This window comes from Gouania willdenowi, chromosome 5 (genome assembly GCF_900634775.1).
Source record: "Gouania willdenowi chromosome 5, fGouWil2.1, whole genome shotgun sequence".
NCBI lineage: Eukaryota > Metazoa > Chordata > Actinopteri > Blenniiformes > Gobiesocidae > Gouania > Gouania willdenowi.
The window spans coordinates 18114077-18229976 of record NC_041048.1 but is presented as its reverse complement, the minus strand read 5'-3'; the positions used below and the strand labels follow the sequence as shown (position 1 = coordinate 18229976).

The 115900-nt window shown below is 38.3% G+C and overlaps 5 protein-coding genes across 7 annotated transcripts; 3 read left to right on the top strand and 2 right to left on the bottom strand.

Annotated features, from left to right (window-relative positions):
* The first annotated feature begins 10413 nt into the window (after positions 1-10413).
* Positions 10414-14224, top strand: LOC114463705 (uncharacterized). Its single transcript, XM_028447423.1, has 6 exons — positions 10414-10879; positions 12228-12347; positions 12423-12541; positions 12673-12823; positions 12895-13016; positions 13095-14224. The coding sequence occupies exons 1-6, from the start codon at positions 10555-10557 to the stop codon at positions 14133-14135; spliced, it is 1878 nt and encodes a 625-aa protein (XP_028303224.1). The 5' UTR covers positions 10414-10554; the 3' UTR covers positions 14136-14224.
* Positions 14225-17744: 3520 nt separating this feature from the next.
* Positions 17745-42717, top strand: tmcc1b (transmembrane and coiled-coil domain family 1b). 3 transcript variants are annotated; one of them, XM_028447115.1, is made up of 8 exons: positions 17745-17860; positions 23465-23647; positions 29651-29696; positions 30760-31025; positions 37139-37558; positions 39277-39761; positions 40626-40761; positions 40847-42717. In XM_028447115.1, the coding sequence occupies exons 4-8, from the start codon at positions 30801-30803 to the stop codon at positions 41159-41161; spliced, it is 1581 nt and encodes a 526-aa protein (XP_028302916.1). In that variant the 5' UTR covers positions 17745-17860; positions 23465-23647; positions 29651-29696; positions 30760-30800; the 3' UTR covers positions 41162-42717. The 3 variants fall into 3 exon arrangements, with proteins under 3 accessions (XP_028302916.1, XP_028302914.1, XP_028302915.1); XM_028447113.1 differs by having other exon boundaries at positions 30264-31025; XM_028447114.1 differs by lacking the exon at positions 17745-17860 and adding an exon at positions 20088-20249 and having other exon boundaries at positions 30264-31025.
* Positions 42718-44410: 1693 nt separating this feature from the next.
* Positions 44411-46477, bottom strand: LOC114463796 (protein B4). Its single transcript, XM_028447595.1, has 5 exons — positions 46170-46477; positions 45404-45660; positions 45220-45322; positions 45090-45139; positions 44411-44687 (listed from the first exon to the last, which is right to left on the bottom strand). Exons 1-5 carry the CDS (start codon positions 46261-46263, stop codon positions 44463-44465), a joined length of 729 nt encoding a protein of 242 aa, XP_028303396.1. The 5' UTR covers positions 46264-46477; the 3' UTR covers positions 44411-44462.
* A 2734-nt stretch (positions 46478-49211) lies between these two features.
* On the bottom strand, positions 49212-101520 carry LOC114463045 (voltage-dependent calcium channel subunit alpha-2/delta-3-like). The gene is made up of 39 exons (XM_028446281.1): positions 101318-101520; positions 99902-99983; positions 98547-98762; positions 97119-97235; positions 93057-93116; positions 84506-84668; positions 83918-84049; positions 82189-82249; positions 81948-82098; positions 81264-81338; positions 81072-81161; positions 78353-78466; positions 76869-76947; positions 72934-73067; positions 71176-71193; positions 69982-70053; positions 69283-69363; positions 69133-69207; positions 67249-67332; positions 66164-66235; positions 66012-66073; positions 65857-65924; positions 62882-62927; positions 62641-62738; positions 62427-62520; positions 60468-60563; positions 60222-60343; positions 56809-56886; positions 56678-56739; positions 56560-56604; positions 56409-56471; positions 55155-55225; positions 54964-55039; positions 54066-54106; positions 53900-53955; positions 53692-53809; positions 53462-53574; positions 51347-51429; positions 49212-49888 (listed from the first exon to the last, which is right to left on the bottom strand). Exons 1-39 carry the CDS (start codon positions 101419-101421, stop codon positions 49796-49798), a joined length of 3465 nt encoding a protein of 1154 aa, XP_028302082.1. The 5' UTR covers positions 101422-101520; the 3' UTR covers positions 49212-49795.
* Positions 94592-115669, top strand: LOC114463046 (parapinopsin-like). The gene is made up of 5 exons (XM_028446282.1): positions 94592-94701; positions 105616-105941; positions 106945-107273; positions 114728-114970; positions 115550-115669. Exons 2-5 carry the CDS (start codon positions 105623-105625, stop codon positions 115658-115660), a joined length of 1002 nt encoding a protein of 333 aa, XP_028302083.1. The 5' UTR covers positions 94592-94701; positions 105616-105622; the 3' UTR covers positions 115661-115669.
* The last annotated feature ends 231 nt before the right edge of the window (positions 115670-115900 follow it).

Here is a 115900-nt window from a genome sequence, read left to right as displayed (position 1 = left end):
CTCCGTCCTCTACGTTGCAGAAAGCAAAGAGTTAATTCACACACTCAGTGCATGTTGTTGTCTGTGACTCTGCGAGGGTTCTCCTCCAGAGCAGCATCTAATAGAGTATATGCATATTTAGAAATCAAGCATTGCAATAATCTAATAGCATTACCAATATTTTTAAATAACAGATTAATTCCCTGTTATTTTCCTGTAGATCAGTCACACTGTTTACATTTTATACCCCAGTCTTTTATTCAGTGTTTTGAATGTTTTAAATATGAAAATTAAGAAAGTTAAGATGAAGCAGCTGTCTCGTGCTTAACTGGGTTAGGCTCCACATCTTCATGTGACTTTGTGCTCCAGTAAGAATCTTAAAGGTAATCCTTTTACATTAGGGATTTACTGCAAAACAGCTGCTGCACTGAATGGGAGAATTAATACTTTATAAACTAAATGTTTGGGTGACATGTTAGTTAAGGTTGTTAAGAAAAGAACGACATCTGTAAAGAAAATGTATCATTTTAAAAGTATTTCCATGTATGTGCTGCACAGCAGGTTGGACTTCTTCCAGGGGACCAGCCGGTGCAGTAATGGGAATAAGACGTCAGCCTGGATGTTATATTGGTGTGAGCAGCCTGTCCATTCAGTTTGTCCACCTCTTGTAGGGATGCTGTAAAACATTGGATTTGCATACATTTGTGCTGCCGCTTGGGATGGACTCACGACACTGAAGAGAACCTCTGCTTAATAACCACCAGGTACCTCTGACTTATTATCTGATCAAGTAGAATTTTGTAACTATCGAACATACAGCTGTGTGAAAAATGTCTGTTTACTTTAGTTTTAATTTTTGAGTTTTAAAGACTGACTGAGCCTTTATTTATTATATTTCAAATTGTGTTTCTGAGTAAAGGAGAATCTTCTGAACTCACAGGAGGATGCATTTACTAATAAAGGAGAATCTGTTATTATTATTATCATTATTATTATTACAAAAGATGAAAATAAATCGTTTAGACAAAGCCATCTGTATCTCAAGTTTTGATCATTGCATTGAGTAAGTAAAGACACAAATTGTCCAATATTTGTCAATTTCTGGTAATCTCCTAATATAAATATTTTTCAATAGTTTTCATTAGAATTACAGTAACATTTTATCATTAAGTGTGTCATAAGGGTTCAATATTTCTATTTCTGCTAATCTTTGACGTATCCAAGACTGACATGAAAATCTCCCTTCAGTATTTTTGTTTTATGTAAAAAACAAAACAAAAAAAAAACAAAACATTTTTTTGTAAAAATAAAGAAAAAAAAAAGCTGCATATCCAATAAAAAGCACTTCACGCACATTTATGGAGGTCAACATGTTTGACAAACGGTAAAATAGTGATTACTGAAGGAACTGGCCTATTTGCATAACTCCAACTGGTTTCAAGAGGTGAAAAGCATACAATGGTTCTGATGGTAGCGTAGACTTACTGCTTTTAAGATGTCCTCCTTAATAAGCTGGAAGGACAATGTGACTCTGTAGTAAGATGGCTGATAGTGGCATCCAAATACTACACTGACTAACAATTTTAAAGTTCCATTTCTTATTTCAACATGTGTAACATCAAAATCTGTCTACAATAATGTTCCTGATCTTCTTAGGAATAACGTCATAACATCCATGGGACTGGATGACACCTAACTAAGCAGATTGAAATGCTATTTAACCATTGCCTTTCTATGGGAAAGGAAACACTGAGAGTACGCCTGACGCAAAATCAATATGATACCTGAACCCTGATTGGCTGAAATCTCCAAAATGGCGATGCCCACCTACTGTATTAAGGGCTATTACGTGTGTTTGAAAGTTAAAAGTAGTTATAAATGACTCCAAAGACATTTCTGAATAATCATGAATTAGCAACAAAGCTTTATTATTCAGCTCGAGACCTTTCATCTAAAGTGCATTCATGTGATGGTTCATGTCGCTTTAAGAGGATTATTACCTTGATACTTATTCACTATAATATCATACTATTTCTACAGCAGTGTTTTGAATTGGACGCTTTTGTTTTTAATAATTTAAAAGGGTTGTAAATTGAAAAGGTGACACTGCAAAAAAGAGTCAATCACACTTTATTCCAACATTCAATTTCATCTTTGACATATTCAAGACTTATTAAAAAACTTAAAAAAAAAATAATAATAATAAAAAAAAAGTAGAAAAAAGTAACAAAAAAACACCAGTCACATTACATATGAATTATACTCACTTTTTGTATCTATTTATGTGTATCAAGTTATCAAAAGTCATGTCAGGGACTAAAAATTATCTGATCCAGGCATATTTGTTTGATAGTGACACAAAAACAAACAAAATACTATTAGACATGTTTTCACTTTTTGACCCAAAAGGGCTCACTGAAGATTTGAGGGTTATACGGTTTCTTAAAGCAGATAATAGTCCAACCAGTTGGTATTCAGCAGTTTTCACTTGTGTTCGCAACCAAACGCTGATAAACGTAGCTCAAATATATTTTCTGATGTGATCAGTTAGTTTACATCATATATTACATTTGTTACAGAATTGAAATAGGTGTAACTGCTCAAGTTTGAGCGTATAAAGGCCACCAATTATACAGATGTCTTTTAACATTTATTTCTCTTCAGTCGTCAGAAAAAACATACAAACATTTCAAACCCAAAGCACTTTTAACAAATAATGGCAACAATAATGAACGAGTGAAACTTAAAAGTCACAATTACCGTGTGTGCGCCTCTCAAACCATACAGAATAGTTTGGGTTTTTGGACATCAGTTCCCTCTGCAGCCGTATTGCTTCTGACCATAATCCCACAGGTGAGACTCTTAATTACTCTGGTGACGTGACTTGCCTCATTCCCAGAAATAAAAACAGTTCACATTTTTAAAATCATATGAACTTAAGTGCTTATGAAAATTATCACAGAAACCAAAAATCTAAAAACTCAAAAATGATGGTCTCAATAGGTATCGGCACAATCAGCATACCGAACATCAGCAAAGGGATATTTACATTGGCAAGCAAGGAATCCCTTGGCTGCTGTGACGTCTTCTAGCCAGACACATTTTTGTTTTTAATTGACTAGTCCAATTCAATACTAGGTAAGGAGAAGAACGGAAGGTGACTATGGAATGGTCTGATGTCAATGTCCTTTAGAAAATTGCATGTGCAATCATCTTAAAATCTCCATGATGCACATAATTACAAGTGACTCTTTCAGAAATGCTTGAAACTATAAATACAAACCTTTACAAACTAATTATTTTGTATTTTACTTCAACTGTTTAATTTTAACTAATTTGACTAAAACTAATTTTCTCTTTCCTCCCAGCTCTTTGGAAATTTAAACTGGCAATATGGGGAGTTCATTTTTTCTCTTCATCACTCTGACTGTCCCTTTCTTTGCACTTGGAAGCTTTGTTCAAACTTCACCTTCAGTGGACAACACTTTTTCAGCCCCTTTTCCTCAGAACACAGGACGAGACAGAAGTGATATGCATGATGCATTCCCTGAAGAACTGTATGTAGAGGCGAGTGGCAGCACAGCATCAGAGACAAAGCACTCTGATTCTGGAGTCACGTTACCATCAAGACCGGCACTCACTCCTCAGCACTCAGAAGCTCAAGGCCAAGGAGCTGACAAAGCTAATGTTTCAATTACTGGCTACGCTCAGCCTGGCATACATGTAATCTTAGAGGAAGCACACTTGGAAAGGAGCTACACCAGTGCCAAGGAACCGCGCAAAAGACAAATAGGAAATGATGACTCTGAAACTGGTAAGTAAACAAAATCTTAATCAGACAACCGCTGTATTGTTATATTTTAATGTATTTTTTAAACTTGATGTTAATGTTAGCGGTCTGTAATCGTATAATGTAGAATTGTACATTGTTGGGTAAAGGAGTCATTAATAAATGGCAATAAAGACTTTCGATCATATCAAAAAGAAATGAACAGCCATAAGGAATTGTGGTCTCTGATGTTGACTGAACAGAATTATTTTCCCACCTGAAGAACTCAGTAAATAGAGAAACTTTGAAACGTGTAATGATTTGAGCAGTCTGTGGTTTGCATGTTCAATTGGATTTATACATATCTACCCTATAGCAAATAAAAAACAACACAAAATGATGTCGCGTTAAATGAGGACTTTTCCTTTTTCTCTCTCTTTCAGGTGATGAAAAATCCAAGTTTGCCGGTCAAGGAAAGACATCTACCTCCTCAGCAAATCAACACCAATCAGGACCCAGACGTCCCTGTGTGCTTGGAGTTGGACCCTGTGTTGTTCTTAAAAACGTAACTGGGACCAGTCTGCTCTGGGATGACATGCAACGCACACTGACATTTGCCTGGGAGCTCCATGTCTTTGGCTCTGCCACTCTTTTTACAGTAATGGTAGTCCTGGCAGTAACAGGATTAGTTACTGCATGCAGTCTTTCGCTTCCACATTCTCTGGGTAATGTCCTGATTATTGCAAATTTTTTTCTTATTGTGGTCGGCTCTTTGCGTACTGTTCTTCTTCTACTTGATCCTTACGGTACTCGTCAGATCTTACCTCACTCCATCCTGGCAGTCCTGCATAATGTTCCTCTGTCACTACTTCTATGGACACAAGCCATCCTTGCGATAGTCACACTCAGAGGATTAAAATGGTTGATTTTCCCAATAAAGCTGCAGTGTGCGTGGATGATTGGAGGGTTAGCTCTATTCCATTGCACTGCATTACTAATTGCAGACCTGTATTCTTTCGCTTTCCCCCCGACTTTCCCTCTGCTACTACAAAGCCTCTCAGTCTGTTGTGGTTTTTCACTCTGCTTAGGAATCCTCACAAAATCCCTCACTCATCTACACCCTTCTGTCACATCACTGATTCAATCTTGGATCCCTTCACATAGGAGTGAAAGACGTGCGAGGCGACTAACGGCAGTTTGCGCCTTTCTCGGTACGCTGTGCTGTAGCCTTCATTTGTATAGCCTCTTTTGGCTTTATGGACTGTTGGGGAACTGGAGGCGCTTTAGCTGGGGTTGGTGGCTCAGTCAGTTTTGGGCCAGAATCCTGGAGTCAGCTTGGGGTTTCTCTCAGCTTGCATTGTGTTCTTGGATCTTTTGGGCTCCGTGTGAAAGTCATTCACAGGCCGACCATTGGCTTGGTAGAGGTGGGGTGTCAAAAGGGACTAAGAAACAAAGCTTGTGGTGCAGAGTCTTGGAAAAGAAGTGGAGAGGCCCACTAAGGAAAGCAGACAAGAACTGGGAGGACCTGATGCCAAATAACTGGGCAAAGTACAACCTTTCTAAGGCATCAATCAACAGCACTGTATTGCACCCATACGATGCTCAACAATGTACAGTTTTACAGCAATACAAGCCTGATTCTGTTAACATTAGCATTCATGACCCTCAGGCTTTATCATTGTGGCAAAAAGTCAGTGATCCTGAATGCATTCTTTCAGTCATTGAGTTTGACATGCCCCCACCATCTCCGATTAACCTCCGGCGCAGCATTGACAATGCCCTTTACCACGGACAGCTTATAAATGGTCTGTTCACACCTACACTTCTCTCATTTGCACAGAACACTGACATTACTGAGCCACATCACGCTCAATCAAATTTGCCTCCTAATTATGCCGGCTACAGGTGGATGCTGGACACAGAGTCTACCATGCCATCTCCTGACCATTTTCTGGTAAATGAGCCCATTCTCTTCCCCAGTGCTACGGCTGATTGCAATGGCAGCACGGTGTCTACAGCGAATGTACGTCATGGAGATGTTCTTCAAGCAGCAATGCAACATGACTGATCTGAGGAAGACATTACAGACATGTGAGCGGTCTGGCTTGTATAAGCAAAAGCCAATAGTCGTGTTATAGTGCTAGTCATCTAACTTTTGTGTTTTGTTTGATATCTGAATCTCATGTTGATGTAAAATGATTCAGTAAAACATATACCATGTAAAGAGAAATGCATTAATGGAAAGAGCAATCAGGTCATATCGCCACAAAGATTAAGAAGTTTTGAGCATGGTCTGACTTACAGACTAATTACCAACTTGAAATATCAGTTCCCTTGCAGTGTGTCATGTGTTTGGCCAGTAGGGATCTCTTATGGACAGCTTGAATGTGTGACAATTTTACATAAAAAAAATACAAAAAAAAAAGAAGAAAGAAAAGGAATGTTGTTCAAGCCGTGCATTATTCGTTCTTTCCATATGCAATGATTTTGTTTAATATGTGTACCCTTCGTTCTTTGGTTTTTTTTGTTGCAAAACCAAATTAAAAATTAAAAAAATGGGTTGGTTTTTGTGTTTCATTAATTTAAAACCAGAAACAGGAAAACGGAAACACCAAGTACTGAAAAACATGTATTTCTGATCAGTTTTAAAATCCAAATAATAATGGCAACATATTATATTGTTTTATTTGTTTGCCTTTTATTTTTTCATCTTATTGTTTTTTTTAAAGTGCAATTGATTCTATATCTATACCAGAAAAAAATCTGTAACCGCAGGTGACGACAGTTGCAACCACTGTTTATTTGTCAAAGGTCACAGAATATTAATTTAATTCAATTAAACTTTATTTATTTGAGGACATTTACAACAATAGTCATCTCGTAGCGCGAGATAATAGGCAACAAATTGTGCGATCCCATGGTTTCTAAAAAGGGTTGACAGGGGCTGAATGGTAAAAAAAATGTTTGAAGATTAAAATATCTGTTATATCTGTGTGTGCAAATATTCAAACCATTGTAATATACAGTTTTGAATAGCAGACATGATATTTACAGTTATAATATATTGCGTTTCTGGGTGTGAAAAGGTTACAGATGTGTTCGAGTGAGTCAATTTTCTTTTGATATGTTTTTGAAAATATTTTCTAATTAATATTGGCCTTTATCAATGCAAAAATGGCAAAAAACACCAAAATTCCATATATTCACAGGTAATAAAACTTTATAAAGCTCCCCCATGTGATTAAACTATAACACTGCATTTTCATTTTTTACATTCATTACTAAATAATATATGTATGGCGACCATATGTTCAGTTTTACCCAGACATGTTGTCTTTTGTTTATACGTGTTGTCTGGGCTGTCTGGGGAAATTTTTCAGATTAATGAAATTTGCGAGTTCCCCAGGGACTTTGAATGCATCTTGAGGGATGCATTCATTTAAAGCAATGGCTATCCGTATGGTTGCCATATCAATATACCAACATTCTATCCATACGCAGCGCCCCTCATTGGCCAGTTAGGGTCAGTCATTGGCTAGTTTAGGTCACATGACTAAGACTAAACCTAATCGTAAACCTAACTCTAAAGATTGTTGCGACATAGGATTATAACCTAACCCTAACCCTAAACCTAACTCTAACCCTAAGAAACTATGTACGTGTACTTCGGTAAACGTAAAAATAGCACCAGGGTTTTTCGGTACGACAACCGTATGAATAGAAACTTTCTTAATTTAAAAGACGTACCTCTGCAAAAATGTGTTATAGCTGAGAAATTCCACCAGTTTCTGAAAGCTAAGGAGTTAGAGTGAATGGCTCTTTTATTGCTACAAAGAGGTTTACGCAATTGACATAGCGCTCTTATTCTCTATTTCTAGTCCGCCGAGAAGCCACAGTGTTTGCAACTGTCGTCATCTGCGATCACAGATTTTTTCCGGTATAAATATAGAATTAACTGCGCTTTTTAAAAAAGACAAACAAACAAAACAATATCATATGTTGCCATTGTTATTTTGATTTAAAAAACAATAAGAAATACACCCTTTTTTAGGTATTTATTCTTTCCGTTTTCTTGTTTCTGGTTTTAAATGAATAAAACAAAAAAAACGATCCGTTTGATCTATTTTGTAATTTGGTTTTGAAATGAAATAACCAAAGAACAATGGCTACACAGATTTTGTTTAAACATGTTGTTTGATTTTCATTTAATTTCATTTACTCATTTTTCAAGCTTGCAACAAGAGTATGTATGTTTAAATGAAAATGGCGGGAGAAAACCAAATGAAATTCAGTACTTAACAAATGAGCATATGTCACTGAAAATAATTCAGAAATCATTTTTTTATTTTTAACACACAACAGCAACAACAGCAACAACAACAACAACAACAACAGCAACAGCAACAGCAACAGCAACAGCAACAGCAACAACAACAACAACAACAACAGCCTTTAAATGCTTTGGTTTTTTTTTTTTTTTTTTAAACTCATGAACACAAAATTGTCATTTCAGAAAGGACCAGACATCATTATTTTTAAGTTTTACATTTTAATTTTTATATAACACTTTCAGATAAATATTTGAAATAATCTAATCCATTACAAAATAATATTTTATAGTAATAAGATTACGAGGGCCACTGAGGCAGATTTGGTTTTAATGGTGCTCCAATAAATTTGTTAAGTGCCACAGTTTCTGCAGATTTTACAAAGAAAAATAATTATTTTGATTAATATATTACAAGATTTAATGTGCCACTACTAGATGTATTAGACAGTTGTCCTGTTTAAAATGCTTATCCACAGATCTAGTTGCATGAGCCAGGTTAAGTGCACAGTTTAAATCTGTACACATTTCATTAAAGGATAATAATATTGTGTTTTCCGGGAGTTCTTAATTTCTTTTTTCTGAAAGAAAAAAATGGTTTTCTTATATCATTATACTGTTGTATATAGCTGAAAGATTTGTCACACTAGGACATGTGGAGCTGGATTCTATGGCGATCGAAAAGAGCAGATGAATTGTTGCGACACTAGAGTTTCACTAAAACCCAACATACAGTTCATGGGGGTTTAATGCAGTTGTCATTAGCATTACGAGGGTCAAGGCCCCAACTCAAAGTTTTGTCATTTATAACCTGATCCCAGACATTTTTGTTTGCTGCAGATAGTCTTTTATTTTAAAACTTTATTAAATTCAGTAATAATTAAAACAAACAAAAGCATGTGAATACATCATTTACAACTGTTACAAAATGCATATCTGAGTATTTTAGAAATCAAAGGAAGTGATTAATCCTGCTTATTTAATTTTAGAGAAAAAATAAAAATAAAAAACTATGGTATAAATATTGAATGTTGATATGGTGGAACAGTTTTTGCACTACAGTATATAAATGGGGCCCAGTACTTTGTACATGTCACAGGGGCCCCATACTTCAAATGACTACTCCTCCGTTAGTTCTCCTCATATCGGTATGCAGTTTGTTACCACCCCCCATTTCTGGTAATTTCCAAATTTATGGGAACATAGTCATGTGATATATCATTTCAAAGGTAACTTAACGTAGATTACAATTATGCCTCGCACAATTTGATTAAGGGCCAGAGGGGCCCACCCCCTTTTTTTTCTTGGCAATTTTCATTGATGTCGTTTTCTCATTTATTTGTGAATCAAATATTGCGACAGTTGGTGGTAGCAAATCATTGACACATACCAATATATGAATGGAGCCCATTACTCTTTATGTGCCACGGAGGCGCCAGGAGGCCCCTGGTGGCCCCATTTTTCAAATGACTACTCCTCCATTAATTCTCTTTGAATCAGGCTGTAATTTGACATGGATATTACACACATAGCAGATTACATGCAACTGGTGATTGTTGATATTCCCTGGACCAGCATCAGAAGACACTGACAGAAAGTTTGGACATCAACTTTACTCATACACAGCATGAATATTTTGACTTTCGTTTTTATTTTTATTTTATTCCTAGTAAACATCAGGACAAGTTTAAAACATTGGACAGTTGTAAAACGAAAAAGAATAGAAACTTGCAAAAAATTAAAAAAAACCCCCTCTGTCTTAAAGTTTGTTTGGTGCTCCTAAAGACTTTAAAAGTTTACATGATTTTTCATAGGATGTATCAATTTCTCTAATTGTTTGACACAAAATATTTAAATATCAAATTATATTTTTTTCATCTTATTAATGAAATATAATTGCTTTAGGGATATTTTACTAATAAACGGTTATTTTTAATTTTTATTCTTTTTAACTAATACATGCAGTTGACACATGAATGAATGGAAAAGTGATGCCATTTCAACTATAAGCAGAACATGCTGCTGTAAATGTGTAATTATAAATCTGCAATGTTCATTTGAATTTAGATATATAATAATATACAGCATTTTTATGAATAAAGTTTCTGTTTTTACGAGTAAAATAAATCTAGGATTTATTTTACTCATAAAAACAGGATTATTTTACCCGTAAAAACAGAAACTTTACTCACGAAAACGGAAACTTTTCTCTTAAAAACAGAAAGTTTTATTATTCAAGTGAATGCGATAAGCTTCCGTACAGAGCTAATAAATATCTTAAAAACGTATTTCCATAACATTTAGGTTATTTACATGTCCCGGCTGTATTTTATTTGTTTTAAAGTGTATTTAAATCGATCTTTCAGATACACATCAATGAAAAGCTTCCACTTCCGCTTCCACTGCAGGTGCTGCGCGGTGATTGGCTGGCTAATTAAGCTGCTTTTACCCGGTGGTTGTTTGGCGATTCGACACGATAATGGTCTTTGTGATTCGCTCAACAATAACAAAAACTCTCCTTAAGCACACGTCTAACACAATGGCCAAAAGTGGTGTAATGCCTTGGAAGTATCACCTGTTGTATTGCGCTGTCACGGCTCTCACGTGTGTCAGCCTGTGTCACGGACAGGCTGAAGTGGTTACTGGTGGAACTGGTGACGGTGGGGACGTAGTAGAGGCCGTGCAGGGCGGCCTTCGCTTCACCAGAGTCCGCACTGAGACCAAGCTGGACTCCGAAGCTCCAACTCGACAAGGCTCACTTTCCTACAGATTTAACCAAGACGGTGACCGAAACTCAACCCACGGTGAGTGTTAGAAAAGCTCCTTTCACAATAAAGTTATGACGTAGCTCAGAGGTTCTCAACTTGTGGGTCGCGAACCTACTATTTGGTTTTTGTGTCGTCTTTATCTGAAGGGACAAAATCAGAGTTTGCAACTTATTTATGAGGAAACAAAAGACTGTTGTGTTCAGAGGTGTAAAAAGTACTGATGCTACTCAAGTAGAAGTACTGTTACTTGATTGAAATTGTACTCCAGTACAAGTTAGTCATACATAAAATACTCAAGTAGCTCAATTAAATAGTACTCAAAGTAAAAGTTACTAGTTACTTTCATCAACAGTGTTTATTTTTGGTAATAAATCTCAACGTTTCCTTGCATTCAGTAAACATCTCATGTATAAACTTAAAAAGGAAGAGACCAAATCTTGCACAATTGGAACTTCATTTATTTTCTACAAAGGCATCTGTATAAAATAAAAGGTTTGAAAAAATGTACAATTCTTTTTTAAATAAAATAACAGCAATTAATTCAATTCAGGCTTTAAAGGTGCAGTTCGCAACTCTCAGATGCTTCTCTCCCCCTCCCTGCCTGCTGCTCTTTTGCCCTGCCTCCAAACTTTCCAAAGTCCCTCCATCAGAGGTGCTAACAAGGTTTGGTCGACGTGCCGCGATATACCCCAAAATTTCAACAATCCCAACTCCAGCGTCGGCCTCATTGGAGGTGCCGGACACATGTCAAAAGCTTCCCCCGAGCGAAAAACTTCAAAACGCGCCGCACAGGGGGCGCGGGATGCGCAGCGGGACCTCTGACGCTCCCTGACACTTCCAACATATATTGTGAATGTATACATTCCACTTTTGATGCTTTGAATGTGTTTGGTGTCAATCGCGCCATAATGTGTCACAAAGGAAAAAACAAACCTATGTTCCAAATACAGCTACACAAATGTTTGCTATACATGGAAGAATGAATACAGTTGTGATTTAAAAAACCACACTAAATATTTATTTCATGCTGATTTGTCATTCACTGCACTCCATTAAAGAAAATTAAAGCCCAACATGAATTGAAGTATTCTTACTTCACAACATTAAATCCAATTGCCACAAAACCTTTTTCTTTAATTTAATGTTGTTTTTAAACTTCAAAATAAGACTTTGTGGAATGCATACAAAGTCAAATATTTTTGGACGTAAATTTTACCACATCAATAAAAGAGCACAGGTTTTTTGGTTTGGGGCCATAAAATGATGATCATATTTTTGTGGGTCATTTGTTATGGATAAATATTACATACTGTTGATTTCCGAAAGGACTGAGTCTGCTATTGTTTAATGAACTCTAAGTCTGTAAATGGTCATTTCTTTCCAGTGCTTCAAAGAATGTTTGATGAAAAATTGAAGCGCATGGCGCCATCAGTGCAATGTAGTGACGATGAGATGACACTCAAGGTCAAACGAGTCAGCCCGATGCATTTCCTCGTGGATAGCGGTACGTTCCTTACCAAGAGTGGGCAGTGTTTCGCTAAACAAATCCAAAAAAGTGAAAAAGTGTGATGTTTACTAGGTGAGAAACCTCTTACTCCACTTGCTGGGATGTCCTCTAAATGTGGCTTCTCAATGAAGAGGTCACGCAGAGATGTGCAGTTTGCAGCATCTTATCAAGGCTGCCATGTGACCCAACAGGTAATGTTAAGTTTCAAGTATTTTTCAAACATTTTGGGAGCAATCAGGATCCTCACAGTGAAGCCCCTTTCCATTGTTGTTCTGTTTATGTCTTTGTGCGATTGTCATCTCTGTATATCTTTCTCTCTTAGGGTGGCGAATATATCCTACCTCTGCGTTTATGGGGGGCCCCGATGGCAATGTCTTGCCCTGCTTTGCTGCCTTCTCCATCAGTTTTTTGCTTTCCATCTGGGATGGTGGTGAAGATTGTCGGTATAACAGCAAATGATCTCAATGTCAAGGGTATGTGACCTGCAGAGAATTAGTTTTGGATGTTCGACCTTTTTCTTTATTCAGTGTCAACCCTGTTGTAGTGTCTAGCACTTGGACGTCTCTTTCCGCTGCATGCATAAGTTGTGGATTTATAGTTGAAGTATTTTCTGGAGGACTGACACTCACTGCACCCTACAACAGAGGCTTTTGTGTAGAGATGAAGGTATGATGGTCCTTCTTCTGGTCCTACATGAAGCCATATCAGATGGGTCTTCTTTTTTACCTGTTTCCTGTCTTGCAGGATAATGAGTATTTACTCACTCTGCTATGGACGGATGTTGAGCTCTTGGTCACCTGCCCATCGATACCCAACATTAAGCCTACCATGGCAACTGTTACACTTCCAAGTACCACGAGTGGTGGACTCTTGAGCTCCCTGTATTCTCAGTTGCTAGGATTTTCTCTGCCTACATCAACACAATCTCCACCTTCCACCGTAAGCACAATGGCACCATTTCTTCGTCCACGGTACCTCTCGGCTGTGCCTGCAAGCATGAAGGCTAATGCTGAAGGTCTGCCTTCTGATGAGCTCTCGTCATTCTCCTTCATTTCCCAGTATGCTCCATACCTCATGCTTCCCAGATCTGATCACCCAACACAATCCTCTACTACAAAAAGTACAGCTACTGTTCCAACTCTGCCTGAGCTGCCAAAGTCTCCACGCTATGCATTTTCCGTTTTCCCACAACGCCCCTTACTACCCGGAAACTTCGGTCCAACAACAGCATCTCCATTCCCTGCTACTCCCACACAAGCTTCAGTAGCCACATCTGCACTGACTTCAGAGCCTAAAGAAAAGAATCAAGTTCCTGAACAGATAGAATTCCCTTATCCATTCCTGCCATTTCTAAGAGGACCACCACCTCCAAAAGATCAAGGTCTAGCCTCAGGAGATACCAAACCAGAAATCCAGATACCTGAACTGCCACAACTTTTGTATCCTCGGACCTACCACATCCCTGTGTTGTACCCTCAAACCAAACATCCCCCCGAGAAACAAAATAGTCAAACAACTGCTCTGACTACCACCCCAACAACCACTACAGACACGCCTAAGAAGCCTGCTGCACAGTTAGCGTTTTATCATCCACACACTTTCATGCAGGTGTATTATCTTCCACAGCAGGCTGCTCTTCCTGTTTTACCTGATCCTCCAACCACTTCTGCTACAAACACAGCTCCACCCGACCAACATGAACGTCAACCCATCAGCCGAGCCTTACCCCCTCTCTACCCTTTCCTTTCTCATGAGAAACTAAAAACAGCTACAAGAATATGGTAAAATTGTACTGATAATTCCTAACACAAAACTATACAATTTTCATGGGTGTGTTTTCTAAACTTAGAAGTTCAGCAACATAAAACTTACAATCCTGGCAAAGATTGTTTTTGTGATGAATAAAAGTCAATCCTTAAAATGTACATTTAGTTTTTGCCTATGTTTGAATAGGCGTTATACATTTTTTAAATTGTATGTTTCTGTAAATCTTATCTTGTATGACTTTTTGTTTATTTCATTCTATTCTAAATTAAATAAGTGAAGATATATAAATATTTTCACCAAAGTCAAAAGGAGGAGAAAGAAAACTTTCATTTTGAATCTGTACATGCAAAAATATATATATATTTTTTACTACGCCTTGACATACACTTCAACCATTTCGCTGTTGTACGAGTTTTATTTTCTTTATGCAAATACCAAAATTATACACATTTTCATCAGTATTGATATTGGCAAATCACAAGTAATTTTGAAAACTTCTCCACACTTGTATTGTTTCAGATAAAAAACATCAGTATTATGCCATTATTAATGTACTATTAATTGTACTGTCTCCAAAAAAGTGATGATGCACAATGCTTTATGTCTAGAATAAATGAAATTGTAGGTCGATAAGCTTCCCTCTTTAAATACTGATAAATGTATGATTAATGAGGGATAAATTATACTTGTGAATTTGATATTGGTTGCATTAATTTTAAGGAAGTATTTAAGGTTAACATACTTCCCCTATACTTTTTAACCAAGGATTTTGCTTGTGATATCAAATTAACTGCATTCACTGCATGTACTTGTGGTGTTTCTGTTAGACCAACATGATCAACACCACAATGCACATTCAAAGAATACGTTATTCATTCTATGGAAAGTGGAGATTTTGTTAATATGTATTTGAAGATAATTGACACGTTTTCTTTTTTTTGATCCACTGAGCACATCAGTTATACGACAGCAACAGTCGTATAACTGAAGGGAAAAAAACGCAGGACATATTTGGAGATAAAGATAGGCATACAGGCAATATTGGTTATCAGAAAAGATGGAGACGGGTGCAGCCTGACTGGTTTAAACTGACGGGGTAGTGTTTCTTGTATGTAGTGTTACATTAGCGGCATTAAGAGAGTTAGTTATACGGTACGTGTGACATTCAGTCCTTTAGGCAAAACGTAAAAGCAAATATATCATTCCCATGAGAAAATAAATTTGTCAACATATCAGGTTCACAAGTCTCTCAGTATCGTGACACTTTTGGTGCTGCCTGATGGAGCATTGATTGCAATGGCTGCTTCTCAGCAGTGTTGACGTTATAGTAGTGTCCTGATCAAATAACGTATCGGATATCGGTTTATCAGCAAAAAAAAAAAAGAGTATCGAATTATATCAGCCTGCATCAAATATCTCTTACTTAGGCTCTCCGATACAAGCAGTATATTCCAGACTCCTCTCCACTGCTTCTAATAAATTTGTGAGTTTTTCTCATACCTACTATTGCTGACTATTGTTCTCTTTTTGAGTAATATTACTTGCTCAAGTCTTGTCTAACATTCCACACCACAGAATAAGTAATAAAAGTGTGATCTGCGCTGATATTGCGTTGGATCAATATTGGTATCGGCCAGTATGCAAAGTCGCAATACTAGTATTGTATCTAACGTGAAAAAGTTATATCGGGATGTCCCACACCCCACAAAAAAACTAAAATATTTCTCCCAATAGCATATATGATGGTCATTGGAGTTTCTGAATTGGCTGCAGGTTTCGATGAATGTAATCATATATCGTACCCAGGCAAGCGTAGTGAAATTTATTGGTGGTTTTGGTGGTCAGACCCAGGGCACCATCCAATTTCTCTGAAATAGTGCTAGAGTAATTACATTTGGTTTTTCGTGCACATTAAACATTTAAGATGTGCAAAGATTGGTTGTTAGTTGGAAAATGCTTCTTAAAAAAATTAAATGACAAATGTAAGGGGGTCGAAATAGAGGCGCCAGAGACTGGGGACTCCCACTTAGCTGGAGGTGGTTGAACACAGACATGAACATTGAAGGACAGTCATGTGGAGACAGGGCCATCTATAAAAGGTTAGAGCTTTTTGGGGCCCATCCATAAACTCAGCAAAATGATGGTCCATTGTTCAATTAATCTGTAATTTATTTATTTATCTGAATAATAAACATTGTTATCCAGGAAGTTTATTATTTGTGCCCTATAGTTGTCTTAAAGATGTAAATCCTTGTTTTAGTCAGAAATAAAATGGGTTAAAAGTGACCAAAAATAGTGAAAAAGGTGGTAAAATGGGATTTTAAAAATCACAGAAATTGGTTAAAAGTTGCAAAAAACAGACAGACAAACAGGTAAAATTGGTTCAAAGTGTCAATATTGGAAGAATTAGTTTAAATTGGCAAATAATGGGCATGACAAATCGTGTATATATAGGTAAAATTAAGCATGACATATGGTGAAAAGAGGTTAACTTAAAAGTGACAATAATGGGTCAACATATGCGACATTAGGTGGGAAAAGTGGTGGAAATGTCTTGAAGCTGGAAAGAATTTGCCAAAAAGGAATTGAAATTTAATGGAGAAGTGGCATTATATAAATATGGCAAGTTTGGTTTAGTTGCAGAAAAATGGTAAAAATAAGCTCAAAATATTTAATGTTCTTAGTTTCTTGAAGGCATCTGGCAAACAGCTCACAGTATCACACGACCCCGAATGGGGTTCTGCCCCCAAAATTGAGAACCCTTGGCATATGTCAATGAGTATTAGTAAAAAAAAAAAAACAAGCCCTTGTTCTAAAATGTTTAAAGTTTTAAATTGCACAGTTTAGTCCTAAATATCTCTGTGTTGTATATGCCCACTTTGACATATGATTTTTCTTATTTTCCCTCAGTAGCTGTTTTGTACACAAACAAAAGGCCATGTTGTGGGTGTTCTTGTTTTCAACATCTCCAGATCAAGCACCACTGTAGACAGACCTCCTTTGTGTATAGCATTGGACAACCTGCAGCCACACCCGTGCACACAGACAGTTATCGCTCGCGCGTGTGTATATATGTGTGTGTGAGACTACATGTATGTACATTTACATATGTGTTTGTGTATATGTACTGTATGTATATACATAACCGGATGCATATGTGAGTGTATATGCATATATGTAAAACCCTGTACATAACCTTTACCCCTTTTATAACACTTATAATTGTAAATTTGGTTCTTAATATATATAGTGAAACTCTATTTTTTTGTTTTGCACAGCACAAATATATTTTGACTGCTGTGACAGGAAAAGGAACATCAATGACCTACAGCCCCCATAGCCTTATACATTTATGTATATATAGATAGTCTGTGTTCATGTATGTATATATGTATGTACTTGTATAACCGGATGCATGTGTATGAATATTGTTATGTAAAACCCTGTACATAACCTTTTCCCCTTCTATGTATTGTTTTTCACAACAAAAATATTTCGCTATTTTTTTTTAATATACATTATTTTTGTATGTACATCGTTATGTCACACTTGTTTTTTGCAATGCACAGTGCACACTTGTTTCTCATGCCAATAAAGTTGTTTTGAATGAGAGAGAGAGAGAGCGCGCAGATCTTTCCGCCGCTCAGCTGTTCTGACGTCGAGCACGCTATGTGACGTCACGGTGGGCGTGCCCTCCATCGGGAGAAATGAACGGTCATCAACACAATCCTCTCAGCGCTCACGTAAGTTTAAACTGACGAACTAAACACACTTTTTACCAATTACTGAATGAAATGTCGTTGTCGTGTGGAGGGACACGTACGGATGTCTGGGGGATAACGGCTGTGGATGCCGCCTGGTGGAGGTGTCCTTTCCGCTTGTAGCTAACCGCTGCTGGAGCCACACACACAGAGCAGAGACTGGCTTTACGCTCAGGCTGTGACTGATTTACCTCCCGGGGTGTTTGGGGTGGGCGAGGCTTAGAGGTGTTTACATGCGGAGCGATCACAGAGCATGCGGCTCTGCTAATGTAATGAGGCGATCACTGGATAGGGCGACGCGTTGGAGACATCACCTGGATCAGGTGCACATTGTCGGTCGAATATTTTGACTTAAATGCGTTATTGTGAAGCTGGTGTGGAATCCAAGTGCATAGATCAGAACAACTTTTCAGAGCCATCACACATAATCAGAATCAGAATTCCTTTATTAACATTAATATGTATCCTTGAAATAAATGTAATTGGTTTTTAATTTAGAGATTACAACCAACCAACTATGTTTGCAACCCAGGTGTTTTGAATCTATTGTAGTCGTTATGCCAAATAGATGCTATTAATATTACTGACTGATATTCAATTTTTAACAGATATTGTTTAATAAAAAAACAGATATCCAATATGTCTCTCGATAGTAGAAATATTGGCCAATATATGAAATAAGAACATTGATATACAGTATACTGTTCATTATCAAATATTTTTAAAACACCCAAAATGTGATTCACAACAAAGAAGAAAAACACTACTAAAGTAAAACAAGAAACTTAAATTAGTAACACTGTCAACATAAGGACTGTAACGCCATTGATAAATAAGAAAAGGCATTTTGTATTTCAGAAATAAAATGTAAAAAAGATATTCATAAATAAAGTTGCTTATATCTTAAACGGTAAACACAGATAAATAAATTTTTAAAAAAAAAAGGCAAAATGTAACTTTAAACAATGAATGAGTGTACTTCTCCCAGTGTTGTCATTTTTTAAGTATTACTGCCAATTTCAAAGTGGCATCTTATAATGCAGAAAGTACAACAGCAAAAAAGGTATCACATTAGTTACATATTATTTTTCAGTAGGTCTGTAGGCCTTACTGACCCGTCACAGGATAAAACATGTAAATAATGTGGCGGTAAATGTGTTGTTTTTTTGCTGCTTTGCCACCAATTGAACAGTGATACAGGTCAGAGTGTACATTCCAAGCACGCTGCTAAATATTGGTGTGACCTGTTCGAATGTGACGTTTTAATGGTGAAGAAAGGAAACCCAGAGTTAATCTATCCAAGCCTGGTTGAGAACATGCAAACTCTAAAAGTATCCTTGTGAGAAGGAGCAATGCACCAAGGAGAAGAATGCATATAACATTGCATGTTATTTAAAACAATCTCTAACAAGTTTTAGTATTATACTCTGTTAACCTCCATTACATTATATATTTTCACCATAGGGCAATGGATGGTGATCATTTTAAGAAGCAACACCCGTAAGACTACTATTAAATGCTTACTGTCCCAAATAGGTTTTATAGAATCTCAATGACATAGATGAGTGGTAATATGCATAATTACATTTTGGTGTGATGCACATCAGATGAAACCATGTTGGTATTACATACATCTGTAATGTGGTTGTATAAACACTAAGCAAGTTATTCAGAAACCCATAAGTATTGTATGGCACTGTTGCATAACTGGTTGAATACATCTGCATGCATGTATATCTATAAAAAAATAATCTGAGACGATGCATTAGTGTAATCGATTTTAGTAATGAGTTCATTACCCAGGTCTCTATTCAGAGTCTGAGCAATTCTCACATTTTTATCTTATCTTGTGTGTTTCACCTTCTTTTAAATACTTTTATTACCTCCTGCTTTATGAAGGCCAATTTATGTAACTTTCAAACGTAAAGTAAAAAATCTCAAATTATTTTCAAAATAAAATTTACCCAGAAATGTATTTACCTAAAAATATATATTACTTGGACCATTTACCGAACGTTCATACCACCAGCTGTTTTACATTATAATGACGTTATTTTGTTTTTTAAACATACGTGCAGATAATCAATGACCAAAAATGATATTTTGTGTATTTGTTTTGTATACACTATAGGGCGGGCCCTACAGTATTACCAGATATTCTTGCTTTTACACTCATGTCGGTGTGCGCCGTAGAACGAATGCAACGCCCTCCGGCACCGTTCGTTAGCATGAGCTCCTAGCTTCCAGAGGAGGAGACAAGCCACCAAAAATAGCCAACGAGGGTCGCGTGGGCGCTTCTTTAGCCACAATCAGCTCCACACGTTTACAAACGTCAAGCTACAAACATCATTTGGATGTAGGTGTAAGAGCGGTGAGTTTAAAGGCAGTGTCTGAAAGAGTTAGCAAACGAGCTGCTAATTCCCCTCTTATCTCCGGCTAAGCGTTGACTCACACTGTTTGCTGTTAAGTTAATAAAGGTACTCTGAAGTACTGCTTTTTACTAGTACACATGGTTTATTGTTAAAAACAGTTTGTCTGTCTTTTATTCTCGGCAGACGCGTGACTAGAGTTACCTAACACGTTATTATGACACTGTATGCACCTGTAACCAACAGGCTAATACTAGTAATAACCTTTCACTGACCACCTTTGGGTGCTGTTAGGACTCATGGGTGTGACCCAAGCTGTATTAGGGGCCTTAATGTCACGTTTTATCAATCTGGTTGTTTTGAGCTGATCCGGTGTCAGTGAAGGGGGTGCTAATCTTATGGTGGGACTGTATAATGCAGTGAGAGCCCTTCACATTCACCTGCTCTGTTTACGTCCTTCTTTACTCTTTCCTTTACACGTAGATGTTTTACATCCCGGTTTCTGACCTGCTGATTGTACCTGGAGGCTTCTTTGGCACCATTAATTATTGTTACACATTTAATTACACTGAAAGTCCCCAGGGGGCTGTGCAGAACAAAAATGAGAGCATGTGTAATAAAGCTCTGGATTTGAGCAGTTTCTATGGAGGGAGGATGAGTGGAGGTAAATGACTGGTTGGAGATATTTTTCACCTGTATGAGGCATATGGTCATTATGGTGTTATACATAATGCACCTTATTCCTACTACGATATCTTGTCACATGATATGTTGTCCCATCTTTAATCAAAACCTAATGAGTAAGAATGGAGGCTTCGTTTAACAGAGATGACACCCAGGGGCATAGCACCACATTTTGGGCCCTGGGTAAAAACCATCTTGTTGGGCCCCTACTGTAAATTATGTACTCAAACAGAGAACAATAGTCAGCAACAGTAGGTATTGGAAAAACTGACCCATTTATTATGAACCAATTGGTTACATACATTTTAACCTTCAACATAATATCTAAAGTAGGGATGTAACGATTAATCGTAAGGCAGTTAAAAATCGATTCATAGGTATCACGGTTCATATGATACTCTGAAAATTGAATCGCAGTACTTTTTTTAAACAGCAGAGGGTGCTTTCTATTTATCCTTTTCTTGTCCAGAAGCATAGGCGTTGGGCGGAATCACCTACTACTCTTAAACATGTTCATAAATGATTCCTTACCCCATTAGCACCGAAAGAATATCTGTAATATTACGTGAATATCTGTAAAAGTCACATTTTTCTATTAGCTCTGTGTGCTAGCGCATAGGATCTCTTCTTCACTGCAAGAATAGCTGCATGCCAACCGACCACTGGGTTATCAGCACCCCCTGCTGGTCCAAACAAATATGTGAGGTAAATACAGTGCAATGACTGTTTTTTTAAAATTCAATTGTTAAGGCACAAAATACATTTTCAGTTGCACTTTTAAAAAGAAAAAGAACTATTATGCAGTTTTGCATTGTTTACTGTAGAACCAGAATTTACATCAATAGGCTTCTTCTTCATTTGTATTATTCGTTTATTTATTTCATTCAGGATTTATTTTTAGTTAAATTGCATTGTTTTGAATAGTTTATCAAGGGATTCTTTTGACAATGAAAAATAAAAGGAAAATAGTACAGTATTTTCTAGTTTTTCTCCCCCAAAAATAAAGGAATGTTTTTCAGTCATTGGTCTACAGTCCCATTTTGTAAAATAAATCACGAGAGAATCGTATCATGAACCCAGTATCGTGACTCGAATCGTATATCGGGAGTTGAGTGAATCGTTACATCCCTAATCTACAATTAAATCAAATAAATAAATAAATGAATTTGGGGGGAAAAATCGGAAATTTGAATCTGATATCCGATATTTATTTTCAGGCTGATATCGGATCGAGACACCCCTAATTTGCACTGTTTTTAAAGGGCCCTAATGCAGCATGAATAATTGTTTTTAGTGCAGAACTGTGCTTAACAACCAGCTTATTTTCACACAGGGCCATTTTCATTCCAATATAAATAATCTAAAAGCCTTCGTCTCTTTACCCCCCCCAGTTCGATGCCCATGATTACAACACTGTACAGTCCAGTGCTGCAGTGCACAAAGTTAGCTGAATGGATTGTTTAAGGGATCGGATTTCATCATCACCATTTCACCAAAACGTCATCTGTTGGCAGCATTCATGTGATTTTAATTAGTTTTCGTCTGCTTTTAATTTGAAGAAATCCACTTCAATCCAATTAAACTGATTAGAAATGTATGTGTACAAGTTGCAGAACACTGCACTCTACGGGGAGGCACAGTTACTGCCGCCTTCTTCTGATTATTTTCAGTTATTTTCAACACTAACACTGCAATACTTACTTTAAATACTTTATTTACTTAGCAGAATGTGTAGGTTCATAACAGCTGTATATACAAAAGTGACAACTGGTGATGAAGTTGCTAACCAGCTTGCAGCATCAGTACATACAGTACTTCCCTCTTATGGTGTTTCTGCACCAGAGCCGTTTAGAAAGAAAAGAGAGTTGCGACAACGGAAGTTCGAAATGCTTGACCGTCAAGTGATTCATGTAGACTCAAATAGTTCCTCGGAAGATTTGAATCCTTTGATTCCGAGAGACATAACTGGGATTTTCGTAATTTGTCATCAATAACTGAATTGATTTACAATATTTATACAGTACAGCATCATATGTATGTGTACATAATGTTAATATATATATAATATAATAATCCACTAACATGCTTTAAATTACTCGTTAATGGGTTTAGATGCGCTGATAATAATAATAATAATAATAATATCCAATATGATTATTTAAACGTCTTACCGTTCAAAAGTGCATCACTAAGTGTCTACTCTGTTCTAGCTACATTGTGGTACAATAGTCAACTGCTCACTTCCGGAAACTATTGTGAAGCTCCATGAACCGCCATTTCTGTAAAAATTCTCTCTCTAAACGGCTCTGGTCTGCACCACACTGGATCATCCATGAGCAATTGTTAATGGTATTTTAACCAGTGGGATTATTTAGAGTAAACTGTGTGGGATCCTTTGTGAAGACTCTGTATTTGTGTTCCTTTTCTTTTTTAAAATGTCTTCTCTGTTTTTGATGTTGTTAAACATGTATGTAAATATTCAATGGAAAGTATACAAATTAAGCTTGCATTTTTTTTTCTATCTTTCTTACAGCATGTGATTTTTCTAAATGTGGGAAACAGCTGACTGACATTTGACCGTCACTCTGCAAAGACTTGGAATAGGAACAATTACCCAGCAGAAGCGGTACTGGAATTTCTCTTGGATTATTGAGGTCTTTTTTTCTGTGAAAACGAATTCACAGGTCAGATGTGCTGCTAATGGTCACATGTGGGGGTAAGTCTTCTAACTGCTACACTTTAATAGCCATGCGTTTTATGTTGATTTCCAGCAAAGATTTTAGTGTACGAGAGGAAGCATAGATAGGATTCTAAACTGCTCTCACTCTGCACTTTATTCAATCATGTCTGTTGATGTTCAGATGATGAAAAAGTTTTTTATCTCTGTGCACCCTCAAGTGAAATCTATGCAAGCCGTGTGCCAGGTGTCACTACCCTGTCATCCCACGAAACAGTTACAGAGTTATTGCAGTGTTCCAGTTCGACACAAGCCAGCATTGAGACATGTCCAACTAATTCTATGGTTATTTATGTTTATTCATCTACAAGTGAGATTGAATTAGAATCAAACAAAGTCTTTGCACGGGTCCTTTACCTTAAAGGAAATTAGTATTCGAACAAGTCCAACTACGGAATGATTCAATTCAGCCCTACAGTAAATATGGGTAATAGTACTGAGACAAAGTGAGCTACTCAATAGCTAACGTCTCTTCTGCACTTTACTACAGGATGGTCCAGTAGAGCCTCTGTATTTCTGTGATTGACTAAAACAGAGAAATCAATCTGACCTTCTCTCTCTCTCTCTCTCTCTCTCTCTCTCTCTCTCTCTCTCTCTCTCTCTCTCTCTCTCTCTCTCTTTCTTTTTATTTAAAATTAGGCCCCGACATGACACAGAAATGCCTTACATGCATGTTTTGGGAGAATTTAGTTTTTATGGTGTAATGTGAAAAAACCCCAGATTATCGTCTGATATCAATCGCAGGCCTCTAAAATGAATAAAATCTAAATGGTATCGTGGCAGGCTTTGTGACATTGGCAAATATTGAATCATGGTTGTGATAATTGACATTGTATCTTATCAGAATGAAACAAGTGATTAACATCCCTACAAAATGCCACACAGGCTCATTTATTAACCAACACCTGGACGATATGTGACGCTTTTGGTTTTTTTCCTATAAGGGACAGCACGTGTGAGTGAGTTCTGTTGTGTGGCTTTAGGGGAAGGTCTGGGTTAAGATATCTTTCTAACTGCTTTTCATGCTGTTCTGAGAAGTAACGCAAGCAGAGACTCCTAAAATGAGTATTTTGATACAAAATAAGCTATAAAAATAAATAGACAATATTGTAATTTTCTATATCGCTAAAATAGAAAACTCGATATATCTCGAATCTCGATATATCGCCCAGCTCTACTTCATGCCTAGAAAGTCTGACAAATGGGACAAATTCCAGCGATAATCCCATTCCAAATTTCTCGCTACCTGTTACGGTGAGAATGATGAGCTTCATCTGAAGTGTGTATTTAATGTGCTGTGATGAGCAAGTGGTTTAGATCATTGTGACTGCATTCAATTCCTAAAAGGCGCTGGTCATTGTACCTGGTGACCCGTCATGACCGAAGCCAGTCACACGACTGCGCAGGGTTTCGTGCAAAACATGAGGGTGTTTTGCCAGTTGGCAGTAATTAAAGGTTTCATAAATTATGTCTTGGGACCATGTTACACATTTCCATGGTATTTTTCCCGTTAAACAGGTGCTTAGGGTCTAGCATTGAGGCTAACGTCACTCTTGCGATGTAATCTCACGTGATTTCATCGTAACCATCCTGATTTTGTAAATCTTCTGAAACATATAAAATGTAAAATTATTAACAGTAATTGACTCTTAATAACTCTATTCAGCATTTTTAGTATGAGAGAAGTTTTATAGCCAGTAAAAACTTCTGAATTTGTGTTACGTGACGTGGAAATGGGTATAACCTGAACCTGTTTTGGGAAATTTTGAAATTGAAAATGTTCGGCTTTACATAAAAAGTCACATAGACTACCACCACCACATTTCACTGATATCGGGTATATTTTGGTTCTTAGATAGTCCCTCCCCCTTTCCATATTTTTCTCTTTATCATTTTATTGCTTTTTATTATCTCAATGCCAACTTTAAAATGGTATGTGTGCATTAAAAAAGTATCAATGTGGGATGATGATCTTGCTGAAGTAGGATTTTTAAAAAAATCATTGCTTGCACAAAGGAATGAAACACTGACTGCCTCCACAGCACAACTGAGATTTTCACATTGAGCTGAATTGTTTAACACCTCTCAGTCTGAAATGCCTCTTGTCATTCATAGCACTCTGGAGATTAGCCGACCTTGGTGCATTACGTACAGAGTATGATGAGCATTGGCTGACCCACTTCAGGGGGAACACTCTGTGCTGTGCCTGCTGGACGCAATTGTCATAGTGTGTTTATTCTAGATCTAGTCCCCTTGTCACTGTGAAGAATTTGTTATTTTATCTTTGTCTTATCAGGCTTTAGCTCTTGTGATTATGCTGTCAAAAAAACTAAACAACCAATGTAATGGTCAATCTTTTGGGACTTGGGGTGGGATTGTCAGTAATTTTTTGGGATTTTTATTAAGAAAATCTGGGATTATACAAAATAAATGAAACATTTGCTAAGACAAAAAAAACTACTGCATTCATGTTTCATCACCTGCTTTTGCAAGCCCTGTAACATTAGGCTTAGATTCCTCTTTTGTTACAGTTTGTTACATAAAAAAAAATTGTAGTTTACGGATAAATCCTTTTGCTAAACTTGTAAGATAATCATTTTTTAACAGAGAGAGCGTTAAATCAAAAGAGCTGCTGCTTTGCTTGCTTATTAAGAAAACCACACCCACGTAGTAGATAGTTGTAGTTCATTGCAGGTCCCTAAAGGCCACTAGGATGTGTAAGCATTAAGCCAACACCAACAAAAACTTTGAAAATCTATTTGAAGAAGGGAAATACAATATAGTATCAGGGGCGGATTCACTAAAGCTTTAGTGGTATTAAAACGTGTGCAAACGTCACTCTAGAGCTGGGCGATATATCGAATATACTCGATATATCGCAGCTTGTAGTCTGTGCGGTGTTGAAAATGACCATACCGTTAAACTCGCGGACTTTTTTTTTTTTTTTTTTTTTTTTTTAAATTTCTTAGTGGCATTATGCACAAAAGGTGCTGTAGTGGCAACACACAAAAACGAAGTTTTACCACTTCCTTGCAGGACATGAAGTTTTCTGACTCGTCTGTTCCAAACATAATCCAATAAAAAATGAAGAAAAAAGAGGCAAGCGTAGGATGAATCAATCTGACTCTTTAATCCACAAAAAATAGAAAAACTAAAATAAAAGTTCCAAAATCAAAGTGTCCTTATATTTAAAGCTCAGTCTCAAAGTCCCAAAAATAATAAATCCTTACGTAAAGACCACACTGACGTCCGACCGCGACAATGACGTTTTCGATGGCGATGACGTCATTGACGGTGATGACGACGATGACGTCACTGACGGTGGCACTGGCGCTGACAATGCTGACCACTTTGACTGTTTAGGTTGACGGTTTGAACAGTTTTTACGGTCAGAAACACTGTTGCTCCTCGTCCTGCTTCACTAAACTGCTGTCCTTTGACCGCATGGACTTCACCAGCCTGTGTTTTCCTTCACTTTTCGACACTAACCCACACTTTACGGTAGAAATCCAGGTTTACAGCAGCAAGTCAAAACCAATGGAGCACAGAAACTCTGATCATTTAAAAACGTCAACATAAATCAATATTTAAACAATATTACCTTTAAAACTATTTCAAAATTACCTATTCCAAACATATTAATATTTAAACATAAAAAATACTGACATAATAATGATATGGCTCTAACAGGTGCACTTAAATTTAGTGTTGTTTTGAAATGCCATCTTAATGACAACATGCACAAAAGGGCACTATTTGTTTTAAAATATTGTAGTGGCATTATGTACAAAAAGTGCACTTTAATTTTGTGTTTTGAAATGCCATGTGAGTTGCATCCTGCACTAATGTCTTGTTTTGAAATGTCTCTGTGACAATTTTGCACAGAACGTGCACTTTCTGTTGACAATTTTATGTTTGAGCCACTCACTGTTTAATAAATACAGTTATGTCAACTTTGACTTAGTTGTGATATCCCCTTTTTTGCATGAAAGTTTAAAATTGGCATATATTAATGCAGTATGATCAAGAATGTTTTAATGTAGACATATAGAATCATCATACTGGTGTGATTTTGTGCATCAAAGTGTTAATTCAAGGGTAATGCAAAATATCGAGATATATATCGTGTATCGTGACATGGCCTAAAAATATCGCGGTATTTATAAAAGGCCATATCGCCCAGCCCTACGTCACTCCACGCGCTAATAAGGAGTACAAAGCCCAGGGAATCAGGAGTGCATCGCTGCTGCACTCCCCAATGCGCCCTCAATCCATTTAGTGCATTTCCCCCCTAAAGAATATGCATTATCGGCGGACCTCCCAGGGAGAGCAAAAATATGGGAAGAGGAAATGCAAAAAAATTTATGCTGGGGGAGCAATGTGATTCATGAAATCACCCTCAGTGTTCAACACAACACGTACAAAATGCTCATTTAAATAAGGACGGTCGGCACTAGTTCTGCACGTGCACTAATCATTGCTGCAATCTTAGTGAATTCCATGCAGCAGGTGAGGAAACTGCGTCACTAAAGGCTTTAGGGAAGCAACTGGTTTATCTCCCTTTATTTCAGATCTTAGTGAATCCGCCCGTCAGTGCATTAGTTTGTATTAAACAGCCCTAAATATGTTATGGTGGCGTTTCCATTGTATGTAATGGGTTGTTTATTCAAATTAAACACTGACTCTGGAGAGGAGTGTGTTTGTTTAACTCTACTTATGCAAATAAAAGTGAACCTACAGTTAAAAGAACAGTCGATACTCCTCACCTGCCCTCAATTTCGTCATTCAATAACCAATTCTCCAAGTCAGTCATCAGACCCTCGCTTTCACAAAAATACTTTCACTGTAAAGCATTGTGTAATTTTACCCTTAGTCTGTAAAACAGTCAACACACGACAGAGTCAGTCTTATCTCATAAAGATCTGAGTGGATGTTTGTGGGTGTGATTATGCAATCAAACGATTAACATTTGTTGCCAGTTGATAAGTAAAGTATGAAGTTTCATGATTGTTTTTTGATTAGAAATGGGTGGGAAACAGACTCGTATTCATTATTCCATAAGATGCTTTTTATGAACGTAAACTGTTTTTCATCACCTATCATTCTCTTCTACAAAACACCAGGGGAGGTTAAAGCTGATATCTGGAGTTTCTGAGAAATCTATGTTTATGTATCATTCTTTTGAAATGCGAAAAAATACCCAACTAGTCTTTTACTATGGTCTACTGCCGTTCATATACGTCAATGTATATAAGCCCCGCCTTCATCCTATAGACCCCTATACAAATTGAAACAAGCGCCGTGATTACCCAGCCAATAGGCTTGGGCTTCCTGTAGTGGAGACTGTCATTGGAAGTGAATGCTGAACTGTGCATGGAAACAAGGCCGCGCATCACAACAGCAAACAGGTTAATATGATTTTGGCTCTTACCTGACCCATAGACCTATATCAATGCGATCTTGTTATGTTCTGCGATGCGCGTCCAGACAATTAGAGGCGTGGCTGCTGGTAGATTGGCAGAGGCAGTAGGAGGAAGTGAGGCTGTTTAGGGCGAGACATTTCTCAGAAACTCTGGATATCAGCTTACAGGGGATTTTAATTGAATACCAAAAAAAATTCCCTTGAAACCTCATAAGGTATGCACCCATTAGTCAGAGCAAAGCCAATCTGTGCAGGAGTTTTTTTCAGGCAACTATTTCCCAGATCAGTTTGTGCTTCTGATGAACTGTGCAATGACTAGATCTGAGCTCTGAGTTCATGCCATGACTTTACATTTTGTCCTACATTGCATAATTAAAACTGTTTGAGTATTTACCCAACAACACTTAAGGCCAGTGCCCCAATCTGAAACGTTTATTTAAACCTGTAAACAATACATACCTATAGATTAGTTATTTATTTTGATTGCATGTGTATTTTGTCCAACATATTTTTTTCTGGGGTAGATTATTCACATTTTTCTGCGTTTGTGTTTCATTTAGCTTATCCCAAATCCTTTGAGTCAGAAGAGGGCAGGCTCGGCTGATGGTAAGCTTTCTGTCTGACACTGTCTCTCTTTGTAAACAACTGGACATGGTTTTAAATGTATGTATGAGTAATGTATGTAAGTGTTTACTGTATTTTAATGCAAGACCCAAACAGGAAGCTGGTGACTTCCACAAAACACGACATTTATCATTGAAAATCATTGAATGTTGTATAATTTAGATTTATTTGACATTTTTCACACTTGTTTTTATGTTTTTAAGCACCACACAAGATTTTTCATTTGTTGTAGAGATGTTTTAAAGTTTAGGAGTACCTTCTGAAATGAATGCAAAAAAATTGGAAATGAGAAACAGTTTTACATTTCAGAAAGTATTCCTAAAGTTTTTTCATTTTTATTGATTAGCTGTTTTTTCAGGTTGGGTTGACACTACCAGACCTGCCACATACTGTGAAGCTAAATTAAACACCTGCTAATTATAAATCTATTTCGTACTGAAGGTCTGTCAGTACCAACCTACTTTCAGAATAATTTTTCATTCACCTGTTTTTTTTATTTTTGTCACACTGTGTTGCATGTCATAATGCCTTTTATTTTCCTGGCCACAGGCCACAGATGCATGTCCACTCAAAAGGTCCAACTGAGCGCCATCCCCTCTGCTTCCCGGCTTACAACCAGCCTCTCAGAGGGGGAGGTGTCGACGGGGTACTGATAGTTTTTTGGACCCCTCCCCAAGTATAACCCCACTGTGAAACTGGAGGTCTCTGATGGATCAGGGTAGTAGTGAGCAGAGCCCAGACGAGCCAGACATTGCAGGCCGAGCGGAGCCAGAGGTCGACAGGAGGGGCTCGGAGTCTGAGCATGGCCTATCAAAAATCACCCATAATGCCCTGGAGAACATGGGAGCGTTGGGCCATGGCCTGAAGCAGTTTTTCCAGCCACAGCGCCGACGCTCCTCCGTCTCCCCACATGACACCGCCCTTTCCTCTGCAGGCACCCCTTCCTCCGAACCCACTGATCTGGGGTCTGAGGTGGGGGAGCCTCCTGCCTCCTCAGCCCCTCAAGTGGATTCTGACAACCCTGCTGCTTCCGCCCCTCCCGCAGCTTTGAGCCGTGTTCTGCAGCAGATCCGAGGGGCTCCACCAATGATGAAGCGAGGCACCAGCCTGCAGAGTCGCCGCAGCAAGACTGGTACAGTTGGGGATCCTCCGCAGAAGGGTAGCCCACAAATCCACCGGCGCAGCACCCATGAGGCCTTGCTCCAGGCTGGGCGCCCACGCTCCTCCTCAACTACAGATACACCCAGTTGTCCAGCACTAGCTGACATGCTGCTGACCTCCGGTTACCACTCCACAGAGGAACAGGACAAGGTCAGTGCCTCAAAGCACAGTTCCCCTGTATTAGGGCTGCACGATTATGGCCAAAATAATAATCACGATTATTTTGATCAATATTGTAATCATGATTATAATCACAATTATTTACCATGTTTGGGAAAAATCTGTATTTATTTTGCACTACTAAAAAAAACAATATATGAACAGTTTACAGTGTAAAGTAAAGCTTTAAACAAAAAACTATACCAAAAAAAAAAATTAACCCAAGAATTTAAAGTGTACCAAGGGTTAACTGAATAAATACACTATTATAGAATCCACCAAATTACTCAGACCTGCTGCTGACTAATGGTTGAGAAAATGCCTGATTTTAAATTCAGCAGAGCCCACATTTTAAATGTAAATATTGCTGACGATCAGGTTAATTTTATTGTGGCAACCAAAACCGTGATCACGATTAAATTTTGATTAATTGTGCAGCCCCCCTACCCTGTATGCTATTAGCATCCCCTGCTCGACTCTATTTATCTGTTATTATCAGGTTCTGTTTAAGAGGCAGTTTTACACAAGATGAGGATACTGGTAACATCAGTTATGACCACATTTGTGACACAAGTGCAGTGAAGTCCTCCTCATGCAGGGCTCGAGACTGCTACCAAAATGGTCGCATATGCGAGTATATTTTCAGTGTGGGCAAGTGAAAATTTTATCTAGTCGCATTCGTGCGAGTTCATATAGGGTGACGTTATTTTATACGGAGCGGCTGAGCGCTCCATCACGTTCCACAGAGTGCACTTCTCTTTCTCTCTCTGCGCTGCGGGATTACCGTAAAACCATCAATAATTGGCTGGTTACTAGGTTGACCGAGGATTTCGGAGTGGAGGCTGGCTTGACCGCAGTGCTGCGGGTAATGCAAAGGTGAATGTGCTGAGTATAAACACCAATGTGCTCCTTTGGAGTGCGCGCGGTCAGTGAACGGAGCCAGACATAACGAGCCCTTCACTGAGTGCGAGCTCACATTGAGAGCAGCAGTAAAGGAAGGAAGAACGTGCCGAGTGCAGCGATAATGTACACGCTCATCAGAATCAGCATCAAGGGACCAGAACTGATGGACTATGATACCAGGCCAGATGTTCAGCTGCAGTTCTCCCAACCTGTGGCTCTGGGGCCTAATGTGGCCCTTTGACTCTTTTGCAATGGCTCCCTATAGCTTTAAAAAAAAAAAAACTATTGAAATAAGGAGGTATTTTTTTACAGAGGCTATTAATGAAAAATAAAATCAAGACACAACAATTTGTTAACCTAAAATAAATCACATTGTGCAATGACTCAGCACCTTCCTACTTCAACTCTTGCAACATCTACAAACCATCAACTTTCCTGCACCCGTGGCTAACCTTAAGTTTTAAATCCCTGGTAAAATAACTAAACCAACAAAAACACTATTTTGGAAGAAAATAGAGATTTTAATTGTGTGGGGACAGATTCATTTAACCACCAATGTGCAGGTTAAATATGAATGCTTTATGTGTGGCAAGAAATGAGCAATTAGCATGTGTTGATCACACGATCATGTGTTATCAAATTCATGCTACTTTTTGTAGCCTTTCAAACACATTGACTAAAAAAAATCTTCTTTATATAACATGTTCATGTAAACTGAGATGTGTAAGAATTTGAAGATGTAAGATACTGTTTTATTTCTTGATGTCAATTTATTTTATTTTAAACTGTTTTTAAGTTTTTATTTACATGATCAATATAAATCACATCAAATTAGATAAAACATTCTATATAATTTTAACTGTATAGAATTTAATACACTGTACTGTCCTCATTGAGAAGGTATTTTTCAGCTCCAGGAGGACTTTAATCCAGGTGAGATGAGGTTAAATGGTTCCTCTGAGTGTAAAGGTTGCAGACCCCTGACCAGGGGAAGAGGGTTAGGAGACCCCACTATAAGAGCTGGACCCTCTGAATTTAATTCCATGGGGTGAAGCAATGCAGATGCTAAGTTAGTTATGCTACTGTTAAGTTAATTCAAGTATAGCATTTCTGCAAAATAAATAAAAAAAAAAAAACAGAATACATGTAAACTGTTCAGCTTTGCTGTTATTTAAAAACATTTAGTTACGATTTCTCTTCAAATTATATAAAATAAATGACCTGTTATTTCAGCCACTGCTTGTTGCGGAAAAATGTAATATTGTCACTAAAACCTGAAAACATTTTGCAAATATATCTCAAGCCATTGTCAATCTTAACTTCATACAAAACTATGGTTCGCAAGTTAAGTCAACAATTCATCAGCATGCATAGCTATGCTGTACACCCCCCCCCCCCCCCCCCCCCCCAGTTCAAAAAAGGGTACAACCAAATTCTGTGCTGTGTTGGTGCGACCAACCTTTTCAGTTGGCCGCACCAGTGCCACCACTGGAAAAGTTAGTGTATAGCTCTGTCATGTTATAAATACATTGACCATAACAAAGAAACAGTGGATTAAGTCACAGGACTTGTGTGGTTGCTTCTTCTGTGCCAGAGCAATATGAAAACTAATGTTCCAGAGGAGACTCAAGGCAGAGTAACCAAACACGCTGCTGAAAAAGACCACAGGGTTCAATCAAACTAAGTTTAGACAACAACAAGACCGCTATTGGTAAGCTGCAGCGCCTGTGTCTTATTTTGGTATCTGCGTGGTCCTGAACTGAGGCTTGATAGAATGTGTCTTATCTGGTACTTGGTACTTCAGCCAAATGGATAAATGGGAATCTTTTAGGGGTGGGGCAATACAGTGTATACAAAGTTGACAAAACGATATACGACACTGGGATATTGATATAAGACAATATGCAGTTTGAAAAATAATTATGCTTTTATTTTGCTAACTCTGGGCATACCTAAAAGACCATTTTTCTTGTTTTATGTGCAAAAAGTACCACTCTGCAACACAAAAACAGAGACTGACAATTCATGGCAGTACACGTAAAACCAAAATATTGTCATCGACTTTCTTTAAAAAAAAAAAAATTCTATATATCAGTGAATGAACTTTGCTCGCGTCTGCATATCAGTCCATTTACATCTTTTTGTGGTCACTTTTTACTGGAAACAGACTGATATTCCGCTCCCCTGCACCATCGCCTCAGCAGAGATCACGTTGGTCGGACTCTGAGTTATTGTTTATTTTTATCATAAACTGGCGGATTTTTACTTTTTGTGTGTGTATGTGTGTGTACGTCAGCCACGTCAGCTGTCAGCCTCAGAGTTCTGTGCGTGATTGCTCCTGAAGAAACCACTGATTTGACAACTTTGTGCAGTTCATTATTAACTACGATTAAAAACTGGCTGCGATATCTTACATTTTAAACCTTATTGTGTTGTTTATTCGCTCTTCCTAGCGTGAATGCATTCGAGCCAGCACCACTCCTCGGTCCACAAACTTCCATTTATTACCGGAATTTTATTTTATTTAAACAATCAGCAATCTTATTTTATATATAAATATTAATGTATAAATAAAAAGAAATATTCAACAGATTTATGACTTCTGCTGTCACTCACTCCCATGCAATTTCCCTCCACGATTGGACACAGTCCTGCAGACCATGACGCCTCCGTCCTTAGTTATTAAAGCAGTGAGAGCTTTCACTTTCCCCACATTATCCAAAGCACATTTTTTAATGTTCAGTTCACTGTGATGTTCAGTGGCTGTTACAATAAATTCATTCGGCGGTAGGGCGGACTGTCAGCAACATTAATAATTTACATGTTGAAGCAGTAAAAGCAACATGCACTCAAGTTCCAATACTCGAAAACAATGATCCAAACCAATTTTTACAATCATAAAATTATTTTGAATCTTGAATTAGTCACTGTGTGCTCATGCAGCGTGCTGTGCATTTATTGTGATACGTTTGGGGGCGAAAAAAAACACTGACTCATCCTCTAACACTTGCTCAAAAGCATCCAGACAGAGTGAACTAAGTAAATGTGTTAAAAGAGCTTTAATGGCTTAGTGCCTGAAAGTATGGCAGAATAGAGAGACGAGCTGTCAGTAATGCAAGGTCACTGATTGCCTTTGAATGTTGGTCACTACGTGCTTTAAGCCTTTCTAAATTTAACATTTGCTGTCTCTAACTGTTCTTTAGCTCAGAGAAAGGCCAAAGGGGTAAACAGGCTCTGTGATTGATTACATTTTTATCTTTCTCTGGCTGGTTTTTAGAAACAATGTTATATGTATCGTAATTTAAGAAAATGTACACAGAGAGGTGGAATGACGAAGAGGAGCTGGTGTCTCAGCGGAGGTTGAATAAGCAGGTTAACCAGATAAAAAAAAAACACCCTTTTTTTTCTAGCATTTACTTTATAATTTGGACATTTAGATTTTTTAACTAGTAACTTGGAATCATTTGTCGGCCATAAAAAGGTTTCAACAATAAATGTCATACAAATCTTAAATGTGTTTGTATGTTTTTAAACATATTTTTAATACATTTTAAACATCTTTATCTGTGAATGTGTGCACAAATATTTTTTAAAACAATCTTTGTGTGTTTTTAACATCTTTTTAAAACACATTTTTACATCCTATGTTTTTAACACCTTTTAAAGACACATTTTTACATAGTTGAGAGGTGACTATTTTTCCTAAAAGGTTTGAAATGGGGCAGAGGTTATTGAAGTCATTGGGGTCTGTACCAGGTGTTTTCAGAATGGGGGTGATGACTGCAGATTTTATAGAGAGAGGGGACGATTTCAGTGGACAGGGAGGAGTGCATAATTGCTGATATGAAGGGAAGCAAAGAAGAGAGGCAAGACTTGACCAGGACAGTGGGGATGGGATTGAGCTGACATCAAGAGGGTTTGGATTTTTTAATGAGGATAGAGATTTCTGACAGGGGGGATTTTAAAGGAGGAAAAGGGTTGCATGGGCTGAAGAGGTTTGGAAGACGGGAGGGGGTAGGTCATGGGTGGTAAGTGCTGGTGGATTTTATTAACTTAATCAATGAAGAAACTGAGGAGGGAGTTACATGTATCAGATGAGTTGAAGTGGGAGAGAAAAGTGTCAGGGGGTTGAATGATGCTATTGCCAGATATTGCCAGTGTTTGAGCAGATGAGAGCAGAGTAATCTTGAGATTTAGCATGAGAGATGGAGTCCTTGTAATGATATAAATGAGATATACAGTATATAAGTCTTTGTAGCAACGGTATCAGTTTTAATACCTTCAAAAAAAATGCAATGCACTTATATAGGAGACAAGGATTAAATATTAAATATAATGTATTTAATGCTTAAACATGATTCTATGTCCAGGAGCACTTAAGTGTTGAATGGGTTGTCGTTAAGTAACAGGGTGGAGGCTCCGCTGAAGCGACTAGATTACATTAAAATCAATGTAAGTGACGCAACCTTAAGTTATCTCCGCTCAAGCGACGTGATTTGAGGGACTACGTCAAGCGCGACCTAGTCGCTTAAAGTTGAAAAATGTGAACTTTTCAAGGGACTTCAAGCGACAACTCCCTCATTCTTCAGTCTGTAGAGCCGAGGTAATAGCCCCTCCCTCCCGCTACAGTGAGACGGCTGCAGAATAGGGAGAGGCTTCCTCAGCTTACCGGGGCAAAATTAAAGCAGTTAACTTATTGAATAAGCCTACATTCTGAGTGAAATCATCCTTTTGTGACTCTTTAAGTTGAGATCATTTAAACCGTAAAAGCGGCGCTGTCTATGATAAGTGCTGTAAACATACGGCTGGAGAATAGGGAAAAGAAGTGATCAGTCCTCTCTCTCCCCCGTCACTCAGCTCCATAGACAGACAGACACACACACACACTAATCCATCGTGCTTTGGAAAATTTGGGATCAATGTAAATAAACTCGCTCTGTGCAGATGAGCAAAGAACACACACATAGTTGAGTTCGGTATGAACGCACCCTGAGCCTTACATCATATTCTTTAATTAGTCACAGTAATACCGTCTACAGCCATAAAATAGGGAGGAGGTTTGACGGTATCAAAATCTGGATAATGCCCAAGCCTACTGCCTACCTAACTAAATGCATCCTCACCTTAATCTTAACATTTTTTCTTCAACTTCTTTCCCATATTTTATACTCTTCTCCAAAACTTTTCCACTCCTTGTACAGGTCGATCGTTACGATGGATCAGGTCCTGCGGTCTCCCCAAACACTCTCCCCTATGGAGCAGATGGGTACGATGTGGTGGACAACACTCCAGACCCCCAGCGCACTAAACAGGCCATCGCTCAGCTACAACAGAAGATCCTCAAGCTCACAGAACAAATCAAGATTGAACAAACTGCTCGCGATGACAATGTGGCAGAATACCTGAAGCTCGCCAACAATGCAGATAAGCAGCAAAGTGCACGCATCAAACAAGTGTTTGAGAAAAAGAACCAAAAGTCAGCTCAGACCATCCAGCAGCTGCAGAGAAAGCTGGAGCACTACCACCGAAAGCTCCGAGAGGTGGAGCACAACGGTATCCCTCGGCAACCCAAAGATGTTTTCAGAGACATGCACCAAGGACTAAAGGGTGTAGGAGCAAAGGTATGTTTCCTATCTTTCAGTTACTTCAAATTACCACAAATGAATACCTTCAATTTCAATGTGCTACGTGACCATAAGTAGTGGTAAAAATAGGTAATGCAGACGTATAATCCCCAAAAAAAGAAGAAACCTCATAATGTTATTTTTTTTTCTATCACCCTTATGTCCTTATTAGGCTTTTGACATATTTAATGTGAGATGTCCCAAGTACTTTGTAGAAAACTTGACTAAATGTCTTAAATATAAACATGTTTCCATACAGTAAAGCAGCGATTCGCAGCCAGAGGTATGTGTACCTCTAAGGGTTTGTGAGCAGATTGTAGGGGGTATGTAGAAACACTTTTTAATCGATTTCTATTAAAGAGGATAACCTTCAAACTCATTTTATAAGCTCCTTTTTGAAAAAAGGTTAAAGTACATATGAAGAATTAGATTTTTCACCTTGCCAAACACACATTTTGTAACAACACTGAAAATAAAATTCCTATTTGCAATAGACCACAAACTCAAGGTCTGTGAGATAAATCAATGTCCAATTTAGTACGCTTAAATATGATTTGTGTATAAAAATGACAGAGAAAAGCGTAAGTTAAACACTTTGTATTGACATCCAGATATTTGTTAGCGAATATGTTGCACCTAAGTTGATTGGAAATATGATTTTTAAATGGAAAGTACATCATTATCATTTCCCTTGGAAATGCGCAAAGTCTAAATAGTGCAATAAAAACTGGTACTGGAAACACCTGAATTTGAAAAAAAAAAAAAAAACACTCAATTATCGCTGAAAAGTTTTGACAAGTTCATGAGGAGGAATTTCAGATGTTTTGATATTGAAATGTGTCGCAAAATTCTATGGAGACACAAAATAGGTTGATTGTTGGTTTCAGGTCGAGCACGGATATAAATACCTATTGTCCGTCGGACCTGTAGGTTTCACTTTTGCTTTGTCGAGTTCTGGTCAAAGTTTGAATAAAGATCATATCATAAACGGTCTGTGTATTAAAGCAAATCGGCACCACAAAAAGCCAAAAATAAATATTTGTCTCTCTTTTTCTTTCTCCTCATCCTCCTCCTTTTGGTCGACTAATCGCTACGTGTGCCATAGTCTTGGTCGACCAACCATTTCCTTGGTTGACTTACAGCCCTAGTACGTGTAGACAGAAGAGGAGACCGGGACATTTCTTAGCATTAGACTTAAGAATTATTACAGCCACATTAGATGTGAAACAACAAAGGAATACAGAGTGTTATAAAATGATTTGGAGCACCAGTCTTCCTGCAGCGAAGTTTTGCAGGATAAGATTTCATGGGAGTTACAAGGCTACTGCCCAAAACATCCTTCAACAGAAACACGTTTAAAGTGCAATTATACTTTGTCGACAATTAGAAACATAGCTTTTTTTTTGCGAAAATCTGTAATGGAAACACAGCTAGTGTTAGTAGTTTTATTTGCCTAAGAATGTTTTTTTTCTGATCTGGCTCACAAACAAGCTGTAGTTGACCCCTAGACACTGGAAAAAGTTAAGTGGAGCTTTCTTACGCTTAAGAACAATAAATAAGATACTGTATGTTATGATAAAGCCCTAAGGGCCTTCACCAGACCAACAGGTTTTAAAACACTGTCTGTGTCATATTTTTATGGTCTTAAGGCTTTGTTTTTGTAGCCATAACAGTTTGAAGCCTTCTACGTTCTGACATGGAACCTTCCATTACAGGTAACTGGTGGTCTCTCCAGCATTTCTCATGCCACCCATTCAGCTGCTGGAGCTGTGGTATCCAAGCCAAGAGAAATAGCTTCCCTCTTTCGCAACAAGTTTGGCAGCGCTGATAACATCGCAGCTTTGAAAGACTCTCTAGATGAAACCCAGGGAGATGAAGGCGTTGGACCTGCTGGTGCAAGGACGCTTGGGACGGGACAGTTGCAATCAAGCCCAAAATATGGCAGCGATGATGACTGTTCTAGCGCAACCTCTGGCTCTGCAGGAGCTAACAGCACCCCTGGGGCCCCAGGAGGCCCCCCGAGCTCCAAGGGCAATACACTCGAACAAGCCCAAGCCCCAGGCTTTGATGCTATACTCCATAATATCCAAGAGCTTCGAGAAAACCAGGGTCGGCTAGAGGAGTCTTTTGAGAGTTTAAAAGCTCACTACCAGAGGGACTATACTTTGATCATGGAGGCCTTGCAAGAAGAACGATACAGGTACTGCCCTATTACCCCCAGTCTACTAATACAGGCTCCATCCATACCTAGGCTATGATGAGCAGCATGTATAGAAGATTAATGAAAGATTGTTCACTTTGAAATACTTCCTGAGTATCGAGTGTTTAGTAAAAATCTAAACATACACAGTCAAACTGCTCAGGGTTTGGCAGTAGTATGGGTTAGAATACAGTATACTGGCTTCCAAGCATGGCATTTTCTTTTTGCATCAGTATATTTCCTCCTGCTGCTACTGTAATAGTGCTTCTGGTGATCTTAAATATAGGGTTCTCACGGATTCTAAAAAAGTGTTAAAAGGCATTAAATTCATAAATCTAAAAATAAGGCCTCAATTGTCATTCAAATTTCTTGAATCAATGTTTCAAAAGTCTTACATTTTAACACATAAGTATGATTTTATGTTTATTAGTCTCACCTTTCAAAATAAATGGTAACAATTTTTTTTAAATGTATAAACAACATGGGAAAATGTCAATTAACAAAAATTGGCATTCCAACAAAGATTTTTCTTGTATTTTTGTTTTACAGATTTCTGGCTAATTTTGTTGTCATCTTGTGATTTTGGACAGCCGTTTGCACGGCTGCAATGTAATTGATGGGATGCCCCCCCCCCCCCCCCCCAAATTATGTTTACTGTGAAGTTGGTCTTAAATTTAATTTCAAATGGCAATAAAAAGTCTTGAATTTAATTTGACTAAAGCTGTAGAAGTTGAACAGTGTAAATGAATCATGTCATTATTTGACCTAATAACTGTATGTTTTGCACCAATTTGAGAGAAAGTGAATTAAAAGAAGTACTGCATTCTGGGTAGAAAATCATCCCTTTGTCTTACAATTTTGCAGGTGTGAGCGTTTAGAAGAACAACTCAATGACTTGACAGAGCTGCACCAGAATGAAATACTTAACTTGAAACAAGAACTAGCTAGCATGGAGGAGAAGATTGCGTACCAGTCATATGAAAGAGCGAGAGACATACAGGTTGGCCTAACCTACTACAAACTTATTTCATCTCTGTTTCAAGTTGTTTTATTGATATTTTCTTCTTTTAATCTCCAACCTGTAGGAGGCACTGGAGGCTTGTCAGACACGGATCTCCAAGATGGAGCTGCAGCAACAGCAGCAGCAGGTGGTGCAGCTGGAGGGTTTGGAGAACGCTACGGCACGAACTCTTCTGGGCAAACTAATCAATGTGCTGCTCGCCGTCATGGCCGTACTCTTGGTGTTTGTGTCCACGGTGGCCAACTGTGTGGTTCCTCTCATGAAGACACGCAGTCGCACACTTTCTACACTGCTACTTGTAATGGTCCTGGCTTTTTTTTGGAGGCACTGGGATGCGATTTCAGAGTATCTGCATTGCTTTCTCCTGCACCCCAGATAACAGCCATGGAGAAGTGTTCATATGGGCCATTTTTGATTAACAGCATTGAGGGGTTAATTTCATCAGTCAAACGCTTCAGCATCATCAAAGCTCTGTCACTTTACTGCCTCCTGAGTTGTGTTTTTAAAAGAGTGAAGTCCAATGAGGTGAAGAAAAGCGGGACGTTTGCCATCAACCTTATTGCTTCGGTGCAAGTGTGGCATGAACTGTGGAGGTGATCAAAGCGTAGCTTAAAGGGTGAGCTGAGAGAACTGCACACTTTCTCTCCTGTGGGTCTTATTGTTTACATGCGGAAAATGGAATCCAAGGACAAATTAATTTTATAATTGTTTTGGTGATCATTGGAACAGTATTGTTTTGAAGTCACTGCTGTTTTTAACACAACTGAATAGTGGGTTTTTAACTTTTAGATTTCATTTGTCACTAGTGTTCAATTTTAGTCTGCCCACAATTGTTTTTTGTTCTCTCTCTCTCTGTTTTTCCTGGTTGTGTATTTTTAGTTATTCTGTCAAGTATTCCTTTAAACTGTTTTTTTTTTTTTTTTTTTTTTTATTCCCAGCTTCTGACCAACTCTCCCTCTCTATACTCACTACACCCTGAAGGACAGGGTGCTTGCACATTAGCTACTTTACTCTGTAATCAGACTTGTCACTGGGTCAAACTACTCCTTAGATGTGTGGAGTCGGTAACACTGGTCCTGCCATGAAGCGGATGGTATTGACAACTTTGCGTCACTCTAATGGATCCCCTCTTGTCACAATGGTTTTCCCTACTGCAGATGTATATATGATGAATTGAATTAACATACTTGAAGAGCAGTTAAAATGCTCAAAGACTCAGTGCTTCCGTACTGTTTTTATTAGTGACAATGAAATAGCGACACTTTTTAGTTGATTTTTTATTTTTAAAAATAAATAACTGTTTTAAAAATTAAAAAGTAAAGATTCGTATTCATTTGTCTGCAGGAACTGCATACACATACAGTGTACTCTTGTGTTTTGTTAGCTAGTCTATTGTGAGGTTCCTGTCAGTTTAGCCATGTGATGAAAATTATGGTCACTTCAAAAAGTTAGACACTGTTTTTAGAAGTGACCTACTGAAAGAAAGGATCCCCACATCTAATTCTTTCTGCAGAATTTGGCAGATGTGAGTTGTTTGGCTTACATGAGGAAACACAAGATGTTAAGAATTAGGTTAAATATTTGGAGATTGCATGTTTGACAGTGAGTAAATCAGGGGTCACCAACCTTTCTGAAACTGAGCTATTTCATAGGTACTGCATAGTCTGTTGGGCTACCAGTTAAAAAAAAACACTGAAATACATTTTCTCGGTTTAACTTTAATTAGAGGGTAAGATAATAAGGAAGGCTAGCAGTAACTTACAAAGGTAGGAAATAATTCCAGCAAGTTAATTGTCTTCTTTATGAATAATATGTTATGGTTTCATTAATTCAGACTACTGTTTTTCACATGAAAGCGATGAGCAGATGCCTTTAAAGATGACTGGCAGTTGTCAGTCAACATTTCAGGAGATCAAAGTAAATTTCCTGAAAAAAGTTGCCTAAAATGACACCTTGACATTATTCAAAAAGAACATGTTGGAATTATTACGAGGAAGTCAAGAAAACATTGAAGTGATTAGCAGATGCCTCTGAAGATGACTGGCAGTTGACAGTCAAAAACATGTCAGGCGATCAATGTAAATTTCCTGAAGAACAGTTGTCTGAATAAATGAAACCTTAACATATTAAAGGTAGGAATTGTTGAGGTTTCAACATGCAACACTATTTCATTTTCATAAAAATTTTTATAGAAAATCCACTTTGCATTTTTAAAATTGTATATATATCATATGTAACATACCACTGATTGTTTTAGTGAAAATACATTTAAAGATGGTTAATTTAATACTAAAACTTTATGAGCAGTATTTAACTTTTCTAAGTACTAAATACATCTATTATATGTATTTTTCTTTGTAGTTTTGAATCCTAGAATGTAAATCAGAACAGCACCTACAGGTGCCTTTTTGTATTGACCCTGAGTTGTGGAACCAAAGACAGAATATCTGTAAGGAATACAATTAGTTAATGTTTCCGTTGTCAAACTTTCAAGGTTTCATTGTCCCACAAATGAAAGAGCGTGCATTCAGGAGTTGTCTCATGAGTATCTCAACACAGATGAGTTATTTGTCCCATACTGGACCTAAAGTAAAGCCAGGGACAGATTACAAATGTGCTCACGCAGGTTCTCTCCACACACTTTAGTTTTTTTTCTCACAATCAGAATTATTATTACCAAGACAAATTCCTTGTACTGTCCTTAAAACCGTACATGGCCATTAAAAACATTTCTGATTTTAAAAAAAGGAACTATCGAACCAGAATAGGATTGATATTTCTAGATTCTAACAAGTAACCACCACATGCAATAATGAGGAAAACATTTGTCAGACACAAGAAGCAAACAAATCCTCTACAATCTGTACAACTGCTCCCATTTAATCTGAATGATTTTTACATAAATGATTCCAGGTAACATTTTGGTTATTTAAAAGATTAAATTCCACTGTTATATCCAAATGTGCCCATCATTACCATTTTAAATGCATCGGTTCTTTCAGACGTGAAGAGTCTGTACTGTAGGTCACTTTGTGTTTTTTAAGCATAATAAAATTATATTTTGGCTCAAGCCTGGTTTTTCATAATAAATAAAATTCAAGCAGGTCTTTAAATTGAAGAGACAAGTACAGGTTTAGACACATTTTCATTTTAACATTTAGAATATAGGTCTACACTTTCATTACATTTTGCCAATAAATACCACTTTCTCCCCCTATATTTTGCAAATTCTTGACACTGATCCAAATGTCATTTTTACCTATACATTTTGCCTTTTTTCACCATTTTCACCTTGACTGCTTTTGGCTTATTTTAATCACTTTACACTTTTTTTGCCATTTGTTACCATGTCTGCCTCCACTCAAAAAAAAGTAGCGGACTGTACCAGCCCACTGGGACGATGCCCAGTATGCCAGAGGACCACTCCACCCTGGGCTTAGGGAAGCTTCTGATCTGGCGATATACAAAATGTGAGGCAAGTGGAAAGTTTTCACACCAATTCCAGCATCTATCATGACAAAACCAGATCTAATGCTGATGTTAAAATGAGTGCCTTTATGGTGATGCTCACTGCTGCACTGTGTCAGGATGCTATTCATGCCAAGTAAAAAAAAAAAAAAAACAAACATTAAAATAATCAAATCTTTAATATAAAGCTTTTTACAAATTCAAACAAACAATCACTCCACTGTCATCTTCCCACGTTTCCTAGTTGCTTTAGCATTAGTGTCATCAGTGCTGGTAGTCTTGCTTGTTGTAGCTTTCCCAGTTTTGGTCAATGGGGGTTTGGTTTCAGAGGTTTTGTCACTACTTGCACTTTCAGTTTTCTTTGCCTTTGGTTTTTTTGCAGGAGGAACTTTTGATGTTGAACTCTTTTTAATAGTTGTTTTTGAAGGTTTATCATCCTAGAGAGAAACATTCATATACAGTGAGTTTTGTATACACAAGTGTAAAAAAAAAAAATCATCATAGGAGTCAGTCACTTTCACTTAAGAACAACTACCAATATTTTGTCCTGATCATTAGCAGACTTGCCATTTACAGTTTTTTTTTTTTTCCCCAAATTGAGTGATTCTGCTTTTCTTTGAACACAATTCACAACAATAAGTAGTTATTTTATAATATTGGGACTCACACGTTCACTCTAGAAGCTTAAAATGGAAAGGGATTCAGTTAACTGACATCTTGTGGAAAAGCCACATTTAATTACAGCATCAACTTAGTCCTAAATCATGCATTTAGGACAGAACAAAACTTTATGTACTTATTACAGTCAATCATTTTGCTTTACGTTTTAGCCCCCTCACCTCTGACGACTTAGTTTTCAGACTTGGAACATCTGTCACCTTAGTGGCACCTTCAGAAAGGACAAATTAAGTTTAGTGATATGCACACATCAGAATCCATCTGATGTGGGAGTGATTTTTATCCTCATACCTGCTTTGGAGGGTTTCTCTTTATCGGCTTTTTTTGTTTCCTTGGCTAAATTAGGGTCTGTATTCTCCGATTTCGGCTTGGCCTCCTTCAATTTTTGTGCCAGCTGAAAGCAAAAGAGCCAAGAATGACACCAACAAACATCAGTTGGCTCTTCATGGGTACAACTAGAGACTTGACACCTCACCCTAAATTTTCCTTGAGCACCGACGGTCATGGTGGAGTTTGCAGGTCTCACCAACGTGCCATTTTCTTGTCCCTTTATCAGAGCTCTGCGGACCAGATGCTTGAGCTTGACCATGTCCACAGAGGGGTAGTGCTGCTTGATGTAGCTTTGAATTGCCTGAGAGGAGACGCCTTTGCGTGAATCTAAGGCCTTTATCGCCTCTTTCACCATTATGATCGTGGACGGATGAGACGGAAGTTTGCGCATCACAACGGCACCTGAAAAAAGGACAAAGATAGACAGATCCCAATGTTAACTTTGTTTACTACAAATTTTCACAATAGTTTTACAACTAATTCAAAAAAAAAAAAAAAAAAAAAAAAAAAACACGTTAATGAACAAACTACATGACAATATAATTTTTTCATCAACTAAACCATAATTTCATCACATGGGACAAAATTCCAATCTGAAATTATGTGAATCTGTGGTCTCACGCATTTGTGGTTTGTGTGCATTTACAAACAATACCATATATTTATCAGGTTAATAAATGGCAATTGAATCTTTAAAAAAAAAAAAAATACATTAACTAATGCTTTATATTTCAGTTGACTTTCTGTAAAATATGTTATTTACTTGACTAACTGAAATACTCATGAGTAAATTTTGGTTTAAACTGCATTGTATTTTAGGCACAAAAAAAGACTAAACTCTAATCAAAATTTACCATCAAAATTAACACCGTTTTAAATGTGTACAGTCATTGGTGTTTAATAATACAGACCCTGTTTCTTTGCTTTTTTCCCCTCCTCTGGTGAGTCTTTGGGGGACAGCTCAGGACCACCAGCAGACACCACTGCAGCCTTTTTTGGAGGCATGACCTGCGATGTAAATAAAAATAAAACAAAGTGCTACCCTAAAATAAACTTGCTCCCTGCACCGGGTCCACGCCTTTATTCAGTCGTTTCCGGTCCATGAGGCCAGGTGAACCTCATCTGTCCAGGTGAGTTCAATCAAGGATCAGCACCGCGTGCAGAAAGACCTCAGCCAATCACTGGGAAGATCTCATTTTGATCCAATCAAATGAGGTTTTACTGCAGTTTAGAGCAGTTTTCTCGGAAACTGGGTATCATGACAGAAAGTGGCTTTAATTTCCTTAATTTTAAATTCTCCTATAATAAATGAAATTATATCGTTATTTTCATACATTAAATATATTTGTATATTTCATATTTATATATATATATATATATATTCAATTTCTTACATTTGTATATAATATATATTATATGTACTGATAATATTAGCCAGGCAGATACTCACAGTTATACTAAAAATGAAAAAAAACATCAATCAAAAAATACATTTTATCTTAGGAACATAAAAACACAATATGACACCAAAAACACACGAAATAAATAAATAAAATGAATATTACACAAAACAGACTACCAAGACAAAAATGACTAGAAAAAGAACAAAAATACACAAAATAACTCAAAGATTGTCAACCAAAAACATCTGAGTTTTGACATCTGACATTTTCATCCACAAGTGGGAACAAGAATTCTTAATTTTAAAAATAACATAATATGATATGTATTGTAATAAAAAAATGTGACAAATGGAAGCACTTAATTTTAAGTGTGCAAAATCACTACTCTGCTTTTTATGCTGACTTGTCGGTGACCCACTTTTGGGTCTCAGCCCACATGTTGAGAACCTCTGTTCTAGACCATCTAAATGCATTAGCAAACGTTCATATTAAGAATAGTAAAAGATACATTGATTATTCATGGTTAATTGCTTTTAATGTCAGCTGATTGCTATTGGTTACACAAATGTATAAACACCACAGTCTAAAGATGTGATTTCTCTATAATTCAAGAATAAAGAAGTAAGTCACGTGTCTGTCCTCTGGTCAGTCACAATCTAAGGAAGATGGAGCTACATTTTGTTGAAAATAATTTATTTTCTGATCCTAGAATAGGCACCATATGTTGTATTAGTTTCTCAGGATGCTCTGAAACACTTTTTTCCCTCAGGGAATGTTTACACAAAGAATAAATCTGAGTGACTTCCTAATGTATGTTATTAATCGCTGAGGACTGACTAAATAAAAGATCCATAGACTTTCTGGCAGCTGTTTTGTGAAGCTTGTTTGCTGCTTAGTAAGATCTTTGGAGGAGAGAACAACAAAGCATTAGCTGCTGAAGCAGCAAAAAAAAAAAAAAAAAAGCTTGTTCATTTCCTGGATGAAAGCAGTGAACATATAATGATTTTACATTTTAAGGGACTGTAAAGTGTATTATAGAGTTTATGTCATTTGTTATGCAAGGACACACTGACTGCACATTGATCAGTGGTTCCCAAACTTTGTGAACGCCCTTCACATTTTGATCAAATCATTCAACTTTTTATTTTATTATCATGTGTACCCCCCTCTTTGTACCCGTTTTATATGCTTTTTCATTTGTGGGACAGTTGGCTTGAGTGGAAATTATTTTTAAGAAATGCCGTGTACTTTTATGAGATTACTTCAATAGTAAGTGAATATGGTATCCTTTGTAAAATGTAGTTAATTATTGTCAGAATAATGATAAAATGGCCCCTACAGCATAAATTAACCTGTTTCAAGAAATTACAGTGTATTTTATTGAGTAAAGTTTGTTGTGAATTTGTCCAAAAAAATATCCTAAAAAGGAACTTGGACTATTTCCCAAATATTTTTAAATTAATTGATAAATTGGGAACCACTGCTAATGATATTTCCATTTCCTATAAAGTCCTGCAGAATATTGAGTATTAGTGTGTATTCTATTATAGGAAACTGCATGATCCAGGGCTATATTGTCCATCTAATACAACACGATATGATTTATTTGTGTCATAGTCCCTCAATTCTTCTCTAAACAGTTACCTGATGATGACAATGAACAGCTCGTCTACAAACTAAAAAATTGTACAGATTCATAATAGTCAAGATTAATTTTGTAATTGATTTATAAAGTTCTTTTTTTTTTGTATTTCATTGGTCTGATGTACAATCATTTATAAAGTTTGCATGAACCATAGGTTTTATAAGCAATGGGGCATTTTCTGGACTTTCACATCCTGTTTATTATGGAAGGATAATCTTTGAGCAGAAGAGGAGGAGTTACACACAATTATCCATCCAATATCTGTAATCCAACAATCTCTTTATTACTCACACGTCTCCACAGTGTGAGTCATCTGATACTAGGGATCCTTTAGTAGCCACAAAGTGGGCCCATCCTGGCTAATTAACTCCACAGAATAAATTCCTGTCTTACAACTGGTCAGTTTCTGAAATAAAGCGGTCACTAAGATGAGAAGTAAAATTCCAAGTGCAGTTTCCTCAACCTTCACATATAACAATAAATAATGATGCCTCAGCTGTTCTCTCTCTCATTATTGGGGGTTGATACATTTAAAGTATGGTTGAACTGGTTTGAGTTCATGTATTAAAACTACAGTAGACGGCCCATCTACTGAGGGTGTAGCCATTAATTACAATACGCAGCTATCGAGGATCGATGATGCATTATTGTGAGTCAAACAAACTTTTCCTATTTATTTTTTTTAGTTAGAGTTTTTTTTTTTAAAACTATATACAAACTGTGAATGACCAAAGACATAATAACAAGCACACCCAGTGTTGGAAAAAAAAATAAAATATCTTTGCTTTATTTTTCAATTTCTCTAAACATGTGTTGAAAAGCCAAAGACAGACACTGGCTGAATGCACAAAGTACACAGACACCCTGCGAACACTCGGAATCTTCATCATGCATCGTTCCTCTCATCTTAAAGTCCAGCTGCTGTGAAACAAACACACATAACCAAACAGTGCAACGATAATTTACACATTATGTAAAGGCTAATAGAAAATAAAAGGACTCATTATGGTAGAAGCATTTCCTTTGGGGGATTTGCAGCCAAACACACACACACAAGCCGCTCTGTATTCATTTGAACAAAAGTGCTTTTTACATTCTGCAAGCTTTAATTTTTAACCTTACAACAAACAAACAAACAGGTAATGTCATGTTATCCTCTATAGAATTCTTATGCACGCTGATAAAAAGCCTAGCACTCTTCTCCTAATGTATAAATATTTCAAATCGACTTATTGTATTATTTTCTCTTTTAGCTTATTATTCTCACATTTACAAATTGTCAGTTGCGTGATCATAATAGTCTGTGCAAAATTAGCCAAGCACTCCCATTATCCTCATATTCTGTTGTGTTTTCTGAGACTGAGGAAAACAAAGGGAATCTGTGTGTGCTGCTTGTTTGTGGAGTTGAAGAACAAGACATTTCTAATCTCAATGTGTTCCTAAAGCATCTTCCTGTTACTTTAGTTCTCACAGCTGTCCAGCTCGATGGTCACCTGCTGATGGCTGATACTATCAGGGGCAGCAGAGCCGCCATTAGAGGACCACACAGGCACGTGGCTGAGCCGCATTCCATGGCATTTTCCTACATGAGACACAATGCATTGAGGCAGAGCAGTGTAAAAACAAGTGAAATGGACATTAATAGTCATAATACACCATAAAAAAACCCCTGGTGAAGGTTATGGATCCATGACCATGTTAGCGAGCACATTCTCAGTTAAAAAAGGAATAGATGCTTCTGGCTATAGGCAGACAATGTCATTGCATGAGGACCCAAAGCTTAGTCCTCTGCCTTATCTAAGAACAATAAAATGTATCTTCATTATCTGTCTTTATGCCTTTTTTACTTAAATAAAAAAAAGTAAAATACGTTTATTTTGTGTTTGATCTTATTTACTAAAATGAAAATGTCAGTGACAGTGTACATATCTCTGGTAATACTAGGGTAGTGTGCAATGTCATATACTCTTCATATTCCTGTACAGTAATCTGGCAATGTGCAATATAATGAGGACCTGAGCCTCCAGGCAGCTAGCGCCATTCACTTTAGCACTTCAGCATTACGGCTTTAATTAGCAGTCTAGCTCTTTACAATCCACGGTGTATAATCGTCATGGTCCCCAAATTTCTAGGTGTGTCTTTTATCTTTGCACTATATGTCACGCAGGTTGTTCACGGTTGTTGTATGTTACCTGTCTTTTTAATATGCTGTGTGTTTTATTCCATTACTGATGTTTGTCTGTCATATGTTACCACCAACCTGCTAATGGGACAGGGGATGGAAATTACCACCTGGCTACAATCCCATGTATTTGCATGAAAATATATATAAAAAAAAAAACAAACTCAAATACAAATAATATACTGTATGTATGTATATATATATATATATATATATATATATAATGTAGGATATAAGAATAAATAACTTGTTATTGGAAGCTGTGCTGAGTGTTTTTGACACATATTTACATAAAAATTGTGAGACTCCAAAGTTGCACAGTGTGTAACATCACCCGCCTTATAACCAGAGCTGTTTCTAGCTTTGTGGGATCACTGTGCATTTTACCATCTGGGCTCCCAGTTTGCCAATCTATATGGAGAAATGGCTACCTGTACCTGTCAATCATTCCCATAATACATGACAATAACTATAATTATAAGACGGTTTGATTCAGAGTCTTTCTTGTTAGAGTTAATTCAATGCTCTTAAGGTTTCTGTGCAGCATCAATTGTATTTAAAAAAGAAAGGGATTGATTTTTTTACAATGCTGCATTTTAGCTGATAAATCCAACATTGTTCCATTTAAATATTTTAGTAACTGCTTTGAAATAAATCCATTCCATCCCACAGAGGTTTGTCTTTTCTTTAATTTGATAATTGTACTTGTTTTCGTTTTATTATCTCATTGCAAAAACTCTATCAAAGACAAGCAAACTTTGTTGTAGGCTAAAAGTAACGAATATTTCTTAAAGACAATGTGGTGGTCTTTAGCCCCAGTGTGTTGGGCTTACTAAAACACTGAAATAGACCACATACCTCGGGGTGAAATGGATGACACGACTCGGGCTTCTTCCTGTCTTTCTGGAACTTCAGTCTGTCACATTTCAGAGATTCGTTGTGTTCAAAGATGTCAAGGCCGTAAACAACATTGCATCACTTTCGGACCTGATTTCTCCAGGTCCATCATCAATTCACATAAATGGAAACTAAATATATTAATGTTTACTATAATATTTATGCTAACTGTATATTAGCCAGAAGTGAAAGTAACAGATTACAAGTAATCACATTCAGAGGTGGATAGTAACGAGTTACATTTACACCGTTACATGTACTTGAGGGTAAGAGTTGGGTACTTTTATTCCTTTCGAGAGTGGTGATTTCATTACTTTTAATGTCTATTTTATATCCTGCTCTCAGAGAAGCTGTTCCATTGGCAGTATCCCAAAGCATCCGAGTCGTTGATCTACGGCTCTCCTGTATCATCCTATACAACAGGGAACAACCAATCAAGTGTTGACAATCAAATGCGAGTATTCTGCCCGTGGCGAAACATCCAGCATATGTTCTTAATGTGACCATGGCAGACAATGAGCAACAATCGAAGTTTGGAGGAGACAGTCCACCCCTAGCCTCATACAGAGTCCATGTTTTCTTTCACGGCGTGTAAGAACAACAGCTACTGTATGTTATGCGCTGCTGCCTTTGCCAGCCAAAACAGGTCGACATTTCTGCGTAAAAGAACTCCACTTCTATTCTATGGAAGCATGTTGCGGTAAGTTTATTCCCAAGCTAACGCTAGCTTCAGTCAGTCAACGGTCTTTCGCCATCAGTGAAATTTAAACTAACTGAGATGGAATAATTGATATAGTTTGCTTTTTTGCCTCAAAAGACTGAGCTTATGCCACTCTTAAGTTTCAGCAGTTATTTTTGGTTTTTCAGTTAGTTTATCTATATAAAATAAATACTGACACAAAATAAGTAGGAAAATGAGGTTCAGCATCAAGAGAAGGGGAAGGCTTGAAAAGGGGATGGGGAGGTAAAGAGAGGGGTGACGAGGAGAGGTGTGTGTGTGTGTGTAGGGGGGTGGGGTTAGTGATGTACAGGAGGGAGTCAGAGAGAGGAAAGGGTGATGTAAGGAAATTATATAAAGGAGAGAAGGTGAAATGGCTTTTGTTTGTCACATTTTCCTTACAAAGCATTTGAATTTAAAGTTCTAAGAATAGATGTTGTGATTTTGACGTGTTGTTAATAAATTAGATGTTACTCAGTACTTGAGTACTTTTTCACTCTTACTCAAGTAAGTATTTGGGGTGACTACTTCTACTTTTACTTGAGGAAATTTCATTTACATGTAATAGTTTATGGCTACTCTACCCACCTCTCCTCACATTACTGTAATTGAGTTCCTTTTATGGGTACTTGTACCTTTTTTTTTTTAGTATATTTCTAAATCAGTCATTTTACTTGTACTTAAATACATTTTAAAAGAAGTAAAGTACTTAGTTACATTTCTACACCCAACCATTACTGAGTAAATTATTATTTTTTGTTTGAAAATGATGAATAGACATTGTGAAACTACAAAAAATGAAATGACCAGACAACAATCAAATGCATCACATCACAGCCGTACAACCAGATTAAACGTAATGCACGGTGCCAAAACAGCATTTAATGCTGGTTGTTTTCTCAGTTTTTGAGTTCATAAAAGTAGCCATTGTTTTATTTACTTCATTTTGTAGCTTTTTTGATTTTGAATTGATTTAGTTGGTGTTATATCATTTCAAAAAGAATTGTACATTTTGAAAAACATTTTAATACAGATGCCTTTTACAGTTCCAATTGTGAAAGATTTCATTTCTTTCATTCCTTTTTAAGTTTATACATGAGATGTTTACTGCAACAGCACCGTATCAACATTTAATACCAAAAACAAGCACGGGGGGTGAAAGTATAGTCACTTTTAGTTTGAATACTATTTAATTGAGCTACTTTTTACTTGTACTTTATTTTTTTTACTTGATTTTTTTTAAGTAGGAGTTAGTTGTACTTGAGTACAATTTCAATCAAGTGACAGTACTTCTATTTGAGTAGAACATATTTAGTACTCTTTACACCTCTAATATTAGCCTTCTCACAAAAGGATATACATGATCTCAATGGGATCCATGGTTACTAGAGGAGCACTGCTGCAGTCACATTTGTTGTCCACAACGACCATGAAAAGGTTACTGCTTGGAATTTGCTGAATGACAAAAGACCTGCAGCAGGGACACAAAATGGGACAAAACAATGCATTATACACAGTGCAATATTCTGCTCGTATCAATATGGAAAAATGAGGACATAGTTGACTGATTCTTTGAGTGGGTGTTTACCTAAAGCAACCGTCACACTCAATGTTGCCTGTTGTTTCTTTGATGGTGCGTTCAGACACGAAGGCCGGGTATTCTGTATCACATGGTACCATCATGGTTTTACCACGAGACCTCTGAGCTGAAAGAAGGGCAAAACAAGATGCAGTTGTAACACACACACATACACACACACACACACACACTGTATGTAGTGATCAACAGCCGCTACCTTTGACTGATAGGTCAATATTCCACCAACTATAGAAGTTAAACTCCAGCAGAAATCTAGCAAAGAAGGAAAACAAAAATCATCTCTCAATATATTGCATGTGTATTACTGATAATAATGACAAAATATGAATAATTACAGGAAATAATAAAGGGTTCATTCTTACATGATTAGCTCAGTCAAGAGCCATTTCACCGCAGATAAAGGCTGGAAAAAGCAAGAGAGACACTTTTAATGCAGTTCAGTCAATATTAGAGTGAATATATTCAGTTGTATTACAGTTCAATGAGCTGGATCTCCACCTTATCCAATTATTTTCATATATTGAGGTGTGAAGCACAAAAAACACAATTATTTTTGTTATATTCATTTGCAAATGTAAAAACATTTATCATACAAACATTGTTAAAAAGTAACAAGGGACAGAGCTAGCATGTGACTGAGGTAATTTCTGGAACATTGGACAACTCTGACTTCATCTATCCATGAATCCATCTGTAATCAGCTCATTTCTTGCACGGCTTCACAGTTTTTGAATTTAACGTTGATTTTTACGATTGCTTTGTTTTGTCAAAATAAGGCCCTAGACCAGTTATTTTTCAACCTTGGGGTCAGGACCCCATGTGGGGTCGCCTGGAATTAAAATGGGGTTGGCTGAAATGTCTACAACTGTAAATTGTTTCATTTTCATTAAGAGGAAATCTTCATGTTCCTATTTCAATAGCGACTAACAACTTTTAGTTACTAATGGTAAAACATGTACAATTTAAAAACTTTGTATTATTTTACAAAAATAAACTTTGCAGTTTTTTTTCCAAAATTTATTCTATTAAAATCTAAACCCCAAACTGCAGCATCAACAACAACTGTTTAGACGGAGCTCATTGGTGACGAGCGCTCCTGTTAGAACAGGTCTGAGGACCCCTCACATGGTCCATGTGGGCTACCTAATGGTGACCCCTGCCCTAGACAATATGCACCTCTGCTCATTTATAAGCTACTATTATTTAAAAAAGGCCAGAGAAATAGAGCCCCATGCATCCTTGGCTTATCATCACACTTACATCAGATAAGCTGCGTGCACTGTCACTGTTCCCAGCGTACTCCCTGCAGAGCGCCTGGTAGTCATACAGTGTGATCCTGCAAGATATTTGGACAGGTGGACTCTGTGATTGACATGAAATTAAATGCATGTGGCAGATAAAAGTAACCTGTGAGTTTAGGACTCAGGGAAATGTAAGGTTGTGCCTCTGACCTTTTAAAGGAACCCATTTGTAGAAGTTTGTTCATAACAGCACCCTCCACCTCTCCAAAGAAGAGCCCTGTCTAAGAACAAATCACAGCGGATAAGTTAGACTGACCCAAGAACTTTAAAAATGCATTAAAGCCAATTTGAAAGTGAAAAACGTATATAGTCGTGCAGATATGTAACGTGAACATTTTTTCATCAAGCGGTGCTGAGAAGCAAGCTCTGAAACAGCCAACGATGGAGATTATTCACCTGCTGTGGCTGCGACTGCGACATGCTGCTTTAGAAACATGTATTACATGAAATTGCAATTTTTTTGGCCTGATTTACTATGATTCCAAATAAACAGTGCTGAATTTAGTGCACACGCAAATTGTTCACCTCTTGGGGGCAATTGTAATGGTAAATGGTAAATGGACTTGATTTTATATAGCGCTTTATCACCACACTGAAGCAGTCTCAAAGCGCTTTACATAACAGCTCATTCACCCAATCACTCTCACATTCACACACCAGTGGGACAGGACTGCCATGCAAGGCGCTAGTCGACCACTGAGAGCAACTTAGGGTTCAGTGTCTTGCCCAAGGACACTTCGACACATAGTCAGGTACTGGGATCGAACCCCCAACCTCTCGATCAGAAGACGACCCACTACCACCTGAGCTATTTACATTGTCTACACAAATGTAAATAGGCCCATGTTAAATAAGGGTTTTGTGCACCTTATGGAGTTCAATGTGAAGAATGTGGGAGAGCACAGAGGCCACAAGCACAACATGAAATTTTGGAGGTATTAGTGGAAGAGGAGAATAAGTACATTCTTTATTTATAACAAACAAATCTTAACATAAGCAGGAAAAACCCAATATGGAAGGCTGTCTGTGAGAAAGTCAAAGCTATAAGTCAAGAAAAAATATATACACAGATCAACAAAGAAAAAAACAAATCGTTGATTTATTTATTCAAGAAATGAGAACAGATCTGTTTTCTCCATCGACATTTAACATGCAGCCATCTGTGAGTAAAGCTGTGACAAGTAAAACCAGTTAAAACCAGTCACCACAATCAGCTCCAGCTTTGGTAAATTGTGCTAAATTGATCAGTTTTCATCTCATCCCTCTACTATGTTGCACGTACATATTCATCGGAAGCAAACACACTGCGTAGCACGCCTGTGTTATTTTGTGCGTTTGAAGAAGATGTACAACTGATCTACTGAGAGGAAATCTGATCATCACATGCTTGCATTCTTACATTACCTGAGACTGTTCTTCTGTAACAAGAATGAAGCCATTGTTGTCGATGAGGTAACAGTTGATGTCCTGTTGGGAGTGTAAATTAAAATCCTCAGGCAAAGAAACTACCTGAGGATGTTTGTGCGTGTGTGTGACGTGATGTGAGCCTCCTCACCTCGCTGTCACAGCTGATGATACAGTTTCCATCCAAGGCCGTACACTAAGCACAAAACACAAAAAGCATCAATGTCAGTCGACACATGCAAACATAAATGTGGAACCCTGTTGGTTACCTGTCTGCAGGCGGTCCAGAACTTCCTCTGAAAGAACTCCAGCTTCATCTGAATCCCTACAGCTAAAAGTCACACAAAACAAAAGTGAGTTTTGTCATTGAAGGAAGAGTCGCAGGCATTTTAGAACTCACCTGCAACGATGGGAGACTTTCTGTCATCAAGGAGTTGGATGGCTGTGCTGGCCAAGACCACACTTTTATTTCCTACAGCTGGGAAACAGAGAGCAAAGCGTCACTGTTGACTGAGTGAAGTAAAGTAGATAGTTGACTGAATGGCTGTAGGTTTGACAAGATGAGAACTAAAGAGTCTAAACCAGGAGTGGACTGGCCTTCTGGCATACCAGGTATCATCCCGGTGGGCCGTCGACCTAAAGTGAGCTGGCCCGGTCTGTTACGTTTTTTTATTTTTTTTTACGAGGCAGACATGGTAACAGGTGGCCAAAAATGGTCCAAAAGTGGCAAAAATGTGGCAAGAAAAGAGTATACAGTGATACTAAAATGGGCCAAAAGCAGTCAAGAGTGGCCAAAAAGTGGGCAAATAAAGAAGAGCTAGGTGGTATGTAATGGCAAAGGGTAGGTTTACAGTAATGGGCAAAATAGTGAAAAAGGGCAAAAATGTGGAATAAAAAGAGGCACAGTGTAGGGGAAAGGGAAACAAGTGGTATTTATTGGGCAAAAGGTAAATTATTTGGATGAAAGGTGGCCAAAAAAATAAAGAGAGGACAAAAATGGGATAAGGGTGTCAAAAAGAAATTGCAAAAAAAGACAAAAAATCGGAAAAAGGGGACTTTTATTAGCAAAAGCTAGCTAAAGTCTGAAAAAAGCGCTTTTTTGTAAAGGGGCAAAATGGGGACAAAGGACATTGCAAAAATGGTCAAGAGAAAGAGATGAAAAGAGTTTTAAAAGTGTTTCCGGCTTCTACGTGGTGGTGCTGATAATGTAGTGGGCTGGACTGGACAGAAAATGCCAGGGCTGAATTTTGGCCCCAGTCCCCTGGTCTAAGCCAATGATATCCAAACTTTGTACTGGATAACAGAAATCCTGCTTGATTTAAATGTCTCCCTGTTTTAATAAAACATATTTTTCCAGAGGCTTATTATTCTGCAAAACTAAATTATAATAGGATCAGATTCAGGTGTTGGCTAAGGGAGAAGTTAAACACCTGCAGGTTTGGATCCAACTATGGAACCTGTGCAGATTTAAATCCCACCTGACTGAGGAAAAATCAAGACAAATGAACAGTTTTTGACTGTTTACGAGTATCAAGAAATACTAACCCGAGTTAAAAATGTATAATACAAATAATAAAATCAAATTCAAAATGTTCCCACATCCCTGCAATTGAACAACATTCAAAACAACAAGTAGCCTTTGGGACAGACTGGATCCACTTCTACTCTTTATCAAATATCAACTGCACTAAAACGACTTTAAATGGGTAGAATAACAGTGATTAGTCAGACACAGTTGTGCCGGTTTGTAGACAACCCCCCACTTCTGTCCCTCATTGCATAACCCATCATATTGCTCACACTGCTTCACACCATTTACTGATGTCCACCCCCATATAAATATATATAAATATATATATATATCGTTTTTCCTGCAGTCTGTGCCTTCTCCTCGCCCTCTGGAAAACTCGGATGGTCTATCCTTCTATCCTGTTCTGTTAGCCCTACTGTCCACAAACCCCATCCGGTTGAAGCGGATGGCTGCCACCTCTGAACCTGGTTATGCTGGAGATTTCTTCCTAAAAAAGAGGGAGTTTTTTCTTCCCACTATCGTTAAAAATGCTTGTTCTTGTTGGCTTCTTTCTTTCTTACTAAGGACTTTATATTTTGTTCAGCGCTTGGAGTAACTTTGCTGTATTTTGCGCTACATAAATAAAGTAGAATTGAATTGAATTGACCATTTACCATCTTTATAGTTACAATTTTTTGGTCACTAGATGGCGCCCTTTAACCACCCTCATCAGTCTTGACCAAGCTTAGGATAAAACTTCAGTCTTACTGTTGAAGTACTTGAGACCAGTCTTCTTTAGCCAGAGGACACACATATTTTTGAAATGAGCATATGTGTTATATGAAAGCTTATGTTATGATGGCAAAGCCGCAGTGAATGTAGACTTAATGAATTGAGGTTGGAAGTAAATGTGTTTAAGATCAATCTTCACAGGGTGGTCACATTAACTGCAGGATTACGCTATACATGGAGGTATGACAGCGTACTGCACACCACACACAAATGAAAAACAACACATATGAATGTTCAGCGGCTGAAAGACTTGGGATGATAGAAGCAATGGGGTTGGACATTTTATGAGGATGTCACACAATAGACAACTGGCAGCTCAGGGGCCCCATGTGGCCCTCAGCCTAAATTTGTGAGGCCTCCAAAGCAAATCCCCTAAAAATTGTATTTCAAGCAGTTGGAAGTAATATAAAGCCAAACATAATACACAAAATAACTCCCAAAACACACAAATCGACAGCAAAATGCACAAAGTACACAACATGCACAAAATGACTCATAAAACACAAAGTGACAACAAAGACAGACACATTAAATCACTTATACAAGCAAAATGACTATGAAAACACAAAAAAAACACATTCTATAGGGCTCCTACAGCTTCAGTCAAATTAAATTCAAGACTTTTTAATGCAATTTGAAATAAAATTTAAGACCAACTTCATAGTAAACACAACTGGGGAAAACAAATAAGCCACATCAATTATATAGGGTTAGGGTCCATTTTTTCCAGTGTCTAGTGCAGATGTGTAACTGGCGGCCTCCAAAGTAAACACACAAAAATACACAAAATCACAGTAAAATACACAAATAAAACAGATTAAAATAATCAAAATCAGTTAAGATGACTAGCCAGAAATCTATGAAACAACAAAAAATAAAAACCACTAAGAAAAATCTTTGTTTGACAGGGAAGTCTCATTAAATTTACATTTCCCCACGTTGTTGAAAGTCGCTACAAGCATGTCCCGCTGCAACCATGTCACTATTTTGTAGTTGGCGCCGATGTCGTGATTGTGCGATGTTACGGTAAATTATATATATTTCCTAAAGGGAATGTTACCATTTATTTTCAAATGTGAGACTAATCACAATCAGGAAATTATAGATTTATTATGTGTTAGAATTTAAAACATTGATTTGACATAGCTCCAAAGACACGCAAACTGACAGGAAAATACAGAAAACAACAACAAAAATACAAAAAGTGACTCCAAAAACGCATGAATCGACAACATAAATGCAGAAAATGAAAAACACAAAATTACACCAAGAACACAAAAAATAACAAAAATACACATAATGACTCCAAAAACAGACAAAATCACTACAAACTGACAAAACAACAAAATCACAGGCAAAGATAAAAAAAACTACATAATGTTGATAATGTGACCCTCGGATCAGATACAATCACATTTTTGCGGCCCCCGCTACTTTGATATAGTTGCCCATCCCTGGTTTAGATCATTGGTGGACATCAGGTAGAGGATACTTTACAGCACACTGTGTACCTGTGCTGAAGGGGATGGAGTAGACAAATGTGCCAGGGACCTGCTCTGCTGCTCTCTTGTACCACAAAGGGAAGTGATCAGCATTAAACACTCCCTCCTTGTCCTCCGCTGTCAGGAAGTCTCTGAGGAAGCGTGCAGAGGAAAAACCGAGGTGAAGAGCAGAGGATTAGTTTCATCAAGATCTGTCACTGCCTTCGCCTGGAGCTGTAAGTAATGATTAGAGGATTGTTGAGCAGCAGCACTCACTGATTAGAGAGCTGCTCGGCGGGGACAAACAGGTTGGTTCTGGACAGACCCGTTCGTGTACCCAGGAAGGTGATTTCCACTCCTTTGTCTGAGTTCCTGTTGGTGTGGCGCACAAAAACATGTGTGTGGTTTATTTTTAATGTCTCAGAATCATATTACACGAACATGCATGCAAGCATTTTAATTTATCTGCAAGACTCCCTCCACCAGGGTCGGGTCAATTATAATTGTATTTGCATAACTGGTAAATAATTACAATTATGGAGTAATTATAATTGAAATCGTATTTGGAAAAAACATGTTGTATGCTGTTGTAATCGTAATTGAGTTCAGCTAATTGACTTTGTAATTGTAAGTGTCATGAGCATTTTATAAAAACTGTCATTTACAATGTAATTAAAAGCAAAACTAAGAAATAATGTCATAGTTCTATAGTTTACACATAGGCCTATGTAGTAAACCATTAATATGTTTATTGATGGGTATACTGACGCCCACACCATTAATATTAAAACCAATATTTTCATTATATAGGAAGCCTAACAAGGTAACCAAGAGATGAGAAACTAATGAGATAATATATTAGTGTATTTTACAGCTGATTTAAGACATGGGTCAAACTGATCCACTATCATTAGAGACGCTAACAAAAAGCTAACACAAGAGGAAGGTTACCTTTTTTTGGCCTTATTAATTAATTCATTAATTGATTTTAGGGGGGAAAATGATCATTGTAATTTTAATAATAATTGAAGATGTAATTGTAATTTCAAATTTTAATTGACTCCGACCCCGTCCTCCACATGCAACTTTCAGCAGCTTTTTGTTTTTGTTTTTTAACTTGTTGGGGTTTTATTACTCTGTAATTTACTGTTTTTAATCTCATCTCTTTCTTTGTCTCTGGTAGTAGACAGAAATGTTTTAGATTATATTTCAGGAACATCTTTTAATTTCTTTTTACGTCTGTTAGTTTTTTATTTGAAAATCACATTACAAGGGTTTATTTTGTGTGAACATGAAGGAGAACGGTGAGATAGTGTGGATGCAGAGGGTCGAGTTAGCAATAAAAGCAGTTAAAATGTATGAATGAATGAAATGTATGAAGTTAGGAGCCCAGACTTTCCCCATTGATGTTGTTATGTTATAGATAAAGCTGTAATGTTCCCTAAATAGCTAATAAAGATGCATTGTTTATCCATTCGAGTTCTCTTACACCTGCAATGCTAATGTTAAATAACTTCAAATTCAATTATTTTTTTAAACATGTTTGACTAGTTATGTTTGTAACTATTTAAGGAACGGATGCGAAGGATGGAGAAAAAGGAAGTAGATGCATTGAGGACATTAGTGTGAGGAATGAGGAAAGTGGAGACAGATCTCTGTGTCAACAACTGAAGCACAAATGCAGAACGAGGACAAATAAAGGTTTTGTTTTGTTTGTTTTACAGTTTATAATGCTGTAATTTTTGTTTGATTAAACTGAGTAGTGTGTGACCATCTGTTGGGGCACTGGAAGTCAGATTGTAACCAAAGGGTTGCTGGTTCAAATTCATTGTGGGCCTGTGGGACCTTGAGCATGACCCTTAACCCAAACCTAACTGCTTCCAGGGCTCCCTTGGAAAGCGATTCTTAATCTCAATGAGCCTTTACTGGTTATATAAAGGTAAAAACAAAACAAAAATCCACTTGGATTTGAGTTACTGTTTACTTTCTGTGGTATTGTTAAACCTCCTCATATTTACATCTAAGAAAATACTAAAATGAGATATATTCAAAATAGAAAATGTATTATATCTATGTGTTATTAGTAAAATTGACAATTATTTGAATTTAAGTTTGAATTAAATGATAAATGCCGTTTTTGACAGCTTTTAATAAAGTTTTAAATGCTTGAACACGTGTTTGTTAATATTTTGATGATCTCTAAGTGCAGGCGTAGGGTAACATAACCCTTCTCACTCAGACTTGTTGAGAGCCAGACCCGTCCAGTAGGCCTCCAGAGGAGCAGTGACCACAGCATCAAACAACACCTCCTTGATCAGCTCTCTGTCACCTGCAACCAGTGAAGCCATTGTTTTTATCACCAATATCTTCAATAATTCAAAATGGCTGGCCTTAATTGACTTGTTTGAGTGTTCCGCTTCACATTGGGTAAACTCCTCACGTATCTCACATTTGAGGTGTGGCCTGCGGTTTGTCATGAACAGCTTGATAGCTTGAATCTGAGTCAGGTGTCGATGCTCGTGCTGCTCCTCTGTGTTGCAGTAGGTCCTGGGGTTGATATAAAAAAAAAAACGATAAAAAAAAACAAAACAAAGGCAGCCTTTTAAATAGCAGGCCTCAGGATTCTTGCTGAAAACAGAGGGATAACCTACATAATGCATGGATGCCCACTTCCATAACCCCAGCATTACCATTCATCTGCCAGGGCGACATCTGGCTGTTCCAGATCACGGAGCCCTAAAAAACACAAGTCAGTCACGCTTCAGCAAAGCTGCTCAATGCCTACTGACAGCCTCACTATGTTTACAAGCCTGCATGTATGGTGGCTATGAAGTTCATTGTGCTGACTACATTTATATACAGTAACCCCTGCAATCAAGTACAATACGTGTCGAGGATGAAGTAAAAAAAGCTGCAAATCTGAAGACTGGAGCTAAATGTTAAGCAGGCAATTTATTACGTCCTTGCACCTTCAGATAGCAGTGAATCTTAAATTTTATTTAATTTTTTAAAACAATAAACAAAGTCTCAAAGTTTCAACTGTAAAAACACTGATATAATAATAACAATATAAATAATACAGAAGTATGTCCCTTTTCGGGAAACATAAAGCAGGCGTAAAAAGGGCAACCATGTGATCTAAAGTGAGCTGGACCATGCTAATGTTAGCATGATTGTTACAACTGGCACCTTCCAGCCCAGGGGTTTCCAACCTTCTCCGTGTCGTGACCCCATTCTTATAACGCACATTTTTGGCGACCCTAGAGACTTTTTTTCTCTAAAATTAGTTTTTTTTTTAATATCATATTGTTTATACTGTGTTACAAATAAAGAGTAGTCAGGACTAGTGAACAAAGTGATAATATGCGCCAGCTCAGATATTTTTATACTGCATTTTATTTGAACATCTATTTGAGATTGTGTGTAGAGTTTTAATTTGAAAAATAATAATAAATATTTAACCTCTTTGAGATTTCTGCCTTTTCTTGCACTGTATGTCTATTTCTGTGATATTATGTATTATTGTGCATAATAGATAAACAAACAACATTAAAATTAAAAAATAAATAAATAAACATAATTTAAAAAAAAATACATGTTCTAAGCTCTCTTCCTCTTTCAGGTAGTATCCATGGACTGATCATATTTTAATGCTTTATCTCAGTGTGTTTAGACTACTGTAATACACTTAATGATGGCACTAAGGACAAATCCCTCACACAAATACAATTGGCCCAGTCTGCAGCAACTCGTCTGTTACTAGTCACTCACATGCATGAGCATACAGTATCACCCTGTCCTTGCCTCGCTCTGCTGGCTCCTTCTCTCCATTGTAGAGTTTATTTTAAGATTTCAGTTTGTTTTGAGGTCATTTAATGAGTCGGCTCCCCTATACAACGTAGACCGCCTACATATTCACTAAGAATGTCCCGATCCGATCACGTGATCGAAAATCGGGCCCGATCGAAATCGGACGTTATCTCCCAATCAGGACTCGGATATATATGTATATTAATTATCATTATAGGGGTGGGTGCTATACCGGTTCATACCAAATACCAGTATATATTTTCGTCATGATATATATTTTTAATATACTGCTGTACCGGTATATTGATTACACAACGTTCAGAACCTTTTCATTGTTGCACTGTGAAGGTAAACAGTAGCGCTCTGGTTACGGTGTAAATAGATAAGAACTAGTAGAACATGATGACACAGAAGAACTTGTGTCAAAAAGAGGAACCCTGTCTGTTGTTTGGTCGGCAGAGCAAGGTGGAGCGTTAGACCAAAGTTCTCAGACGTGCTCCCACACGTTTGTGAATAAAGGAGTTCAACAGCAGGTAAATCCCTACAACATTTGTTCTGTTTGGAAGAGACGAAACCTATCGTTAGCCTCTCTGGTAACTAGCCTGACGCTAGCATGTGTGCGCACTGCGCACAGATGTTCGGGGGCGTGTTTGTCTGCTCCGCACAGGTGTTTGTTGCGCGTGCATGCGTGTTTGTTTGCGCGCCCTCGCGCCAGTGTTTGTGTGATTTACGTGTGTGCGTGTATGTTTGTGTGTGTGAGAATAGACCATCCTAAGTCAATCACTGCAGTATTTTCTATGTCAAGGGCCTACAGCAGGACGTGCAGGTGTGTTCTAAATCAACCTCTATCTGCAGACCTCACACACTTTATTTAGTAAGCAGCTAATACTGTACATGCTCTGCACCTCCAATGCCAACAAAATTAAGTTGTCATACTTTTCATCCAGAAAAATATACATTTCAATCTGTGAAACTAAAGGAGGAGATTAAGCATTAAGAGTTCAGTTCCTAAAAGCACATTACTGTCCTTACTTTACAGCACTGTGGCACTTTTATTTTCTTATTTGTTAAAATGCCTTTTGGGTATTTTAGATGAGGCACTATTCATTTTTATATTAGACATTTTTATTTAATATTATTTAATCTTGCACTAAAGTCATAACATGATTTTTTTTTTTAATGTATTGCTTGATTGATCAAGCGACGTCACAGAAGTGCTCTGTTTAGGGTTGAATGGTTAAAATAAGGTGAATAAAATATATAAGGGACATCCTGGGTCTGTTTTTTGCTCTTCTTTATCTTTTTAATGTATCATAGACGTATCGGATCGGGACTCGGTATCGGCCAATTCTCAACATCAAAGGACTCGGAGGCAAAAAAAAACTTGATCGGGACATCCCTAATATTCACTCCCTCTGTTGATAATCTAAAACCAGGTTAAAAACAAGGCCTGGTGCCTCTTAGTGGTAGTCAATTCTAAAATGAGCTACAGAGTAGGAAACCCTTTACATTTTGTCTTAAAAATTAACTTTTATTCCCTGGCTTTTAATTAAAGTTGTATAGTCTCTGTTCCTTGTCTTTTATTTTTCTTAATCCCTTAATGACCCGTGTTTCACATAACTGAATTGTGTTATTGTTTGGGTTTAACTCATTTAATTATTTTATTCAATGTTTAAATCTTGTACTATATAAATAAAGTGGATTGGATGAGGAAAGTCATTCAGAATTACCAAAGAAATCTAGTAAACATTGCAGTAGAAAAGCTCAGGCGTCCCTTAATGTGGATGTTCTGAATGACATCAGGAAACATTAAGGCTCTTAATGACATAAACAAAAGTAAACAACGATTAAATACCTGCTTCTACGGATACATTCCCCCTGAAGAAGTATTTGCCATGACCCCTTGAGAGCGCTACTCCAACACTGAGGAGACACAGAGATAGTCTGTAAACATTGAGCAGGAGGAGAGAAATAAATAGGCAAAAAGCAAGTTAAAGATGCATTAAATACCTGAATGGAGTTCCTTTAATGTCCGTGTAATAATAGTCATTGTGCATCTTCAGCACACGCCTCTGAAAAAACACGTTGAGCATTTTAGTCCAGAAACACGTATATCTGTCATCTGATATGGAGTCACCCAACTTTCTTATCAGCAGCCTCACCCCTCGATCCACGGTCTTCTTCACCTCCATCGAAAACGTCCCCGTCCTCCTGTTCACCATGGCGTTACGCAGCTTACAGGAACAAAACACACACGGATCGTGGCCTGGGACTGCTAGTCATTACTCACCTCTGACATGCTGCAAAAATGAGCAACTTCACCAACCCCACAATCCCCTACTATTGACAACACTTTAGGAATACACTTCTGGTACTGACACAAAACAAACATCATTAATACCTCCTATATAACTCATATTCAGCGATGTAGCAGAATATAAACATATTTAAAGTCCTACCGATGGTCTTTACATGTGCTTATTATTTGCCTGACACAAAAATGTAATTGGTAGAGACATTATACAAAAATTGAGACTGTAGACTAGCAACATTTGTCTGTTTTAATACAAAACAAAACAACATTAGACATGTAGGAATGCTTGATTATTGTCAAAAAGTTTGCATTAGGAAATTGAAAATTTCAGTTTCAAATGGTGACTAAAAATGATTTATTTTGCTCAAATGAACCATAATAGTTTTAGTAAATATGTTTCACTAAAGTATGGATAAATAAAGCCCTTTTCTGGCTTTATTAGACCGTGTTTAACCATTCCATTGGTGTTAAGTGTTCAGTACATTTTTGATTATCTTTTTTTTTTATTCTAACTACTCTGTGCAATTGATAAAGCCTGGTCAATCTATGTGAGAAAAGCCTGTTTTCCTCTGCTAATGATTATAGCTTTATGTATTTGTTTTGCTTATCTATTTATTTATGTATTTTTTCAATTATTTGTTGTTTTTTGTCCCCACAATTTATCACTATAGGGGCTTTTGAAGGTATAACTGTGTTTGGATAAAATACAAAATAAATGCTCAAGCATACACAAAAAATACCTATAATATTAGAAGTTTAAACCACAAAATTGCACAATTCTCTAAAACTATAAGGTACTAGTGTCTCCATCTTTAAAAGAATAACAATTTTATAACCTAGACACAAATTTGAGAATAATTCCATGTTTTAATGTAGGAAAATAAATTATATTTATGTACAGTGAAGACTTAATTTGTTATTTTTTGGACGCACAATGTCATCTTTGTCCTCCCACTCCACCTCAGAGAGATCAACGCTGCTGTAGTTTGGTTTCCTCCTCTTCTGACCTTCCTGATACTACACAGAAGACAAAAAATTATTGTAAAAATCACATCTTTAACATGTTAACTAATCAAGCCAAAATACACGTTTACAGATAATAGTCTGATGGTCAGTGTTTTTCCTTAATTTGTTTCTCCAAAGACAAAAGACTCACTGTCAGCTCATATTTAGACACAGCATTTTTTTTCTTGAGTACTTATGAAGCAAATCATCTGTGAAATTAACACTGTCAGGTAAATGAAATATAATTAATAAGACTGATAGATAATTCACGCTCAAACAATCTTACCATAAAAGGGACTGTACGCAGCAGTCCCAGCTCACATGAAACATTAAGAACTACAACAATCCGTGTACCGTTCCTTCTTGGGTTATACTGTTTTAAAACCAAATCAAAATAACAAATAAACAGTGTGGTTATTTTGTTTTACTGACGTAAAACTAAGACAGAAATACAGAAAAATCAAAAACCAGATGAGCAGCCTTTTTCTGTTTTAAATAAAATCTTCTGTTTGTGTGATATTTGGATATTTATGGGGAAACTATGGAGGAGAACTTCACGTTTTATTCTTACCACAGTGAGGGGACCGTGTGGTAAGAATAATGCCTTATATCTGTAAAGCGCTTTGAGTCTCTATGATAAAGCACTATATAAAATCCAATGCATTACTATTATTATTATTATCATAAGTCACATTACTGATGAACTGGTGAATTGAAACGTTATTAATACATAAATAAATCAAAACAAAAAAAAACGATGTTTTGTAAAACATGCACATGATCTGTGATTAATGGAACCAGAGGTGGTGTAATGAATCTACTGGTGCTCCTCGTTTCTTGTGATGTGTTGCATAAAGTGTGTGTTGGCGGCTTAGTTAACTGTTTTGGCAAAAGTGTCAAATGTGTCAAAAAAGTTCTAACCTCTATTGTTCCTCACACCAGCCTCACAGTCGATAGTCAGTCACCAGTTTATTTGGAGATTCACAGATTCGGACTTCCAGCATCAATAACTGTTTAACGAAATTTAATCGACACACAAATTACGCTTCTTTGCCATCGGTGTGAGGTGGACAACATGCTACAAGATCATTTTTATCAAACGCAGCAGAGAAAAAGTCTGCTCCCATCTGTGGGTCCTCTTTGTGTGGGGAGATTAAAACATGACGCTTTCATCCATAGTTTTTGCTTAAATGTCCAAATATCACACAAAGACTTAATTTTATAACAGAAAAACGCTGCTTGTCTGGTTTTTCATTTTTCTGTATTTCTGTTTTGGTTTTAAGTCAATAAAACATAATAACCACACTTTTTCCTTTGTTATTTTGATTTGGTTTTAAAACTGAATAACCAAAGAACGAAGGCTACGCGGATTTACAACCACAGCCACAGAGATGCTCACAATGTACCAACACAGACCGACACACACAGAGAGAAATAGCACTAACACTGGCACACACACAGATCCACAAGCACAACCACAGCTCCCGAGGAGCCACAGGTCCCGGGAGCGAGTGGCTGTGGTCTCTGTGAGTGTTAAGTTACCTCTGGGAAATCTCAGGCCAGCCAGCCCTATGAGCGGCCTTTATCCCTGCATGCATACATCAAAGGAAAAGGTGGGGATTACAGACTATACGGGTTAATGTTGTCTTCTGACCAGATAACACATTTGTTTCTGTGTCCTCATTGGACTAAATACGTTCCTTCATTTTGTACAACAGCAGGGAGCAAACAAAAAGAAGGAAAACCAGGATAAAATGTGGGAATGCTGTGAGGCTGATCACGTGTAAAACCAGCAATGAAAAAGTGTCTCACCAGGGGACGGAGATCCGGATGTGTCAGGATATAGCCATTGTTTGTGATGGCAAATGCATATCCATGGATTCCTAACTGGAGACAAAGAGTTGGATTTGTAAAGCAGAATCTGAAAAAGTGCACGAGGATACATTTCTGCGGGTATTGTACCATATGCTTTGGGATGAGTGTCATCAGCTCCTGCAGAGGGATGTCTATTCCCACCACACCGAGCAGAATACCCTGATTCTTCTGCATGAGAACATTCAAAACACACCACTTGTGTAAATAAAGTTTGTTCAGTGACGAGAGGCAGCAGATTGCAGAAATGTTGGTTTTTTTAAACTTGAGCAAAGACTCACTCGTCTCAACTTTTGGATTTCATTTCTTCTAAAACACCGTTAAAAACCCCTATTGCTGGCTTATAAAGCAATACCCATTCTACTGACATATATCACAGTATAGTGTGATGACGGCGGGTTTAACTTTGGACAACCTTCAGACTTGGTTTATTACAGGAACATAACGAAAAACGAGCAGTGAAACTTCTTCTATAATGTTCGGTCAGAACCAACATTACCAGGATGATCAGAAACACATCGAATGATACGTTTGTCAAAATTGTCATGGTGTGCAAAAACTTGCTTGAATTGTTGACGTTATCTCCTTCAAAGAAATAAAATGGTGGATTTCAAAGAGGAAATAGCACATTTTATTTATAAGCGCTTTTCACGAGCACCCAAGGCTAACGTACGAGCATAAAACAACAAATAAAAGCACAATATCACAACATGAACATAATAGGATTTGAACAGGACGATGAGGTGGAGGGAGGGGGAGGAGCCGAGGGCGTGAATGGGATTTACTCACCGTTTCATTCTTTGTGCTGAAGACGGGCATCGCCACAGTAGTGGTCAGACTCACACCCGACTTGTGTTTCAGCTTTAAAAAGCAGAAAAAAACAACAAACATGTATTTATTTGAATTCTGGTTCACACATAGCTGACAAGAACTTCAAATAATATACAAATGATGTACTGAAAAGGAGGATTTGTGCTTTTTTTTCACTACAGACGTTATTCAGAAAAGTAAACAACCTAAACTCAAACCAACCGTGACTAGATTACTGTATACCAGCAAGAGTTTACAAAAAAAACAGCAAAAAAAAACCAAATAAAAAACCCCCAACTTGTTATCCTTTCTATGCCAGGCTCATAAAGGGCATCATACAAACCAACCGTGAACGCAATGGTCCAAACATTTGTGATGTCACACCTGAACCCCATCATTCCTCCTGTTCTCTGGAGAGTGAAGGCTGACACAGTTCAGCACATGAGCTCTGTTAGACGTTAAAATAGACCTTGCACGACACAGCTGAGCATTCACTTCACTGGTGTGTGTAGTGTGTGTGTGTGCCTTCTTATGTATGTGCATGCAAATGAGATGGTAAGCACCCTGAACTGTTGTGTATACACATCCTGCTGAGTAACAAAATGAAGAATAGATGGACCTTAAAATTCATTACACACAGGGAAAGTGAAAACATCCAGACACACACACACACACACACACAGGTACACTCATGGACACCTAACCTCCTCCAAACCCCCCCCATCTTTCCTTCTTGGTCTCCCCTCCAATGTCAGTTTTATTATGGGCTTTAGGAGATAAAGAGCAATGATCCACGGGATGATGAATGGTGTGTCTAAGGCAGAGATACGAGCACACACTCCGACACTACACAGCAGTGTGTGTGCATGTGCTGCAGTGTGTCCTTGCTCGTCGTCTCAGTGCCGCAAAGACGCACAACAAATGCTCTTCTACTGTTTAGAGGAGGGGAAAAAAAACCTGCCCTCACTTTTAAATGCTAATGGAATATCTTACAATATGCACTTAACTTTTGATTTACCTTCTTATTTCCTTGCAGGGTACGAATAGACTTTTCTGCACATGTTCCCATTCTTCAGAGCCATTGTCACAATAACTTAGCCAGATTTTGCACACACGTACGTATGATAAACTTGTATATTATCCAAACTGGTGTGATCACATGGTCATATTTACCTTATAAGCCTGGGAAAGCTGCAATGAGAAGAAACACAAAGTGTGAGTAAAAAGTCGAGCCCGGTCTGGACACAGATGTATGTGGTGGGGGTGGATGCACGCAGGCTAATGAAGCTCATAATGAGGAATCATTCAGCAGGATGAAGAGTGATGAGAAGAGAGGAGCCCTGCACGTGCGCTCTGAAACTGTACACTACAAAGACCCACACATGCCAGCAAACATCTCAGCAACACCAAAGGCTTTGGATGCCTAAAATAAATACATAAATACTGTATTTATAATTTAGGCTGATGTCATTGAGAAGCTAAGCTATAACATGAGGACAGCCTTTTTTAAGAACGCCACGATTATTAGAAAACTGACACAATAAAAGCTGGAACTGATTACAAAAGTTTAGTATGTATGTGTGTATGAATGGGTATGAATTGTGCATGAATGTTGGTGGTGGTCAGAGGGGCCGTAGGCGCAAAATGGATACCACGCTTCAGTTAGTATGCCCCAGGGCTGCTGTGGCTACAATGTAGATTACCACCACCACTATGACTGATGTGAATGAATATTAGTTTGTGTATCGCGCTTTCATTTCTCATTGAAAAAAGCTCATATAAATCCAAGCCATTAATATTATGACTATGATTAATGATATGAATATTTGCTGTTGGCAATTCAATTATCAATAATAATAATAATAATAATAATAATAATAATAATAATAATAATAATAACTAAAAGAATGAATGAATCTGTGCTTTTCCTAACCCTGCGGTGAGGAAAACATACTAATCCACACCAGGGAAAAGTCACAAATTATAAACAGTGAGTCCAGCTATTTGAGTGGGTGGCACACTTTATTAAAATATATTCATTATTTTCTTATTCATTTCAAACTCTGTTTAATGCTTTTATTGCTGATCTGTAAACTTTCTGTTGCACTTTTAATCATGTTAAAACATATGGAGTTGCATTGTGTATAAAATGCACTCCAGTACATAAATACATTTGCATTGCCTTTTCTCTACTCTAGGACAGTGATTCTCAACTGCTGGGTCGGGACCCAAAAGTGGGTCACGGACCTGTACTTGGTGGGTCACAGACAGCTGGTCAAAAATAAATAAATACTTAATGTCTCATGTTGGACTTGTCTTTTAATTTGAAAGAAATTTTTCTTTTGACAGCCATGCTGTGAAATGCATGATGCAAAGGAAAATTTATAGATTTATGTTTTAAAAAAGATTATATGTTATGTGTGTTTTCAACAGCTGTTTTGAAAAAAACTAAATTTGGTTGGTTGAATTCTAAAAAAATAAGTGGGACCCAATGACAAAATGTGGGTCCCAGAATGAGACCAGTTGAGAACCCCTGCACTAGGAAAACAACTTTAAGAACAAACTGGCTGATCAAAAGTTTCATCATTGATCACTAATAACTCATTTATCCAACATTTAAAATAAAATGGCTGCTGGAAAGTAATAACTGCTCCCACAAACTTATATAAGCTGCTCTGGGTTCTTTCAGTGTTCCTCTGTCTGTGAAGCTGCTAAAGATATAATATTAATACAGAATACTTTCATTTGCATATTGCAATTCATTTTTCTTGAGTTCCCTTCAATGCACTCATGGCTCATACATATTGAGAACCACTTTAAAAGATCGTTGCACTTTCACTTTCAGCCAAAGGTAAATGAATTGTGGCTCACAGATGTTTCAGACAAATATGGAATAATCTTTGAAGATACCAACTCTGTCTACAGACTTACAGCACTGTCCACGTAAGCCTCCGTCCACACCGTGTCATGCTCGTGATCAATAACTTTAGGGCGGCTCATTACATGAAGATACCTCATCACATTCTCCTGCACATCCGCCAACGTTGAAATCTGACTGAAATATCCTAAAAGAGAAAAAAACCACAACAAACGCAGGCCTATACAACTGAATACAAACCCAAACAAGTGCAATACATGTGAAGTTAAAGCATGTCATGTTGTGTTTAGCTGCTTTCTGTCACATTCAATTTACACACAAATTTTAGACAAATCTTTGAACACAGATATTACACTGTCATTCACAAAGGTTCAAAGCTGGTGTATAATTAAATAAGTACACAATATCATATTGGCCCTGCAAGTAAAGACACTACTTTAGGAGGAGCCCCCCCCTCCAGAATCCCATTGCCCCCCCAGCAAAAATGACCTGAAACTTTGGTTCATCCTGTGTTTTTCTGTTGAAAGCGTTGCAGAATGACTGGAAACTTACAGAACTGACCTCATCAGTATTTTAAAAGAAAAATGAGAGAACATGAAACCAAATCCTTGACTTGTATCTGTTACCTCTGCCAAGGAGGTCATTTTTTCATCGGCATTTATTTATTTTCCTGTTTGTTTGTCTGTTAGCAGTATTACGTCAAAGGTACTTAAAGCTGCAGTCAGCAACTCTTATGAAAGTGACGTTTTGTCATATTTGCTAAAGCTGTCACTATGTAAGGACAACTTTACATGAAACTAGTAGTTTGTTTGAAAAAAACAGGCTCATTGAGCCCCCTCTGCCAGAATGCACTGCGACCGAGCTAAAATCAGAGTCAGGATTGTGTTTGATGGGCTGTCTGACAGCTGTTGCTCATAGGCCCCGCCCCTTTCCCAGAGCTAGAGCGCCATCTTTTTTACAGTGTATGGTCTGGAGGAGTAGACGTTGGAATTGGTGACTTTTCTGCTTGAAAGGTAATTACTACTGCTTGATTCACATTATGTTTGATTTGTAATTGTTCCACTAGAACTCTGTAGTGCATGTGTTGTTCATGTGCATGCAGCAGCCTTCATGTGGGCTGCTGTAAGTGACACTGAGTTGTTGTTGCTGCTGCTGCTGAGGTGTGTGCACATTGAGAGAAAAGCGCTGCAGTAATATGCTTTTAACAGAGCATGTTATATTACTGTGATGTTGCTGTCAGACTAACGTTAGCTTGTTAGCTCCTCTGAGGGAGGGGCTTTGGAATGTTTGGAGGCAGGGCAAGAGAGCAGCAGGGAGGGAGGGGTGGAGAGGGATCTGAAAGTCGCGGACTGCACCTTTAACAGATTTTGACATAATTATGACCAAAGTTAGACCTTAGACCAGAGATTAGTTTGAATAATCTAAAAATTCCAATCTCTCACCATTGGTATCTCGATAATTTATAAAATTTCACTCAGTTATGTCAGGTTGGTTCCTGAATTACCCCAACGAGTTTCATTTCCGATCTGATCTAGATTGGGCATTTCATAATGATTTTTCAAAAAAATGGGGATGCCCATACATTTGGACCTATACTGTATGGTTATTAATGGGGATAGAAATGTCTTCCAAGCCTCTTAAGTGTGAATAATCATGATCCCTGATCCAGATAATTGTGAATATCTAGAAAAGAAGACATTTGGCACTTCAAGGGGGGTTCGCGCTCTTACTGCTTTTGTTTAAAAAAGATAAATAAAAATAATCAGCTTATACACAACTTAAACAATGATTATTGTTTATGTGATTTGAATGTTCATTTGTGGGCTTTTTATCGTATATTACAGTATATATCAACTGTATTTTGTGCTTGCTGTTGTTTATCATAAACAAAATTATAACAATATATAATATGTGTTTTTTCAAAAAGCAGCTTTCAGGTGATGAAGCCATAAATTTATGCAAGTCACTCGCTTGCATTTGCCACTTTGCTCAGGATGGCAGCTTCTAATTGGTTAATTCAACAATGTTGTTAAAGTTTGGATTTTGTTGTTTATTAAATGTGAATATCTCTTTTCTAAGTTTTGAGTGGAAAGCTCACATAAACCCTCAGGGAACACATGCAACTTCCTCTCGTGGTGCATTTGAACTTATAGCTGAGAGACACCAGCTGGGTTTTGCAAAAAAAAAAAACACTCAAATATTGCTGAAAAGTTTTTACGCTTTCATGAGGAAGAATTTAAGACGTTTTGATATTGAAATGTGTCGCAAAAGCGCTATGGAAACACTTTTTTCCGCAAATACACGTCACAGAACGTGACGTACATGGTCACATGACGTGAGGTACCTAGTCACATGACCACTTCACTTCCGCATTATACTTTAAAATTATTACTGCCACATTAGACAGCAAACAACAAAGGAATAGAGTTTTATAAGGGGAGGGTCCGTCTTCCTGCAGTGAAGGGGTTTCATGGGAGTTGCAAGGCTCCTGCCCAAAACAACTTTCAATGGAAACAAGTTTAAAGTGCAATTATTTTTTGTCGACATTTAGAACATCACTTTGTTTTATCAAAAATCTGTAAAAGAAACACAGCTACTGATTCATTTGTGTTGAAACATTAAGTTCAGTGATCATTTTAAAGCTAACTCATGCAGGAGTTTAAGTTTTTTCTGTTTGATTGGCAGCAGAGATTTAAGGGGACAAATGATGAAAAATCCACTTTTGCAGTTTTTTTGATCACATGAGGTAACTTGAGTGTCCACCAGCACACAAAATGTGAAATAAAACCATCCAGTCATCCTGTTTCAAATTTTCTTCTTTGTGATTGTCACAAGAAAAGAAAATACCCTCCCCTCCGCTGGTAACTCACCCCCAGTACCTGATCTATCGCCTCGTATCGCTGATTCTGACGTGTTTTGTGACACAATCGACGCAGCGGTTTGAACAAAACAAATGGTTATCACTTTAAATGCACTATTCATGTAGTGAGAAGAGCAGAAGAGGAGGAGAAAGTGAGTGTGTACGAAACTGGGGTGGACTTCTTCCCAGCACTTATCATAGACAGCGCTGCTTTCATGGTGTAAATGATCAACTTACGGAGTTACTAAAGGATGACTTCACTCAGTCAGAATGTAGGCTTCTTCAAGAAGTTAACCGCTTTAATTTAGCCCCGGTAAGTTGCAGCTGCAGCCGTGTCACTGCAGCGGGAGGGAGAGGCTGCTGCCTCGGCTCTACACTCTACACACAGTGAAGAACGAGGTAGGGAAGGGGGAAGTCTATGCAAATCCAGGGACACACCCGCCATAACAGAGCGTTCTCAGAGAACTCGATAATACAGGGTATTAAACCTCTTCTGTTGCTTAATTCATGTTATGTTTTGACCAAACACCAGCACAGATATGTCATTTATACCACAGGGAACTGTCTTAGAAGGTGAACATTTTTATATGTCCCCTTTAAATGACGGAAATGCCAACCTACACAAAAACTAATGTTCAAGTACAACCAAGTACGTTATTTTTGCACTTGCTATCCCTGACATAACTGACTGTTTCTGTTAGCGAAGAATGACATTGGTTCGACTTGTTTTCCGCTCCTTGTATTGCAAACAATATTCGGTCATTTCACAGCGGGGATGTGCATGGGGATCGTCGTTCCCCAATCACTGTGTAATCTGTTTTTCCTGGCAGTGACTTTCCCTTCCAGAGGGCGCTCATCCGAAGCGGTGACAAGTGGAACCCATCAGCTGCACACTGCCAAGAGGTAGACTCTGACAGGAAGAGGGATTAGAGTGGATTGACCTCTGAACCCCCCCCCCCCCCAAGTGCCACTTCATTGCCTCTTGGCAGGAAGCGCCTGAGCTACTACGTGCATGCACAAAAACCCAGACTTGGTGCATAACTGCACAAATGCTACATTATAAACTCAAACCCTGTTTATAGTTTTGACATAAAGCTGTTGAAGAGAGTTTATCAAAAAGTCTCCAACCTTTGTTGGCACAAGCCATCCATTTCAGGTTATCAGCAAATGCAGACTCTCGTCCGATCAGGTAGGGGAAGATGCGCACCTGTTCAAAGGAGAAAAATGTCACAACTTCCAGGGATGAAAAGATTGCAAACAATGTAAGGTCTATTAAGAGCTTAATCCACTTGTTCTGATTTTATCTGTCTCTAGTGCAAACCGCAAGAAAGCTGCATCCATTCACAATATCAAGGGAAATCATTTATTTTCATTGATTTATTTATTTGAATTAGGACATACATATTAATCAATGTGTCAGCAAACAGCGTCAACATAAATATGCCGGAGTTAGCACAATAGCTACATTTCATCCGTTGTCCTAAGGCAGGTAAACATAATATAACATACAGTTGAACAATAACATTTAACATACAGTTAAGCAACATCACACAATGAGACGAACATTAAACTGACTGACGACAGAAAACATGATTACCACATATATTATTTACAATAAAAAAACAACAGTCAGGAGTTAAAAGAGAATTTTATCTATGGGTGCATGACTGCTTTGTTTTCAACCAATTTTGAGAATTGCTTTGAAGGTTTGGTAATTGTCACAGTTTCTGATGTGGAAGTGTATGCCTCAGATAGACACCACCGTTCGGCTAAATTAAGCCTGGTGCCTTTTTACTAACAGTCTCTTCTAGTGAAGGCTCTGGTCCTTATTCCAGTGTTAGTTTTTTTTTAATATTTAAAATCCATAAAAGGTGGAGGGGCAAGCCCATTTAGAACTTAAATTCCTAATTAGCATTATTTTATTTGTGCAGTTACATTTAATTAGGTTTCCTCCTTTGTCCGGGTTTGGAGGTGTGAGGGCATGAGGAAGCGTCTTTTTAAAAGAACGCAGTGTGACACTTTGCCAGACCTGCACGGCTCATTGGCTCCAGATGCTTTGCTTAGCATAAAGCATATAGGAAACAGAATGGTTGCTATAGAGAAACCCTGGGGGTGTACAGGAGGGATGGAGGGATGGAGGGGAGGTGGGCTAGGGCAAACACGCATATGCTGGATGAGACTAAACAAAAGCCCCAGAGCTGCTGCTTTTATTGCTCTTTGAATAGCACAGCAGTTCATTTAATTTCAACAGCATTCTGTTTTACAAAGCAAGCCTAAAAAAAAACGACTAATACACAGTTTAATGTCACGGAAGGAAGGTTGGGACTGCACAGAGGGACTTCATTTCCCATTTTGATATTTTACCCCCAGTGAGAGAAATGCCCTTAACATGTCATTAAATCTCACTAACATGGATTTTAAAATTATACATGTGCATGAATGGTAATCTAAAAATCGAGCTATTCCCTCAAACTGCGGACCTGTGTGGTATCCAAAGCTATACAAATATCGCTCATCCATGAAATATGCAGTGTTAGCGGAAAGCAGTGACGCTGCTGGAATAGCATTAGAAACAAGAGTTGAGAGAACAAATCGGGGTTAGAAGAACTCACCTTTCTCTCAGGCCAATTGTACTTTTCAAAAACGTCATCGTACATTTCAGTCGCTCCGTCGGTCACCAGCATTATCGCCTGACTGCACACACTTCCACGGCCAGTCTGATTAAACTACAGAGAGATAAAAACACACATGTATATATAAGGAAGCGTGTTAGAACTGGCATTAAACTAACAACATACTAAGAAGCAGCAAAACATTCTGTAAATGTGATGAATACTGTAGTGATTTATTTTAAATACCATTAGAGCCCTCAACAGAATGGGTTAAAAGAAAAATAAATGAATCTTTTGTTATAATAAGGAAAGGTCACCTCAGACTGTCTCCTCACTCTTTTAATACAGTTCAGTTTATCCTTATCTCACATATTGTAATGTAATTTAGGCAAATACATTTCCTACTCCTCTCCATTAAACCTTGCCTCTCCAAAAGTGTCTTGTTATAGGATTGCATCTCGATCAGTGTCCATGAACATCCCATAATGCAATGTGCTGAACTTTTTTTCTGTTTACAGTGGAGATCGAAGCTTTTACATCTTTTTTCGAGAAAAAAGATCTTTGATTTGGGGGCAACACTATTTCTTTATCAGATAAAACATTTTCATCTGCAGCAGCTTTAATTGGCGTTTTTTAATTTACTTTTCTTACATATGTATTTGGATTATACTTTCTTTTGTTGTTGCGAGACACTTGAAAAGTCCATATTATGCTACGTTAATGCTAGGCTATCTTAATCTTATGTCTGTTGTAATAAGCACTTCTGACTTGTTGCCTCTTCCTGCACTACTTCTTATTCCTCTTTTCTTGTCTTTATGTATTTTTAAATTGTGAAAATACATTTAAAACACAATACAGATTTGAAAATGGTTTGACAATTATTTTGTGTGCCACACATGCATGAGGAGTGCAAAGCTCATCAAAGGTTTCATCCATAAACAACCATGTGTTCTCCTGAATCAGCAAAAACAGTCATTGGCGCTGTAAAGATCAAGATCAATGTGCGTCATATTACTGCAAAGCCAGAAGGTGTGTTGCAGTGATAAAGGCTTTTTCGACTCCATAACAGTGAGAACGCCAAGACTCAAATGAGAGACTAGTGACCAGATCAAAAGATCAATCCTAATTGAATGTGAGACGATAAACACGTGTGGCACAATGTGATGTATGATATCATAATGTAATGTTAAGCACAAGGTCATAATAAGTGATGCAATGTCACAGCAGCACAAAAAGTGTCCTGCATTGTCATCAACTGTGATCGACCAGGATGAATTAAAAGTAAGTCTTTCTGATGACATAAAGTCACTGAATATATCTGTGTTGGGTAAAAGAGTTGACATTTTTCTTAATTTGTATTAAAAAAAAGGAGATATTATTTACATATTATCTTCATTAAAAAAGATTTCACTTAGTGGACACATTATCATTTAAACTATAAGTAAAATAGAGGTGTAATAAACAGGAAATACTAAGAAAATAAATGAATTCTTACACTCCTCAGTCCAACACAGTGATTGTTGTCTGCAGAGTTTATTATAATTATAGAATGTGTCCTACTAACTAAAATCAGATAAAAAATAATCCACATCTAGTACAGATCAGATTGTCATGCTTGTTTTTTTGTTGTTTTCGGTTTTTTAACTATATTTTTAATATTTCTATAAAGTTGTAAACACATAAGCATCTCCACACTTAAAAGTCAAATAAAAGCATGCTTATTTTTCCAACTCCTTTTTTTCTCGTGGTCTTTTCCAAAAGCATTGTATTGTATTATTACCGTGTCTTTACTGCTTTATTTGGACCACTTCTTGGATGAATAAACTATCATGTGCTATGACATTACTTTCCCAAATTATGTCTAAATACAATAATAAATGTTTTGCTTTTGTTTCAAATTTGAAATGTTCTCTCGTAACGGGGAAAAATGATACACCAAACACAGTGTCAGTACATAGACTGTCTCTGTGATCTGGTCTCTGATAGGCTGCCATATGTTTTCATTCACTTGGCAGTATAGTACAACAGTGCATTCTAACACTGGGCGACTGGCCTCCTTATTTCCATATTCACTGCAGGGCTTTAATTAAACTGACAGACACAGAGGTAAGAGCTGCACTGCCTCAGCTTTAGCTGCGCCGTCAATGCTTGCCTGAGAAAAGGGAGATAAAAGGCGTGCGGCACGAATGCAGGCCTTATCTCCTTTGTGCTCCAATCAGAGGCGTCGTTAATCATTGACATTAATTAGAGCTATTAATCACACTTCAGAATAGATGTGTCTGTGTTTGGAAGGCGTAACTGGGATTGCACTGAAGCGTTGTGACAGGCGACGCACTCCCCAATCGTTGGAGTGTGTTTGACCAGACACAGACACTGTCCTACTTGTGATTAACTGGGAACCAGCAGACTGTTGAACCTGGATCCTTTCCGTCCCTGAAAACAAACGTGGCTGCAGAAAGAAGTTTTTATTTTATTGAAAAAATAATTAAATTAAAAAAATTATGCCTATTTTGGTCCATTATCTTCAACATGAATTTAACGATAACTAATGAAATTTGTATCAAATGGTAAAAATGTGGACAACAAGAACTCATTAATCAACACACAGTGTAACAACAAAGGAGCATCTTTGAAATTACACATTAATATTGATTGTAAGCATTAATATTCATATTAATGTTATTATTAAACGCTGACAGCTGACTGTAGTGTAACTTACATCGCTGAGGATTTTAAATGCTTCAGTCAGAGCTTCACCCAGCAGGCCGATGCCTTTGGCAAACAGCTTGTCCAGATGTTCACGGAAGTGCTGTCACAGAGTGCAAAGGAAAAGCGCATTTCCGCGATTAACAATAACTCATGTCTGTGGGTTTTTACATCTAGTCAGCGTTTTGAAACGTTAGAACCTCACCTCTTTGTTGGTCATGTCGGCTCGGACCAAAGTGCCATTTAAACAGGGCTCCACATAATGGATCTCCTGATTGTACTACAGAAAGACAAAAAAACATATCTCAGTTCTTCCTTCTATACATACCAATACATAACCATAATTTATTTTATTTTATTTTTTGCTACATACAACACATAAACATGATTACAGAAAAAAATGCTGACAGGTTACCATACACAGTATTTACAAATCTTATACATTATAATAAAGTAAGTGTGTGTGTGATATTATAATTATAATAAAGGTATTGAGCTATTAGAGGGTGAGGGGAGGAGACAATAACAAGTTAATAATAAACAAATATGTTGGGGAAAAGAACAATATGTACAGATATATATACTGTATATAAACATACTGTACACATACAAAATAGATATAATAAACAAATAAAAATAATAATAATAAAATTGAAAGAAGAGATGGGAAAAAATAAATAAATAATTGAATTAATAAATAATAATAAATACATACAAACTTTAAGAAAAGGGGATAAATGATAGTTTCAACCTGGAGACCGGCACCCAGGCAAACTGAACCAGCAGACACTTGAGGGTCTAAGGGGGACCCCACTAACAGGAATTCTCTATACCTCCTTTTTTCCTTTGCTTCTTTTTTTATTTTAATCAATGATCATTTGAAACCTACAGCAATGATGTTGAAGAAGTCATCATCTCCAAGTGTGTCCATGATGGAGGCGACGGTCTGTCTGGCAATGGTCAGCCTGAGTCCTTTCATGCTTCCACTAACATCAACTAAGATGATGACATCCTTAGGAGACGTCGCTGCCTGGATGTACCTGCAGGCAGGAGAAAGACACTCACTGTGTTACTGAAGAGAGAAGAATGAGCCAAAAAAAAAAAAAAAAAAAAGGGTCATGAAGGCTTACCACTTCCTGTTTCTGGAGTCAAAACCGATGACGCCGTGCTCGTCTGGGTGCCACTTTACTCCTGAGAGACAGATCAGAGATTATATTACTTCACTGAGATAATCTATCTTTGTATTATTTATTTGGATTTCCAGCAGCTCCTGTGAGCTGGTATAGGCTGGGGTTCTCAACCTTGGGCCGGAACCCCATTTGGGGCTGCCAGTTGCCTTTAAGAAACTAAGAATATTTTCTGAACAATTTGAGCCCATTTTTGCTTATTTTCACCCTTTTTCTGCAACTCCAAACTTACCATACTTTAACCTATTTTGATCATTTTTCTTGCCATATTTTTTACCCCTTTTAATTCATTTTTGCTACATTACTCCCATTTCTGCCACTTCTCCATCAAATTTAAATGCCTTTTCTGCACTTTTTTCCCCCCACTTTCAAGACATTTTGGCACTTATGAACCCTTTTCACTACTTTTCCCACCTAATGTTGCATATGTTGACTCATCATTGCCACTTTTAACCTCTTTTCAACAAATTCCATTCTTATTTTGCTAATTTAACCACATTCACAATTTGTCATGCCCATTATTTGCCAGTTTAAACTAATTGTTCCTACTTTTTCAGCCACTCTTAAGCAAATATTTACACTTTGATCCCTTTTTACCACTTTTTCTGTCTGTTTTTGGCCACAATAATTTGCAACTTTTAACAAATTTCTGTGGTTTTTCCCACCAAATGACATGTTCAACCCATAGACTGTAAAAAGAATGGACGGGACAATCTCCCTGGTGGAGTGAAGCTTTTTTTAGAGCTCCCTCTGCTGACTGGCTGCAGTATAGCTCATAAACCCCGCCTCCTCAATGATAACAAATGGGATGTGGGTCAAACTGTAAAGTTAAAATACTTGTTACATAATTTTTTCCAAACCTAAACTCTTATCACCCTACATTGTGTTCAAGTGCTCATTTTTCTGTGAAGTTTGTTTTAAATAAGTTATTTGAGGTTGAAAAATGGGATTTTACATCATATATGACAATGATTGACAGCCGCGGATCTTGCGTAGCTTTCTTTGTGAATAGCAGTTACGTCGTGAAGGAACGCTGAGACGCCATTTAACTAAATATTTGAGTTGGAATATATTGTGGTTTTGTACTAACCTCTGATCTGAACAAGCCGTTGGTAGAATTTCCAGTGGGAAAGATACTTATGTTCTTGGCGTAGCTGGACTGCGTAAGTCATCAGAGCAGTACGCTAAATGGGCGGGGAGTGTTATCAGGGCTCCTCCCGCCGGACCCTACTGCGCAGAATCTGGCTATAAATTACGTCAAATTTGCAAGATGGAAACGCCCCTAAGCGCTGTATTTTGGCTTCAAGAACGTTGAGTGGGAACAGTTACAGTGCGCTCCCACTGGTTCAACCACCTACAGGTACATTGGGGGTCCCCAGTCTTTGGTACCTTTTATTTTGAAAGTTGCGAGCTGAAAAGTTTGAAAACCACTGGTATAGAGGACTGGATAACGCAGGTGTTGGAAGTAAATTTTAAAAATGACGAGTTCTCCTTTTATCATATTCGTAATACACAAATATCTGTCAAACAATGATAAACACATACACATACATCTGTGTAATATCACTGTCACACCTCTGAAGCTTTTTCAGGTATGGACTAAATGGTTTGTTATAGTTGTGTTGCAGTTGAGAGATACTGTTTAGTGTCACAGAAAAATTCAGACACTCACCGGGGTATTGTCTGAAAAAGCCTTTGGCACTCCCAAAGTACTGCCATGTGAGCGTTGGATCTCTTTCAAAATTATCCACAAACACTTTATTTAAGGCTTCAGACCAGTAAACATCATTCAGAATGTCGGGATCTGAGACACAGAAAACAGAGAAGATGGAGAAACGTCAATCAAACACAGACAATGGTTGCTTTCCTGGAGCCTGTTTGACGTGCGTCCCTTATTGACCCTGGTCACAGTCAAAGAAAAAGAGAGGCTGACTTAATCACCCCCCCCCCCCCCCTCCTCCTGCTGGATGGGCTTTTCTTTGTGCTGTGAGCAGAGAATAGTGGGGAGTCCATTGCAGCCCAACAAAAGCCACCCAGGCAACACGCACACAGAGCTGACAGTGTCGTACCGACAGCGTCTTCTCACAAAGGCTCACTGCTGATCTCTTTACAGTTTACACTCATTATCGATCGCCTCACACTGCTCCTCCTGGGAGGTGGCAGTGATACAGCTCCAGCTGCTATTTCTCACTTTCACCACTTATTCTCAGCCCTTCTTCTCTCCTACCTGTGGCTGTTAAATAACGCTCCGTCTCCTTACCTTTGTTGTACATGTTGGTGGGCACTTGCACCACACTGAGGCTCAGGTTGACAGAGAGGTTATTGAAATGGTCATTGGGCTCCAGGAGGAACTCTCCTCCCAGCTCCACGTTGTTGCCCTCCTCATCCACTTCATTGATTAGCACGGCATTGAAATACTCATACTACAAAGAGAGAGTGCACACAGACAGACAGATATGTCAACAGTGGCAAACATATTCTGTTTTTTATGCAAAAAAAAGGGAACGATAAAGATTTGACATGAAAAACAAGGTGACCTGCAGCCCCCCAAAACAAATGCACAGGACTCCAAACACACAAAATGACAACAAACATATAAAAAAATACTCAGAAACACACAAAAGAACTCCAAAAACATACAAAATGACAGAAAAATGATAGAAAAATGATAGAAAAATGCACAAAATTACTCATAAAACCACAAATATTCCTGAAAAACACAAATACAAATACACAAAAGACTAAAAAAATGCACAAAACAACAATGAAACACACAAAACCACATTAGAAATACCGTACACAAAATTACTTGAAAAACACACAAAAAGACAACTAAAGTATACAAAATGACTCCAAAACCGACAAAAATATATATAAAAAAACCAAGCTTGGTCATTATTCAAAATGTATTCATTATTTAAATTTTGATAATGTAGCCCTATAACCAAACTTATTTTGACATCCGCTGTGATAAAAGTGGCTCATCCCTGGTCTAGATCATCTAACCCTGTCCATTTATTAACCTTCCCTTTAAAGCCGTTCAGGTTTTATCAAATAAACTTCTTTTGGAGGTTACGGCATCATTCCCAGAAATACTGATGCAATACCTTCCAAAAACGCTTTGACTTGAGTTTTGTAAAACCAACTTATTCATCATGTAAGTAAATGAACAACTTCTTAACATTTTTGCAACAGCAATTCTCAATTTGAGTCCAGCTCAATTGTGTGAAATACCATCATGGCTGCAGATGTAGCAAACCATTCAAAGTGGGGTGTGACACGATAATGGATCTGTAGGTCATACATTTGTAATGATTCAGGAAAAATATTATTAGCCATCGAAAAAGTGCTCACTGTAGAGAAACATCTTCTTGAACAGTGAGTAAATAACATTATTATCTCCCTAATAAAGGAGCAAACGGATCAGAAAATGGATGGATTTGGATTAAATAAAATATCCTTAACCTGAAAATATCAGTATAAGACTAACTCAGTATAGAATGTAATTCACATATGCCAAATGTTTAAATGGCAACATAAATGAAAAAATATAAGACACAAAAATTATGGGCTGAGATTTGTGCCACTAGAAACTGAATTGAAATAGTTGGTATTGAATTTGAAAGTAACAACTTGAAATTGAATTTCAAGTTGAGTTTTCGTAGACGTAAACAGGAGTTCCATGAATCAGTGATTGATTGCTCAACCTCACGGACCGGAAGTGTGTCTCCTTGTAGTGACATTTAACTGCGTTGCAGTGAATCTGAATGAGAGATGTAGAAATATATTGAATTTTTGGAATGTACAATTTCAAGTTCCTAATTCAGTTTCAAAACAGTAAATTCAATTTCAAGTTGTTACTTTCAAATTCAAGACCAACTATTCAAATTCAGTTTCTATGACACAAATCTCAGCCCATAAAAAAATATATATATTTTCAGAGTTTTAGTGGAGCCCAATATTTTGTTTGCAAAAGTTAACAAATCAAAAAAGACAAAAAAAAAAAAAAAAAAAAAAAAATCGAGAAAGAAAGAAAAATGTGCTTTAAAACAAAATATTTAAATCTGGTTTCTAATCGTAACACAACAATGTCTGTTCACAGATGTCTTGGTGTTGGGTGTGCAAAGCAGGTTTCCTGACAATGAGTCAAAGATTTGTAAAGTGTGTCTGTCCTGTCCTTCACCGCCTGCCTTATCCTAAGTGAACGGCCTTACTGTGGCCTCTGGTCCTCATTGTCTGCACTGAGAGAGGAGGAGAGACAGAGAGATGGAAGGAGGGAGAGGAGGGCCATTACTCCACAGCATCACTCTCGGGGGAGGCCGAGCGAGCATCACCATCAAGCAGCTTCTGACAGCTCATACCACGGCTGAGCAGCTCTCTGACGAGCTGCGGCAGGGCAGAGGGAGGAGAGGGATGGAGGGAGAGGAGAGGGGAGGGCTGCTGCTTTGAGGGAGAGCAGCTGAGGAGAGAAACGTGCATGCTCAGCAGAAAGGAAGCAGGGTTATTATTACTGTAGAGCAGGCCGTGGGACACTGCAGCTCTCTGAGATGGCCCAGTGATTCTTACACTACAGCTGTTAGCTGGAGGCCACACTGCAGAGCTCTGTCCTCCATTAGCCTATACTGCACCTATACTGTACAGCCAGAGCCTCACGCTTTACTACAACTCTTATCTTCACCTCATCCAAATGCATTTTCATCAAGCCCTGTCCTTCTGAGATGCAGATTGTTTTTAAAATGGAGTGAGTAACATAAATATCCAGAAAAACAATATAAAACAAAACTGAATCCAGATAAGTTAAAGTAGCCTTAAAATTATTAATTTACTCAGTGTTATTGGTAGGGGTGTCCCAATTCGATATCGATATCAGATATCGGTCCGATATTAGCCTGAAAATGAATATCGGATTCAAATTTCCAGATTCTCCGATCTTTTTTAGTTTTTTATTTTTATCTATTTTTCCCCCAATTCATTTCTTTTTTAATTGTATTCAATTGTAGAATACTGTAAATATTATGTTGAAGGTTAAAATGTCTGTAACCAAGTGGTTAATAGTAAATGGGTCAGTTTTTCTCATACCTACTGTTGCTGACTAAATGGTAAATGGACTTGATTTTATATAGCGCTTTATCACCACACTGAAACAGTCTCAAAGCGCTTTACATATCAGCTCATTCACCCAATCACTCTCACATTCACACACCAGTGGGACAGGACTGCCATGCAAGGCGCTAGTCGACCACTGGGAGCAACTTAGGGTTCAGTGTCTTGCCCAAGGACACTTCGACACATAGTCAGATACTGGGAACCCCCAACCTCTCGATCAGAAGACGACCCACTACCACCTGAGCCACGGTCGCCCATTGTTCACTATTTGAGTAACATCACTTGATCAAGTCGTTTCTAACATTCCACACTACAAAATAAGTAATTATTATCTTTTTATCAAAGAAAAAAAAGTATGTCTGATTCATGCAGATATCGGATTAATATCGGTATCGGCCGATACGCAAGGATGCAATATCGGTATCATATCGGAAATGAAAAAGTTGGACATCCCTAGTTATTGGAGTAATCACAACTCTGTGGGTTTCAGAACACAACAAATGTAAATGTTTATGAAATATTTGACTCATTCTTTTTTTTCCCATAGCATCGTCAAAGTGTTTTTCAATCCTTCATAAAACTAAAGACACAGGGAGAAAACAAACATTTTAGTTATTTTTACATTGTTATATTTATTTATTTTGTAATATGATTACTGTTGGATTTGGTGATAAAGATAGTGGTGATACATCTGTTTGGTTACTTTAATTAATGAATACTGACACATATAGTTTGTTTTAAAAATATGAAATAGCCACAAAGTGAGGAAAAAAACCCAGATAAGTTAAAGTATCCTTAAAATTATTAATTTACTCAGTATTATTGGAGAAATCACAACTCTGTGGGTTTCAGAACACAACAAATGGAGAAGTTTATTAAAAATTTCACCAATTCTTTTTTTTGTTTTGTTTCTAGCATTTATTTTTCCTGGCATTGTCAAAGTGTTTTTACTTTAAAAGTCTTTCAATCCTTCATAAAACTACAGAGAGAGGGAGAAAAGTACGTTTTAACGTATGCAAGCAGCGACAAAGAGGAGGCATGACCACCTCAGATATTAGAGGAGGAGAGGGAGTGTACATCACATATACCCTCCCCTAGTTTTAGAATCATTGAAATGCTGGGCCACGTATATAATCAACTATTTAACATCACCCCATGGATCAAACAGAATTAAGCTGTTAAAGTTTTTTGTCTGTATTTTCCTTTATAAAAAAAAAACAAACATCTGTGGCTTCTGTTAAAGACTGATTTTTTTTTAAATTATTTTATCAATCTGCTGATACAGTCAGTATTGATCACCCTCACAGCCAATAGGCCACACAGTGGCTATACTGTGCTGCTGCATAAGACAAACAGGCCAAAACAGGAACAGTCTACAAGTGGCTGACTGTTCCTTTAAAGCAAGAGCAGACGTCAGCTGCTAAAAATGAAAGTAGTGTAGTCTATTCCATAGTATATATGGCTATAGGTCTAAATGTTTACAACATGGAAAAGTTGGTATTATCATTATACCAATTTTCCTTATATCAATAATATAAATATTATCAATAATGCATTCTATTAATACAAAAATGACAGAACAGACGTTACTCATGATGTGGCTCAAGCAGGATAAACCATTGAAGGTGTTACTACTTTTTATGAAATAGTAATACGTGAGCATATTATTCCATGTTATTTTTCCGGGTTTAATAATTCACAAATTTAAGATCTTTGCAGAAAACAAATATAAATGAATGGGTTTCCTTGACTTTAATACGTTTAACAGCTATTGTTCCCACAGTTTAAATTCAGCAGGTATTCTACATGTTGATTTAAGATAAAACAGAACAGTTTGATTAACTTGAAAATCGATCTTTAAATACTGTATTAATTACTGGTAAGAGGATTGTTCAACCAAAGTGCACCTCAGACACTTTTTCCCCCAATCAGCACATCCTTGAACCCGAGGGTGCAAAGCACCCCCCGTCTTGACGTGAGGCAGCTGAGATAAGAGCAGCAGGCTTATCTGGCTGTGGTCAGTGAAATGGGGCGTGAAAAATGCTTGGTGTCAGAGGAAGGCGAGCTTGGCTAAATGATGCCACGAGGAGAGATATCATGACATCACATCATTATCATGGCTGGATATTGAATTTTCCCCATTATACTTTATGACCTTTGAGATGAAGCGTGTGTGTGTCGTAAGCAATAACTGTCAATAGCTTGAAAGATTCTAGAAGAGCACAGGTTATTTCCATATTATACAGGCTTACATAAGAGAACGATGCAATGTACAGAAACTCTGAGTAATTCACTTTCCAACACTGGCCACTTTAAACGCCTTAAAATGTGGAAGAAACTGCAGGACAGTATTGTCTTACTTAAAAATCAGGAAAACGAGCCTCGTTTCAGATGGAGAATGTGTCGTCTCCTCTTTTACTCATTATGTTAATAAGCCAAAGAGTTCCAAAGCCATATTTCAGACGACGTGTTTCAAGGACTAACGACAAAAATACGAGGCTATCAATCATTTTTATTGGATGCATTGTGGTTTTTTGGTGTAACATTTACGTGTTCAGTTCTAACTATGTGTGTACAGTGTAGAATGGGGGGGTGGTGGGGGGGTGGGGGAGGGTGACTGGAGGGATTCATGCAATGTAAATGGATCTATTAAGTGTAAAGGGGCTGCCGTTATTTCAGCGTGTTGTTGCTCGAGTGGGTTTTCCAATCTGGAGACGAGAAAGTGAAACAAAGCGCTAAGCAAAGAGTTTCATTTGTCTTTGTCCACTGGGTATGTGTGAGAGAGAGAGAGAGAGAGAGAGAGAGAGGGAGAGAGACTGCAGAGACTCTGAGGAAGAAGCAGGAGATCTGCAACCACATCCGTTAAATAATGTCAAAGCTTGAGGACGACTCGTGCGATGGAATTAAACCTAAAAGGAGAAAGTGAAGTGTAAGCCTTCTCCCTCTTTTAAAGTACTCGTGTGTCCATTGTGCAAACGAGCATTAAGGCGTAGAGAACAATATACGAGCTCTGCAGCCAAACCTGCCTTTAGTTCTGCAGAGGCTGATCCATGCAGTGCTCCTACACTGCTCCAAATAAGAAATGCAATGCACACAATTACCACAAAGTTCAGCTTAGTAGTTCACACATTTGATGCTCAGGTAGATTTTCTTGCACATGGGCTGCTGTTGGAGTTTCTAAAGGAGAGACAAAATGCACAGAAAGAAGGTCCCAGGTTCAATTCTTTAGGTGCACAGGGAACCTTTCTGTGTGAACCTTTCATTCCGGTTTGATGGGCTTTAATCTGATCAAAAATGTGCAAAATGTGCCTCAAACATATACATTCAGTCATAGACGCCGTGATGTATTTCAGCTCCTGGCCATAAAGTTGAAATCCTTTTTGTCCAAACCAAAGATATCAACTTTATTATCAATCAAGTCTTAGTGAATGAAAAGATGCAAGAATAATGTATTACACTTTGAAGTTTGTAGAGAACATATTTAAATCCAAAACACATTTTTGATCAATGTATACGTATATTGATGAATAACTGTAATTATATATTGATATATTGTAAATGTATATTGATAAATAACCAATCATCTGATAGTTAATTGGAACTGGTTCCAACTGTATAAATGTTGTTTTTGTTTTGTTTTATAGATTGTTTTAGTTGTTGTTTGTTTGCTTTGTTGTAGGATGTGTTTAATCCAGCACTGGCTCTATAGCCAAAGCTAATGGAGATACAAATAAACAAATAAATAGATAATGACAAAACTGTGCTAATATTTAGCTTGCATGTAGATGTAATTCAATTTGAGATTATGGGGTCAACATGGCTCAGTGGTAGAGTGAGTCATCAAATAGCCAAAGGGTTGGGGGTTCGAATCCCGCTCTATCTGAGTCATTGTCATTGTGTCCTTTGGCAAAACACTTCAGCCACATTGTCTATTATAAATGTGGTGCGTGAGTGAGTGTTGGTGGTGGTCGGAGGGACCGATAGTTCACTATGGCAGCCTCGCCTCGAGTCTGCTGCAGGACAGCTGTGGCTACAATAGTAGCTTACCACCACCGTGTGTGGGATGAAAGAATAATGCACATCAATGTAAAGCGCTTTGAGTGTCTATATAAAATTCAATGCTTTATTATTATAAACCTCAACCTGAACCTTGGCCAATCAACCATTGGTCTATCTTATTCTACTGATGTAAAATGTGAATAAAGTTTATGAAAAAACATTATCTTTAGATTTATTTTATTTAAAAAACGTACACACACACACACACACACCCCTCTTTCCCGCCATCTTCCCGTATTAGTATTTTCCCGTAAATATCCCGTGTTTTAATGTAATAATAATTAAAAGATGCCTTACTAAACTGAATGAATTAGGAATTAGATATATCGAGATTCAAGATGTATCGAGTTTTCTATCTTGGCGATATAGAAAACTATAATATTTCATATATCATATGAAACAAAGTTGCTGCTTTTACTTCTCAGAACAACATGTAAAGCTCAGTTAGATGGATTTCTGAGTGACACATATTATGCAGCTGTTTGTTAATAAATGTCCGTGTGGCATTTTGCATCAACAAATTTAACCCAGAATTGTGTTTCTGGTCAGACTTTATTTGATAAACTTAACAAGATTTATATTGTATGTCACTATTTTGAGAAAATATATTGAGATATGAGTTTTGGTCCATATCGCCCAGCCCTAGTAGGAATGTTCACAGCATTTTAATGCTCTACCTGATTCTAATCACATAATTGCATTTAGTAAGTGGTTGACAAGTGGGTAGATTTCTTGTACACCTGTCTTAAAATATAAGGGATACTGGAGCTTGGTTGAGCGGGTGGGACGGCTCGTAGTGGGCGCCAGGAAATTTCCCTTATTTTGAAATCCAAAACTTGACAGGTATGACACACACAAATAATACTTTGTATTGAGTTAGTGGTGGTCGGAGGGGCCAAAAATGCACTATGGCAGCCTCGCTTCCGCCAGTCTGCCCCAGGGCAGCTGTGGCTACAATAGTAGATTACCACCACTAAGTGTGGAGTGAAGGAATAATTCCTTAATTCTGTGAAGCACTTTGAGTGTCTATGATGAAGCGCTACATAAAATGCAATGCAATATTATTATTATTAATATTATTGTGGAAATGCTTTGTGGCTCATTTAAAATGACGTCATCTATAAATTGCAATTAATCAAATACCGCATTATTGCGGACGTTTTTATGTATTGTCTAACATACTTTTAAATTGGTTTGAAGTGTTATTTCAAAGATCTACTATTTTGGAGGCACATTTATATATTTATTTATTTCCGTCATTTGATGCGATCGCTTTAAATACTGACCTCGTGTTGCGCTGAAATAACTCAAAGTTCCTACGCTGCAGGCCTTCCTTGAACGCCTCCTTTTGAATGACGGTGATAGAAAAATAAATAAATAAATAAATAAATAAATAATCAAACAGTGTGTGGTTGAGTTATATATATTATATATATATAGTGCTGCAGTGTGTAATGTTTATATGTGCTCATCATGTCGGAAAGTGAAGGACAAACCAACTCACACAGGCCTGTAAAAGCCTAAAGCCGCTCCTCAGCCTCAGCAACCAACGGCAACGCGGACTGGTTCACTCAAATAAATATGTAAACCCGTGGTTTACATTTTAAATATGTTTTTACACGCACACACACGCGCAGCAGCCTTACCTGCAGGTCGGGGTTGTCCTCGTGCTGACTGTGCGCTTCCTCTGCAGCCTCCACCAGCCGCTTCATGGAGAAAAACACATGACATCAACTCAGCATTACACTTATTTACTTGTTTCGGCATCTGAAATATTTTTTTAACAATATGGCATCTATTTCCCGTTTTTTAAGACCCTTCTTAACTCCCGGAAATATGTAAGCCCGTTTCCGCCACACACACAAAAAAAATAAATAAAAATAAAAATAAAAACAAAATCACTATGGTAAGTCATAATTATGAGTTGGTAAAGTCATACTTATGAGTCAGTAAAGTCATAATTATAAATAATTATATTCAGCATGTGCACGAAGATAGAATGTCTCACAGTGTTTTTAAATCTTGGGCCCGTGACCCCATGTGGGGTCGCCTGGAATGTGTTGAAAGTAATTACTGATTAAAATACATTTTACGTATTTCTTAATTATTCTTCAAATTTAAACAACACACAATCTTAAACAACTGTATTACATACTTTACATTTCTAAATTATAAGTGTGGTTCAAATAAAATGCAGTGTAAAGAAAAGAAGACAAACAACAGCAGGCTATAAAAGCATGTTGTCACGTGGTGCACTAATCCTGGCTCATCTGTATTTTTTTTTACACAATACAACAAACATGATCAAAAACTAATTTTAGAAAAATTATTTGGGGTCGCCAGAAATGTGTGATATAAAAATGGGGTCACGATCCAAAAAAGGTTGGGAACCTCTGGTCTAGTGGTTATTAATAATGACTTACTAATTTGAATTTGAACATACAATCTGTTCCTGTACATCAGAACTTAAATCAGTGGTTCTCAAATACCCCCTTTTTTATTTCTGAATCTAAGTGACGACATCATTTTGCTCAGACTTCTATGAAAAAATCAATATAGAGCAAAATGATGGAGTGAAGTGATAACACGCATTTCAAAGAATCAGTTTGTAAATAAGTAGAATGAAATTGTATTTAGTGCCTCCTGAATATATCTATATCTATTTTTATTTATTTCTTTTTTTAAATCATTTCCGGTCATCTCCCACTTGGTGTGGGACCATATATATCTACATCAGTTTCTAATCTAGATCATTTCCATCATTAATATTGTGAATAGTATTTCTAACTAAAAATAAACACATTCTTAATTGGTTTCATTTGTTAATTTTCCACTTTCTCACTCTTAAATGCCCCCTGTAGTGCCATCGCGAACCCCCAGGGGTCCACGTACCCCCATTTGGAGAGACACTGCTTTAAATAACTGGTGAGGAGGGTGAAATCTGTTCGAGCTTTAACAAGGCCTATAGTAAATATAGGATGCTGAACCCTTTAAGAAAAAACAACCCTTGCGTAGATCGTCCCAGGTTAATGTTAAAGCCCTGCGTTCTGTCAGCCTCCTCCGCCTCGTTGGCGCGCAGTATTTTACGCGCACGCACCATGCGTGATGTGCTCTGTGGTGGAGCTGCAGGAGGATGATGGATGGTGGGATGGATGGGGGAGATGGATGTGTGCTGGTGCTGGAGCGGCTTCCTGACGCAGTTCAACTAAAGCAGAGGTGACTCCTGTTAAAAAAAAAAAAAAGTCCTATTTATGGGAAAAAACGCCTGCAAACGGAACCCGAGGCAAACAGGTAATTAACATCTGTCAAACACCTCCAGAAAATCCTGCAACACAAACATTCTGCGGCTGCTGAGCGATGCAGGCCACGTTTAACTGACCTCGCTTCAGGTTATTGCAGAGTCAGCATTTAGAAAATCAACTCTTCAGGGTGTTTGAAATGTTAGGGTTGCTTTAATGTGGGGGTGGGGTTTAAAATGTAAGATTAGGATTAAGACATGTATCCCTTTTAATGAATGTATCATAATAAAATACTAAACTTTGAAAAACTCATTTCTCGTGGAAAATAGCCACAAAACCAACAATATTGTGAAAAGACTTGACATTAAATTCAGTATCAAAAATAACACTGATGTTAGTTTAAAGTAGTGGTTCCCAACAAGGGGTACGTGCACTTTTACTTGAACATACCTCAGTGAGTACACAGAAACATTTGTAAATTTAATTTTCAACATTATAGGACAGATTTCTACATGCACACAGACATTTTCCTTAACCGTCAATTATGAATTGTGGCACAATTCTTTAAAATACATCAAAAAGGAAAGTGCAAAATAGAAAACTGCCAAACAACCAGAAATAGATGAATAAAGGGTTTAAAACCAGATTCAGAAAATGGTTCAGATGAGCCTGCAGACACAAATAAACAATGCATAAGATGAATTAATGTGTTCACATGATATGATGTAAAGGATAAGGAGGACATGGACCAAAAAAGGTTGGAAAACACTGGTTTAAACTGAGGAAATGTGCAGCTTGGGGGCCCCTGGTATATATGGCTTCTAGCGCCCTGTGAATCTGCATTGTCAGCATATAGCAAGTAGAAACGACTGACCTTCATTTACTCACCAGGGTCGCAGTTTGACCGAAATGCATATTTCTATTTTTATACTCTGATTCAGACACATTATTTAAACAAACATGTGGTGTAACACACGCTACAGTGACATGAGTGATCACATACATACATGGGTATCAGGCAAAGGGAGATAAACGTTATCACAGCACAGCAGCCTCTTTAACGCACGTCTTTAACATGGATACAAGATCAACCTGTGATGAGGTCACAGACGAGTGCTATCAAGTCAAACACATTAAACGTTCCACAGATACAGTAGGTTGGATATATTTCACATATTTACTCATTAATTCAAAAAGAACCCTGATGACTTTCCTTTTCATGCAAGAAATAAAAAACTTGATGATCCCATCTTCTTTATCCTCTCTTACTGAGGGTCTTTGAGGTAGCACACCCTGAACAAGTCACCGGTCCATCACTATCACTTACAATCACAGGCATGTATGGAGCAAAAAATCAACCACGTGAGAATGTCGGATATGATGTTATGTTTTGTGTCTTGTTCACTAATGCACATTTTTTATCTGAAGTTTCAATCCAACCATGTGTGCCTGTGGTTGTTTCTACGTGTTAACCTTGCATTGGACTGATGACCTGTTTAGTTTTACTGCTGGGTCCTAAAGCAGGGTACACACATCAGGATTTTCTAAAATTGAAGAGATGATATTATCTGTTAGAGACCCCAGACATTAGGATAAAAAAAAAACTGGCATAGAACTGTTTTTATCGGATTGTGCGTGATGTTGCAACATATCACGCCACGCACAAAATAATTCCACACTCTACACACATAACGAATCTTCCACGCCAGAAATCATGGGCGATCAAACGTGATGTAACAGCGTGATATAGTGCTGCGTTCCACACAACTCGGAACTCAGGATATTCCAACCTTGTCCTTGAAAAAACATGTTGAGTTCCGATGTTTTGCTGCCATTCTGTTTAGTGTCACTAACCATGTTGTCATGAGTCAGGAGTTATTGGCTTTACCCACACAGACAAATAGTTTTGGTCTTCATTTATATAAACAAATAGTTTCTTAACACATCTCAGACCACAGAATCTTTTAGGATAAGCTTTGAAGACATACCATAATCTGTCATATTCCGTTCTTTGTCAGAAAGGGGGCAAATCAAGACTAGAACAGCCTAATTGTTTTTATGTGTGTACCTTGTATAAACGAAAATCAGGATAAGTGTGTAAAGATGAAGGAATAATTATTGGGTCAGAAATCTTAAAAGCTTCATGACATTTCTCAACTATTTAAATCATTTTCTAATGTCAACACCAATCTCCGTCCAATGTCACAAATGGCAAAGTATAAGAATAAAAAAGCTTCAGTTCTGTAAGTGAAGCAGAAATTAACTACTAGTTCATCATTAACCCTCATCTTAATCCCTGTTACATGTTTGTTATTGAGCTTTTTTCCCCTGTTTGCACTGATAGTCACAGCAAAAAACAGATAATTGGAAATTATAACAATATCGTCACACCTCGACCATGAATACTGTAGGTAACCCTATAAAGAACTGTATTTACAGTACATCAGGCATTGTTTGATCTATACCCACCCTGGTGGCTTCTGATTTCCTCCTGAACATTTCTTCCATTTTCACAGCCAGGTTCTTCACTAGTTTCACACCATCAATCTCCTCCACTCTCACTGACTTCTCAAGTGCTTTATATTTCTGTAAAACATCAGAAAAAAAGTTGGACTTATTATCAGACTTTAAAAAAAAAAAAAGATTGCTAAAAATTGTTTGTTTGTTTTTTAAAATTTTGCTCATGAAATAATAAATAATAATATACTGTGGTAAAGAAGCTGAATTTAGTGTGCTTTTTACAAGAGGTGGGAGAGCTGGGACTAGTGAAACACGTTGGCTGACAAGCTGCATGCAGCCACTTTCAGATGAATCCCGGATAAAAAAAAAAAAAAAATCCACGCTGCAACACAGAATGATTGATAGCCTTTATCAGATCCTTCCCATTGGCTGGATGTTACTGCATCTCTCACCCTGATTGGCTGCTGATGGCCACGTTGGGTGGCTGGCCAGGGGGTCGGGGTTGGTTGGGGGTGGGGGAGGGATCTGAAGGCTATGCATGGCAAGAAGGTAATTGAAATGGAGTCAAAGCACAGGAGAAAGATAATAACGTGACAAGCTTGGGCGATTCTGGGTAATGAACTACACCTCCCATAATGCTGAATGTGCTGGAAGCCCAGGACATATATACACAACAAAACACAGCAGACTCACAGGAATACAAGATTACATAATCTTACACCTGGGTCTCACACACACACACACACACACACACACACACACACACACACACACACACACACACACTTGTGTCCTCTCATGTTACTCAGTCAGGCACGTTATTTCTAATAACCTTATCTATAAGTAAGCATAATCCAGTGAGGGTCCATAGCACACATACAGTTGTTTTAAGCATTGTGTGGACACACAAAGAAACACACAAAGACCAGTACATGAGGCGACAAATTACCCAGTGAAAGGAAGAGTGCTGGAGCAGAACAGTTCATTTCACGCCTGTCCTCTCTGCCCCAACACCCCAAGTCCTCTGTCCCTGCGGCCCCCCACCCACCCAACGACCCCGCTCCCCCCGCCATCAAGTGGAAACTGAGGTCTATTGAAAGCTCTGATCGTGTCTATTGATTGGATGAAATGATCTTTGCATGAGGAGCTCAGTTTTTTCCCCCCCAGAAATCACAGTGAAATCAGGGACTTTGTTGTAAAAAAGCCTCTAATGATGGGCTTTAATGAGCAGCCCCCAAAGAGCCGTGCTTTCCCTCACGGCTCACTGCTTTGTGCTGACTGGCTCAGCTCAGCTCTCTGTGCTCATGCTTTCATGAACAGGAACACAAGCAAAGTGCTTACATTAGAACAAGTACAAGAACAGATCACGAGTGTGTATTCCACAACTTAAGATGTATTTCAGGTTGTTTTTAACAAATGAGATAAAAAGGTTGAAACCTCTGGGCAGGGACCTCCAAGGCCTGGACTCTGAAGCCTCCTTTTAAATGCAGTTTGAATGCTCTCCCCATATCTGCGTGGACTTCCTCGCATCAGGGCTTCCTCCCATCCTCCAGGACATGCAGTAGAACTCTTTATCCTGCCGCCCTTCACTGGGGTAGTTACATCAGAGCTGGAGTTGGTCCCTTGTCGTGGTGCAGTGATGGCCCACAGCTCCTAAAACCCAGGACAGATGAAGCAGATATTCCATACTTTGAAAAAAGCATAAAAATCTAAATAGAAACCAGATCGTTTTTGTCTGTAATGCTGTTTCTCAGTATTCACTGGAGAAGGAACCACGTTCTGAACTCATTGCTAGAGCAGCACCCTATATTATTTGCGTTGATATAAAACTATATGGTATTTTCTAAGACCTGTTTGTCATTTTGGGTGAAATAAAGAGCAATATTTCATGGCAAGGCACATTTCATACACAAGGCAACTCAATGTGCAATAAATCAACAATAATATGATTAAAAATCTCCCTCTCAGTCATAGCAGAGAAAAAGTGCCTCTAACTTGGATTTAGAAATGTTCACATTGGATGGTGATTTCAGCTTTGTTGGCAGTTTGTTCCACTTCTTTGCAGCATAACAACTAAAAGCAGTGTCACCATGTTTACTGTGAAACCTGAGCTCCAATATAAATTTCATGTAATTTTTTTGTAAAAAACCTAAAATTAGGTTTCTAGCACTCAACATAATCTAAGATGTGTAAATAATACTTCTGATGCAACCATAAAAAGTCAAAGCTAAATGCACATAATCGTGTTTTCACTCACATTTTGAAGGATTAAAGTTCTTTTACATTAATGTGGACATAAAAACCTTTAGGCCGAGCTGTTTTCTGCCTATATTTTTGTTTTAACGTGACTGCGTCAGGCTCAAAACCCGTTTGCAGATGCTTGAATCTCGACAGGCTGCCCACTGTTGTACAGTTATTCAACACTCTAGCAGATGAGCTCTCCAGATGTTTACCTCACAGTGTTTAGTCTGAGCTTGTTTGATTGAAACAGACACATCCTCCTCCTCCTCCTCCTCCTCCTCCCTCCTCATCCTGCACCACCTTCTACAACCTGAATGATGCTAATACAGAGGCCACCTCTGCCATCAAGTGGTGAAAAAGCTTTATCCACCCACATCACCTAAACACGCACACACTGACACACAGGACTCTGCCCTGCTAAACACACCTGGGTCTTCCTTAAAGAATACACGGCATCAGCATTCCGCTGACTCAGTAAAATGTCTCTGCTGCCATCAGTGACAACAGAATCAGGCAGATGATGTTAGAACCGATGAACATACAGTATGTACCTTTTGCAGGAGCTGGGATCCAGAATACTTTGCAGAGATGGATTTAATCTCACCACCAAACGCTGAAGCCCAAAGCTTCACTCTGAGGGATCCAAAAACACAAAAAGACAGTTTCATCAACAACTTCAAATGAAGTGATAACGATAATAAATCATTGTAATGTTGTACTGTTGTAATCAACAGACTAAACATGTAGCTCTACATATGTTTTAAACTTCAATAACACAACATCATGATCACACTGATACATCCCTAATATTTCTCCTTGCTGTCATTTTAAAACTTAACTATCAGTCAAAAGATTCTGATCACACCGCAGTGACTCTGACCTTCATTTTCTGGAAACACCTCTTTCAATTAATACAATGTCCCATCTTCATCTCTATTGGACAGTGAGAAGTGCCAAAATTGTAAAACTGCATTCTCTTCTGTCTCAAATTTTGACATAGTTTTGTATTTAAACAAAAATAAAATAAAATAAATAAAAATGCTGAATGCCTCTCTTGAATGCAACACACAAACATCTTAAACACTGTTAATAAATCTTAGTAGTATATATATGTTATGAGAGAAATATAAAGTAATACATTGACTTCACTGGCACAGACATTGAACATCCCTGTAGACAAAGGGTTAAGATGAGGATCAAAGGTCCGCAGTGCAGCTTTTGTCACTTGATAATTAAATTTGTGGGATTTTAGTGACATCAAACTGTAAGTGAAATCTGGAGTCATTTACATTATATTTGATGTTTTATCTTTTCACTTTTATTTTCAATAAATGTAATCGTATTCATTGTTTTAACTACTCAATATTTTCACAGTTTAAAAATTCTCAATAACGACAAGAGTAACTTGGATTGAATTCAACAATGTATTTGTGATATTCTATTGCCACGTAGGAGGATATTTAAGATTAGTTCAAATATTGTACAGGAAGACATTGCATTGGTTATAATGGAAAGGAAAAATGAATGGTCTCTCAATCATCTTCCTGTAAAATACATTTGATTGAAATTATATATTTAACATCACAATGTCTTCTTTAAAACTTGAAAAATACTGTATTTGCAGTAAATCCGAGAACACCTTTTGATATCGCTTTTGATATTTTCCAAAAATGCTTTTCCCTCCCCTCCATTTTTTTTCTGCCAAACTTCCCAAAACATTTCTGTAACTATTCCGTTTGCAGGTTGAAAACTTTACCCCCCTGTCATTCTTTCTCCATTTATAATAAATCACATCTTGCGTTGGCCCTTTTGTGTGATCCTTAAATATCACAAATTACACAGTGTATGTAAACTAAAAAATACCGTAACTTTTATATTTTAACAGAATAACATATAAAATAAAAAAATAAAAAATATCAAAAGATAATTCCATTGAATTAAAAGTTACAGAGGCGCTCCTCACTCACACTGACATAGGAATCCCTTGCTGGGATCTCACCACATCTAGGGAGATCCAAAGCAGGAAAACGCCGGTGGTGCACATGTGTGAGATCACCCAGTTTCCACGCATCTCACACAGTCTGCCGCAAATGTAACCAGAACAAAGTGGGATGGAAGAATTCCGATCGCGCGCAAAACCCGCGCCGTTATTCCTGATGCGCCTTTTCAATTCGCGCCAAAGCCTGGAGCTCCCTACTGTACATCTCTCTCTCTCTCTCTCTCTCTCTCTCTCTCTCTCTCTCTCTCTCTCTCTCTCTCTCTCTCTCTCTCTCTCTCCTGCAGACGGAAACCCCCTCGTTGGCTCTTTGGTGCAGGACTCTAAAACCTTTTCAAGATTTTCATTTTTTCTACAAAATTCTCTTAATTATGGGGAGCATGGCAGACAGCTACAGCCACTGAACTGTGCTGACTTTATTCAGTGATGAGAATTCATTGATTGTTTCCTTATAGTTGTTGCGTTAATGATGCGTGATCATCTTGTGCCATATTGTGCGTAATCTTCCCCCAGGAAGGCGATAGAGATAAAAAAAAATAAAAAATAAAATAAAAAATGAATAAATAAATGTGTTTATATTTTATTAAACAAGTCAAAATAAACAATAAAAAACGAAGAACACTGGTTCGGTGAAACTGGACTGATGGAGATGATTTGCTCACCCAGGTGATGAATTGTTCTGCCACGATCAAAATAAAAGAAACCACGAAGGGAAGAAATGTACTGACGCCTGATTAATTCATCACTTAACGTCAACCATCAAATTGATTTTCTTTTCTTTCTTTCTTTGTGTTTCCCTGGTTGATGAGTGGAGGTCTCTGCTGCATGTGCTGCAACGCTGCGCATGGACCGATGCTCTCTGAACTCATGCGTAAAAGTAAAGTTTGCCTTGCGTGTCTCTACCGTCCTGCGCGTCCACGGACGCAGATTAGGAGCAGATGATGATGATGATGATGATGATGTGAAGGAAGCGGCTACGCTGGAAGGGCACGTACACCCCCGCCCCTCCTTTCTTTCACCACCATCAACTCTACAGAAACCCTGTTTCCACTTGAAGCTTTTATTAGTTTAGTAATTGCGTCGTACATCAACGCCGTGAGGAGCCGCTGCAGCCTGGGACGCACCGATAAGCCTGAACGTTGCAGGATGACGGACAATATCATCCAGTCTGTCCGGCTCACCTCACCGACCAGGAGCTCCTGGTAATAAGACAACCGCAAAGCAGCAGTTTGCATTTAAAAAGACATCCTAAAGTCCCATTTGAATGATGCGTTTTTTTTTTATTTATTATTGACGTGCTTTTAAGCAAATATAACTTTTTAATAAATAATAAAGGATAGTAACGTCATTGCAAAGTATAAAAGACAGGATTAACAAAGGTGAACTGTGCAAACCTTGCCCGATGATGCCCTGTTTTAAAATATAAAATATTATGAGCTAAAAATCCTTATTGACCAAATATAAAATAGCCAGGATTAGTGACAAGTTGTGCCAGCTCAGACAGATATTATTATTATTATTATTATTATTATTATTATTATTATTATTATTATTATTATTATTATTATTATCATTAAAAGACATATCAGGTGACCCTATTTAAACTCTAGGTGATTACATTTTTCATTGATTGATTCATTTATTCATTTGTGATTTACTGAATTTTGTGAGACATATGAACTGAAGGCTTTTGTTTGTTCTTATTTTGATCTTAGTGTCAAGTTAAATTAAATATCATGTCAAAGTACAATTGATAGCAAACCCCAACTATGACCAAATATTATAGTTAATGAGTTTTTCTACTATATTGCATATCCTGACAGTGTTGGGTGTATGAATAGATAGGTGGAAGGTAAGCAGTGTGTATAAAAGTAACTATAAGCCACACAGGCACATCATGCAGTTTTTTTATTTAAAAAATGAAATGCATACAAGTTCTGATTTTTAATTTGCCACATCTGGCAATTCTGCTAATATATGAGTGATATATCCAATGATCAGTCCAAGATTATCTCCACTTTAAAAATGAATAAATTAATGCTATGGTGATTTCAAGAGAAAACGGAGGTTATACAACCACAACACAATCCCGCTGAGCAGAGCTAAAGCTGTGCTATCATCATCATCATCATCATCATCATCATCATCATCATCATCATCATCATCATCATCATCCTGCCTTCCCTATACTGTTCTGTCTATTTTTTATATATCTATATGATCCCAGTCTTCCCAACCTGTGTGTTATCCACTATTCTGACTTATACAGTCTACTTACATATGGCTATAGACCAGGTCCTAAAAGCCTAATAAAGAACTGAATATGTCTATTTGACCGTGGTGAACTGTCAGTCAAAACAATGGTGAGCTAATCAGCAACTTGACTTGATTGAAGTTAACCCTCTTAGAAGGTGAAGCATCGGACACTCGTTCATTGCTGCTTCTTGAGCCTAACCTCGTGTCCTCAGAGACATCTTAATCCAGACAGTTTTCATTAGTCAACCCACCATCGACTTATCCTGCTCTTATGTCGCCTATATGGGGGGGTGGGGGTCACAGAGTGGCAGACCTGTCTGACACAGTCCCTCACACACTTCATCTGTTCCAACACACCGCACATTCAGAATCAGTGATGATTAAATACTGAACATTCTGAACGTCCTTAGGTAGAACCAATTGTCTTTACTTAAAGAGAAACTAAACCCCTGCTTTCTCCTGACCTGACACTAAAGAGTGAAATAAAAATAAAAAAAGCCTTAATTATGGGCGGGGCTCCTGGAGCAGTTAAGACACGCCCAGTCTGTACTATAAAATCTCTAATGAACAATCTATGATATGTTAAAGCGACCCATTACTAAATATATACCTCTCTATTAAGTCTTCTGTCAGTCCATACTCACCACAGATTGTAGAGTACTTCTATTCATTCATTCATTCATTCAGTCATTCATTCATTCATTCATTCATTCATTCATTCAATCATTCATTCATTCATTCAATCATTCATTCATTCATTCATTCATTCAATCATTCATTCATTCATCTTCTATAGATTCTGTCTGCTGGTGTCTATCTTCAGCACAAACAGAGGCTATAGTCGGGGCGACACCCTAGACTACATGTGTCAAACTCAAGGCCCGGGGACCAGATTCAGCCCTTCAGAGCATCTAATCTGGTCTGCAGGAGTAAGTAAAACTGATGAACCATGAATCATTGTGTAAATTACCAACCTATTTACCGTAGTTGTAGATATCTCAGCCCCTCAAAAAAGGGGCTGAGATATACTTTTTTAAACAAATATCTGTACTTTGTACTCCTTACATTTTAAAAATTAGCTCGTTTCTTTTAAGACTTTCGATGATGACGTTGCAACGTAAAAAGAAGCAAACCAACAATCGCGAAGCTGGAGGAGAAGCTGGAAACATTTGATCTATAATGAGTGCTAAATTCTCCAGGTATTGATAAAGGGTAACATATTTCATTTAATTCAATTTTAACATTTTAATTTCCATGTACCAGTTTTCTACAAATTAAAAATGATCAACTTAAAGATGCTCTGGGTTTTATTGAACATTTGCACTTTTTTTTTTCTTGAAACATATTATTTACAAATTGTATTTATTCTGAGTGTTAAATTATCCAGGTGTTCAAAGGTAACGGATTTAACTTGTTTCCTTCAAAAACCCTGTCATTTTTACATAAGTACATTTAGTAGCATGCACTTTTTTACTTTTAATCAGATAGAGGGCCAACTTCAATAGTTTTACTTTTACCAGTTATTTTTATTCAAGTATCTATGATTTTACTTGAGGACTGCAGACTAGTACTTTTGCCAGCTCTGCTAACTTGTAAGTACTTGGTCATGATGAACTTTCACTGACCCCTGTTAAAACTCTGGGACGTTAGAAGGTAACAGTACTGAGAATTGATCTGATAGTTAAACTGGCAGACCATCATGACTCTTGTATCTTTAATTAATCAGGTATCTTAAATGTGTTTGTTTCCGGTGACTCTCGGAGGGCTGTGAGTGATCCATGTGGCAGTAGTCGTGAGTGCTCATCCTGTTTAAGTCCCTTTTACAATCAAGCAAAAGGTGAAAGTTCAGTTCTATCCATTTAGAGGAATTACTCTTTGTTAATTCCAGACCTGGAGAATGTATTCTTAGACCTGCAACATCTAATCTCAGTAGTCACACTTGCATAGAGATATATTGAACAAGCAGGAGCTCCAAGTCAAGAAGAGACAATTTTTCCCTCTTTTTTCCCCCAGCTTCTCCATGATTCCAACAAATTCCTCTTATTACTACGGCCCACAGGGGGAGGCCCCTCTGTCTCGCACCGGCTATGTCTTTCTCGCCATTGTTATGGCTCTCTTCACAGGTCCAGCCATTTTACTGAACTCTACAGTGATTATTGTGACCCTCATGCACAAGAAGCTGAGGCAGCCTCTGAACTATGCCCTGGTGAACATGGCTGTGGCAGATCTGGGTACAGCCATGACTGGGGGAGTGCTGTCGGTCATCAACAACGCTGAGGGTTCCTTTTCCCTGGGAAGAACAGGCTGTGTGATGGAGGGCTTTGCTGTGTCCTTGTTTGGTGAGTGAACACAAGAGCACAGCACAGGGATCAGGTGTGACAACGTCCACATCAGGGTTGGGTTAAAATGACATTTTTCAGTGTGCTTTCATATATCCATGTTCAAATATAATTTACCTACGATTACAGTTACCAGCCATTTTTCCAGTTGCATATACATCAATAACAACTGGTGCTGCAACGGTGAGCTAGTCTCATGTCACTGCTCTCCTGATGTAGAACTACTGACTATAAAATGCAGACATTGTTCTGCCTGATCTGTTACAACTTTTGGCAATTTATAAAACTCCACGTGTTTTTCACGTTCTGACCGATTACTACAGCCAATAACATGGCAATAGTTCACTATTTCTTCTCAAAATTTGAGATTTGCTTGTTTGTGTGCTGTTTGTAAACCTGTTGCTTATGTCCAAAATGGCGACTTCCGGTTTGATGACGTGCTGTGAAAACCCTCTATTGTGTAGGAACTTTGTCGTCTCATTCAGCAGTAAGTAAACGCTAAACCTTTTCATTATATATGTTAAAAAACCTGACTAAAAACTCAGTTTTAAGTTCATCACTGGTGACGCTCTTTGAGGGGTGGAGAACGAGCAGGGAGACGTGATCGGTTAAAAAAAAACGAACCGTATTTTTTCATTGGTCGAAGTTTTTACAGGTTTACAGCTGCTACAGATGATGGCTTTTCTTCGTTCCCTTTTCAGAGCACATCTTAATTTCTGTCAGGACATTAAGAACATTTCAACCAAAAACTTAAAAAGTGGAGAAAATGAACCTACCCTACCTTAAAATACACAATTTTTATAGAATTTTTATGGGAATTATAATTACAAGGTTAATTATCTGGAGTCACTTCCAGCAACAGATTTTAAAATTACAATTATAATTATAGTTACATCATAATTGTAATTATCTATTTCACGATTACAATTATAATTGACCCAACCCTAGACCACATACTGTCACTAACAATGATAAAACATATTTGATTTTCTCACCCTGACAGGAATCACATCTCTGTGCACGGTCGCTCTGATTGCACTGGAGAGGATGTTTGTGGTGTGTAAACCACTGGGACAGATAAGCTTTCAAAAGAAACATGCTGTTGGAGGAATCACCCTCTCCTGGTTTTGGTCCCTCACTTGGAACCTACCACCTCTGTTTGGATGGGGTCGCTATGAGCTGGAGGGTGTTGGCACATCCTGCGCGCCCGACTGGCACAACACTGACCCTCACAATGTCTCCTACATCCTGGCATACTTTGCTGTGTGCTTCGCTGTTCCCTTTGCCATCATTGTGGCATCTTATGCAAAACTGATGTGGACGTTGCATCAGGTGAGAAGTTAAAAAAACATGTATAGCACATTCTTTGAAAAACTATTAATGAGTTTCTATTTCTATGGAGAGATGTGTAAAGTAATCATAACTACAACTGGTGTGAAGTGTTAAAACGAAGATAAATTAAATACAAACTAGTGACTTAGGAAACCTTTCATTAATCATATTAAAATGTATTTATATTTTTATTTTGAGCAATTTAATAGAAACAGAAAAGATTTTGTAGTATATACATACAGTTTTCCACATGTAGCCTATAGAGGTTTGGCACCACATGGAGTTTGTTTATGCTTCCATCTTGGACGTCATCAGCATGTCAGCAGACCACAGTTCTGTGTGACTGACTGTGAACATGATCGATAAATGAAGCCACATTTAACAGGGTTTATACTTTTAAGTTATACTAGATCTGCCGCCGAATGCCTAATTGACCAATTCAAGCAACATAGTTACACTTTAATCACTGTTAATACTTGACTTTGCTGTTTGAAGTACTCCTGCTAATTTTAGCACACTGTATACTCAAAGCTCTCAAGTCTCAGGCATTGGGTGTGAGACACATGCATTTCAACCTGTTCAACTCATAGACCGTAAAAATAATGGATGAGACAAGCTCCCGGGGAAGTGAAGCTTTTATTTTTAGAGCTCCCTCTGCTGACTGGCTGCAGTATAGGTCATAAACCCCGCCTTCTCGATGATGGATGGGATGTGGTTCAAATTGTAAATTTAAAATATTCTTCACATAATTTTTTTTCAAACCTAAACTCTGCTGTGATCATTAGTTATTGTCACCCTACATTGTGTTCAAGTGCTCATTTTTCTGTGAAGGTTGTTTTAAATAAGTTATTTGAGGTTGAAAAACGTGATTTTACATATGACGTTAATTGACAGCCACAGATCTTGAGTAGCTCTCTTTGTGAATAGCAGTTACTTTGTGAAGGAAAACTGAGACGCCATTTAACTAGATATTTGAAATATATCATGGTTTTGTACCAACCTCTATGGTCTGAACAAGCTGTTGGTAGAATTTGTTATTGCAATTAAATAAATGAAAGTATTTTATTGCACAAGTGTGACCATCACAAGCCCTCCCTAAGGAAGGGTAAGAAACACTTTATTAAAGGGAGAATATAAAAAGAGAGGGCAGTGCTACAGTAATATTGTTTGCTATGGTGAGTGTCGCAAGGATGGATTGTGATTGGTTTGCTGGAAGATCAAGCTTCGTCAGGTCTCCTATCAGACATAGACTTGGAGAGAGAGGAATCCTGCAGTCCAAAATGGAGGACAGTTTTTCAGTAATTAGAAACCAAAACTGTTGAACTGGGGAACAGAGCCATAAGGCATGTAAATAAGAATCAATAGTTCGTAACGGGAAAGATACTTAAATTCTTGGTGTAGCTGGGCTTGCGTAAGTCATCAGAGCAGTACGCTAAATGGGCGGGGCGTGTTACCAGGGCTCCTCCCGCCGGACCCTACTGCGCGGAATCTGGCTCTAAATGACGTCAAATTTGAAAGATGGAAGCAACCCTCAGCGCTGTATTGTTGCTTCAAGATCGTTGAGTGGGAACAGTTACAGTGCGCCCACACCACATCATGTATATCTCACACAGAGAAATGACCAGGATAAAGGTGCATTCACACCGAACACGAATGAAGTGACTAGATTACATTCAAAATCAATGTAAATGACGCGACTTCAAGCGAACTCCCTTCAATCGGCCCGACTTGCGTTATTCCGGCGACTAGGTCCTGTGCGACCTAGTCGCTCAAAGGTAAAAGATACTCTCTGTACGGCTCTTGGCTGTCCAAGCTGTCGTGAACGCGCACCAGCATCATTTGACGTCACCATCAGCGTCATTTGACGTCACCATCAGCGTCATTTGACGTCACTGTAAAAGAGGTTCGGGGCCTCTACAGGGTGCGCGGAATAGAGCCGGCGACACTATGGGAGTGTGACTCCGGTTAGAGAGTCACGAAGGCAGTTCTGGATTTATAAAGGCTTTAATTGGAAGAACGTGGTTCTGTAAACACAATGCAGCAGTATAAAGCATATCAGTAATTTAACACATATATGAATAAAGCTGCATAAGTATTAACACACACAAAGCATCATAAAAGCACTTAACTCACAAGCAAACAATCATATAATGCAAATATAATGACCATGGGTGGCAATAATCAACATAAGCAATTAGCAAGAGAAATAATAACATAAATCAGAAATTAACCCTCTTCAATGCAAGCTAACAGCAATGTAAGGAAAGTATAGCTAACATAACCAGGATGCATGAGTTAGCAACTATCACAAAGCAGCTAACATGCAAACACAAATATCCTCCAAGATGCATTGTCATGAGTTATAACATGAATCAGCCATTACTTACATTTCTCATGTACACACATCTTCCATGGAACAGGAGAGAAACACACACATGCAGCACTGCAGCTGGTCAACATGCAACACACTCTGCTCATGCATGCAGCAGGAAGAACTCTGCCAAAATATGTTCCCCTTAAAGGGCTAGTAACAACATGACTGAAAGTGAAACTAAACACTTATATAACAGGGCTTTCCTACACAGCCGCCCCCAAAAGTCTACTTTAGACCTTTTGAACATAAACAGGAAAGCATGTTAAGGTTCCTCCGCATCTGGGAGATTTGGGAGCAGCACCAGTCTGGACACAGGGCGCACGTATGTTTTATCTTTCACCTGCACAGCCACAGTACGGATACAATTGTCAGCTCCAGGATACGTCTGTGTGACCTTCCCAACTGGCCAGAGTGCTCGAGGAAGCCGCGGGTCAACAATGAGGACCACCTTACCGGCTGAAAGCCCCTCGCCATCTTTCCTCCACTTCTGTCTCTCTTGTAGACCTGGCAAGTAGTGGTGGATGAAGGTGGACCAAAAGTGATCTGCCAGCACCTGACTATGTTTCCAGCGACGTGTTCCAAGGAGGTCAGTAGAGCTATAAATGGCTTGTGGTAGAGGAATGATTCTGACTGGGCCTTGATGAGAAGAGCTGTCTCAGCGGCGAGGTAGTCAGATGCTTTACAATGCAGATTTGTGGTTTGCGGGTCGGCCGCCCCGTGAAGGGACCTGGCTGTGGCTTCTATGAGCTCTTTCCATGGGAGCTGGTTACCAGGGAGGATGATCACATTGGCAACCACAGCGGACTTCTTTATCTTATTGTCATCGGACTCAGGATCAGCAGAAGGTATGGTGGGCCAATGGTCCTCCAGTAAGTGAAGAAATCCTGGACCTTGATGCCATCGATGCAGATTTGCCAGCTCAGGTAGGGTCAAACCTCGAGTGATATCATCTGCCGGGTTGGCTGTAGAGCTCACATATCTCCAGCTATCAGGCTCAGTCAAGTTCTGGATCTCGTTGCAGTAAACTTCTGCCCTCCTCTCTGGGTCCTTGGCAAGCCTGCCCTCTATGCAATGAAGACAGGGTAGCACGGCGTCCTTTGTCCCTTGAATCAGTGTAACATTAACTTGCCTCAGCAAGGGGGTATCTTGTTGCTGTACACCATCAACCTTGACTCTGGTGGTGGATGTTTGGAGCATGGCCATCGCTTTCTGATCCTGCTTGGAGCGGGTGACTGCTTTCTCGCTACTATAAGGGAATGCGTCAACTTGCCAGAGGTGCCCAACATTCATGAAGAGCTTGGTAGCAGGAGAAACAGTGGAGATGCGGAAACATTGTGAGGTTGATGTAGGCTGGACTAGGCTGTTAGGACCCTGGAGTGACCAACCTAGTTGGGTACAGACGCCAATAGGACCACCTGGTGGACCTGCACGGACTGGCTGAATGGGGACTAGGAGGTGTGGCATATCTGAACCTATCAGGAGCAGTGGGTGAATGCGGTCAATCGGCTGTAGGGGCAAACCGCTGAGGTGCTTGTACCTTTGCTGTAGTGCAGCTACTGGGTAAGAGTGTTCGGCAAGGTTCAGACCTTCGGCAGTGAAGGCCTGGTGGATCCGGTACTTCTTGGAGGGCATGCACGTTGGAGAAAGGTCAAAGGAGACAGAACTGCCCTGGAGCTTTCCAACATTCTGATGGATTGTCTGTAAGTAAAGTGTCTCTGGTTGTCCACAAAGGTTTAGTTGCCGCACTGCTTGAGGGAGAATGATACTTCTTTCGGAGCCGTCGTCTAGGACAGCATAGGTCTCTAAAGCTCGGTCACCATTCCTTAGGATCACTTTGACAACCTTTAACATCACATGTTGTGATCGGTTGGGTCGATCGAGATAGATCCTTGCAGTTGGTGTGGTTATCATATTGACGTTGGTTTGGATCTGCTGGATGGAGTCATGCAGAATGGTCAGGTGCAGTTCTTTGCATGTTTTGCAGGGGCGCTTCAAGTTACAGTCTTGTGCAGCATGATTACGACCACACTTGAAGCACCGGTTTCCATCTCTGATCCATTTCATGATTTCACTGGTGGGCAGCTTCTTGAAGTTCTCACAGTTACTTAAGAAGTGGTCTTTGTTCTCACAGTGAGGACAATATGGCTTCGACTTGAAGGTGGCTTTCGAACGAGCAATTTCTGATACACTAGGGGGCTCTCCAGCATTAAAAAAGATAGTTGTGGTCTTCTCCTTATGGTGGGGGATAATGTCCTTCTTGACCGGTTTAGTTGTCTCGTGCTGGTAGAGTGCTGCAGCTCGACTGGAGAGACGCTTAGCTTGTGACTTCATCTGAAGCCAGGCTGCCAGGTCTGGCAATGTGTAGGTCATATCGAACCCTGTTCGAAGGATTCCACGGTTCAGACAATACTCGATAAAACTGTCTCTGAAGGATGGGGGCATTTTACTCAAAAGGCGATCCACGTGAGATCCACACCTCAACTCAAAACCATTTGGTCCTTCAAGTGTCCCAAGCATGCCCACAAGACACTGGATGGAGAGGGCAAATGAGTCAAAAGCCTCAGAGTCACTGAACTTGATAGCAGGCGAGTTGAGTATAGCACCTAGCTCTGACTGGACGAGCTGCCTTGGTTGGCCGTACTTATCTTGCAATGCCTGTAGTGCAGCAGTGTAGGGTTGTGTGTCGTACATATATGCCTTAGCTAGGTGTAAAGCACTGGGTAGCTTCAAGTGGCCAAGAAGCACTTGGTACTTATATTGTTCATTCAGGTGTCCATGACTGCCCATCAGATTATCCAGGGCCATCTTGAGAAGGGCAAAGTCACTCTCGCGGTCCCGTTCGAATACTGGCAGTATTGGCTGGGGAATACCATTAGGAGAGGTGATCAGTGTCTCAAAACCTGGATGCCCCGGTGTGCATGAAGGCGGAACTGGGACCTTAAAATGTGCGGCAGGGTTCATATGCTGGTATAGGGGAACAGCACTAGGCGTCAAACACGGTTCTACCGGGGGTCCTGCAGCAGAATGTCGAGTGCCTTGAATACCAGCAGTAATTACCGAGGCTTGGTGTGACGTTACAGGGGGCTCGATGTGAGCAGGCAGGGTGAGAGTTGGGTGCAATGATGCAGAGGGTGCAGCTGAAAGGGCCACCTGTGGTAGCGGGTGCATTGTAGGAGGAACGACAGTGCTTTGAACCCAAGAGTGTTGGATCACCGGTTGAGCTGATGAAGGCTGCTGGTTCTGTGATGTAGGAGGAGACTCGAAGAGAGGCAGCTGGAGTGAGTGTCCTACATGTGAAGACTTGGGCATGGTAGCTTTGTGCTCAGGTCTTTCGGTTCTACAGGGCTGTGAGCTTGATGGTAAAGAGAAACAGCTCTTTGGTGATGCAGCACCGCTATATGTCCCTTCTCTCTCTGGCTCTTGAAGCAGTGAGGTTACCAGCTTGGCTACCTGAAGCTCTTTCTCCTTCTTCTTGAGTTGTCTTTGCCTGTCGAGACGTTTGGCGATAGCTTCACGTGCCTCTTGTGCCTCCTGCTGTAGGCGTTGTGCTTCCCTGGCTTTAGTGTTTAGGCGTTGACACTCCAGGTCAGCATTACTGTCCTCGATGATCTGGCACTGTAACTCCTCGAGCTCCAGGCGGTGGATACCCTCCTGCAGTATGGCTTCCTGGACTGGTGACAGAGCATGTGGGGGGTGTACACCTGCAGATGACTGGTAGGAGGCCGGATGGGAACGTAGACCCGCCTCAGAGATGGACCTTGTAGCCGAGCGCCGTGACATAACACTGATTTGAGATGGGGCCCGTGACTCACTATGTTGGTGTCCTAACGAGTGTGACTTGTGTGCGTGCTTGCTCCTCACAGATGTGGCCCTCGAATCGCTAGCCCGCAGGAAGGGAGGGGTTAGATCCTTTGGAGGTTCATCTGAGTGTTGAGGTTCATAGCCCACCATGAAGTCGCTTAGATGGCGGGGTAGATGTCGCTCTCTCTGGGAACGAACATGTCTCACTGTGGCATTCTGGTATGCTGGCGTGACATCCTGCTCTGTTGGTTCCATAGCGTCGTGGAGGGGCTCTATCCGGCTCGAAGGACCAATGTAAAAGAGGTTCGGGGCCTCTACAGGGTGCGCGGAATAGAGCTGGCGACACTATGGGAGTGTGACTCCGGTTAGAGAGTCACGAAGGCAGTTCTGGATTTATAAAGGCTTTAATTGGAAGAACGTGGTTCTGTAAACACAATGCAGCAGTATAAAGCATATCAGTAATTTAACACATATATGAATAAAGCTGCATAAGTATTAACACACACAAAGCATCATAAAAGCACTTAACTCACAAGCAAACAATCATATAATGCAAATATAATGACCATGGGTGGCAATAATCAACATAAGCAATTAGCAAGAGAAATAATAACATAAATCAGAAATTAACCCTCTTCAATGCAAGCTAACAGCAATGTAAGGAAAGTATAGCTAACATAACCAGGATGCATGAGTTAGCAACTATCACAAAGCAGCTAACATGCAAACACAAATATCCTCCAAGATGCATTGTCATGAGTTATAACATGAATCAGCCATTACTTACATTTCTCATGTACACACATCTTCCATGGAACAGGAGAGAAACACACACATGCAGCACTGCAGCTGGTCAACATGCAACACACTCTGCTCATGCATGCAGCAGGAAGAACTCTGCCAAAATATGTTCCCCTTAAAGGGCTAGTAACAACATGACTGAAAGTGAAACTAAACACTTATATAACAGGGCTTTCCTACAGTCACCATCAGCGTCATTTGACTCCACATCTGCAGAACTGCACAAGAAATTCACACTCCGAAAAGAAGTACAAAATGTTTCACACGATATTTTCAAGGCAATAATGTGTGCAGACTCATTCTCTTTAGTTTAGAGCGCTTCATCACCCATTAGCATTAAAAAAACTTAAAATTAACAATTTTTTTCCTCAAATCCTGCCCTATTCTCCTTTAGATGCTCATTGTTTGGACAAAAAAAATCAATGAATGGCTGGCTGTAGATTTAATTGATTTACATAAAGCAATTGTTGTCTTCCAGGTATCGAGGATGGCCTGTGTGGAGGGCGGTGCTGTGGCAAAGGGAGAGATGAAGGTGGCCTCCATGGTGGTTCTGATGGTGCTAACTTTTCTCATTAGCTGGATGCCTTACGCCAGCTTGGCCATGTTTGTCGTCTCCAATCCTGATGTAAAGATCAACCCTCTGGTTGGGACGGTGCCCGTTTACTTGGCCAAGAGCAGCACAGTGTATAATCCTATTATTTATATCTATCTAAACAAACAGGTAGCGTCACCAGCACACACTAATTCTTCCACTTCATTGACACTTCATTCAGTTTTTTACAGAAATGACAATTTAGAAACATAAACAGCAGTCACTTTTTTTGCTCCTTTTTGGCAACAAATTAGCCCCACCTGCTGGTGGACCACAGTGCATACATAAATAAGCCTTCTTTTTTTATTAAATAGGTGCAGGAAGGAGGTTGTGATTGGGGGGGTATTATATCAAGAAAGATGGTATCATAATTATGCCAACTAACCAAAATTGTACAAACAAGTTAATATCAAATTGCTGATAAAATTGACCTGTACTTGGGCCAACATTTCAATATTTCTATAGGTGTAAAACCAGGAAAAGGGTCATGCATCCTACCAAGAATATATTGATCTTGTTAACTAACAGCCCCTTGTGATAAGTTTGGAAGTTTTAAGAGGAAATGTTTCTGTCACCTTAAAATCATTGCATTTGTGTCTGCAGGTTGAACCCTGATATAGAAATGGATGGATTTGATTTTTGTGATACATGAACAAATGTTTCTCACTCTTGTCCAGTTATACACACCCGTGTGTTTGTTTCTCCCAGTTTCGTAAATATGCCGTACCATTCCTGCTGTGTGGGAGAGAGCCTTGGGTGGATGAGGAGGAATCTGAGGCAGTGACCGTGGTGGAGGCGGCCAGAGTATCTCCCTCCTAAACAAATAACCACGTGGAGATGCTTCCTGCTCAACTATAACTGTTTGAAATGACAAATTCTTCATCTCATTATCCTTCATGACCCATAATAAAATGATGTGTTTTGTTCTATAGGGAGAAGTGATATCAGATAGGATAATCTGAGTGAATCCTGTAATGCATTCAAATAAATATACAAGAGTGTTCATTCAGCGGAGAATCATTTAATGGTAATCAATAGAAAATAAAAAAAATCAGTATT

What these genes read in the sequence shown, in the direction of transcription:
- tmcc1b (XM_028447113.1), top strand. Translation starts at nt 30,423, where the DNA reads ATGGATCAGGGTAGTAGTGAGCAGAGCCCAGACGAGCCAGACATTGCA. An exon ending in TAAAGGGTGTAGGAGCAAAG is followed by an intron (nt 37,559 to 39,276) that starts GTATGTTTCCTA and finishes CTTCCATTACAG; the next exon opens with GTAACTGGTGGTCTCTCCAG. An exon ending in TTGCAAGAAGAACGATACAG is followed by an intron (nt 39,762 to 40,625) that starts GTACTGCCCTAT and finishes ACAATTTTGCAG; the next exon opens with GTGTGAGCGTTTAGAAGAAC.
- LOC114463796 (XM_028447595.1), bottom strand. Translation starts at nt 46,263, where the DNA reads ATGCCTCCAAAAAAGGCTGCAGTGGTGTCTGCTGGTGGTCCTGAGCTG. An exon ending in GAAAAAAGCAAAGAAACAGG is followed by an intron (nt 45,661 to 46,169) that starts GTCTGTATTATT and finishes TCCTTTTTTCAG; the next exon opens with GTGCCGTTGTGATGCGCAAA. An exon ending in TGAAAACTAAGTCGTCAGAG is followed by an intron (nt 44,688 to 45,089) that starts GTGAGGGGGCTA and finishes GTTTCTCTCTAG; the next exon opens with GATGATAAACCTTCAAAAAC.
- LOC114463046 (XM_028446282.1), top strand. Translation starts at nt 105,623, where the DNA reads ATGATTCCAACAAATTCCTCTTATTACTACGGCCCACAGGGGGAGGCC. An exon ending in CTTTGCTGTGTCCTTGTTTG is followed by an intron (nt 105,942 to 106,944) that starts GTGAGTGAACAC and finishes TCACCCTGACAG; the next exon opens with GAATCACATCTCTGTGCACG. An exon ending in ATATCTATCTAAACAAACAG is followed by an intron (nt 114,971 to 115,549) that starts GTAGCGTCACCA and finishes TGTTTCTCCCAG; the next exon opens with TTTCGTAAATATGCCGTACC.
- LOC114463045 (XM_028446281.1), bottom strand. Translation starts at nt 101,421, where the DNA reads ATGCGTGGAAACTGGGTGATCTCACACATGTGCACCACCGGCGTTTTC. An exon ending in CTTTTTCAGACAATACCCCG is followed by an intron (nt 82,250 to 83,917) that starts GTGAGTGTCTGA and finishes TCTGTCTCTCAG; the next exon opens with GAGTAAAGTGGCACCCAGAC. An exon ending in CACTCATCCCAAAGCATATG is followed by an intron (nt 69,208 to 69,282) that starts GTACAATACCCG and finishes CTTTGTCTCCAG; the next exon opens with TTAGGAATCCATGGATATGC.
- LOC114463705 (XM_028447423.1), top strand. Translation starts at nt 10,555, where the DNA reads ATGGTCTTTGTGATTCGCTCAACAATAACAAAAACTCTCCTTAAGCAC. An exon ending in TGACCGAAACTCAACCCACG is followed by an intron (nt 10,880 to 12,227) that starts GTGAGTGTTAGA and finishes ATTTCTTTCCAG; the next exon opens with TGCTTCAAAGAATGTTTGAT. An exon ending in GCTGCCATGTGACCCAACAG is followed by an intron (nt 12,542 to 12,672) that starts GTAATGTTAAGT and finishes TTTCTCTCTTAG; the next exon opens with GGTGGCGAATATATCCTACC.